This window comes from Nomascus leucogenys, chromosome 25 (assembly GCF_006542625.1).
Source record: "Nomascus leucogenys isolate Asia chromosome 25, Asia_NLE_v1, whole genome shotgun sequence".
NCBI classification, from domain to species: domain Eukaryota; kingdom Metazoa; phylum Chordata; class Mammalia; order Primates; family Hylobatidae; genus Nomascus; species Nomascus leucogenys.
Window position 1 is genome coordinate 23,435,620 of NC_044405.1, and position 144,179 is coordinate 23,579,798.

The window sequence follows — 144,179 nt, forward strand, 5'->3', positions numbered from 1 at the left end:
TCCTTTCCCTTTTCCTCTTGTCTTTTATCTGATCCCTGCCAATCGTGCTCTCCAAGATGAAGAACCTATGATCCCTCGATTGTTGACAACCTGAGAACATTTCTTGCCCTACCCAGGACAGAAGGAAATGACATAAAGAAAAACATTTTATTCATTGGGTGAAATGGGACTATTTTTGAGCTGCTCTGTTCAACATCAGTGAGGCTGCTCAATAAAGAGAAGAGGAAACCTGGCATAAAAGAATAAACTGGGCTTCAGCTTTGCGTGCATTTACATGTTTATTGCAGCACTATTCACAATAGCAAAGACATAGAATAAACCCAGATGCCCATCAATGGTGGATTGGATAAAGAAAATGTGGTACAATACACCATGGAATACTATGCATCCATAAAAAAACAAAATTATGTCCTTTGCACCAACATGGGTGCAGCTGGAGGCCATTCTCCTAAGTGAATTAGTGCAGAAACAGAAAACCAAATACCACATGTTCTTACTTATAAATGAGAGCTAAACATTGGGCACCCATTGATATGACAGGAAGAACAGACACTGGGGACTCCAAACACAGGGAGGGAGGGAGGAGAGTAAGGACTGATAAACTACCAATTGAGTACTATGTTTACTCCCTGGGTGACATGTTCAATTGAAGCCAAAACCTTAGCATCATATCTATATAACAAATCTGCACGTGTACCCCCAGAACTAATATTTAAAAAAAAATAAGAACTATTTCCTCCCAGAGACAGTGTCCTAACTTGGTTTTATCAGAGTCAGTTCTTCCTGATGAGAGATAATAAATAATGGCATCTTATCCAGAAGACTTCATCAAGTACCCGAAGTTTACTGTGGGAACATCTGGGCTGTAGCCCCTCCTTCCAAGGAGCTCTGGGATCAACTTCTGATACTGAGAAGCGTGAAGTTCGAATTCAGCTTTAGCCTTGTTATGCTTGTGTGTGCACTTTCACACTTATTGTTAAGGGATTCGTGAGTGGCTGAGGAGACACAGAAGACTCCCTTTCTTTGTAATGTACAAAAAACCATAGAGAATCAGTAAATGTAGATGAACAGGAATATAAAGCACTTACTGTTCTTATGGTTCAGAGGTTTTAGAACAGGCACATCCACCTTTACTCAGCCACAACCAAGAAGATAGAATGAATACAGAAGCACACTTGACCTCTAAGCCTGCCTTTCTCATCATGCTGTCTCACACTTCTCCCTGGATAAATAAAGGCGACCTGTGCCCTAGCATTGATAGTGATGCTGGGGACAAAGTCAAGCTCTGACAGTGTTGGGACAGTCTCTGGAGCCCACCTGGGCCCGGGCACCTGAAATGGCCTGGCTGGTCCTTAGGCCGGGCCACCTTGCCTGCCTGCTTTCTGGTTTCTTTCCCTCCTGGGCCATCTGTTTTTCACCTGCCTGATGGCTGCAGTCTGCTTTCCATCTGGTCATCGTTCCAAAAACATGGGAAGCAGAATATGACAAATGGTGATAAATGGAAAGAAAGGAGTCACAAAGGTTTCAGCGTTGATCATCCACAGATTTACCAGCAATTATAAAATTTGGCGCCTTCTTATTCATTTTCATCTGCATGCCAAAAGCAATCGATTGTAGTAAAGACCCGCATTCTTTGTATATTTTACTTGCCAAGTCAGTTGGAGTCCAGATGGTGACACTGACCTTTGCAGAGTTCCTCATTCTTCCCAGGAAATGTATATTCGAGGAAAAATCAAGCCTCTTACCACTTTAGTGGTACCATTAAGAGGGTGGTTGGGGAACTTGGATTATTTTAAATGCATACACACACACACACACACACACACAACACACACACACACACAAGCCTGGAACATGCTGCTTGCTCTTATCATCAGAGTGTTATAATTTTGGGCTGGCTGGAAAGCAAAAGCTCCAAGTTAGAAAGCAATCTGTTCCACCCCTGCCCCCTCACCCTCCCTGAAGCCAGACGGCTGTAGTGCCGCTCTCTCCTCCTCAGACACACACTGGGTTGGAGCCCGTTAAATTGCATCGGCACTGACTGGACCTCACAGAGGCCCGTGTTCTGTGCCCCTCCGGGCACCCTCATTGGCTTTTGGATACTTTCCTTGCTACTGCGAGTTCACCAAATGCTGTGATAGACCCTTGTAAGGTCACAAGAGTGCAACAATGAGAGAAAAAAAAAGAAGCCGTGATTCTAAAACTGAACCACACTCCTATGTTATCAGGATTTTTCCGTTTTCCAGTGAGAGTGGAATAGTGAAGACTTTCTGCCCCGGAGCCTGGTTCCTTTCCATGGATCTTAACAACAGGGGGAATTAGCAGACCTTGTACCTGCAGGAGGAAGAGGGTCTGGGGAAAACAAAGCTGGGATTAACCTCATGCTACTAATTATAAAGAACAATTGGAAGGATCAATATCACCCAAATTAGCTATTTGCCAAACACTGCATATCTATCAACTGATAACCACCCTCTTATTATTGAAATAATTTTGTTTTCATAAATCCAGTTCTAATTCAAGAAGATGCCATTTCATGTGAACTCCATCAGATTACAGCTCTCCAGGCACAAGGAGTCGCTGGCTAAGAATCAAAGCACATGTCCAGATTTCCTCCTTCTCACTTTTCTTCTTGGTTGCTTATAGATGTGAAATTCTCTTTCCTTCCTTCTCCATTCTGTGGCTTTAGGGATTTAGAAGAACAAGAGCTAAATCCTTACTTTGTGTCAGGGTCCGTAACAAAGGCTTCACACATCTTAACACGTTGAGTCCTCAGAGCAAAGGCATAGAGATGGATATACTATTACCATCCCCATTTTACATATGAGGACATCAAGGCACAGATAGGTTAACTTGCCCAAGGTCACAGGCTAGTATGTGTGGGTTTGAACCAAGGCCATGGAGCTCCAGGATTTGTGCTCCTAAACATGTTGCTGTGGCCCCCTTAGAATGTAGAGCAAGAGTTCTCAGCTGGGGGTGATTTTGCATTTGGCAGGGGCCCTCTACTTTAGCACTGTCTGGAGACATTGTTGGTTGTCACAGGTGGAGAAGCACTCCTGGAATCTCTTGAGTGGAGGCCAGGCTGGAGGTGTTGCTAAACATCCTCTAATGTACAGGGCAGCTCCCCTCAGCATGGAATTCTCCTCCCTCAAATATCAATAATGCTGACATTGAAGAAAACCCTGATGAAAAGAAAACACCGGACACATACACAGAAATGTACACAGATGTATAAATAGTAAATCAATCAATCTATCTCTATTGATCCACCTATCTAGTTAGCTACCTATGTCTTCCTCCTGCTCCCAGAAGACAGCTAAAAGGTTTACTCTTTTGAAAGGGCCTTTAAAGTATTCACTATTTTGAAAGCGTTTAGTAGTAATTTTCATATATGAGTTATAGAGCAAAGTGATTTACAAGTTATTGTTCCTTGAAAATATAGTGGTGTGTGTGTGTGTGTGTGTGTGTAGTGGCGGTGGTTCCCACTTTAGTTCCTGTGGACTTTCCCTTTGGCTGTGGAAAGTCCAGGTCATTCACTAAGACCTTGTACCTGTGATTTTGTCTCCACTTGGCCTTTGAGAAAAAAGCTGGGCCAGGACAGGTCATCTGGCCAAGGCCAAGTTCTCATAGTCATTCTAATTCTAATTACATCTAATTAACACATTATGTTAATATCACACTCCATCATGTTACAGCAATATACATTTTGTAATATATTAATAGACATTACCTATTCTGTTATTAGCACATGACATTAATACACCTTATATTAACACACATTAAATATTACATCAATACACATTACATGCTACATTGACAGCACATTACAAATTACATTAATAACACATTGTAAATTACACTAATACATACTACATATCACAATGATGTGCACTACCTGTCACATTAGTAACACCTTCCATATTACATGATTAACATATTACGTCTTATATTTATACACATTGTATATTACATTCATAATGCATTCGATATTACATAACACATGACATCCATAACATATTACGTATTATATGTGCATAATACATATTTCATACATATTAAATACTACACATTATGTGTTACATGTTGCATTGATAACACATTCCATATAATGTAATTATATGGAATGTATGATTAACACATTACACATTGCATTAATGCACATTACACATTATACTAATATGTACATCCTGATGCCTGGTTGAAGGAAGCTCATTCTTTCTGGAGTCCCCAACTCTAATATTCCTGGTCACCTCCAGTCCTAGTTGTCACCTGCAGCTGATCTAGACAACGCTGGTTTCTCAAAGAGCTGACAGTTCCCCCAAGGGCAGCTCCCTCCCAGGGCAGCACAGGCCCCTTGGCTGCCTGGGAAGTTCTCCATGTTCTTCACCCCAGCTTGCTTCATGGCCCACAGACATCCCCTTTGTGCTGTGCTTACCCAGTGGGGTCCTGGTCCTTTGGGGTCACCCCCACAGCTGCTCTACTACAGCCCACATGGCTGACCAGGGAGACAGGTGAAGCGATGTCAGTGCTTGACAACTCACACGGCCCAGCGAGCCATTCCTCAATGCTTATCAGCACCCACAAGTAACAGGCTCTGGCTGGGTGAAGGAGATGGTGCAGGTGCAGGTCAAGACAGGGTCACTGCCCTCCTGGAGCTTGGGTCTAGCAGGAGAGCGGAGTAGAGGTAAGACTTTAATTAAAAGACCCATTGATAACTTGGAATTACGGGTGATGTGCTATTATATCTAGCTGTGAGGAAAAAGATCATTTGGTTTCAGTTCTTAGACCTGGGTGCTGGGCTTGGGGAAGCTTGTCCAACTCCTCTTTTCCTCCAGGTGAGTTCTGTATTGAGGCCTCTCTTTCATTTGTTCTCCCTGCTGTGTGGTTTCTAGGCGCATTGCCCATCCTTCAGAGAGCTCTGTGTGAATCCATAAAAGGTGCTTAAAGCTTTTCACTCCATGAAGCCTCATCTGTCTCATGAAAGCAATAAATATAAGTGGACATTTGGGAGGAAATGTTTGCTTTGCGTGATCATACCTGGATGGCTCATTTGGATGGAGATGGCCCCAGACATCCATGTAAGTCCTCCATCTTAGTAGACAGCAAACTATTGCAGCATGAACCATATTACATTACTAACACACTACAAATTATACTGATACACACTACATGTCACAATAATTCACATTATATATTACATTAGTAACATCCTCCATATTACATGATTAACTCATTACACCTTATATGAGCTGGTTTGTGCTGCTCCCTATGTAAGCACCCTCTGTAATTCCATCAGGGTCTGAAAGGTCTGGAGCTCAGGTTCAGCCACAGTACCTGCAATGCAATGAAATTAATGGTATTATGATAGTAATGATATGATAATATTAATGCAGGCTGTTGTGCAGTACACCTACTAAGATTCCGGGAAATAGAATCCACAAGACATGATATACACCTTATCCTTCCTTTTCCTCCAAAACACTGCCACGATCTATCAACACCATCATTTAACAGATGATGAAAGAAAGACTCTAAAAAATAACTTGCCCAAGGCCAGTCAGTGAGTTGGCTGCAAACTCTTGGTCTTTCTCCATGTCTTCCTTTTCTCTATTCCACATAGTATTTAAGTCATCACCTCCTGTTCACCCCACAATGCCCAGCTCTGCCACCCCTCACTCACTGGAGCACCAGTGCTCACGTCACCCACTATGCTTACCTTGCACATCCCACCTCTGGCTGCACCCACAGGCTCGTGCTAGGCAGGGAAGGGCAGGTAAGGGCATCAGGCATTGTGCCCTTCCACAGCCAGGCTCATGGAGGGCTTTCTGAGCAGAGATTCTAATTCTGCCAACTGACCTGGTAGAAGCCCCCAGGCTGCAGCCCCGCTCTGCCCATTTCCACTCCCATGCATAGGGACATCCACAACATCCACACTCCAGGTAACTGAATCCACCTCCCAACTGCAGCATTTCAGAAGATGCTAAGTGCAGGATGAACCACACACTTCCTTCTCCAAACTGGGCCACTTTGGAGAGTAAAAGAGATATTATTAATAACTGAGACAACAGGTGGATGCTGGACATATGTCATTCACCCTGTTTGACAAACTCCTGTCACCTCTCACCAGCAGAGGAGGCTGTGAGACCAGAAGACTTGGAAAGAAGTGGCAGGCACTGATTGTGTCTGAGGGAGCTGGGTTGGATCCTGGTTTTGTGTGGTTGGGAGGCTGGCACCTGGCAGTCCCCTCAGGCCAAGCATGATGTAGTGGGGGCAGGTTATCTTTCTTCCCACTGCCTTAGTGTCCTCAGGATTGCCTTGGGACCACTTTTCTTTTCATCAGGAAGGGAGCAGGATCACAGCTGATGACCCTCAGCCTGTCATTTTGGTGCGATCCAGGGTTTAACTGGCCGGGGAGTAAAGGGGACCGTTGCACCATTCCAGGCTGGCTGAGCCTTGTGTCTCACCTCCCCACATCTCTGTATCCCTGGGGCTAAATGGGGCTGTTTCCATGCTTCTTCTAGAAGCTTCTCCAGCACCAGCCTTCCCCCAAACCAGAACAAGAGCATTGATCTATACCCAAGAGGAGCAGGAATCAGCAGAAACACAATGGAAGAAACTGATATGCCATCTAGTGGACACAGAGAAAGCCTCAAATGAAAACCTCAGCCAAAATGAGGCCACTCAACCAGCGTCCAGTGAATAGTTTCTGACAAAAATCAGCTAAATCAAACACCTCTGTGTTTCACCCTTATTGATGGCAACGCCTTAAATGTGACTGCTGCTCAGAAAGCCAAGTAAAGAAAATATAATGGGGCTGCTATTGGCTCATTCCGAATCAGGCATTTTCTCCCAGGTCAGAATTTGGGGTCAGAATTTTGATTATATAATATTGTCGAAGGCAAGAGAAAAGGACCATTGACTCACAGGGTGTTACAGCTGATAAAGGACTTCAGAATTAATCAACAAACATTGAGGCAACGTTAACTAAAGGTCAAGAACTATTCTAACCACCTTATAAATATTTATTCACTTAATTCTCACAGCAGCCCTATATATAAGCACTAGCATTATCTCCACTTGACAGATAAGGAAACTGAGGCATGAAAAAGTTAAGAAACATGCTCAAGGACACACAGCTGATAAGGCTTCACACCTGTTTTGTCAGGCTTAGAAGCCACTGCACCATGCCCAAGGTCACAGAGCAAGGAGTCCAAGCAGTATTTCCCTTACTCAGAGATGTGAATAACCAGAAACACTTAGGATGTTTACTTTTACAACCCACAACCTCCTCCCCCACCTTCCCCAAAAGATAAACTATTTTCTTCTTTTCTGGAACTTACCTAACATAACATAATCTACATAAATCTACAAAATAATGTTGTTCATGAGAAAGGCATATTCGATTCAAGCTTATCCACCTTAAATTGCTTCTGCATAACCAACCTAGAAGTATACAGAGTCCCTTCTATTAGTTCTTTTGATGGATTTTTGCTTTTTTTCTCCTGAAAGTAAAAAGCAGGAACATATACTGTGATTTATTAGGTTTTGCGTCTGTGACAAGGAATGCAGTCCTGGAGAGGGCGGTAATTAGCTAATGCTCCTGGAATGCTGCTTCCTTCCCACCAGCCCCTGGAGGTCAGCAAGCCAGGGGCGAAGGCAGCTTTGTCCTGCTCCTATGGGAGGTTGTGTTTCTAGACCCAGTGTCTTGAGTTTGCTTCGGGGCTGGCATCTATGGAGAGCAGGGAGCATTTGCACTCCTTGGGTAAGAGGCATGAGGAGGGGCAGCGGTGTCCTAAGCTCCTAGGGACTCAGTCTATTCTTGACCTGCCATCACAGGGATGAGTTTGGCCTGAATGAAAGTCACACACCCTGCGCAGGCTCTGAGGTTTGGTTTAGTCCACAGTGTTTCAACCTCAGGACTATTGATGTTTTGTCGTGGGGGCTACTGGATGCACTGTGAAATGTTAGCAGCATCCCTGACCCTCCACCACTAGATGCCAGTAATGGCTGTAACCGTAATAAGTTCGCTGCCTGATGGGCAGCCAGCAAGTCAGTACACCGAGACAGCCAGTTGCAGCAGAGAAAGAGGGTTCATTGCAGGGCCGCCGAATAAGATGGGAGGAAACCTCAAATTTGTCTCCCCGAGGAGTTTTAGGGTTAGGGTTTTTAAGGGTTTTAGAGTGGACCAAAGTGTGGAGATAAGTGGTTGATCAAAAAGTGCAGGGTGAAGGCATTGGACAAGAAGATGAAGACGCTGTATTCTCATACTGATTCGGTTCCTCTGTGAGGATCTTGTAACTGGTTGGTGTCAGCTGTTCCACTGAAATTCAGGATCTGAAAAGCATCTTAAGCAATTTTTTTTTTTTTTTTTTTGAGACGGAGTCTCGCTCTGTCATCCAGGCTGGAGTGCAGTGGTGCGATCTCGGCTCACTGCAAGCTCCACTTCCCCGGTTGACGCCATTCTCCTGCCTCAGCCTCCCGAGTAGCTGGGACTACAGGTGCCCGCCACCACACCTGGCTAATTTTTTGTATTTTTAGTAGAGACGGGGTTTCACTGTGTTAGCCAGGATGGTCTCAATCTCCTGACCTCGTGATCAGCCCTCCTCGGCCTCCCAAAGTGCTGGGATTACAGGCGTGAGCCACTGCACCTGGCCGCATCTTAAGCAATTTTTAAGCAAAAACCTTGTGATTCTAACCTCAGAGATGCTATCTATAAGAACAACAGGGATACAGATGGTCAGTGTCTAGGCCTACCTGACTTTCTGTTACAAGGAAGTGGGCCAAAGTGCAGCCTGATTAATGCTTAATTATAACTATATTTCTGTACAGAGTTCTTGTTAAGAATTATTGGGCCCAAGATTGACCTAATTTTCCCAAATTATTTAAGATTAATTATAACATGGACTCTCAGATTGGCTCAAGGGTGGAGTGAGGGGAACCATGCCATTTGGGAAGAGCCATTCTGACATGTCTAATAAGTAAACATTGCTTTTCTCTACCTTACTCAATATTCTTTACAGATTTCAGCAACAGCCTAAAATAACATTCCACACATTGAATGCATATACTAGTTCACAGTGAGGCCCTAGAGTACTGGAAGCAAAGCTGGGAAAAATTAAAATTCTAAATCTTCTACACAGTAAATGCAAACATGAACTGGACACTCTTCATTTCCTCCATATTTCCTTTTCTACCATCTTTAAACTATTCTCAGCCTCAGATGGACTGACGCATTAAAGCCCTAGAGTGTGGATAATTTATGGAACTTGAAAAATGCATGTCTGGGAGCCATGGAGAGAGGGGAAAAGGGCAGTCCCAATCAGACCCTCAGTCTCCTCTTTGTCTTTCATGTACTCCCTAATGTCTACTCCATTGAGTGTACTCTTGGTACCCAACTCCTTTAATGGGAGAAGCTTTCAGCTGTTGCTCAGGGTATTGCTGCTCATATGCACTAAAGCCATTGAGCACACTATCCAGGGGACCCTTACCAGCCCTATTGGATATTTGCACTATTGGTTGTCCTGAGGTGACCTCAAGGATGAGTCACAGGAGTTAGTCAATCTTTCAAAGGGAGTGTCTATTCCCTCTGCTGGGAGATCGTGTGTTATTTGATGCAAATTTTCAATACAAACCCACTTTAAATACAGAAGACATCCCAGATGGAAAGGAATAACCTTTTCAGACAGCTATTCTTCAATTTTGTTTCTGGAGACATAATTTTCTTCGATGGTAGGCAGGATTCTAAGATGACTTGCGCCTTGAATAATCCTTTCCTCTTGAGTAGGGGCAAGAGCTGTGGATATGATGGGATCTCACTTTGTGTTATAATGTATGGCAAAAGGGACTTCTACAGATGCAATTAAGGTCTCTTAACAGATGAGTTAAGGTAAAGGGAGACTGCCCTGGTTGGGCCTTATCTAATCAGGTGAATTCTTATGGTCTTAAAGTCTGAGACAGACGTCAGAGAGAGGCATGTTCTTGCTGGCCTGGAAGAGGAAAGCAGCGACAGTAGCTAGAACCAAAGAGTGGTCTGAGAGCTGAAAGCAGCCTCAGCCCAGGAGCCAGCAAGAAAATGGGGACCTCAGTGCTACAATCACAAGGAACTGAATTCTGCCAGCAACCAGAGAGCTGGAAGAGGACCCTAAGCCTCAGATGACCTTCCAGCCCTGGCTCAATAACTTATGTTGTTTTAAGTCACTAGGTCCATATGTAAGTTGTTATCTGGCAATGGAAAATCAATACACCTTCATTTTTGTCAGGCCTCTGAGCCCAAGCCAAGCCATCGCATCCCGTGACTTGCACGTATACGCCCAGATGGCCTGAAGTAACTGAAGAATCACAAAAGAAGTGAATATGCCCTGCCCCACCTTAACTGATGACATTCCACCACAAAAGAAGTGTAAATGGCCAGTCCTTGCCTTAAGTAATGACATTACCTTGTGAAAGTCCTTTTCCTGGCTCATCCTGGCACAAAAAGCGCCCCCACTGAGCACCTTGCGACCCCCACTCCTGCCCGCCAGAGAACAAACCCCTTTTGACTGTAATTTTCCTTTACCTACCCAAATCCTATAAAATGGCCCCACCCTTATCTCCCTTCGCTGACTCTCTTTTCAGACTCAGCCCACCTGCACCCAGGTAAAATAAACAGCTTTATTGCTCACCCAAAGCCTGTTTGGTGGTCTCTTCACACGGATGCGCATGAAAATTTTATTTTGTTGCTAAATTGGATATTCACTGTGTTTTCTCATTTGCTTTGTTCTTGATGCTCTGGCATCTAGGGCCTTGTTGACGGGAGGAAACAGCCCTTCCCAAGGCTTTACTATCCCAAAGATTGTAAAGGACTTGCCCTGGAGCATGCTTTTCATATGAAAACTAACCAATCCAGAGGCCTTACTTTGAACCACCTTCTCTCTCTGGCTCTTACACTCCAGGAGGCAATGTTCCTCTGCTCTGATCATCTCAGGACCAGGTACCAGACAGCTAGAGACAGCCCCTATACCCTGGAGCCTACCGACATTACTTAATCTAGCAGATTGTACACCTACCTAGTCTGTTTACCCTGCCTCACCTGTTCCTTCCCATGAAAACCACAATAAAGATGTCTGCCTCTGCTTTCCCCATTTCCCCACTCTGCTTCCTTGTAAACTCTGGTCCTTCCTTTTGTAGCCCCTCCTCTTGGGACCTGTGATTAACAAACTATCTTGTCAATGACAGTCATCTTCTGATTTGTTGGCCTCACCATACTGGAATAATAATAAAACCTATTTAAAACAAACTGTTAGGGTCGTTTTGCTTATACATTTCTTCTCTATGTGTTCTAGTCAGATCCTCCCAAACTTCAGAAGTGTGAAAAAATACTAAATGCAGATTATTAAATCTTGACCTTAATTAGGTTCCATTGCGAATTTTTTAAACAAAGATTGTTTTAGTATTAAAAAAATTCTTCACAAGGGATAATAAGCACATTTTGGCTTTTGGCCCTCCTTACAGATTTTTAGCGTAAGCTGAAAGGAAAATAAAAGTATGGGAAAGATTTTGCCAGACGAAACAGAACAATAGGCAGAGTTCCATGTAAAATGCCTGATTGGTGCAGGCAGCCAGTATCCTCTAATGGAAAAATTCACAAATGTAACAAAAATAAATGGTGCATCATACATTATGTTTGTCAATACTTTTGTGATGATTTATGCTAGAATGGCGAGCCAGAGATTGCCTAATTTTATGTCCTATGCTTTAAGACCAGCCTCCCATACTTTCCTGAACGTCTGAAGAGCTTACAAAAGGGCTTTTGCTTTGTTTTACTCAAAGAAAAGTGAACTCCTTCTCTTACTAATGATTTGAGCATTTTCCTCTCAGGAAACAAATAATATTTAAGCAAGTGATTTAGCATGACACTATTGTTTGCTTCTAATGTAAAAGGCCTATTACAAAGAAAAACTAGATATTTATAAACAAATTATTTTGTTAACAATGTGCTGTTCCTTTACACTCTTATTATCTTGTATTAATAGCTCTAGCCATATTGACATTTTTAGTTTTATCTATACATGATATTTTCTCTAAGAGGCAGATTTTAGAGGCCAGTCAAGCATTTGGATATAATTTTCTGCAAGGAGTTTTTTTTTAAATTTACAAATAATGGTATCACATACCTGAGCATCTGCAAATAAATTGGTAACTGCTATAGTTACAAATAAACACACACTCATGTATGCACACACAACCACGATCATACATGCCTCATACATGCCTCATCCCTATGCCTCTCCCTTTTCTATGCACACCTCATACATATAGGGGGTATGTATGTGTATACCTGTGTGTGTGTGCATGCATGTTTTTAATACTAAATCTTTTCATTTTAAAAATTTGCAATGGAACCTAATTAAGGTCAAGATTTAATAATCTGCATTTAGTATTTTTTGACACTTCCGAAGTTTGGGAGGATCTGAGTAGAACACATAGAGAACAAATGTATAAGCAAAATGACCCTAACAGTTTGTTTTAAATAGGTTTTATTATATTTGTGTGTGATACTCTTATCAACTAAATGGGCAGTAGATTTGTATTATGGCAAATATACCACTTTAGAATTTGACATACCTGTGACTGACACCCACACTACAAGCATACTTACTTTATCATTGTAACTTTGGATATTTTAACATATTTGGACATTCATTTATTTTTACAACAGGAAGAATAATTCCTATCTCACCAAGTTACTAAGATGGTTAAATATGGCTCCACCTGCCTGAAATCCTTTTTCTCCCGACCATCCACACTGATGTCTTCTTGTCCTTCGAATGTCGCTCACTGTTTTAGAAAGGATAACCCTGACTAATTAGCTAACGTAGCCATCTAATGACTGTTATATCCCTTGATTCATAGCACTTGTTTATGTTTGCTTTGATCATATTCACTTAATTAAATATGCATCTTACTCCCTCTGTAAGAGAACAAATGCTATGAGAACAGGACCTTGTTTGTCTTGTTCATTATTCTAGCATCCAGTGCCTGAAAACATGCCTGACACACAGTAGTCACTTGATCAATATTTGTATGAAGGAAAGAAGGAAGGAAGGAAGGAATAAAAGGAAGAAGAGAGGTTTGGTGGGAGGGAGAAAGGGAGGGAAGGACAAGGGAGTGTGAAAGAGAGGGATGAAGGAAGGCAGGAAGAAGTTTAAATGTCCAACACGATGACTAACACATTACATAGGCACTCAATATACTTCAATTTTGTATTTTATAACCTGTGAATTTTGGTAAGTTTCTTAAACTCTTTAGGCCTCGCTTATCTTATCTGTAATAATGGTACATGCAGTACCATCCATTAGGATTGTTATAAGGAATAAATGGAAAACAAAGAAATAAATGCAGAGTATATTGCACTGTGCAGAACTATATACTCATTAAATATTACATGTTAATATTTTTGTTACTTTCCCCAAATGATATCATCGGACACAAACTTCTGAGCTCAATTAGAATTTATAACTTATGGATATGAATTTGCTCAAATAGTGTTACATTTCCTTTTATAAAAATAACTATTTGAGGTATCTGAAACTTGAACTCTTGGCCTCAAGTTGTTCTTCTGCCTCAGCCTCCCAAAATGCTGAAATTACAGGCATGAGCCACTATGCCTGGCCATTTGTGATGTAACTAATAAGCAATCAAGGAAATACTTAACTGTACTTATAATTATTAAGTTAATGTGACCAAAGTTAAACTTTAATACAAGGAATGTATGAGCCCTTAACTAAAAATTATAATCCCTTTGCTTGTTTGATGGCTGAATCAAATAAACCATAAGAAAACCACTAGAAAATTATACTCGTTTTCAATACGTCCTTATACTTCTGAACAGATACAGAAGCCACCTTAAATTTTAATTAAGAACAGTTTTTCTGACCCCAAACAAAAATAAAACAATAAAGTAAAGTGCCACCAGAAAATGAAAACGTGAGTAATGACTTTCTTTTCATTGCCTGATGGGTATAGAGGGTTATTTTTTCCCATACAGCATAGTTTAATTTTTTTTAAATTTCTTATAATGAAATTACTGAGGTACTTTTTTTTTTTTTTTTTTTTTTTTTTATTTATTTATTTTTTTGAGATGGAGTCTTGCTCTGTTGCCCAGGCTGGAGTGCAGTGGCGCGATCTCGGCTCACTGCAAGCTCCGCCTCCCGGGTTCACGCCATTCTCCTGCCTCAGCCTCTCCGAGTAGCTGGGACTACAGGCGCCTGCCACCACGCCTGGCTAGTTTTTTTTTTTTTTGTATTGTTAGTAGAGACGGGGTTTCACCGTGGTCTCGATCTCCTGACCTCGTGATCCGCCCGCCTCGGCCTCCCAAAGTGCTGGGATTACAAGCGTGAGCCACCGCGCCCGGCCTACTGAGGTACTTTAATGAAGATTTCCTGCAAAATAGATTAAAACTTACAACGTGATACAAGATTTGTGCTTTCAGCCAGAAATTGTCTTTTAATTGGCCAATACAAAGACAAGAGAAGCTAAGGGAAATGGAATAGCATTTGTGTCATTTCCATCACACCATTTCTTATCTCAGCACTTACTGAGTGTGTAACTGCTGAGAGATTTGCCAGGTGTTCACTCACAGATTGATAGCTCCATGTATAATTCCAAATGATAGAGATGGAGTGTTGTGTCCTCTGATAGCAGAAGCAGCAGCCACTGCCTTCCCCACAAACCTGTCACGAAGAAATCAGTGGGGATTGGATTTTGCACTGACCTGGATAAAAGGACACTTCATCATAGCAACAGCCTGCTGGGAGAGGAGGGAATAGACCCTGCTCTTGCTGCTGCAGATGCCTGCAAAGGATCTTTACTTGGAGGGGTCTTGGAGCTCCTTTCTCCGCAGCTATACCAAGTGGCCAGGTATGTCTGCACATATACAGTAGCCACCTGCTTTCACTGTTGCATGTTACACAATGAATCTCACCATGGGAGTGAAGATGCTTCTGGTTCTTCAAAGTGAGAGAGGAAGAGGAAGAAGAAGAAGAAGAGGAGGAATAAGAGGAAGAAGAAGGATGAGGAGGAGGGAAGAGAAGAAGAAGGATGAGGAGGAGGGAAGAGAAGAAGAAGGAGGAGGAGGATGAGGAGGGGGAGGAGGCAGCAGCAGCAGTGGAGGAGGAGGGAGAGGAGGAGGGGGGAGGAGGAGGAGGGGAAGGAGGAGGAGGAGGATGAAGAAGGAAGAAGAAGAAGGAAGAAGAAAGAAGAAGGAAGAAGAAGAAGGAAGAAGAAAGAAGAAGAAAAGAAGGAAGAAGAAGAAGAAAGAAGAAGGAAGAAGAAGAAAGAAGAAGAAGAACACTGTTTGGTGGGAGCTATATTCCAGGCTCCATAGCTTGTTACTCCAAGTGAAGAAAATGGGGCTTCAAGAGGTTATGAGGCTTAACTGGCAGGATGAGGGCAGTGAGGGTATGGGCGTGTGTGTGATGTAGCAGCAGCAGCTTGTCCCAGTGGGAAAACCTCACCCTGAGAGGTAATGGGAGATCCCGAGAACCACATAGCACTTCCCATCCTCCATCTTTCCTTTCAGTACAGTTCCCCACAACCTCTACTACCACCCCCACCCTCTGCACCAGGCTCTTATCTAAGATTTTTGGAAAGAAGACCATCAGTTCAACAAATAAGCATAAAACAAGACTCTTACAGCTGGACCCTCTCCCACAGTTTGCGCTTTCTCCTGAGAGACTCTTTGATCTCTCTTGCCATTGTCTTGGGGCCATCCCAGTGGTTCTTCAGACGTGCCTGAATATGTCTACATTCCACCAGCAAATGCCCAGACTGAGGGTCACACACCTACCCACACAGACACAAAAATAATCTCACTCATCAACAGTGGTGCACTAAGTCTAAGGTTACAAGGAACAGTGACACACAGGAAGTGTGTTGTCAGATAAGAGAGTTATACACTTCAAGGGACAACCAAAATGGACTCCAGTGAGGACCTGCATGGAAGGGTCCTGGTGTCTGTGCGTGAACATGGGAGGGACACTTAGGTCTGTGAGACCTCAGGAAAGGCTTCTGAAAGCAAGAGGCCCTGAACTGAAACAGCTAGTTGTCTAAGTGTTCTGTGGCTGCAGGCAAGAAGCAAGGACAATCTAGGTACAGGGAAGTTGATAAGGGAAGGCTCAGAGGCAGAAAATACCTGGATGAATCCAGAGCCCCCATCTCGCTTAATATGAGAAAAACCTAGAATCCCATGCAGGGAGTGGCAAGAGACCAAGCTGCAGTCAACAGTCATACTGCTTTTGTTCTTCGACTGGCTCATAGTTTGGACACAGGCGTGATCAATTTGTTCATACCATTGTAAGACTCTTATCTCTAAAAGCACAAAGAGAACACGTCAGAAGTATATCTTTACATGAAACAAAACCAACTAACCATTTTGCCCAATGAGCTACTTTCTCGTCTGTTTATTTTTTTCTGTTTCCTTCTATTTCTATTTAAAAGGCAAGTTAAAAAAAAACCCAGTAAGATAGCATAGTATATGGAAAATAGCTCAGGCCTTACAGCAAGACATCCTAGGTTGAATTCCATTTCTGCCACCTACTAACCTGATAAACTTGGATAATTTCCTTAACCTCTCTGAGCCTTGGTTTATTCACCTGTGATATTGTTTGGCTCTGTGTCCCCACCCAAATCTCATCTCAAATTATAATCCCCACATGTTCAGGGAGGGACCTGGTAGGACATGATTTGATCATGGAGGCAGATTTCCCCTTTGCTGTTCTCATGATAGTGAGTGTGTTCTCATGAGATCTGATCGTTTTAAAAGTGCGGCACTTCCTTGCTCTCTCATTCTCTCTCTCTCCTGCTGCCTTGTGAGATGTGCCTTGCTTCCCCTTTGCTTTCTGCCATGATTGCAAGTTTCCTGAGGTCTCCCCAGCCATGTGGAACTGTGAGTCAATTAAACTTCTTTTCTTTATAAATTACCCAGTCTCAGGTAGTATTTTTATATCAGCATAAGAATGTACTAATACAACCTGTAGTGTGAACCTCAAAGTCAAGTTGAGAGGATTGAAGAAATGACGTAGATTATGTACCCTGCATGAAGCCTCTCATGTTATTCAGTGGTAGTTGGCTCCCTCTCTTCACCTTCTTGGGAGATTCTAATTTTGTCAAAGGATCAGTCCTAGATCACAGTGGCAGTGCTGACATTGCTGTAAACTTCAGGCCAATGTGCCAGCATACCATCTAGCCACATTGCAATGGAGAGGTCATGCAGGGGTACTGTAGGAATCAGTGCCCAGAGATAAAGTCACCCCTGCTTTGTGCTTGAATTCATGCTCTCTGAACAAGAGAAACTCATGTCATCTGTCTCATCCTATAAAGCACTGCTGAGAACAATCATGCTAAAATAATTTAGAGAGAGAAAATGTTAAGCAAAGACTGTCAAAACAATACTCAAGAATACCAATAAGGAAGCCTGTTTTTAGTTAGCAAAATCTCTAACTAGGGGAGATTAAACAGCTCTTACAAAAGTGCACATTATACAACTATTTCATCACACGTTGAGAGCAGACATCTCAGGATCCAGTCATGAACCAACATCTGAAATACCTTTTCCTGTAATCCCCTTCATCTAAGAATAAACACTTTTAATGAAAGTCCCAAGAGGAAGTAAAAAAGAATTTGTTTTTCCAGTTTCTTTTAACAATCTTTCCTAAAATAGGGGGCTATTCTTGTTTGCACTTTCCTTATAACAGTTCAGTCAAATGTGGCCACTGCTACAGCTTCTAGCAAGTTCCCTGGGTGCAGAGAATTGGGACCTGGCACCTGCAAGACAAGCAGGCACCAGGATTTGGGGGGATTTTAATTTACTAACTACTCTTTATCCTTTTGGTGAGCTCGCATTTCAAACCTTGCCAAGAGACACATCTCCTTGAACTCTGCTGTCCTGTCTCAATGCAAAAGGCTTAAGAAGGATCATTTTGTTATTTCAAAACACTAGAGCAAATACTTCCAAGACTGTCTTGAAAAATTCTTTGGAATTAACCTCAAGCACTTACTATATAATGAAAGAGTCATGCATATATGATTGTTCTTTTAGCTAGAGGAGTGGTTGGTGGTAATAATGGGAACAGAATTTGAGAGCCAGATTTTAAGTAGGAATGTAATAACAGACTTGGAGATAAAAAAATATGGCTTTCCCTTAGCAGGAGGAGTTGTTGAAACCTGAAAAGCTCTGTTTATGGTTTTACCAGGAGCTTCTAACATCATGTAGAAAATGGATGTACGAATGTAATTAAACACAGTAATATGAAACTGCATGGAAAATTTGGCGGGGAATCATATTTTTTTCCTGATTATATAAGTAATACACATGTTCTTTGTGGAAAATATGGACATAAAAATATGGCATATAGAAGAAAATTAAAATCATACAATTATACCACAAAACAATCATTTTCTGATGTATATATATTATTTTTCTAAAAAATTGTATTTATGCCTTATTCATATTTGTCCTGTTGCTTTTTGCTTTATGCTTAATTTAATCATATCTTTATATTGTAGTATGTGAACGGCTATCTCCCTAGGACACGTACTGCAAACGTTATATTTCTTTAAGATCTAGAGTTTTATCTGAAACATTTATTTGAATCTTGCAATCCACTCCAAAACATACCCACATTTGTTTTACTATCAAATATGTAGCATATAAATATAAAATGTAAACTGCTTTGTAGGTAAGTAAATATTATATACATATAGACATAAAATATAAACTACAAAATTATATAAGGCATATGAAAATAATATTAATGAAATGTATAAAGCTGTACATAAATGAAAGATGCTATGTCCTCTTTAAAATTTTAATTTCATACCATTTAAACATGTCTGCTTACCACATGCCTAAGAATTTCTTTGCCCAACTTGAAATAGCAACCTTAAAATACTCTATGTCACTGGAAAAAACTTGATGGCAATTTTTTATATACAACCCCACATGCACACACACCCACACGCAGAAGAACAACATCCATTTAGGGACTCCTTGGACAAAATTTCAAGTTTTGAAGAAGTAGGTTTACTCAAGCAAAACTAACCTCCTTTCCAAGTCTGGAATAGGTATGAGATGTCCTTTCACTAGATATAAATTTATCAATGTACAGAAAAATAAAATCAATGGGTCTCAATTTTTCACTTCAAAATTTCCTTCCTTAAATTTCATACAGTTTGGGCACCTGTTGTTCCTTGCTGGCCTGTAAGAAAATGAGTCACCATGTGCAAAAGATGAGCCATAGATCTGTTCAGAAATAGTCACTCATGTTTGACATGACAGCTTGTTTTCCATATATTCTCTTGGTTGTTATTTTACATTGCATACATATAATAATAAAGTCATATTTTCTCCCAGCATGGCTTTCTAAATGGAGTTAAATATATCAATATTTTATATCATACTTCACAGAGTGTCATGGCTCCCCATTTTGCCACCTGATCCAGACTGACAGTCACCGCTGTAGGGGACCATACCATATACTTAGGCATGAGAAAGGCCCATGGGTTGAAAGACAGAGAAGCATCCCTGACCCAGTAACTTACCATTTGCTGGAGGAATGAGCCCAGCCTCGGCTGAAGAGCTAGTTGAGGAGGTGTCTCCACCACCCAACGCAACGAAGTCTAACATTTCACAGCTAGATCATCATTCCTTTGGCTTTAACCTGCAGAAATTGTATTGCTTCCCAAAATGCATATATAAGTGAGGCAAAGCCATACACTTTAATCAGTCATCTGCAATAGTGTTTCTCCAAAAGGGGCGGCCAGGCTGTCTGCATCAGTATCCTGGGGTAGGAAGGGGGAGGGTGGATGATTGATTGGAGATTTCTGAGTCCCATCATGAAAGATTCTGATTCTGTAAATCTGTGGGGGAGTCTTCATTTTAGCAAACATTCCAGGAAATTCCTGTGGACATTAGAATTTGAGAACCAATCATTTATACTCCAAAGGGAATGTACTTATGAATCCTTCCTTGAGAGCAGAGGAGTTGCTTACTAATCTCTGGGGTGAATTCAGTGACCATCACTAACAGACAGAAAGAGGAGTCTGGATAAAGCACAGGACAAACCTCGCTTTTTCTGGAGTTGTCATCTATTAAGTGCTTTCTCGGAGAGGGTATAGTAATTGTATATTTCATATAAATACACTGTAGAAAGAGGAAAACAAATATTTAGATATTTGTGTCCCCTTCTGGTCACCTACAAAGGGATTTACATGGCACAAATTAAATCTATCCACTCACCCTGGAGTTCTGTCCTTCCTTCAGGCAGGAACCCCAGCAGAGTAGCCCAGGGACAGCTGTTTTTAAGCAGCCTCTGAGAGCAACACAGCAGGTCCCACCCAGGAGACCACAGAGCTACCGTGGGGGAAGCCACCTGCCTCCTGTATGAGTTCCCTGGGGTTGCTGTGACAAAGGACACTGACTGAGTGTCTCAGATAATGGGCATTCATTGTCACACAGTTCTGAGGCTGGAAGTCCGAGATCAAGGTGCTAGCAGGGTTGGTTCCTTCTGACAGCGATGAAGAAGAATCTGTTCCTGGCCTCTTTTCTGGCTTCTGGTAGCCTTGGGCATTCCTTGGCTTGAAGGTGGTCATCTTCTTCCTATGTCTTGAAATCATCTTCCCTCCATGTGTCTGGCTCTGTGTCCAAATTTCCTCTTTTTGTAAGGATAGTGGTAATATTGGATTAGATCCCACCCTAATGGTCTTATCTTAAATTGATCATTTGCAAAGACTATTTCCAAACAAGATCTTATTCCACAGGTACTGCTGGAGATTAGGGCTTCAACATCTTTTGGGGGTCACAGTTCAGCCCATCATGTCCCCTCTTCTCCTCAGGTCTGTCTGAGGCTTGCTGCTCTGTCCCCTAGTGGCTGAGGACAGCATGCTTGCTTATGGCCATGCCTGTAGCTCCACTTTGCTCTGAGAGGCTGAGCAATGCCTCTCATCAGTCTTCCCACAGCCCCTCGAGGGGCCCGGCACCTACTCAGTGACCCATAGGGATCCGGTAGAAGGAGCAAATCACAGCAAGGCCATAAAGAATTTAAAGCTTAACCCAGATGCTGAGCTGGGATGCAAAGCAACAAGCTAGAAAATTAACAGGCAGGCCCCAAATGGTCTTGCAGAGTCTAATGTCACCAGGTTTCTCTGTGATGTGGCTTTTATTAAACACTTCTTAATAATTTGTGTTATTATGTCTGAGCTTAGAAATAAATTATACTCATTCTCTGGAAATATTTTTAGACTTTGCCTCTAGGTCATGACCAATAAAAGGCTTAAATTCAAATACTGAATGATCCAAGGGCTCGCTTCCTATAGAAATATCTTCATCTATGAGAATGATAATAGTGATAACAGCAAATATCCTTGGGGTGCCATAATTTATAAAAATTATTTGTTTTTGGCCGGGCGCGGTGGCTCACGCTTGTAATCCCAGCACTTTGGGAGGCCGAGGTGGGCGGATCACGAGATCAGGAGATCAAGACCACGGTGAAACCCCGTCTCTACTAAAAATACAAAAAAATTAGCCGGGTGTGGTGGCGGGTGCCTGTAGTCCCAGCTACTCGGAGAGGCTGAGGCAGGAGAATGGCGTGAACCCAGGAGGCGGAGCTTGCAGTGAGCCGAGATTGCGCCACTGCACTCCAGCCTGGGCGACAGAGCGAGACTCCGTCTCAAAAAAAAAAAAAAAAAAAATTATTTGTTTTTACAAGTAAAGAATTATTTACTTGTCACCTCAGAGGAGACTCAAAAGGAATATGACTATTAGCCCTCAGTGGAAGCTGAAATGTATCACCTATCATAAGGTATCTAATCTATTTCCCATGATGTTTACTTTTTGTGTCTGAGAATGTTGCATACTCTCATTCAAAGTCTTTCCCAGAAGGAACCAGTTGATAAAGCCACTGGCTCTTTCCAGCATCACACCTGTACTGATGCCACAGTGGACAGCCTTTGATGCCACAAGACCACAGCTCAATCTCCTGATTGTGAGGAGAACAGTGGGGGTGTTCTCACTGCCCCAGGGCATTACTAAAACAGGTTTGATCAGCAAGACATTAAACAACAGAGATTATGCTTAGGAATCTAATATGCCACTGTGTGCTTACTGTTGTCCAAATATTAGGAAACACAATCCCAGATTAGTGGGTTAGATTTGTGTTCAAGGGGATAAGTTGGAATGTGATGCCCTCACTTCAGGTGAACTCTCTTTACTTGAAACACTTTTAGGTTTACTGGAAGGACTCATTCTCAGGAAGTCATGCTCTTTTTTACTTACGTCTTTCATCATGTTAAACATTTATTTTATATTCTCTTTCAGATTGGCTTCTTATTAACCCAGGTTACTGAGGTTCTAATTATATTTATTTTGTTCCCGCTGACCCTTAAGTGGAGTATATTGTGTCCTGGTATATTTTTATATACCAGGTTTTATATTTGCTTCTGCTAAGATTCCAAAGAGGCATATTTGTTTGGGAAAATTTGCAAGCTAATTTCTTAGCTAGGGAATTCCTGAACAAAGAAGGAAGTGAAAATCTGAGCCCCAACTTTGTGTTTGGAAAAGGGCTGCACTAATGAATTAGGAGATTCCTGCCTTCACACCTAAACCAGGCAGAAAGGGATAGACTTCCCTATTGCAATCCTGTGCTAATATGCAGGTAATTTTCTGGTCTTACCTTCAGAGTTCTGTCCTAATGGAGGAAATCTCACCTCCCACTCTTGCTTTGTATGGTTCTGAGACCTCAACTTCTGTCCATGTATGGACATTGAAAATTTAGGTTTCTGGCTGGCATGTTGGCTCCATGCTTTGGGAGGTAATCCCACAACTTTGAGAGGATAAGGAAGGAGGATTGCTTGAGGCCAGGAGTTTGAGATCAGCTGGGCAACAAAGCAAGACCCCATTGCTACAAAAAATTTAAAGAAATTAGCTGAGCACAGTGGCATATGCCTGTAGTCTCAGCTACTCTGGAGGCCGAGGCAGGAGTATTTATTGAGCTCAGGAGTTTGAGGCTGCAATGAGCTATGAGTCAGCCTGGGAAACAGGGTGAGACCCTGTCTCTATAAAAAAAGAAAGAAAAATTAGTCTTATATGTTTCTAAAACCAAAATCCACTCCATTCCCACCTGCAAGCATTAGGTCACATGTTTCTGGCACCTCAATTGAAAGCATTTTTTTTTTTTTAATGCTATACAGACTTTCTAAACATTTGCAGCATGAACATTTTCAGGTTATCCAGATTGTTGTCACACTGAGCACATACTCTGACATTTCCACATCAGCATTTATAACCTCACCTGGGCTGTTTTTGAAGCTGAACTCAAGAATTTTTCCTTAGATTCAGCATAAAGTAGAATTGCAGAGTCAAAATATGAAACATATCCTCTTCTAAAAAATACCCCTAAAAGTAAAGCTAACACCTCAGGTGGCCCTCTTGGTGTTCTAAATGATGAATGGCATATCTGTATTTCTTCCATTAGTCCACCAATACCAAGGCCTCCATTTTCTAGGAGGACTTGGGCACAGAACCATGGTACTGCGGCTTACAGCAGCAAGTGCAGTCCCACTAACAACCAGCAGATGGCGTAAGTATAACCAGCCCCGAGGGAAGGGCCCAGCGCTCCTGAGATCAGGAATAAGAAAGGAGGGAGTCGTTTGTTATTTAAAGGAGAGTTTGAGGACGGGCTTGAGCTGTGTGAAGTTTGAGATATTCAGGGAAGCTGATATGTGTTAATTTGTTCCAAGTAACACATGAAAATATCTTCTGCCAACCCAACTCTGTTTACTTTTTTAATTTCCTCAAAAGAAAAAAAGAAGTGATTGTATCAACAGTGGGACAGGAGGAAAAACAAGGAAAATATCCAAAGGCAGGGACAGAAGACTGCAGGTTATATTAATAAAACATTTTAAGCAGGTGGGTCTTTCTTTGAAGGTGAAGCACCTTTCATTGGCTTGCCACTCTGAATAAAAATTACCCCCCAAACACAAAATAAACACAACATTTACCATGCCCTGCCAACTTTGCCTTTGCATGGAGTTACCATGGACTTTCCTCGTTGTGACAGGAACTCCAGCCCCTTCTGAACCTTCAACTGCAACTCTGAGTGGGTGAGAGTGCATCCCTACTTTCCCCACTGTTCTAGGGTATGGTAAGACAGGCTTGTCTAAATCCTGCCAACTCCAAGGACTTGTAGAAATTCCTTGTGAGACAAGAATGTCTGTGGAGAAGAGTGGTTTGGTAAATAATTCTACCACAAAGACACGTGCAAACAAATGTTCATTGTGGCCTTATTCACAATAGCAAAGACATGGAATCAACCTAAATGCCCATCAACGACAGATCAGATAAAATGTGGTCCATATATACCATGAATACTGTGCAGCCATAACGAATGAGATCATATCCTTTGCATGAACATGGATGAAGCTGGAGACCACGTTTTCAGTTATAAGTGTGAGCTAAATGATGAGAACTCATTAACACAAAGAAGGGAACAACAGACACTGGGGTCTACTTGAGGGCACAGGGAGGGAGGAGGGAAAGGAGCAGAAAAGATAACAATTGAGTATTGGGCTTTTAATACCTTGAAGCAGAAGTTAAAAAGAGAAAAACAAGTTTTCCTATACTTGGCTGACTCACTCCAAGGCTAGCAATAGGCAGGGCCCTAGTGGGGCCTTGATAACACTATCTGAAAAGCCAGAGCCCAAAGGAATGAGCTCCAGAGACTCTCCCAACACCTCCTCCCCCAAGCAAGTATAAGAAAAACAGTTTCTTCTTATCAGTTTCCTCCTTTGAAATTCTTTCCCTATACCATTATCCTTTGATCTGCTCTCACAACTACTTTTGTAACTATTTCTGCAAGTTTGCAAGGATTTTGTAAGTTCTTGTTTTCCAGCTGTGCCATATGGTGAAGGTCACAAGACAAGCCTGAGTTGTAAAACATGTCGCTGTTTGGTAAACTGCCTTTGTTCTGCTTCTGTGAAGCTTGCTTGCCCGCCCTGCAGGTTTCACGCCACTAGCTGGCCAGCTCCCTTCAGTTGCATGTATAAAAGTCAAGCCCTGTCTTTGTTCAGGGCTCAGCCTTTGGATGTTAATCTGCTGGGCCAGTGGCCACCTAAATAAAATCCTCCTGTTCCACCCATTGGTCTCTCCTGTCCCTTAATTCCCACAACAACCTGAGTGATGAAATAATTTGTGCAAGAAATCACCGTGACATGAGTTCACCTAAGTAACAAACCTTCACATGTACCTTAAACCTAAAATAAAAGTTTAAAAAACTTTATGGTTTGGCAACCTCAGTTATCAAGGGTCTCATCCTACCTCACATGCTCCACATAGCAACAGAGAGGCACCCAGGCACAGGAGCACACATGCACTCAGGCGCCCACACACACTACATGGAGGGCTGCTTCAGCCTCTCCTTCCCTCAGCACCAGCATCCTGGGATTTCCCAGAGGAAAAAACCAGGAGCCAGTCTGAGTGGTCAATGTTGAAGCACAGAGGGTTCAGAATGGATTTGCACAACAGATAGCTCTGTGTCTAGGAACATCCTGGTCTCCTTCACTCATGGCCCAGGTCATCTGGCTTTTGGGATGAGGGGTGCTACATGACACACAGGGCAGGATGTCAAGATGAAAAAGTCCAGTGTAGAATTTAGTACCAGAGGAGAGAAAAAAAAGAAAAAAGTGCACAGATCAGGGTGTGATGACTTTGATGATGACCATTTCTTTGAATTGGGCAGGTTGGAAAAGAAAAATAAGCATTGAGTGGGGCAAGTGCAGGTTAATCTGGGAGAATGTGGAAAGGCACAATACAAAGTAAGAGACTGTATATTGATCCCTGGAGATGTTCCTGAGGACACAGGGGATACTTCATTAGCATGTAGGCTCAGTGATAGAAAGGATTCATCATTTTGTTGCAGAGGAAAAGTTCACTGCTGTGAGATGTCCAGTTTTCATAATATGAAAAGAGCATATCACAATGAGTATTACTACTCAATGATGAGTAATATGTGTTTATGAATATGCATGTGTAAAACTGAGTTTTTTTAATCATTATATTGAATGTGGTTTTCCTTACTCCCTCTTATTGCTGCAACTCTTTGTGAAAGTGATGCAATTCCCTTTATGAGTTACTGATTCAACACCCTCTTATCCAATTTGTCACATTTTTCTCATTTCTGGACTCACAGTTCTAATTCAGTTTTCTCCTGGGGTTTCAACATGGTTAATTTTTTTCATTTGTTCCTTTGTAACCTTTGTTTTAAATAGTGGTAGAATAAATCACACACCTTCTTGCTTTGCTTGAAAATTAACTTTTGCATCTTCCAATCAATAGAATTTTTGTTTAGGTCCTTGAATACAGATTGAGAAATGTAATGGCTACGTTACCAAAATCAACTAAATTCAGGTAAAACATTTTTGTTTTAATTCCATTAAATCTTGTTTGGGTTTCTTTTTCTTTGCATAGGTATTAATAATACTTATTCTATTTCCAATCTAACATTGATAAAAGATAAATGCACTTTCATTTCTCTGAATACTTCTGTTTAGGAAAACCTTCTACTAAATGTGCAGTGAGTAATTTTAATATTCTATTGAACACTCACTAATGTTACAGTGCTGAGTATGATAGTTAAATGGAGACCCAGAGGAGGCCCCATCTGTGGACAGTTATAATTGTACTTAGACCATTTTCCTAACTGGGCTGTCCTTTAGTTCCAGGATACAAGCTGAAAGTAACAGTAATAATCTACTCTTTAGATTTAATGTGAAAAATAAGGGCAAATGTTTAAGCTCCTAGAAATATAAAATTGTCAAAGTTGTTAATGCTAACTTTGGTCATTTAAAAATAATTTGCAAGACAGAATCCCAAACCAGCTTTCTTACCTAGTGATAGGGCCCGAACTGAAAAACCACTCTCTGCTGATGCAGAAGCAGACAGGCTCACAATTTTTTATTGAAGCGAGTGGAAACTCCCCTGAAAAAGGAGTTTTTTAAACAGCAACTAAACCTCAGCCCCCAACTGAAAAACACTGGAAGATCAGGGATTCCTGGAGGAAAGAGGTCCTGGACTTCAGCAATCGTCCTGTTGGTTTAGGCTACAAGCCAGCACCAGGCACCAATAGGCAAGCTGCTACAGGCCAGGTCACCTTCACTCAGGATCCCTTTGTGGTTACCAGATGTCAATTGAGGAACATGATGAGACAAGTCTCAATCATTTTAGGAGGTTTATTCACCAAAGTTAAGGGCGTGCATCCACAACACAGCCTCAGGAAGTCCTGATGACATGTGCCCAAGGTGGTTGGGGCACAGCTTGGTTTAATACATTTTAGGGAGACAAGAGACATTAATCAATAAATGTAAGAAGTACACTGGTTCCGTCCAGAAAGGTGGGGACAACTCAAAGCAGGGAGGGTCTTACAAGTCACAGGTAGGTGAGAAGCGAAAGGTTGCATTCTTCTGAGTTTCTGATAAGCCTTTCCAAAAGGAGACAATCAGAATATGCATCTATCTCAGTGAGCAGAAGGATGACTTTGAAATAGAATGAGAAGCAGATTTTTTTTTTTTTTTTTTTTTTTTTTTTTTTTTTGAAGGAGCTCTTGCAGCTAGTGCAGGGCAGTTCGCCACTGCACTCCGCCCCGGTCACGCCATTCCTGCCTCAGCCTCTCGAGTAGGGACGGCCCCACCACCCCGCTAATTTTGTATTTTAGTAGAACGTTCCCTCCCCCCCCCCCCCCCCCCCCCCCCCCCCCCCCGATTCCCTGAGCAGTTCCCAGCTTGAAGGGGCCCAAGATATCTTCCTTTCACAAAGTCTTAATAGAAGCTGAAGGCTTCAGATTTAACCCGATTACTGCTGTTAAACATTGCATACAATGGTTCTCAACTAGGAGTGATTTTGACCCCCAAGGGACATTTGTCAAAGTCTAGAAACAGTTTGGTGATAACAGCTGAGGGAAGGGATGCTGTGAAATCTAGTTGGTAAAGGCCAAGCGTGTAGCATTCTGAAATACACAAAACAGCCTCTTGCCCCACCCAACAAATAATGATTTGACCCAAAATATCAACAGCAGCAACATTGATAAATGCTGCTACATTCAACCATTTTTCTAAAAGTACTAAGAGATTAAAATTTATATCACATGACTAATTTATGGGATTAGAAGTTTTTAAGAGCTTTGTCAAGATATGATTCACATACCAAACAATTCAACAATTGAAGTATGTAATACAATGGTTTAAGTTTGTTTACAGAATTGTGCAATTGCCACATTACATTCTATATTTTAATTACCCCAAAAAGACAACCAGTACATTTTAGTCATCATCTCTCCATCCTCCCTCTGCTCCCTACCGTAAGCCTTAGCAGCCATTCATCTACTTTCTATCTCTGTAGTTCTGCCTATTCTGTACATTTCACATTGATGAAATTATACAGTATGTGGCCTTTTGCATCTCATTTCTTTCACCTAGCATAATGTTTTCAAAGTTCATCCATGTTGTTGTCTGTATCGGTATTTCATTCCATTTTATTGCTGAATAATGAGATTTATAACTATACTGCTGTGGAAATCAGGAAAATGGAGAGACCACTGGATGGAAAAGGAGGATTTTATTGAGTTCACTCAGACACGGCGGATTAATATCCAAAGGCTGAGCCCTTAGCAAAGGCAGGGCTTGACTTTTATACACACTTTGGAAAGGGGGCTGGATAGTTTGAAACAAGCTTATAGTGGCACAAAACGCAGAGGCACGAAAGCAGGTAACAAAGGCAGTTTATCAAACAGTGACAGGCCTGTAACTCAGGCTTGTTTAAACACATAATGTGACTCCTGCTATGTGGCCTAGGTGGCTGTTATCTAGGCTTGCCCAAGCTTATCTTGTGTCCTTTGCTGTGCTGCCTGGATGGAAAGCAGGAACTTACAGAAACCAGCCACAGAAAACAGGAATTTGCAAACTTACAAAACTTGCCAGGGTACAGTAGCACATGGGGCTGGGGTGGGCCGGGGGCTGGTGGGGGGCAGGGCTTGAGCTGCCTAAAAGAAAAAAAATTTGTTTTTCTTCTTTTTAACTTCTGCTTCATTCCCCCCTTTGATGCTTTTTATAAATGAGGTTTAATGGAAAGCATCATTATTATTTAATTCTTCATGTGAAGGTAGTTAGCTCTTTATTTGGCAAGGGTTGATATTTAGTTAGAGCCATTAGTTGAGTGGCAGTTTGTTTCTCTACAAGAGCCTCTGTAGCTGTTTGGATGTTCTTAACAAGGAGAGGTAGGAGACAAGGGAGTATGAGGCAGAGTCCTAGTATGGCTAAAACTATTCCTACTAAGGTTTTAAATCCTCCGAGGGATAAAAACCAGCCCCCAAAGAGGAAATCTGAAGACCATCTTTTCCAAGCCTAGACTGGAACATGGGCTAATTTTTGGATTTTTGCAGTTATATTCTTGATGACCTTTCCATTGTCATCATTCTCTAGGCAGCAGTTAGTTAAACTGAACTTTCCACATACCCCTCCTTCCTCAGCTAGGAGGTAGTTTAGGGCTAATCTATTATAATAAATAGCATTCGTTATTTTTGTGGCTTGCTGGGCTAGCAGATTTAAGGCCTTTGCTCTATCATTTGTAATAATTTTAAGTACTGCTTGTAACCTTATGATGTGGTTGAGCATGTAAATAGCGGTGTGGTATTCCCTACATTCCACCTTCTGCCTAGGTGGCTGGGTCATAATATTGGATTATTCTTTCAGGGGGCCATTCATCATCCTTGCATTTCCCTATGGTTATGCCCCTTTTATTTCTCCTTTTAGTTTCATCATAGACAGTGTACCCTAAGGCTTCTCCTTGTTTTAAAGGGATTAGAAAGAAAGATGTTCTAATTGTGCCCAGTACGCAGGCCCTTGGCCATTTAGTTGGCAGTTGCCAATATGCCCACAGTCCACAGATTCAGTAGAGGCCGGAGGGTGCCTGCCAGGCATTTGGAGCTTCAAATTGGTACCAAGAGTAGCATATTTATACCCAGCAAGGACAAAGGACGTCTTTACCCTGGGGAGGGGGCTGAGCAAAGTGGCAAAACAGCAGTAAAACACTAATATTATAAGGAAAGCTACTGGACTTAAGATTTCTAACCATATTGACTTCCCTGATGATGACTCAAGCTTCGGCCATGTGTAAAATAGTCAGCTTCCAGGGTGACTAGAGCAGGGCTGTTGCCTCCTCAAGCTTCAGCCGTGCATCGACTGGTCAGCTTCTGGAGTGACCAGAGCAGGGCTGTCATTGTCTTCAATGGCAATTTGGTCCCGTCATAGGATTGGCCAGCACAGATGGTCTGGATCCTGTTGGCTGGTCCATTCATCTCAGGCCACTGGCTTTAGCCAACTGTGGTGGATCCATGGTACAACTACTGCAACTTTAACGGCAGAGTGAGTGGGCAAGATTACAGTATGGGGCCCATCCCATATGGGTCTCAAAGTGGTTGGATTCCATTTTTTGACCCAAATAGCATCCCTGGGTTTGAAGGGGTGTGCCAGGTCTGTCAGGCTTATGGGCATTCTTTCCCGTACCCAGCCATGGATACCCTGCATGGCTATCCCTAAAGCCTGCATTTGCCTTCTTAAAGTTAGTTCCCCTAGTTCATGGAGATCACCCTTAACTTGACCTATGATTGGGGTTGCCGGCCAAACAAGATTTCATAAGGTGAATACCTGGTTTGTTTGGTGGGGGTGCACCTTACTCAGAGGAGGACCATGGGCAGGACCTGATCCCATCTTAGATGGGTCTCTTGGCAATATTTTTTTTAGTAGCTGTTTGAGTGTCCAGTTCATGCACTCTATGTTTTTTGAGCTCTGCAGCTGGTAGGCTGTGTGTAATTTCCATTTTATTTTTAATAGCCATACCAGTTCTTGAACTATTTCAGCTACAAATGCTGGTCTATTGTCTGACCCAAGAGTCAGGGGCAGTCCAAATCTTGGGATAATGTTTCTTAACATTACTTTAGTTACCTCCCGTGCTTTTTCTGTTTGGGTGGGGAAAGCTTTGACTCATCCTGACAAGGTGCAGATGGATACTAGCCTGTACTAATAGCCCCCTGCTCAGGGCAGCTTTGTGAAGTCCATAAGCAGGTTTTCACAGGGTGTGGCTCCCATTTCCTGAATTCCCAGGGGCCAAGTAGGTTATTATGGGTTATTCTGGGCACATGTTAGACATTGTTTGCAAACAGCTTGGGTGAGGGCAGTGAGCCATGGCACATAGAAGTGGCATCCCAGTAGCGATTGTAGTGCCATTTTCCCCATGTGAGTCTCTTGGTGGAATTGTCTTACAAACTTAGGGGCCACCATTTCAGGGATGGCCAGTCTCCCATCAGAGAATTTCCACCATCCTTCTTTAGTGCATTTTCCAGTTTTTCGGGCAAACCAGGCCTTCTCATTCGGAGAGTAACTTGGGATCTCAGGGAGGGGAGGTTCTGGGAGGAGAAGCATAGCTAGGGATTCCTTTTCAAAGTGTGGAGTAGTCATTGCTGCCCGTTTTGCCTCTCTGTCTGCCTTTCTGTTTCCTTTGGTCTCTAGTGTTCTTGCTTTTTGGTACCCTCTGCAGTGCATAACAGCTACCTTCTTTGGGGCCTATACAGTGTCTAAGAGTTGTAAAATCTCCTCTTTGTATTTTATTTCTTTTTTTCCCAGCCGTTAAGGGTCCTCTCTCCTTGTATATAGCTCCATGAACATGCAATGTGGCAAAGACACGTTTGTGTCTTTGTGATTTGGAATCAGTGTAAATATTGACCTTTTGGTCTTTCATCAGCAAAAGAGCCCTCGTTAGGGCTATTAGCTCTGCCTTCTGGGCTGATGTTCCGGTGGGCAGAGGCTGAGCCTCTATCACTGAGTCCAATGTTACCACCACATAACCTGCCCGACGGACCCCTTCCAGTATGAAACTGCTCCCATCTGTGAACTACTTAAAAACTGGGTCCCTGAGGGGTTGGTCTGTAAGGTCTCTCCTGCTCAAGAATATTTCATCTAACATTTTCACACAGTCATGGAGTGGGGTTCCCAGTTCAATCAGGAGCAAGGTGGCTGGGTTAAGGGTGTTTACTGTTTCTAAAGCTATGCGGGGATTTTTGCATAGGAGTCACAGGTACTGAGTCATTCCCAGATTTGATAACCAGTGATGCCCGCTCTGGTTCATTAGAATTATAACTGAATGCAGTAACTGGATGGTCAGCTGCTGCCCTAGAGTCAGCTTGTTAGCTTCTTGTGCCAGTAGGGCAGTGGCAGATAGTGCCTTAAAGCAAGGAGGCTATCTTAGTGCCACTGAGTCTAGTTGCTTGGATAAGTATGCCACCAGGCGATGCCACAATCCTATGAATTGAGTCAGGACTCCTACAGCCATTCCCTTTTGTTCATGGACATATAGAAAGAAAGGCTCAGTTATGTCAGGCAGTCCTAAGACTGGGGCCTGTGTTAAGGCTTCTTTGATTTTTTTAAATGCTTTCTCCTGGTCAGCCTCCCAGAGGAGGTGTTCCTTTTCTCTCCCTTTGAATCTGGCCATGTTCATTATAATAGAGGGGTCCCTGAGTTTCCTGGGGAGGCATCTGCAAAGCCTGGGCATGGCCAGACCGGAGGCAGCTGACTTGATATCCTGACTTTCCTCCTTGACCTGGGGCGGTGGTTTTGATTTTTCTTTTTGAGGCAAGGCCTGGGGTTCGTTACCATTTGAATTGGACTCCTTGGGGGCTGGCCTCAGTAAAGGGGGGTAGATTGGACTGTAGGGAGGAGGGATTCCTATCTCCTCTGGTGATTCTTGCAGAACTGGTTTTTTCCTGTGGCTTTCCCTTTGTTTCTGTAGCTGACAGCGAAGCTGATTTTTCTTTCACTTTAAGCTCGGCTTGAGCCACAGGTGTTTTGCAATAAGCTGTCAGGCAGGGCTGCAACCACGCAGGTCAGTTTTGGACTATATGTAGCCATGAGTCAATATAAGGAAATTGGTCTGGATGCCCTGGCTGTCCTCCCACCCCAATCACCACCTTAAATACATGGCCAATTTTTTCCCTATCTATAGTTCCTTCAACCAGCCATCTGACACCAAAAGAGGGCCATTCTATTTTACAGAGAGTTCTCAACCTCTGGGGGGTCAACTTGATCCCATAACACTCTGCATAACTTTTCTTGAAGTTCTTTAACATACATTGTAATGGGGTGGGTTTCGACTGCTTCCCTCCCATTTCCTCCCAGTTACGACACAACTTATTCACTCTTTTACTTTCTCTTCAGACCGATTAGACTGTCTCCCTCATGGGAACTTTCAGATGCTGCTTAGCTTTAATGAAGGGTTCATATGAGTCCCAAACCTGGACCACCACAACTGCTAAATTGTAGGGTGCCTCCCTAAGCCATATGTGGTAGCCCCGGAGGACGTTCGCCACTAGTCCTGGTTGGTCCCACACTTCACTAGGGGCGTATGGTCTATGCTAAGAGACCTGTGGCCCCACACACTTCACTCCCCGCGTTGACTCCTTTTAGAACTGCCTCTTTCACGTGCATTCACACACTTCCCTGCTCCCGGTTCCTTTTCTCTGGGTGGGGTGTAGTTTTCATCCGACTTTGTGAGCCACTCTCATGTCCTGGGTCAGACTACTCAGTGCACCCCGGGAGTTGATCAGGCTCCCTTTCTGTCCTTATGGGATGGACGGGTCCTGCCTTGGGACCCAAACCTTACCATGGTCCTGTGGCAAACTATCCCTGGAATCATCCTGTAATCCCTTAGGTTCTGTTGCGCTGTTGGGGAGGGGTACTAGATCATGGGAGAACTGATCCCTTCTCTGGGTTTAAGTTCCCCGATGGCGTGCCTGAGGTCATGGGTCTCCGCCAGCTCGGGGCCCCAGACCCACAGGCAAAGGGGACAGCAAACCTGTAATCTACACTCCTGGCTGGCTCACCAAAATATTGCAGGAATCAGGAAACTGGAGAGACTACTGGGAGGAACAGGAGGATTTTACTGAGTGCACGCAGGCCCAGTGGATTAACAACCAAAGGCTGAGCCCTGAACAAAGGCAGGGCTTGATTTTTATACACACTTCTGAAAGAGGGTTGGCTAGTTTGAAACAAGCTTACAGTGGTGCAAAATGCAGTGGCGTGAAAGCAGGTAACAAAGGCAGTTTATCAAACAGTGGCAGGCCTGTAACTCAGGCTTGTTTAAGCATGTCATGTGACTCTTGCTATGCGGCCCAGGTGGCTGTAATCTAGCCTTGCTCAAGCTTATCTTGTGTCCTTCACTGTGTCACCCGGATGGAAAGCAGAAACTTACAGAAACCAGCCACAGAAAATAGGAATTTGCAAACTTACAAAACTTCCCAGGGTACAATAGCACACGGGGTTGGGTGGAGGGTGGGGGTCTCGAGCTGCCTAAAGGAGAAAAATTTGTCTTTCCTCTTTTTAACTTCTGCTTCAATACCACATTTTGTTTATACATTCAGCAGCTGATGGGCATTTGGGTTGCATCCACTTTTTGGCTATTCTGAAGAATGTTACTATGAACATTCATGCACAAATTTTTATGTGGAGGTATGTTTTTATCTCTCTTGGGTATATAACTAAGAATAGAATGATTGGATCAGATAATAACTCTGTATTTAATATTTTGAGAAATTGCCAAAATTTTTCTTTTTTTTTATGTTACCACCCATAACGGTTGAACATTCCAATTTCTTTGCATCCTTGCCAACACATGTTATTATCTGTCTTTTTCATTATAACTATCCTTGTGGTTTTGAAGTGGTATCTCATTGTGGTTTTGATTTGCATTTCCCTAGTGGCTAAAGATGTTGTACATCTTTTCATGTTTTTATCGACAAGTTGTTTCTCTTCTTTGGGTAAATGTCTATTTAGATCCATTATCCTTTTTTAAACTCAGCTATTTATATTTTTATTGTTGAGTTGTTAAAAATTCTTCATGCAGTCTGGATATAAGCCCATTATCAGATATGTGATTTGCAAATATTTTCTCCCATTCTGTAGATTGTCTTCTTTTCACTTTCCTGATGGTATTATTTGCAGCACAAAAATGTTTAATTATACTAATGTCTAAATTATCTATTTTTCTCTCTTGTCAGTTTTTTTGTTTGTTTTTATTGTCATCTCTAACAGCAGTTCACAAAGTTTGCTTTCATGTTTCCTCTCCTCTCAAGAATTTAATAGACTTAGCTCTTCTATTTAGGTTTATGACCTAGCTCAAGTTAATACAATGTCCTTAGTGAGTTATCTTGGCACTACTTATTGAAATTAAGTAGTTTACTTTTGGACTTTCAATTTTATTCTATTGATCTATATGTTTATCCTTATGTCAATACCATACTGTCTTGTTTATTGTAGCTTTGAAATAAGTTTTGAAATCAGTGTGAGATCTTCAATTTACTTCTTTTTCAAGATTCTTTTGGCTACTCTGGTTCCTTTGAATTCCCATATAAATTCTAGAATCACCATGTCAGTTTCTACAAAATAGCCATTTGGAATTTTGATAGGTATTGCATTGAATGTATACATCAATTTGATGAGTGTTGCCATTTTAACAATATCAATTCTTCCAAACCATGAACATGGGATGTCTTTCCCTTTATTTTGGTCTTTTAAAATTTCTTTCAACGATGTTTTGTAGTGTGCAAAGTGTTACATTACAGCATCATAGTATTCACTGTACAAGTCTTATAATTTTTCATTAAATTTATTCCCAAGTATCTTATTCTTTTTGGGTTATAAATAAAATTGCTTTCTTAATTTCTGTTCAGATTCTTCATTGCTAGCATATAACATTGCAATTAATTTGTGTATATGGATCTTGTATAATGCAACCTTTCTAAATTAATTTATTCTAATTATTAGTAGTAGATTACTTAAATTTTCTACATACCAAATCATGTCATATATAAGAACTTTTCCTTTTGTTTTTACAATCTTAATTTTAAAGATTTATCTTGTTTACCCAATTTCCCAGGCTAGAACCTGCAGTATATTGTTTAATAGGAGTAGTGAGAGTGGACACATTTATGCTGTACTTGATCTTTGGGGAAAAGCATTCAGTCTTTCACCATTAAGTATGATATGAGCTGAGATTTTGTATTGTTTGTTTTGTTTTTGTAGATACCCTTCATCAAGCTGAAGAAGCTTTCCTCTATTCCTAGTTCATTGAATAGCTTTTTTTTAAATCATAAATGGATTTTGGATTTTGATACATGCTTCTTCTCTCTATTGAAATGACCACGTGTTTTTTTGTTCTTCTTTCTATTGATATGGGGCATTACCTCGATTGATTTTTTAGATGTTAAATCAGCATTGTATTTCTGAGATATATCCCACTTTGTCATAGTGAGTGTGTAATCCTTTTTGTATGTATCCATATTTAATTTGCTTGTATTTTGTTGAGGACTTTTGTGTTTATATTCATAATAGATGTAGGTCTGGTTTTTTTGTGATATCTTTTGTTTTTGTGTCTATATAACTGACTTCATAAAATGAACTAGGAATTGTTTTCTATTTTTTCAAAGAATTTTTGAATAATTATAATAATCATTTGAATAAATAATGATTCTTTAAATAATTGGTAGAATGCACTAGTGAAGTTATCTGGGTCTGGGCTTTTCTTCTGGGAAGTTTTAAAATTACTCATTCATTAGAGTTTTTTTTTTTTAAGATTTTCTATTTCCTCTTGAGTCAGTTGCAGTAGTTTATGTATTTTTAGAAATTTGTCCATTTCATTTATGTCCATGGCATACAATCTTTCATACTATTCCCTTATGTTTTATTTCTGTAAGGTTAGTAATAATATTCCCTCTTTAATTCTTGATTTTAATAATTTGAGTCTTCTCTCTTTTTTTCTTAGTCAATCTAGCTGAAATTTGGTCAACTGTGTTGGTTTGACCAAGGAATCATCTTTTGGTTATTAAGTTTTGATATAACTTTTCTAATTTTTATTGCATTAATTAGTGCTCTATTTTTTATGTATTACTTTCTTATGCTTACTTTAGGTTTCATTTTCTCTCATTTTTGCAGTGTCTTAAGGTGGAAGTTTGGGTAATTGATTTGAGATCTTTCTTCTTTTATAATGTAGATATTTATGGCTATACATTTTCTTCTAAACATTGCTTTAACTGCATCCAATTCATTTTAGTTTGGTGTGTTTTTGTTTTAATTTATCTCAAGGATTTCTGAATTTCCCATATGACTTCTTCTTTGAATCACTGGTTATTTATGGTTATTTATGAATGTGTTATTTAATTTCCAAAATTTATACATTTTTAAAATTTTATTCCACTATTAATTTCTGATTTGATTCCAATGTCACTGGAGAATATACTTTGCATTATTCAAACCTTTTAAATTTACTGAGTCTTGTTTTATGGCCTAGCATATGGACCGTCCTGAAGAAAGCTCCATGTGCACTTGAAAAGAGGATGTATATTCTACTGTTTGTGGGTGGATGGTCTATATATGTTTGTTAGTTCTAGTTTGTTATAGTGTTGTTTGTTTATAATTATATATCCTTTGTGATCTTCCCATTCTATGCTTTCTTGAAAGTGAGGTTTTGAAGTCCCTGACTATTATTGTTGAATTGTCTGTTTCTTCCTTCAATTCCATAAGTTTTTGCTTTATGTATTTTGGGACACTGTTGTTAGGTATTTATATGATTATAATTTTTACAATTTTCTCATAGATTTGCCCTTTTATCATTATTATGTGTCTTCCTTATCTCCACTAACATTTTCTGGTCTTAAAGTTGATTTTGTCTGACATTAGCATAACCACTCTGGCTCTCTAAAGTTGCTAGTGGCATGACATATTGTTTTTCATTCTTTTACTTTCAATCTATCATCTGTGGACAATATATAGCTGAATCTTGTTTTTTTATCCAATTCAACAACTTATGCCTTTTGATTTGACTGTTTAATCCATTCACTTTGCATAATTATTACTATGATTGGATATATGTCTGCCATTTTACTCTTTGCTTTCTATATGTCTCATATCACATTTTGTTCCTCTGTTCCACCTTTATTATTTTCTTTCATATTAATGTTTGAAGTATATTATTTTAATTTTTAGTGATTTTTTACTGTATTTTTGGCTGTTTTCTTAGGGGTTGCCCTAGGGCTGTGTAGACTGACTAAGAAAAAAGAGAGAAGACTCAAATTATTAAAATCAAGAATTAAAGAGGGAATATTATTACTAATTTTACAGAAATAAAAATTATTATAAGGGAATAGTATGAACAGTGTATACATTGACTTATCAGAATGATGTGTACCATCTTAATGTGAGTAAAATATAGACACTTTACTCTTACATAGCTCTATTCTCTCTTCCTCTTTTTAAATATTGTTATTATACATATTACCTACATATGTAATGAACCTAACAATATATTGCTATAATTATTACTTTATATAGTTATTCTTTATGTCTTTTAAAGAAGCTGAGAGAAGAAAGGAGAGAAATATGTATTTATAGAATTTCTTTCATTAATCTTCTTATTTATTCTTTCTGAGTCTCTTCATTTTTTTCCTGTGCATTCAGATTACCAACAGGTGTCAACTTCCTCCAACACAGCTCCACTCCCTTTCACCTCCTTTGGGCTATTTTTGATAAATATGTTAGATTTATATTTGTTATAAGCCCTAGATTATATTTTGAATGAAAGGTCTGTACCAAGCTTGTCCCACCTGTGGCCCAGGGACCACATGCAGCTCAGGATGGCTTTGAATGTGGCCCAGCACGAATTCATAAACTTTCTTAAGACATTGAGGCTTTTTTTTTTCTCATGAGCTATTTTTAGTGTTAGTGTATTTTATGTGGCCCAAGACAATTCTTCTTCTTCCATTGTGGCCTAGGGAAGCCAAAAGATTGGACACCCTTGTGTCCAATTATTCTACACAGTATAGAAAAATGATTAGTTACTGCCGCCCTGGGTTCCTGGCAGACTAAAGAGAAACATCCAATAGAAACAACTTCCTTCTAGCAAGATTTAACAATGGTAATTAAGAGACTTTGTAACCTTGTGATCTGTTCAAAAGACTGCCCAAGGCTAAGCCTAAAGGAACTTTCCAAGTTATTAAAGAGAGTTGCACAACTCTGGAGCCTTTAATGAACAGGACAGCAACACACTGCAACTATCAGAACCACTTCAATGTCTGATATTCCTAGGGTTATAGAGAACCAACATGAATATTGCAGTTAGAATTACTAGAGAGCTCCTTTTTCTTATAGAAACACTTCAACAAATATGAGTTTATGCATAAAGACATCTTTTTTCAGAAGCTGAATAATGAGCAAATGCTTTTTTACAATGTTTTATATTTTTGAATTTTAAAATTTGTTCAGCATCCTGAGTCAGACAAGTAAGAATGAAATCAAACGCAAATCTGACAACAGAGATGTTTTGTGACTCATGAGTAAGCCATTCAGGTACAGACGATACCTGTCAGGCAGGTTGGGTGTGTTGCTAGATCACTTTCTCCATGCTCAAACACAGATGTGATGTCTAGACACCCACATAAGGTATTTCATGCTAAAATCAAGAAATACTGGGAGTTCCACTGAGACCTTAACTTTCAAGAAAAATGAAAACAATGTACTCAATTGAAGAGTAGCTATAATCACTCTTTGGACACAGAAACGTTGCACTCTTTTTTGAAGGTTCTTTCTTGAAGCAGACGTTTCTTTCCATTTCTTTTTTTCTTTGTCAGAAAATCATTTCACAAACTGCTTTGAGATTTAACTAAATTTTCTTATGTTTTTAAAAAAAGTTGAGCTGGGACGGGGCATGGTGGCTCACTCTGATCCCAGCACTTTGGGAGGCCAAGGTGGGTGGATCAAATGAGGTCAGGAGTTTCAGACCAGCCTGGACAACATGGTGAATCCTCGTCTCTACTAAAAATACAAAAATTAGCCAGGTGTCGTGGCATGCACCTGTAATCCCAGCTACTCAGGAGGCTGAGTCAGGAGAATGGCTTGAACCCGGGAGGTAGAGGTTGCAGTGAGACAAGGTCGTGCCACTGCACTCCAGCGCAGGCAACAGAGCAAGACTTCATCTCAAACAAACAAACGAACAATGTTGAGCTGGAATTTGAGCTTATTTATTATTCCTTGAAAATAAAGTGTAGATACCCTCAATGGCTACCGTAGGGAGTGCCACAGCAAAAGCTGAGTGAGTATAATTTGTCCTCCTGTTTTTTTTTTGTTTTGATTGCACATTTATTCTATCAATAATATGAATGTATCAAATTTTGTCTTTGAAATGTGGACTGGCAAAATTACTAAGATACTGAGTACTTAAATTTACCATAAAATACTGCTTAAAGATATCAACATCTGTTCATCTGTAAAGCACTCTAGAAGTTGTTTGCAATTTTTACTGACAACTACGTGAAATATAAAACATTTGGATCTCTGATGAGCTTCAATTAGAGATTATTCTTTCCAGAATATATCATTTTTCTAATGATAAATGGTTTAGATTGTGTTAATATTTCTGTTCCACAATTGTATTATTTCCTTTTGCCCATAGACTTTTTATTCATGCATTTCTTCAAAAAATAAATATTATATTGTTTCATCCCAATGCTTATATGGAGGCTCAGGAGGCTCTGCATCCCGACCCCTCCACTTTCTGTCTTACCTGCCAGGTCAGGATGGGAAATGCCATTGGGTTTATTGAGGCAGGGATGGTGAGTCTAGCTTTCAGTTTCCTGTACCTGGCTGACATGATTTTCTTCACTGTCACTTGCTCTGACTGGTACTTGTATCCATATAGAAAAATATAGACATAACAAAAGCTTTGAACAAATGAAATCAAATTCTAATTCTATTAGAAGCCACCTGATACCATTCTCTTAATGCCTTTTTAGAGTATTATTGCACTAATACCCTCCACCAGGGGGTAGGGGAGGAAGCCTGTATTCTCCTCTCTCTGCATATCTAGTACTTTGCTAGTGGCTGACTTGGTGCTCCATAAACAGGCCCTTTCTTCCTGACACTTTCATTTTCTTAGGCCCATTAACAGCATGAGATAGACACATATGGGTGGATTCCCAAGTCAGATGCTTGGTTCTGAAGCTATCTTTAAAATCGACTGTAGACTGATTTTCAGACCATTTTCCAGCGATGTAAACAGGCTCTCCCTGTGAGTTTATGCAGCCTTGTTTCCCCTACTCTTTCACCCAAAATGAGGTTAGCCCTGGAAATTCCAGTGTCCCTTAGCTACAGGGGCCCTGGCCCTCCACTGAGAATGGCTTACTCCTAGGTATGGTACAAGTATTATGTTTGTTGCCTGTTCACATCCCAGGAAAAATACTGATTTCTGCTCCTGAAGTCATAAAAGATTATTCAATCGTGAGCCCTATGTTTGGGACTATCTTCAACTATAAGCGGCTGCACACATTCAGCTTGTTCTCCTGACTGAAGGGTCCAGAAGCAGACAGTCTATGGGTGGGAGGGTAACTCACAATGTCGTCAGGGACCCAGTTCCTTTTCATTTCTACTCAGTCATCCTTGGCACAGGCGTGTTGCTCTGTGTTACAAGAGGGCTGTTTGGTCCACCAGCAGCAGGAGGAAGGGAAAGGGGCAATGGGCAGAGATGACATGTCCATTGGCAAACTCTTATAAAGAGATTTCCCAAAGGCAGGACCAACTTCTCACCCAAAATTTGGTTCAGATGTTGAGACTGATGATACCATATATGCATCCACTAAGAAAGTATGGAAAGGTTTATTACTCACATAATGATCCAGAAATAGCTTTAGAGACCGGAGAAGAGAGACTGGCTTGGCATTTATTGTGGGTAGAGATGAGGCTGGGGTGAAGGCTTTTGCACATGGGTAGAGGCTTGTGGGGTTTAAATTTCCCACCAATTCCAAAGGAGGGAGCACCTGGGCCTTCTTATCACCTTCCTGGATATGGAACAAAAGGAGAAGAGGGAGTAATGGGATTTGAGTGCAGCCAGACATCAGAAATGTAGTCAGACTCTTTATTGCACTGTCTCAATACCCTTTTCCTGGCATCTTACAGCAGGCTGAGACATGTGGTGTTTTAGTGGCCACAATGGAGGACTGTTAGCACAGAAGGAGTGCAGGATGGAGGTGAGCGGGGGGCAGGCAGCAGGCTCTGCCAGCCCAGCCATCTCATCTTTCCTGCTGACCTCCATTCAGAGATGAAAAGTGACCTTGGCTGTCCACCAGGATCAATGGTGTTGAGGCACCTGGCTCACTTTTGTTACATAATCAAGTCCAGTGAACTACAGTAATGTGGCCTTTTCCAAAGCTTGAAGGAGTAGGAGGAAAACCATGAGAAGGAAGAAGAGAGCTACCCTTTGGGACAGAGCAGGGCCCAGTGAGTGTGTTCAGCTATAAATACGGGCATCCTAAAGATCCATCGCAATGGTATGTCCTTCTGTTAATTGCAAAGACAAAGGGAACACACAAGTTAAAAACAAGAACAACAACAATAATAACAATAGAAAGCAAAACAGCCTAATTCTGTCCTCTAGGCTGGAGACTGTAATTTTTTCCCCACCATGGCACACTGTTAAGTTTATTCTAGGGTGAGTGGGTGCCCAAGGGAGGCAGTGAGTATGGCTGAGGTCACCTGGTGGCAGGGTGCTCAGGGACGGCCACAGGTTCTACAGGGCCCTACAGGGCCTGAGTCTTTAGTCAGTTGGGAAGCTCCACTTTCTGCCCCAGCCCAAGGGGGTTGGGGCAGTCACGGATGTAGCAGTTTTCGTAATTCGCAGGGATCAGTGATGAGCATTGAGCAGGCTTGATTCTCATACACATATGCAGTGGCCTGGTCTTCCTGCCTTCGGAGGGTACTCAGGAAAGGCGGCCAGTGGGACAGGAAACGCGAGGGGTCCCCATCAGCCAGAATCAGCACCATGTTAGGAATGTAGACAGGGTGGACGCACCTCACCAGAACTTTGGTGTCCTTGGCCTGGCAGTCTCCACAGATCGCGATCTGCCTGAGGGTCTGCTGCTGGGCTGAGAGGGCACGGACCATCTCCGGCAATGCCACCGGGACACGGTGCATGTGCTGGGAGAAGGCAGTCAATAGGCACACACACTTGTCCATCCAGTCCTTGTGACTAGTGAAGCTGCGCATCCAGAGCAGGTTGTGGCCTGACACGGAATTGGCGCTGGGCTCTGGAGACTGTAATGTTTTAAACTCTAGGAGGAATGTCCTCTGAAAGATTGTTCAGAAGAGGAAGTCTTTTTCTCCACTGGAAGGAAAAGAGGGGAGAAGAGTCAGAATGATTAGATAAAAGTGATTTCCAATATGTTATTGTCCAGAGCGTGGTGTAGAAAAACAAAAGTATAGTAAAAAATGGTTCTCCCTTTCAGTTCTCTCTTTTACCTTTCTCTCTCTCACATTTTTGTACTCAGATGTTGCTCCCTGGATAAAAATAATTCTGCAGTTGAAAAGCAAGTCACTTGGGAAGATCTGGAAGTTAAAGCCCTACCAATAGTTTTCAAATATGACAATAAATGTCTGGGCAGTGATGAAGGGCAACTTGCGGAAATACCGTTTTCCATTAAGAAGGTGGTTATTGGTTTGCTATTAGAGGAGGAAGAAAAGATCTATGTTTATGGTAATGATGGAGAAGCATTCAGAACTAGCTGTTTTTTGTGTTTGATATTTCAGTGAGGCAGGTGTCCCTGAAGGCATATTGACACTTACCTCTAAGTATTCAACCAGAAATCTCTTTGATTTGACATTTATTTTACAATTTTGATGTTTGTGACCACTGCTCAGTTCCCACAGGTTGCTGTTTGACCACCCCAAGGTCACAAAGCCATGAAGCCAGAAAATGTGTTCAATTCAATAGCTAGTTATGGCTCTCAGCTCAGGGACCCCACCTCCCCAAAAACTAGCAGTCTAGAGGACTCCCTTGGCAGAGAATCTGAGCACATGCGTTCTGAGAAGCCTCTTCGGGGGTCCTGATTTATTTTTATTTTTTCCCTTTTTCCCCTTTATTCTCTTGATGAGCAAAAAAAAAAAAAAAAAAAAAAAAAAATTCCATTGTAGCTGGAAAGGCCAAAAAGGTACTTAACTTCAACCACATTTTTGGTACCCTAGGAAAACTAATTAGAAATAATACACAGAGAACAAGGTATGGCATAGATGCACAAGATCTTTGCAGGCCAGTGAGCGAACCAAAGATACAAGAAATTATGGGTCTGCCAACCTTAAAGTAAAAAATTGAGTTACAAACAAAATACAAGTGCCACCACTCCTAGTGTGGAGAAGTCAGCTTGGGCCCATATCCCAACTTTAAGTAAAGTAGAAAACATTTCTTTTATGCTTGCTTTGCCGTGACTCCCCTACAGTGGAAACAGGACATTTTTGCCATGAATTTATCATTTGATGCAGACGTTTGGCTCAAGTTTCCTGATCTTGTCAGCAAAGTTGACGTTAAAACATTAGAACAAGAATTGTGGTTTATTTACATTTTCTTACAAGGTGTAAATTTGCATATATGAGCATTGTTTTTATTGCAGCCTCTTTGAGAGCCTCTAGTTTTGGAGTGTATGCCCTATTTTTTCTCCATGAATAGTTTGATAGTTGTACTTAAATTTATGGGTTCTTTCTACCTCTTTCTACCTTTATTTCTCCAAGTACCAGCACATTTTATTACAGTGATTGCTGCTTTCCTGTTTTTTGTTTTTTTTTAATGGCCATCAAGAAATATAGACTCCCACCATAGCATTGCAGGTGGCTAACCCCGTCTTGACCTCTAGACTTTTCTAAGTCTGCAAAGAATGAAAACAAGGAGGAATTTGCAAAGTTCATCAAGTCTAGACCTTCCTCAGAGGCCTAATGACTATATTTGAAGCCACTCTGGCCAGTTTTCCTGATTGGAAATGGTTAAAAAGTAGCTAGGAAGTTCTGAAAAAGAAAAAGTGGTTAAGATAACAAGTTAAGCATTAGCAAGGAAGTTTTTCTTGAGCTCAAGTATTAATACGTGGTCCGGGCTTTAGGAGTAATTTTACACCAGTTGTCTGTTTTCCTTTTAGAGGTGGATGGAAAGTTGTTCTCGAAATGCATCTGAGTTGTTGAATATCCATTATGTTACAGGGAAGCCATTCCTTCTTCCAAAACAGTTTTAATTTTTATGGAGTCTAAGTTAAAACAGGAACATTTATTTTCTTATGGGTAAAGTTCCTGGAATGCTCTATTACGTGGATTTAGTACATTTTTTGACCAAATAACAGTTGACCAAACATTATTTTCAAAATTGACCTCTTTTTAAAAAACAAAAAGATTTAAAAATATGGTTCCTTTTGCTGATGAGCATCATACTTTGGCATTTAGTCTGTAAAGCCCTGGCATTTAGTCTGTCTTCCTGGAGCTCAGTTTCTTGAAATGCACGTCTTGCATTCAGGGCTTTCATACTCAACAGGTGGTTCCAGCCACTGGTGTTCTGCTTATAATAAAAATTATACATGTGTATTAGTATTGCTCTTGAAGTTAATAAACACACCCAAATCTGGTTAATTTGTTCAAATTATTGACAGATTCTCTGTGATTTACTGGGATTAATGAGTATGCAAATACAAGGAAGAATGCCCAGGATAGAGAACATCATGGAACATATTGTACCTTATTGTAAAATAAAAATAGCCCTGGACAGCCCATGGAATGCGTTCTAACAGCATAATCAGTTCTTTACTGTGGTTTTCCTGCCAGCTGGGGAGCCCTGCGTCACACAGGGTGGGTGCCAAGTGTCTGGTTTGCGCTTTGGTAAGATTTTTCTTTTTCTTCCTGATAATTTTCAGGTTTGCAGTTTATCCAAGTGCAAAACATCCAAGCTACCTCCCTCTGCAGTGGAGTATTGATTTTGTTCTAGATTTCTTAGCAAAGGTTGGGGTATTAGAGTTCAAAACACAAGTGGGAAGGGTGAGCCCACAGTCTCTGTGATGGGGCCTGCTGGACACTCCCAGTTTGCTGGCAAATGGCAGAGGCCTGGGACAGCACGGTGGAATTTTCATCTTGTTCAAATGAGCTTGGCCTCTTAGATCCAGGTCCTCTGCTACCAACAGCGAATTTGTTACAATGTGAAGTGTTGAGGCAACTGCCTAAATAAGTCTGGGCAAAATATACTATCGAAGCAATCTGGAATTTCCACCCTTCATGAATTATCTCACATTTTAGTCTAAATTGTTTAAGAATGACTTGCTCACGGCTGAGCGTGGAGGCTCATGCCTGTAATCCTAGCACTTTGGGAGGCTGAGGCAGGAGGATTGCTTGAGCTCAGGAGTTCGAGACCAGCCTGGGCAACATGGTGAAACCCCGTCTCTACTAAAATACAAAAAAATTAGCTGGCCGTTGTGGCGGGCACCTGTAATCCCAGCTACTCGGGAGACTGAGGCAGGAGAATCGCTTGAACCAGGGAGGTGGAAATTGCAGTGAGCCGAGATTGTACCATTGCCCTTCAGCCTGGGTGACAGAACGAGACTCCATCTAAAAAAAAAAAAAAAAAAAAAAAAAATGACTTGCTCCCTTGCTCCCTTTTTGCCCTCTGTCCGCATGGTTCCAGAGTCGGTGTTTGAAAAGCTGCTTTCCACTGTCCAGAGAGGATTACTCTTAACAGGCTGATGATCCTGGAGCCCACGGCCACCCTTCTGGGCTCTAGTCACCTCTAATCCACGTCGTGTTAATTGGTCATTTTGTTTTGTGCAGGCAAGGCTTGGAAGTGCAGTTTTCATACCATCTCTTGATTGTTTACCCAAACAGAAAATGTAACCAGGGAACCAGCAATATGGTAGTTACGTGCTTCCCAAATCAACTTGAAGTTGATCCTAAATGCATGCTGTTTCCACTGGTGCTTCTCTGATGCAGTTTCTGCCCCAATGATAGTGAGCTGGGGTTACTGTGAACCAGGATTGCACACGGGGCTATATGTGGAAACTTCGACCCCATGGTGCCTGCCACACACTCACACACATACTCTTTGAGACCCAACCAAACCAGCACTTAGGGGCAAAGAGTTTAAAGAAATGGGGCTTTATCCAACATTGGAACCATTTTAAATTCCCCAAGTAGCTCCATTTCAAGTTCTTCAGATGGCCTATGAAAATCGATAGGGCGTCTTTCCCTAAGCCCTTGCCCTCCTGCCTCCCCTGACACACGCCCAGCATCTCTCTTCTGGAGGCCTTCCCTGCTAAAGCTCTTTCTGTGCAACTTCTTGGCTGACTCCTCCATCCCCACTAGGCTCTATCTAACAGCAGCCTCATCAGGGCCACCTTCCCCTCCTGCCACCTGCTCTGTGTTCCCCCAGCCCACATCTTCATTACACAAACTATTTATTTGTATGCTCACTTATAAGCTTAAGGGAAAGAGACAGTAAGCTCATCTGGGTAGGAAGTCTGTTTTGTTTACTGCAGTATCCATATCCTATGGAAGGGTGCTGGGCCCACTGTAGATGCTAAATTAAAACCTGGTAAATGCAGAACAAATTAAATGATTAAATCAAATGGTGTAGTATGTAAGGAAGAAACAAAGATACGGATTCAAGCCCTGCCTTTCTACCTGGCTGTGTGCCTTCAGCTCAGTTATTGAACTTCTCTTGCTTTTAATCTTCTTATCATTATAATTATTGAGATTTGGGCCACATTTTTAGAAAGTAAAGATTTTGGGTGGCTTTTCGAGCTTTAACACTTTAAAATTGTTTATCTTCTTTTCTGATTTTTTTTTCCTGCTGGGCTGTAATTTTCTTAAGGGCAGGATTGTAAGAGATGCATCTGTTTATTTCCTGAAATTTACAGGACAACACTTACACTCAGGTGCTCAATAATCACTTGTTGGAAATAACCTCTTTTGTTTTTTCCCCAGAAAGCCTGTTTCAAAAGCTGTATTTTACAGTATTTGATCTGCTAGATTGAGGGTTGGGAAACTTTTTCTGAAAGAAGTCCAGGCAGTAAATATTTTGAGTTTTGCGGCCATACTACTTTTTTTTTTTTTTTTTTGAGATGCAGTCTCACTCTGTCACCCAGGCTGGAGTGCAGTGGCGTGATCTCGGCTCACTGCAACCCCCACCTCCCAGGTTCAAGCTATTCTCCTGCCTCAGCCTCCCAAGTAGCTGGTATTACAGGAGGCTGCCACCATGCCCTGCTAATTTTTGTATTTTTATTAAAGGCGGGGTTTTGTCATGTTGGCCAGGCTGGTCTCGAGCTCCTGACCTCAGGTGATCTGTCCACCTCGGCCTTCCAAAGTGCTGTGATTATAGGTGTGAGCCACCATGCCCGGCCTGTATTTCTTTACCACAACTCTGCAACTGTGCCATTTTAGCCTGAAAACAGCCGTAAACAATTTGTGAACAAATGGGCATGGCTGTCTTGAAATGAAACTTTATTTGCAAAAAACAAATGGCAGGCTGCATTTGACCTGGCAGCTATAGTTTGCTGGCCCGGGACTAGACAGTTATTGTCATAAAGTAACCATTTTCTAAAAATGAACTCTTTGGGTCCACTGTGTTTCTGAGTAAGTTACATGAGATCATTTAAGTTTCATTTTTATTGTTGGCCATTTGTTATATGAATAAAGATTTGCTAAGTGACCCTTAAGCTTGGGTCTTTATTTCATTTTTAGATTATATAAGGCTTGACCCACTTAAGAAATGTAACCGTCTTTTTTTTTCTCCTATTAAATTTTTTTTGTCTTTGTGACTACCTTGTTTACACAAACTGAACCTGAGACAAAGCCTCTAGTGACTGCTTTTTGTGGTTAAACTGGTTTCTTACCCACCAAAGTCTAGAGGAGGGAAAGAAAGAATTGTACCAGGTTTGATGTGTTTTGTGTAACATAAGCCAGAATGTACCTCCTTCTCTCTCCCCAGGTCTGTATACAACTTAGGACCAAGAGGTGGACTTTGGTGTCTTAGTTCAAGCTCAAAAAATACCAGGGAAGCAGGGACGAGGGCACATCCCAGGCTTGGTGCAGAAACCTGACCTGAATTGGACCTTAAGATCAGAATACAGACCTATTGTCTTTCCTCACCTGGCTGTTACCAAACTAACTTCCGCATCTCCTGGGAGTGCTTTCTATTTCGTCCAGGCAGTGCCCTTATCTGATCTGGAGTGGGTTTATCTCTGGGAGAGCTATTGACGTGCCTGACAGGAGAGGACACTGAGAGTACCTCCAGTCTCCAACTGCCTCTTCCAGCAGAACTGAGCAAGTCCTAACCGTGCCAAAAACAGCATTATCTCTGGTTCCATCTTAGTCCCTGCACACCCTAGGATTCAAGGACTCAAGTAAGTTGGGGAGGGGAACATCTTTTCACCCCTAGAAAACCTTGTCTCCTCCCAAGCCCTGAGAGGAGAGGACTGCTGCTAATGAGACGCTGGTGGTTAGTCTTGTAATTTTTATGGTATTATCTGCAGAACGAATGACTACCAGCAGGTAATCTGAATGTCTTTTCTTTCTAATAAGACGTAATGAACGAACCAGATTGTGGCCTTGGAGCTGACCAAAGGATCAGCTAAAGGAATTGGACACATCCTGAGTTAGTTAACACATGGGTATTGTCGGTCTAAGATGCTCTTTAGGGGCTAGTGACTCATTCATGATGTACAGGAAATGGCACAGACACCCCCATGACCACAGAAGGTTTCTACAGGCGCCGTCGTCACAGGGTCTACAAACAGAAGGAAGTCAGAGAGAGAAGCTCAGGGGAAGGCAAGGCGGGGCTGGAGACCTGGATTCTACATCGGAGTTTACTGCATCCTGGTTCTATTCCCAAAGTCCTCTCTGTGTGGCCATATCCCTGTTTCTCAACCTGGCTTCATTCCAGTCATCTCAGGACCTTACAAACAACATTGATGTCCAGGCCCCACCCCAGACCAATGAAATCAGAATCTCTTGGACATGTAAAAAAATGAGTGATTCTTTCTGGGTGATTCTAATATGTGGTCAGGGTTGGGGCCACTGCTTTACTTCATTACATCATGACACTAAAAATACTACTGGAAAGAAAAAAGGAAGGCTACCATCTGCCTTCCAATCTCTTCAGCTGAGAACCTCTTCATAAACTGTATCTGAAACCAGGATATGAGATCCTTATAAGTAATTCCATTTATAATAACAAAGAAGGAAAAGAAAGAAAGAAAGAGAGAGAAAGAAAGAGAAAGAAAGGAGGGAAGGAAGGAGAGAGGAAGGAAGGGAAGGAAAAGAGAGAGAAAGGAAAGAAGAAAGAAAGAAGGAAAGGAAAGAAAGAAAAAGAGAAGAAAGAAAGAGAAAGAGAGAGAAAGAAAGAAAGAGAAAGAAAAAAGAAAGAGAGAGGGAGGGAGGGAGGAAGGAAGGAAGGAGAAAGAAAGAGAATGAAAGGTGTTTACAGCTGGAACTCAAACAGAACTTTGCCTGACACATGTTCATTTTTGGCCATTTTTGCCTTTTTTTGTGGTGTGAACCATTACTTCAGCCCAGTTAACCCTGAGACCACCCACAAAGACTGAATTCACAGGTGACTGTCCAGTACAGTGATTCAAGGTGAGGACTGTGAAGTGAGATCGAGATTTGAATTTCTGCTTCTCAGTTCACCAACTATTCAATTTCGGGCAAGTGACTTACTTTAAGACTTAGTTTTATCATTTATAAAGTAAGAAGAATAATACCTATCTCACATACTCTGATTTGTTGATATGATAGTCAATATGCTATAAGAATAAATTAATAGTTAAATGACACAGTAGACATAAGGCATTTAAATCTAATTCCTGATCCATAGCAAACCTTCAACAAATAGCAGCTGTTATCACTACAGCTAAAAGGAATCATGTATCTAAGCTAGGGTCTGGTTTCTTTGCTGTTTTGGATAATGGCTCAAGAATAAGAATAAAGCCCACTGAAGAAGTCTTGATTTTTCTTAAAGCTGTAAACTCACTAGAGTTTTTTGCATGTTGCCAATTTCAATCAGTTCCAGGAGTATTGGTTACTGTTGGCATATATGATGAGATTAACTTTTGGAAGAATCTGTGGCATGCAGGCCAAAACAATTCTGAGGCTGCTTTTGATTTCCTTTGAGTTTGTTGCAGCTAATGTGAAGGATGCAAATATTTCCATATTCCCTACTATCTGCTAGGGGTCTTCAAGAGATGAGTTGCAGTGACCTGGAGGTAACATTTTAAAAATGCTAGTTAAGATTAGTGTTAAAAACATAGACAAAGCTTGAATCTCTCCAATGCTTGATTTTAATTTTTAAAACAGAGGAACATATTACAAAGCAAGCAGAATTTCAACATAATCTTTAGATGGTAAATTATGTTTTACATTAGTCTGCATTATTATTGCGCCTGGCTGGTATGAGGAGTGTGTGTGTGTGGGTTAAAGGGAGCTGTTATTTACCTGCTTATCTATCAGACTGGCAATACCAATCTCACTCTGAAAATTTAACATCAGGGATTTACTGTTCATAATAGAATAAATGCATATTGAGAACCTCACTTGAACTTAGCCCTTCTGACAGGAAACTTTCAAAGTTAGAAGTTACACTGAGCTTGAATTTTAAGAGAGAGGAAAAGTCATTTAATAAAACTAAAAAATGAAGGATGGGTGGATGGATGGATGCATAGGTAGATGGATGGATGGATGGATGGATGCATGCATGGATGTATAGGTATATGGATGGATGGACGGACGGATGGATGGATGCATAGGTAGATGGATGGATGGATAAACGGATGGATGGATGGATGGATGGATGGATGGATGGATGGATAAATGGATGGGTGGATAGATGCATAGGTGGATGGATGGATGGATGAATGGATGTATGGATAAACGGATGGATGGATGGATAAATGGATGGTTGGATAGATGCATAGATGGATGGATGGATGGATGGATGGATGGATGGATGGATGGATGGATAGATGCATGCATGCATAGGTAGATAAATGGATGAATGGATATGTAGGTAGGTGGATGGATTGATTGAATAAAATGCTGAAGTTAATAGAATTCTCTGTTACTCTGTATGCCCATATGTTCTTCATGGCCACATGTAAGGTTAGCCTTATGATGGAAGATTGGCATTAGTATTGTCATTTTTATTTCAGCTTGTGCCTAGGTTACATGTTCTCCTATGTTCCTCATAAACATTCACATGGTCCAGTGTGCAACTACGAAAGAAGCTTCCCATGACCTGTGCCTCCCAACCTCACCCCACTCACTGCAATCTGAGGAAGAAATCCAACACCAAACACTAGAAAGCACCTTGCTGGTGTGGGCTTCCCTGTTAACTAAACTAAAATTCCATCTCTAGGACTCAGTGAACTGACAAGTGTTATTGCTTCCAAACTTGGGCTATGTTCACTCCATCCAGGTGCATTTCTACAATTCAAGTAAGCATTTTCACTATAAACTTATTGCTAGTAAGAGCACACCACATCACAAGGAACAGCAAATAGCAGACATATCTTTGCGCCTTCACACAGCAGCACAGAAATTATATCTGGTACTTGATTCAGTGTCAGGTGGTTTAAGCACTTCATCAACAAATGAAGAACAGAAAGGGTAACTGAGCAGCAACAAATATTTCATTAAGTTCTGTAACCAAGATAGGAGATAGATTCTCACACTTGATTGCTGGGAATACACACATCCTATAAAAGCCAGGAAAGTTAACTAAGTGGCACAAACCTTATAGCTTATCAGTACAATGCAAGGCACTTCAGGAAAACTGGCATGATAAAGCTTGGTTTCCTAGGAACAAGCTAATTAAATTATATTTATTCAGGTAATCTAAACTATTTGACTATTGAAGTGGTTCGACAATAAAAGAACTAGAATAAGACTCAGAAAAGTCTAGTACCTACATTGCTCTCCCTGGGAGGTGCAGCAGCACTTTGAGGGCATGCAAATTGTTTAAGATATTTTAAGGCAGCTCAGGATCTCTGCATACGTTCTAGTGAAAACAGCAGATCTTGAAGTAACTGAAGTACATGGCTCCTGTGTCCCACAATTCAAACACGAGAGGAGATGAGAACTCCCGTATTATAAGATGGCTTTGCACATTATTGTTCTTAGAGGTGAGTTTTCAGGCAAAACAGAGGGAGCTTCCTGTCTGAGTGCAACCAGCAGGAAGAGGACCTTGATGCTGGCCACCTTTGCCCCTCACCATGGAGCTTCGTTCCCTGATATCTTCTGACAGAACACACGTGGTGCAGGACAATTCCCATGCCCTCCCTTCTCCAAACTACATAGGGATCCTGGGAGGTAAACTGTTTTTCTCAGTTCACTAGTGCAAAACCATCTCAGATAAGTCAATCTGCTTGCCTCAGGTCATTGAGTTAGTAAGTAGCAGCTCTAGAATTTGAATCTACAGCTAAGACCAAACCTACATTTCTCCCTTGCACCCTCAATGGACTTTACTCCTTGCCAGAAAGAAAGAATATAACCATTTAATGTCCCAAGGCAAGAATTACAACTTTGGTTCAATTTTGCTGTTGGTGTCCACACTGTAAAATGAGATTTGACTGGTAAGATAAGACATACCACTGAGCAATTTGAAAAACAAAACATAATGACGTTTGCCCAAGAGATTGCAATGATTGTTTAAATTGATAACCCAAATACTCTTTCTGATGTGCGTACTAGGTGATATATGTTATTTACTGATTGATAAATGGTAAGGCTGCACCTTTAGAATTACTGCTGCCTACTAAGTACACACAGATTTCAGAAGGGAAGTGAGCAGAGGTGAGTTTTCAGTCATAACTCAACTATCACTCTGAGTTAGAGTGACCACAATGGCAAACCAAAGCCAGTGGAACAGAATGGATGACAGATAGGAAATATTCTCCAGCATGTGATCAGGAATAAATGCATGGAGGTGAAACAACTCCAGGAATTTTTCTTAATGAAGAAGGAAAGAAAATACAGTCACTGCATGTCTAGTCTGTATAGGTGTGGTCAAATACCAAGGAAACTAAAGGCTGTATGTTTGACTTTAATTTCAGAAGCCTGACTTTGGCTCAGTCATAATTCTCTAGCTTTTATTCTTCAGGTCAGACAGTCAAGGAGAAGAAAAATAAGAAAAATCACTACGCTATTATTAGGCATTCTTTATCATCTCTTTTTCGGCTGGAGTCTCCATCATCTCTACGTGCACATTTGATAAGCTGAAGAGCAATGATAGAATAAGATGATCTTGGACAGCTTTCTCTTTGAATTCATTTTTAGCTTAATGTATTTGTTGTGGCTTCTCTAGGAAATGTTTGCTGGATTAGCCCCTGTGCCTTGCTAGGGCTGATAAGGAATAGGCGGGATTTAATAGTCAAGAGTTTGAGTTCACAACACCCTCTTTCTATACTCCTGCTAGTCCTTCAGTGTGAAGTCCCTTAGATTTTTATGACAACTGGGCTGAGATCTTCCACTTTGCATAACTTAGCCAATTCACATTGCTCAGTTTTTCCACAATAACTAGAATATTTGGCAAAAGGGTACAATTTTGCAATGGGAAAGCTCCCAAAGTGAAAAACCTAGTTGTTTACCCAGCTCTCCTGCTAATAATAAATACCCAAGATGAGATCTGGGACTTCTCCTAGGCCCTCTTGCATTGATGCCAGGTAGAAGGAGGGGTATTGGTGCAGAATCAGGGTTTGAATGACATTCTTCTATGTGGATATTAGAGGGATAAACTGTATGGATTGATAGGGAAGTGGTTCAGGATGTTAAAAATGAGGACGTTATAGCCTAATAATATCACTACATGCTGGAGCAAATAAAGGGCCATAAAACATGCAGTGTATACCCAGCTAGCTCTTCCAGAGGCCAAGAACTAAACTTGGAAAAGGGTGAAAGAGGACTGATCTATGCTTAGGAATTGAAATGTCATAGCAAGAAATATCAGTACAGGAGAGATCTGGAGGTTCACATGCTTCAGACAGTTTGATGGAACTTGGTGATGAAGGATGTGCCGGAATACAGCAGGTAGAATCAAACACCTGGCCTGTCCATTGATATTGCCAACTTGAAAGACAGATCTCCCATTGGCTTGGTGATTTGTTTTTAAAGCTGAAATGTGTGATTGATCATCAGTCAAGCACCAATTGACCAATTGCTAAAATATGAAAATGGAAGGAAATGTAGAATGAATCACTACTTTTGTCTTCCCTAATTGATCTTTGAAATTATTCAAGTGATAATCGCATTTTCTGTAATATTCTATTTCAAATATTGTAAAGTGGGTCTTGGAGTGTTGGGTTCAAAGTCAATCTGTTGTGTGTAAGACAATGTGTCTGGCCATCTGGTAGAGATAGGGTCCACGGCACACATACCTCACCGTCTGGTCTAGGAGGCTCCCTGTACAGTTGATTCAGAGTTAAACCACAATAAGACAACAATAGAAGAGGTGGGGGTAATACAAGCCAGCATGCCACACATTGACGAATGATCCGGTGAGGCTTTCAAAGCAAGGCAGGATTACTCTGGTTGCAGTGGGCTGGAGAAGGTAACTATACTTAGCAGATATTGCTTTTCTATTTGCCAGCCCACACTGTCAACAGTGGAAAACAGTCATTATCCTATCCCTTCTTTGATGGGAATTGCCACAAAATAGTTCACTTGGTAAAAGCCTGTCTGAGGTGAACCAGGAACAAACGGTGTGTATTTAACATGTGGTGTAAGGTTGCACCAACAATAAAGGAATAAAGTTCAATTTGAATAAAGCAAGAGGAAACCGGATCACCCTTGGGTTCATGTCAGCGGTTGCTTCACAGTTTCTCAATTCTGAAGCCATGCCGCTGATAGGGACCTAGAATCACCAACTAACTCCAGTAGAAGTTTAAAGGACACTTCCATACGGAGCCCCTATAGAGAGAGGCGGGCACTTCATGCACCCAACTTTTAAGTATGTACATTCCCACCTGACAAAGTTAGATTTTACAGACGCCATGGCAAATGTGCACTCAGTGCTAACAAATTAGGATATCAGGCATGTATTAATGCTTTCATTTTCCAAATATTTTGTATTGCATTTAACAGCTGACTTCAAAAGAGCTGAGGACACACAGAGGAATAGGGTGACCCGTCGTCGCAATTTGCCAGTGAGTAGGGGATTTCTTAGGATGTGGGACTTTAAGTGTTAAAACCAGGGCAGTCAGTGGAAAGCCAGGATTGTTGGTCACCTGACAAAGGAATGACTTGGAGGTAACATTTTTATTAAGTAAGTTTTGCATTTTTGGATGATTTTTGCACCATCTCATTTAAGGAGAATGTGAATAAAATAGCTTCCATGTCTTCCTGAGGAGGAATGCTTTGTGTTGAGGATGGTGGGTGGTGGGAAGATGGGGAAGCCTCCAGTGGGAGGCTAGAGGTTGCTTTCAGCCCCATTTACTTCTCCCAAGGGAAAGGTAAAAGACAAGGGGAGACAGGCGATTCTATAACCAAAGCCATTTTTCTTGTGATTTCTTGCTGTCTAAACTCCATGAGGCTAAGGCTAGAGTTACATTGCTAAGCTGTCCCAGAGGTCAGATCACTTGGCTCTTTTAATCTTTACTTAAATAATCTTTAATTATTTGCTCTTCATTTTTCCTGGAATGTCAACAACCCTACTTTGTCTCTACCTATGGAAATCTTGTGGGCTGCACTCAATTGTTCCCACCTCTGGAAGGCTACCTTCAAACTCCCAGATAGAGTAAATTCCCCTTTCTGTGGGCTTCTAGAATATTATGGTCCTATAACACTTATCACAATGTATCATGGTTAGCTATTTGTCCATCTTTCTGCTGAACGATAATTTACTCCAGTTTAGGAACTGGAGGGTCTTTAGAACTCAGCAAAAAGAAGGCATCTGATTTAGTTACTAATCAAACTAAATTGACATGATACCAGTAACAAAGGTTTCTGTTAGTAACAAGAAAGCCCTGCTAGGATTCTCCTGGCATTTTGAGGAAAAGACCATATGCATAATAAAATCTCGTGCATCTTAAATGGAATTCCACATTTTAATGCTGAAATTCACGACTTTATTTTAATTGGGAAACTGACAAATTGGAGGAGGATGGAAACATTGAGGGATTGAGGAGTGATGATTAGGGGTAGTAATAGCACCTGCGCCATGGATTGGAAAGCATTCCAGCACTCACAGGATTAGCCATCACAACCAGTGCTGCTGGGAGTCTGCCCCAAGCCCTGTGAATGTTCTGCACTGCTTCTGAGAGCCCATTCCTGTGCTTCTGTGTGTATATTAATTTTAACAGCCTGCTGCCCCTACCACCATCTTCATAAGATTGCCCTTGGGCTATGGGAGCCACTTCCATTTCCGTTGCAGATGCAGGAAGCCAGAGCCCTTGGGAAATTGCATGCTCCCATCACCCTTTCTACTCTCAGTCAAAGACTGATAGGCAGCATCATGAAAGCCCAGCTCTCTTACCTAGGATGCTATTTTCACTCCAGAACTCCCTCCCCAGGGTTAGGCAGGGACTGGGTCTTGTCCTTGTCCTAAAATTGTACCCTGGCTTCTTCCTTTCCTGCCTTGCTTTCCCCACACCACTTTGGGTTCCTCCTGGGAGTACTACTTTAATAAATTGCCTGCGCATTTTTGTCTCAACGTCTATTTCCATATAATCTACCTCCAGACAAGATTTTAATTTTGTGGCTTCCCAGGGCAAGCTTCTTGCTAGAAAGACCCAAAGGCAAGTAGGTCCTCACCTCTGGCCTGTGAGGTCTGGAAATGGGTACACTTTATGCTTCAAGACTCACCTATATTCCAAGGAATCATTTTCAATGCCTCTAGGATAAGGATGGTGAGAACAAACTGGAGACAGCTGGCCATATCATGATGTACCTGTGGAGGGCTCTTCAAGCTGCTAGATTCATGGGAGATTCTGAGGAAGTTTTAAGAACTGTTGTAAGCTTCCATAAATAGCTCCATATCTAACCCAACTTAAATAGAATTTATTCCAAGGTAAAAATATTTTTTCCCTCTCATCACACTTTAAGGTTTTTTATGTCTTGATTCAAGCCAAGATGAAGATTGGAAACATTATAGCATTTTTTTTTCTTTTTTGGAAATTATTCTTGTGGAACAGTTCTCTTGAAAAATTTGGTTCTTGTGAACTCTTCTGCCCAGTATTCAGATGTCATTTCAGATCTTCATAGAAAAAGCCAGACTTCTATGTATTTTCTATGCAAATTTGACACACCTAAGAATCTCTCTTTCAGTTAACTGTGGAGGTGGGGGTTGGGGAGCAGAAAGAAGTAAACACAACTACTGAATAGTCATTTATATTTGTTTTTGTCTTCAGCTAAAAGGTCAGTAAAATTAACCATGTTCAATTATGAAATGATTAGCTATGTTATTTCATGTAATCTTATACACTAGATTTCCCGCTGTACTCCTTAGAACCAGATTGTGAAACAAATTTTACTCATTGGATGAGAGAGAGATTGGATGGCAGAAAATATTGTTTTGTCAGGATTAATAGTTTGTCCTATTTTCCTTAGTCAGCTTCAGAAATTTCCAGAAATACTTAGATCATTCAGTTGTTAAAGCACGCTAAACAAAGCCTGGCCTCTATGACAGAAGTCACATAGATGCGCATTTTAGAATTTCCCCACTCACCTTTCAACCCTGCAGTCATACATTTATAATGTCTCATCTTCTTTGGTAAACTGTCAGATCTGCAGCCTCAAAATCTAATTGTTAACATATCAACAAATGAAAAGTAACAAAAACAGGTAAACATCACCAAAATGAAGGACATTGTCTTAGCATTTAAACTTTAAAATTTATTTCTGCTACTCTGGACTCATTTTTTCCTTCCATTATCTTTAAGATTGTTATAAATGAGTATCCACTCTACTGCATATGGTCCTACAAGAACTAAAACTTCCCAGAGTACTAAACTATGGTTATAATTCATGCAGTGTATAACTCAATGCTGAGAAGAAGCTACACATGCATATGTAGGCTCAAAATATAAGAATTTAAGAAAAATGTACAATAATGAAAAATGCATGGACTGAAAGTGAAAAGAGCTGTTTTGAGCTTCAATTCATCGCTCTGTAGCTGTGTGACTTTGCACAAATCACTTATCTTCTTTGGCTTCCATCTCTTGCCCTTAAAATACAACTAATCATGCCTACATTTTGGTCTGAGCATGGAATTAACAACATTTCTGGCAGTGTTTTACAAATTGAAAAAAGGTGTTCCAATGTTAGTTTATTAAGTAAAGCTGAGGCTGGAAATACAGATTAAAATATAAGGAGATGATTAAAGTTCCATGGTAATAAATCATATCTTCCATATGTAATCTTTTATCAACCCACTTGACAAATATGCATATTTTTTGAGGGACTATGATGTGCCAGATATTGCTGGAAAGATGTTTGGTGAACGAGACAGGTACCATTGAGCTCTAGACTGGAACACAGATGGTAAACGGAAAAGCTTTAGGGCAACTTGAGGCAGTGGTAAGTGAGATACACAACAAAAGGGAGTCTTGGGGAACAGAGTTGGATCCAGACCAGATCAGGTAAGCATGTCCCAGAGGAGGTGCCATTGGGGCTAGGACCTGAACAATGAGTCAGCTTGGTGAATGAAGGCCAGAGGGGACCAGTCCAGGCCGAGGAAACAGCCCCTGCAAGTCATCCCACCTGAGCAGCTGGTGTATACTCAGATCCTTTAATTCTCAGTTTTCCCTCTTTCATCGTTCTTCACCTCTGTGCTTACCTGTTTTCTATGGGACTTTTAGCATATCCTCGCAGGAGGTCTATCTGATTCTAGACGGCTAGAGTAAGGCTGTACCAGCTTTAAGAAGTCCAAATCTTGTGGACTTCTTAATCCTCCTGCCCTAAACCCCTGGGAGCCCAGTGTCTTCTTTCCAGGGCCACCATTTTTACTCCCAGGCTGAAAAGGAGTCCCTTGCTTCCAGGGAAAGAAAGAGCAAAACAGAAGGAGACTGAGGCATACCATCTCCACTGGGAAAACAGAAATGGAATGATTTATGCACTGAGCTTTGAGTCAGGAGGGAGAGGGGGGAGAAAATAAGGAGGTCTCAGCCCTTCCTTCCTAAAGACAGAATGACACCCCATCCCTTCCAGCTCCCATTTAGTTCAAGCACCCAGAACAGCAGCAGCTGCACTTGGGGTGAATTGCGGAGCCCAGTACTCTGGGGAGAGGAAGTATCATTCATTTCCAACAGAAGCAAAGTGTTCCTCACTCTGTCTGCTCTATGTCAAACCAGATGCCGTGGTCTGGCCCCACTGACGTGCCTGGGCAGGGGACGTGTGGGTATATCATCGTCTCCCATGGGAAAGAGACCCTTTGTGTCTCTTGGCATTGCCTTTGGACCAGTGTAGAGGGCTCTCTCTAGGGGAAGTGCTTGTGAAAAACCCATTCCATCTCTTAGGATTGACCACGGTCCCCATGCAGTCTGGCCATGAGAAGGCCAGGAGAGCACATGAGCCTTGGACTGGCCTCCCTTGATGTGGTGGCTGCAAGAGTCACTTTGCATAGGATGGACATATAACCCCATTCCCGAAAGAAGCTTCCTGTCTCTGCTTCCAGAGATCTTCCATTAGAAGACTTCTTCAAGGATGGAATTCTGAACATTTCTCATAAAGATGCCAGACTATGCAAGAATGCTGGAACCTAGATTCCAACACATATCCCGAAGCTTAGTTTCCATGATCCAGAAGAACCAAATTTTGCCCATGTCTATTCAACTTCTTTATATATATATAATATTTATCAGGGAAAGCAGGGCAATAGAAAAAAAATCAGCTCATTAAGGGGGTTGAGCTAAAAACATGAGTTTTCCTCTGTGGCATTTTGCTTAGCTATGTTTGATATAGGTATAGTCTGTATGGGTTCGTTCTGATTCCCCCAGGAGGCAAGAGATTTTGTTAATATTCATTTGGGGAGGAGAGAGGAAAGAGAAAAAGAAAACATGGGATAAAGGAGAGATTGTTAGAAAAGGTTATCTGGTTATTTATTTATAGTTTACTTAGTCAAAGGGACCTTACAAAAGCTTTGATAAGAATGGCCAAAGTTTCTTCAAAGATTAACTGGCATTCTTTAAAAAGGCATCAGTTTTCTTTTGCACAGGTGTTTGGAGAGCCCGGACTGGATGCCCACTAGAATCCTGTGCTCGTCTGTAGATTTCCTTAAGATCTTAAGACATGCTGACATCATGGTCTCCTTTCTCAGATTCCTTCTCTCTTTTTCTCTTTCTCCCCCACTCTCTCTCTCTCTGTCTCTCACTTTCTCTCCTTTCCTCCCTCCCTCCCTCCTTCCCTGTCCCTCCCTCCTCTGCCCAATGTCTCCCAATCTCTTTCCTTTCTCTCTTCAGTTCCTCCAGGTTATTCTTACTCAAACTTGTACCAACTTGTTTTTGACTGACAGTGAACAGTGAGAGAGTTTTCTTCATTTTGAGGAACCCTAAACACCTATGTTTCCCAAGGCAACCTTTGTGGACTGAGCATTTCTCTGACCTGACATAACTTCCCATCCAGCCAGGAGTCTGTACTCTTCAGTCTTTGCAGGTAAGAGGTACACGGCGCTTATGTCAACTCTGGGGCATGTGGCATGCTGGAGGTATTTTGGAAAAACTTTACTTCTAAAGGTATGAAAACGTTGTGATTCTTTTAAAGCTTATTTAAATCATTCAAGACGCCCGTGCTTATCTGGGGGAATTTACAAGTGCTGTTTGCATGTGGAAAACGGAATTTTACTTAATGATGAGACAAAAAAAGTGTTTTATTCTTGCTCGTGAAACAATATCCAGATGTTGTCTTGTTTGCGGTGGGTGTACAGGGGTCTAGCTTGCGGGAGAAGAATTACTCCGACTTCTCTTTGCAAGGGTCTGTCAGAGCAAGTTTGTTATTGATTTTCAGCGATTACATAGTTCTTTGGCTAATTCTGAAGCAGTTACTTTCCTTTGTCAGTGGGGAAATCAGCTTAGATTGCCGTAAGGCGAAACCTCGCCGGAATATTTTAAAATCTGTTACCTATCCTTATGAGAAAAGTTATGTAAGTTTTCTGTGGTAGGTGTAAGGAATGTAAACAATCCTGAGTTTGGAAACATTATGAACTTTGTTCATGACCCATGATTAATATGTTTTTTAATCTGTGTATAATTTCATGAGAGTTTAGACTATCCTCAGCTAATAAATGTTATACTGGGTGAAATTTCCACATTGCTCCTGTAACGCCAACGTTTGTCTCCTCTGTACTTCCGCATTTAGTCGCTTGAAGGAAATAAGAATTTATTGTTCAATAGATGTTTCTTGACCTCATAATTTCTTTAACCCACAGGTTAGAAAACTTACAACGAATGTAGTATTTAACTGTGGAAAACCAAAGACCAAAAATGTGTACCATTAATTCAAATGTTTAGATTTATCTTTTTCCCCTTAACCTGTAAGAGGGATTTTGAAAAAAAAAAATCCAAGTGATTCTTAAAATTCATTTTTTGCAACCTCAAGATCACATGCACACACTCACACTCATGCACAATCAACTGTTATCCCCAATCCTATCTTATTTTGTCCTCTCGTGAATGTTTAAACAAATATGAAACAATCAGTAGTAATAGCCTTAGGTGACAAATTCTCTCCTATTTAAAATTGTCCTAAAAATCAAAAGAAAAGTGTCCCATAAAGCTATAATACATTTTTAAATATCATCATTTTGTGAAAACTAAATACAGTATCAGAGACACTTCCAGCCAATTAATTAAGTAAGTAAGCACTTACCTCACACACAGCTTCCCCGGGCGCTGTTCTTTCTTTCCATACCTTCTAGGGTTTAACTTTTTAGCAGTTTCTCTCTTTCTCTGTTAATATAATAAGTGACCATCCAGGGAATGACCCAGAGGTCACAAGGCAAGTCTTCCCAAAATACTGAAGATTAGAAGAGTTTAACCAAATTGCTGGTAGCAGCATGTCAGAAACCCTCATCAAATAACGGAACAGACCTTTCTTCACTGAATTAAATAAACGTATAAATAGTCTGGGGGTTTGAGAGAAATTGCCTTAGTTGAACTTTGTGATTCTGGTTGCTTAAGGAAAACACATTTTTCTAAAACGTCCTCTCTCCATCTTTCCACTCCTTCCTCCCACCAACAGTTGTGGTCATTTTACAGAAAGTCTTATTTCCCCAATTTCCTCTCCTCACACTTCTCACCAGTGCAGACAGCCAGTGTTTCGGGGGGAAAGAGAGCGAGACCCCAGGCTGCACATGCCAGCAAACCTGAGAAGCCAACAAAAGCAGGTCTCTGGGCTCTTTCCCATAAAGCTCGGCACAACCTCACTCTGCTTCTGCATCGAGGAAATCTCGAAAGGGCTGTGCTTTCTTGGGGCGTGTGTGTGTGTGTGTGTGTGTGTGTGTGTGTGGTGTGTGCAATTATATACCTGAATAACAATGACATACTCATTACAAGAAAACCCACCAATATGTGGCTTTAGGCATGGAATAGAGAGGCAAAGTTATTCGGATTTAATCAGTACATGTCAAATCCTTGAAATATCCTTTCCCGTCCAATCCCCTCTCATCTGTTTGGAGACTCGAAGCAGCCCACGAACTTTTTTGCATACTTTGCCTCAGAGTCCAGGGTTGCTTATGAAATGTATTTGTGTGGTGGATGCGTCAGAGTCTTAGAGCCAACATAACAGTCCAGAGACTGAGCTGTAAGCATGATAAAGCTGTAAATGACTGGCCCGTGGGAATGCGTGTTGAAGACATATACACCTCCCGAATCATTTTCTTCAGTCTTTAATATGTAAGTCATACAGCTACCGTTATTTTTTTCCCCTGCAACAATTCAAGCATTGCACCCCAGATTAAATCGTGTATCTCTAAATATGTTGTTTTAATTCTTTCAAGTAAAAATAATTCCACACTGAAAATTGTCAGAAAGCCACTACATGAGTTAATATTAACTTTTGTGTCTGCAAAGATGAGTTTGTTGCTTATTCATGGGCAAATACAAGAGGCAAGTCAGACAGAGGTTATTGTCTACCTTCTCTCTCTTCTGTCCTTTACCTTTATCTCATAAAAGCCACCTCAGGAGTGGGGCTTTTGGTGCAGTCGATGGTGGGATAAGGCTGGGCAGGTCTGGATCTAGAACAAAGTGAACCAAGGGTGGGCCTTACTCTATGGCCTTCAAGGATGCAGTGCCCTGGAAGGAGACAGGTCTGACCGAACACACCTGGCTCAAGTAACTTCCTGGTGCCAGTTTTGCAGACAGGTGAAGGAGCAGTGTGACCCGGTAGTAGCTCCAGAGACAAGCAATCTAAGAAGTGCTAATCTTCCCTAAAGGAACACAGGGAGCCTGCTCCCACCTTTAAAAAGAGAACTAAGGGCAGAGAGGGAGAGAAACTAAGTTATAATTTATAAATAAAGGTTTATAAACATTTAGGAAATGCAACTGCTTTCTTGGATCCTTTATTTATAAGTTCTAACTTAGTTTCTCTCCCTGTATGCCCTCGATTCTCCATTTAAGAAGTTTTATTTGCTAAATATTACTCTGTTGAAATGAAAGAAAAAAAATGAGGGAGTAGATATTTCTGATAAAAAGGCCAGGCGAGAAAGTTGAACTTGACAAGTGTAGCCTCTGGAACACGTCTCTGGATGAATTCAGATGATAGTAGGGGGATCTCCGCTCATCGTAATGCAGCTGGAATACACATAGTGAAATCTGTCACATGCCCGGGCAGAATTTCAGTCAGAAATATCTGTGCTGTTTTCACAAGGGAAAGGTCAGAGCTCCATGAGGAGTTCGTGTATCTGCACTTCTTTTGATGGGCATTGTGCCTTAACTAGAGAAGAGATCAATAAGCCAATAGTCGCCACTATCCAATTTGAATCCAGAAGTTCACACATGACCTAATTCCAGAATACAGTTCGTGCTTCTAGATGAAAAATTCTAAAGCACACAATTCCAGATATTTTAGCCACTATACAAAGATGAATCAGGGTCACGTGATCATGCTAACGTCAGAAGATGCAGGAGAAGGACAAAGTTTTGCGTTTTGGTACAAAACACACATGTGCCAGCCACCTGATTCTTTTCCAGTAGGGAGCAGTTGAGTGGAGGGGCATGTCTGCACTACCTTAGGACTGAGGATCTACAGAGGGAACACTGGAAAGAATTAGCAACAGAATAAGCCAGGTTTTGTTTGATTCTGTCTCTCCCACCCTGCAGCTCCAATTCAGAGCAGTCTTAATGTGCAGGGATCCACATAGGACCAGCCAAGCAGGCCCTCTCGTAGTAGCCTGGCCAGAAGTTACAGCGGCTCTGTAGGCCACTCATTCCCTCATTCAGAGTTCCGACATCCTGAGCCTGCCCATGTCCCTGGGATTACAGATAACACGAATCCTCAGAGTCACCGCTGGGCCATCAAAGAAAAAAGAGGGTGACACAGAGAAGGAACACCACAGCGGGGAATGCAATTCTTAGGGTGCTCTGAGGACCCAGGTGCCTGGGTTTGGGTTTCATTCACATCTTGCTTCAGTCAGAGCTGCCCTGGTGTCAGGCGGATGGCTCTGGAACTCATGTGCATTTTGTCTAGTGTCTATACTGGAGGCTGATGAAGATTTTATGGACCTTTAAGATTGCACAATTTGGGAGCTTTCTTTAGAGGAAACAAATGCAAAATTAGGACTGTACTATGAAGTACAAGGATTTGGATAGGACCTGGGCAAGTGAGGAACCCTAAAGCTGAAGTTTCATTAACTTCTTGATAAATCCACTCTGTGTCATATATAGTAAAGCCCTGATACTTGTCTCTTGAATGAATGGTTGAATTAACTTATGTAAATTTTAGCTGCTGGCTGCCCTCTCAATAACTCTGAAAAATGATAAGCAAAAAATACCAATCATGTTTATCCATATCTAGTGATCAGTGATATATGGAAAACTGATCTCAATGCTATCTAGAATGTTTCTCGTTTCATTGGCACCTTGCCATGAAAGGTAGGTCCTTGTACTGTGGTTGAACCTTTAGGTCATATCTCAGCCCAAGGGTAAGATGCTATCAAAGCTGCTTTTCCTATGGTAGAGTATGCGAGTACTGAAATTAACTGTGTACTTTTTCCACTTGAAAAGCCCCCAACTTAAAACCTAAAGAACATTATGCCAGTTGTGCCACTAGACCCTAGAATGGTATTGAATGCATGAATAATAAGCATCTTCTTGAGCAGACTTGAGGGCTTGCCCCAGTGGAATATCTGTGTCTCTGGTGAGAAGGCTTCCTCTTTTTTCCTTAGTTTCTATTAATGCTGTTTCCAATTTTCGATAGCAGTTAATTGTGTAATTTCTTGGTAGAAATGCTGGCTAAACCCATGCCTACCAGGCCAGATAATGTTCTCACTCAATGATGTTTACATTTTCAAATATTTGCAGATTGATATCTTGCTTCATCTTAGACCTCTTTGCCAAAAAATACAAGGTCAGCTCCCTGAATCTTGCTTTCTTATTTCCTGAGTTATCCTTCATGTCTATTCCAACCTTTAAAGGACAAATTTGAAAAGTTTATCCTTTGCTTTGAAAGTTCATGAAATTTAGCATCTTTGTACTCTTCCTACCAATGCCATTCCCTCATATCTGCTAGGAGGTAAAGAAAATATAATGAACCCTGGAGCACCTGGCTGCTGTGACTAGGATGCTCTAAATACTAAGAAATAAGAAACCTGCCCTGTCTTTTTTATATTGTCAGAAGTTTATGGAAATAATTTATATATGGACAGTGAGCTGTATTACATACACACACATGCAAGTGACAAAGGCAGTGTGGGTATGTATTTAGCTAGGACATTAATAACAAAACTGACTGTGTAGGTATAGAGAGGCTATCCCAATGTCAACAACATCAGAATACAGTAGTACTGTATTTTGAATGTCTTGTTTAATATATTTCAAATCTATAATTTTGACTTACAGTCAAAATTAAATATTAAGTGCACACAAAACAATTGCCCTCTAAACAGTATTTTTAGAAAGTGACGTCATAGTGACATTGACATCTGACATCTTTTTTTTTTTGAGATGGAGTCTTGGTCTGTCACCTCGGCTGGAGTGCAGTGACATGATCTTGGTTCACTGCAACCTCCACCTCCCGGGTTCAAGAGATTCTCCTGCCTTAGTCTCCCAAATAGCTGGAATTACAGGCACCTGCCACCACACCTGCCTAATTTTTGTATCTTCAGTAGAGACGGGGGTTTCACCATGTTGGCCGGGCTGGTCTTGAACTCGTGACCTCAGGTGATCCGCCCACCACAACCTCCCAAAGTGCTGGGATTACAGGCCTGAGCTACCGTGCCTGGCCGACATTGACATCTTAACGTCACTCCTTAAAACGAGTTGGATATAATGTCAAACGACTTGATTCTTGTCAACAGGAATGCTGTGATAATCTGATTAAGAAAGACTCAGGGTCTTGGTTCCTAGGCCCTATGGACAGAAGAAGACTAGCTTCTCCCAGGCAGGCCAAAGCTGCTTTGAGGAGGGAAGGGGAGGTGAAGTCTCCACTCCATTGCTAGCAGGACACAGCTGCCTGGGAACTGGGGGAGAACTCTCAAAGGCTGACCCTATACTTCCTGTCTCAGGAGTCAGGGGACAGGGGTGATTCTGCTGGTCAGAAGGCAGGAGGGAGTGTCCTGAAACACAATTGAATTTGACAGCAAAGCACTGTCTATCCTGGGAAGTTCTGCTGGTGAGCGGAGTCCTGTGAGGGTCGTGGTAACCCTATCCCTGCAAGAAATAAGAAGGTCTGCACTCAAATAGGTTCAGAAAACCTTTCCTAGTTTAGGTCCCTCTTGAAGCTTCACAGCAATCACTAACATTTAAAAAACCCCAAGAAGTTCTGCAGCAAAGACATTCTTTAACTTTGAATCCAAGTTGTACATCCATTTTGGACTGCAGAACTGTCCACCACCTCCTCCCCGACCACAGCTATGATTCCCTCCTCTGACTAATGTTTCACACAACCCCACTGGGGATGCTTTGGCCAACTGTGATGGGTGTGGAGTGGCAAGGCATCATGCGATCCAAGAAAGAACATGTGTGATGTCCAGGCTCCATTTAGGTGTAAGTTGTACTACTGGGGCCTGACTACCTCTGCATGTGACTGGCCAGCCTTCGGGATTGCAAAGTGGCTGCTTACAGTCAGCCCCAAAGAATTTTTTTTACTTTCTTTCTCTTTTTTTTTTTTCTTATATCCACCTTATTCCTAAAAGAATTTAAGTGAATTTACAAAGATACACACACACACACACCATGAAATAAAAGAAAAGAAAAATAAGAATAAATGTCAAAAAGGCCATTTGATTAAATCATTTGCTTACATAAATTTGATCTATTTTTAAAAATCACAGTTAAATGCACACAGATCCACAGTGCCAGAATCTTACTTTTGAGCTCAACATTAAATATAGATCTTAACTACATCTGAACTTAACTTAGCTTCCTATTTGAACCTGGGAATCAACTGGGCACTCACTGAATGTAGCTTTACATGCACTGTATTTTACAATTCTTTTGAAAGACAATGTCCATTTTCCTCCGTGGATCTTTTAAATTTTATTTCACCTTTTACACCCCTTTATGTATAATTTGTTTAAACTTTCTTCATTGGCTTAAACTCAGGTCTGGCACTAGCTTAAAGGAATAATCTCTGGTCCATCAGGCCTGGGCTGGGAACCCTCTGTGGGATTCCCTCCCTGTTCCTGGAGATAGCTGGTTCGCCCTGCTTGGCCCCACTTTACAACGGCCTGCCTACTTGTCCCTTTTCCCTACAGGGCCGCAAACTCTTTGACAATGGAGATTTTATGTAATTATTTCTTTGTGCTTTCAGGGCATGGCCCAAGGTATTCCTTAAGCAATATGTATTGAATCCACAGGCACTGACATGAAAGGCATAATTTTTGCTATAATTACATCTTCACTTTCACCATGAACTTACATCTACCTCATCCTGCAAATGCACAGCAGAGACCTTTTTATCTGAAGTCTTTTGAAAATATGTGTATGTGAAAATGGCTAACTGGTGTGTTCTCTCCCTTGGTGAATATTACAAAGTGATAGATTGGCTGCTAGAATTGGGTAAGTGGGGTTATTAAGGAGGCAGACATCTTACTAAGGAGTGAGAAGAAACAGGGAACCATGTGCTTAAGATATAGTAGTTGTGTAAACCCAGCAGAGAAGAAATAGAAAACATGCAGATTATTTTAGAAAGAAGAAAATGAAGAAACTTGAAATAAAACAGAAAAGTAAATACGGAGCCAGCAGGGTTCAGCTTGGGAGTGTGGGCTGGAATTTTGATTCTGAGGAAGAAAACAAGGGGAAAAAAATAAAAGGAAGAATATACTGCAATCCCAGGCTAGAAAGGGGTGATTTGATCCATGGGGCAGCAAATGCAGAAAACAACAAAATTAGCATCATTTCAGTCTCCTTCAAACGCTATGTCTAGATCTGGCTTGTGTTAGCATACCTGTGGCAATAAAGGTATTTGGCTCTGAATGTGTTTTAAATTTTAAATTGAAGAGAATTTTCTAACATTTCCCCATTTTAAAGATGAAATATTATAGGACTAAAACTTGTAAGGGCCACTTTTCTGTGATTACAATCAAGTGAATTTCATTGCAGCTGGGAGCAGCCTATGCCAGTATATGGCATTTCAGAGTCTAGGGCTGCATGAGGATATGTACATTTAAACATGAATTGTATAATTATAGATATTAACATGTCTAGTCCAATATCCTGGGAATGTTCCCTAAATGATACTTTCTGCACAGTGCTTTGCTTAGTTTTCAGTATCTGAAGAAATGGTCTGACTTGCTAGAAATGTATATTTGATGGGTTTTTAAATCAACTCTCACTCAGATTTTGGATAGTCAGGCTTTAACCCTCAGTGATCTTCACCAAGTATATTCTTGCCAAGGGCTTACTCTGCAGGAGGCTGGGTGGTCAGTCTTATGTCGATTTAGAAGATATAAGTGAGATCAAGGACTCAAGGAGATCAAGGAGCCTCCAGGCTGCTGCCGGACAGAGGTGTGGATAGGAAGACATGGAAGTAGAGAAACAGTAAAGAAAAACACCCGGCCGGGCGCGGTGGCTCACGCTTGTAATCCCAGCACTTTGGGAGGCCGAGGCGGGCGGATCACGAGGTCAGGAGATCGAGACCATGGTGAAACCCCGTCTCTACTAAAAATACAAAAAATTAGCCGGGCGCGGTGGCGGGCGCCTGTAGTCCCAGCTACTCGGAGAGGCTGAGGCGGGAGAATGGCGTGAACCCGGGAGGTGGAGCTTGCAGTGAGCCGAGATTGCGCCACTGCACTCCAGCCTGGGTGACAGAGCGAGACTCCGTCTCAAAAAAAAAAAAAAAAAAAAAAAAAAGAAAAACACCCAAAGCACAAGAAAGGCTGCAGTGCCCAGCAGAATGTGATGACATTGACATAAGAGGCCCTGACAAAGTTCCAGGAAAGTCAGAGAGGGGAAAGACCAGATCCCTTTGGGATGACTGTAAGAGGCACTGGGAAATTTGAGACGTGCCTTGCAGAACAAGAGGACTTCCAGCGTCAGGACGGGTAGAAGCCTTCAGAGCAGGAGGGTGACAGGAGTTACTGTGCACCAGCAGGAGGGTGCGGGAGGCCGACAGTGTGCATAGGGGCTGAGCTTACTGCAGGGAAGGAATGGGAGAGTGAGGGCCACAGTCAGGATAAAGCTGGCAGCCAACAGCCAACAGTGCTGAGCACTCCTGAAAGGCCAGGCAGGGCTCTAAGTATTTCTTTTTGTTTATTTGTTTGTTTATTATACTTTAAGTTCTGGGATACACGTGCAGAATGTGCAGGTTTGTTACATAGGTATACACGTGCCATGGTGGTTTGCTGCAGCCATCAACCTGTCATCTACATTAGGTATTTCTCCTAATGCTCTCCCTCCGCAGCTTCCCACCCCACTGACAGTACCCAGTGTGTGATGTTCCCCTCCCTGTGCCCATGTATTCTCATTGTTCAACTCCCACTTATGAATGAGAATATGTGGTGTTTGGTTTTCTGTTCTTATGTTAGTTTGCTAAGAATGATGGTTTCCAGCTTCACCCATGTCCCTGCAAAGGACACGAACTTATTTTTTTATGGCTGCATAGTATTCCATGGTGTATATGTGCCACATTTTCTTTATCTAGTCTATCATTGATGGGCATTACGGTTGATTCCAGGGCATTAGGGTTGGTTCCAAGTCATTGCTATTGTGAACAGTGCTGCAATAAACATACGTGTGCATGTGTCTTTATAGTAGAGTGATTTATAATCCTTTGGGTATATACCCAGTAATGGGATTGCTGGGTCAAGTGGTATTTCTGGTTCTAGATCCTTGAGGAATTGCCATACTGTCTTCCATGGCTCTAAGTATTTCTTAATCCTCACACAGGCAGCCTTTCTTACTAACCTCTTTAGACATGAGGAAAGCAGGGTGCAGAGGTTAAGTAACACGCTGAGGACACAGGCTTCAGAGAGGAGTGAAGCTGGCCTTTGAAGCTAGGTTGTCCATCTCTAGAAGCCACACCCTTAAGCCTCTGCTGCAGGAGGTGGGGGTTAAACATAGGCAATGAGGAGTCATTGAAGATTTTGGTTTTCTGGGTCCTGAGCTGCACTTTAGAAATACCAGTCTGGCAGTGATGATTAAGTGACTAATTGAAAGGGTATTTTGAGAGACTGAGTGAAAGGAATGAAGACCTGGACCAGCATGGTGGCTGTGGGAAGGGGCAGGAGAGACACCCATGCAAGGGGGATTCAGCAGGTGGAATCCGGGGCTTGCACTGATTGGATACAGGAGTAAAGTTGCTTAAAGAGGGAGAGGTGAGAGAATGAGGATGCCATTGTTAGGAAACAAAAATCCGGAGATGTAGCTGGATTTAGGGAGAATAATATGCCTTCAGTTTTGGATGAGTCAGTTCTGGACTGCTCTCATTCCAGGGGATGTTGGAAACAGAGACTGGATCCCTGAGGAGATGCTGTTGGTGAGCATTGATTAGCACCATGGGACTCTGAATGGGCACTAGGGTAACTCAGAGGATGCCAAAAGAAAACAGAAAGATATAATAAAGGAGGATGAGCACAAGACCTTAGGGAAATAATTACAAAGGATGGGGAAGAAGAAAAACCCACCATGCTGCAGGAGAATGAACTCTCAGAGAGGCAGACAGATGACAAATGAGTCTGCTGGCCCACAAGTAACCAACAGTAGGAACTTTCTGAGGAAGACACAGTTAATGGCACCACCCTTGACTCATATATCAGAGAAGGGGAGATGGAGGGAGTTGAAGGGAAGAAACAGTGGAAGAGGAAGCCTTGATAGCACCTTGCCAACTCAGTTCAGATGAAAAGCCTGAGAGGAACTGAGAGATTATCATTTGGCTGGCAGAGCAGAGTTCTCAGGGTCCTGGAAGCTGGCTGCCTTCAAGCCTATTAATGGTGAATGTTTCTCATGCTCTTTTTTGCTAAATTTGACAAACCTATTCCCCTTCCTCCTCAAAGTCAACTGAGTTATTCACTCAGTTAAATCTATCATGACTTAAGAAGTATATGCTTAGCTTGGAGAGGGGGTTACATCTGTTCTTGTAGTCATATAATTACTGGAGACATGAAGGAAGATTCCAGCAACTCAGGCCCCTTCTGAACAGGTTGAATACCTGGTTTTTATGAGCAACCCGCTTCAGTTTTCTGAGAAGCTCTGAGTAACTACAACTAAACTACAAGTCTATTCTTGAATATGTTTATAATAAAAAAGAAAGATAATGCAGTTATTTGCTAATTGCTGCAATGATTAAAGCAAGATTTTTCAAGTTTATCCTTTCATAAGACCGGCAACCTTTTGAACACAAACAGGATCTGACAAAGATAGTAATAATGAAAGCAGGAGAACAAGGAAACAACGCCAATTTTCTTCAGAACAATCGGTCGCCACTGACTTCTAACCTACCTACAGTTTCAAGTTTCTTTGGCTGGGACTATATTCTGATTTTTCAGTGCTGTACTGTGATTAAGCCAAACTTCAGCAAAAAAGGAAGTGCTGCATTGTAGTAGTATTGAAAGTTATGTAGGTGGATTTTTAAAAAAATTACAGCCTAAGTTTTCTTAGCAAAAGTCAAATGAATAACAACACACAGTTTGGAAACATTTGGAGAGGAGAAAACAAATATCTGATAAGAGTACTTAAAATTTGAAAAAAAAAAAAAAAAAGGTGGGAGGAGAGTGAGAAAAAGTCCCTGACAGGTAATGGTGGAAAATTGACAAATGGAAGGTCATTCTAATGAGAGAGGCGGCCTGGTCTCATGGAAAGAGACCGGCCTTTGGAATCTGACCTTCCTGGATGTGAATTCCAGGTGTGCAGACTCCTGGCCGCAATACTCTTGGGAAAGGTGCACTAATGTTCTGAGCTTCAGTTTCTTAGCACATTATGGGATATATGGGAAATAGACAGAGGTGGGCTACTTCTCTCTCCACTCCAGGATGCCACCCTCCCACTGTTCCCCACCTTCCTTCTTCCCCAGGACCAGGCTTATCCCTAAGGCAGCTGGTAAAGGAAAGGTTTGACTTGGAGGTAGAAGCCCTGGATTGGAGTCCCCACCTATGAGCTGAGGGATCCTCCACAAGTGATTCAACTTCTTAGTTTCTCACCTGCAAAAGGCAGGGAAATTCCTGCCACAGGACAACAAGGAAGTTAAATGACATGATTTTTTGTGAAAGTGTGGTGGAAAGCACTTCTGTCTTCTACCTTATGAATCAGTAGGGAATGAGCATTCTCAAAATGACCAAAATGATTCCTAATTTCCTTTCTAAGGACCTGATTCCTTTTTCATACTTTCTTTTTGTTCTAAAAACAAAACAAAACAAAACAAAACTTACTTTATAAAGAAAGCCTGAATTCCAGAGCCAGAGTCTATCCATTAAAAACTTTCAAGCTTTGTTTTTTTAAACTTATAAAAGGCATTATACCCTATGGCCACTCAAACTTTCATAAACAAGAGTTGCAATGTGAAAAAACTCACTTGCTGGGTTTGCCTCTATGAACAACTATTGTTGTCAATGCAAATTGAATCAGAAATTACCCTTGTTATTGTTTTTTTCTGGGGTTGCTTCTTTCATTTCTGTTAAAAATACACAGAAACATTAAAAAAGTAAGGAGAAGAAGGTGATAAAGAAAAAGAAAATCAACTTGGCATGCAAGTGAGCCTTGCTCTGGAATTTGGGTGGGTCTAGGAAAAAGCACCGACCTCAGTGGAAAACATATATGGGTGTGTGGGAAATCCCTGTAAACTATAAATTGACTACACAGTGCTTAAGCTGGTGTGGAGAGAAACCACAATGCTCTCTGAAACCAGAGAGGAGGGGACAGAGAGTAAGTTTTGCACGAAGAGAGCACAAAGTGTCCCTGGGAGACAGAGCTGCTGGTAATTCTTAGCAGGCTTAACTGGATCTATTGAAAGTGACCACTGTAAAACACCACTGTTGCACCCTGGGGTTCTCTGTGGGATGCCCCTACTTGTATCATCCAGGAACCCTATGGCCTGACTCTGCTTCACCCACACTTCTTCCCACCGCTCCCCAACAAGGCCCCCCACCCTGTTCAATTGCTCCTCTATGCTTCCCTACTTCACTGCCATTGCCTGTGCAGTTCCATTTCCTGGAAAGCATTCTTTCCCTTTTCTATTAGAATCTCATTATGTAGCTTTGAAGCCCTTCAAGGCCTGTCAAGACTCAGCTTTCCCTTCCCCATGGGGCCTTACCTCTTCTACACTTTCTAAATGTTATCTTCTCCAGGCTGAACAAAACCTAGTGTGTCTCTGTGCTACTAAGGACTAATCAGATGCTGTGTCCTGATTCATTCGGTGTTGGTGCATCCCATAGCTCCAATCAGATCACCAGCCCCTGGAGGGCTGACAGCATGTTGGACTTGGCTGAGCTAGAATCAGCTCCCTTTTGCACCCTGAGCTGAGTGCATGCAGCTCTGCATTTGTAATCCTAGCCTAATGCAATGTGAAATTTATTATCTCTCTTTTGACAAATGAGGAAACTGAAAATCAGGGAGACAGTGTCGCTTGTCCAAAGTCACCAGCCCAGTTGCCTTTCAAAAGGCATCTCACTCCATCTTCAAGATGACCGCAGGGCCTGAGCTTTCAGACTTTAACTCCTCCTAGAAGCTCATAACCTGAAGATCTGAGATTTGAACCCAAGCCTGTCTGGCTCCTACCCTGTACCTTTCCCACTGTAGCATATTGCCTCCCTATCACCAAAATGCCCAACACGAAGTTGAACATGGCATAATATCAAATGAACTTGCGATCATCACGTTTTGTCAAAACTAAGAGAACATAAAAAAAAAATCAGCAAATTTGACCAGAGCAGTGTATTTATGGCAAGACCAAGGCAAAACTTGATTCCACGTTCTTTGCTTTATAGTAACAGACTGAAAAGGTTCATAAGTATATTCATATTTAAGAGAGTGTGTAACTGTTCTGCCTGGGTCAACGTAGAATTCCCTATACGTTGCATGCATCATCAGGAATTTCATATGCAGCAGAAAGGCATACAGCCTGGTTTCTCCAACAGCCAAAGGCATTTCTGAGTGACAACACCACTCTGATCTGGTGAAGCCGAGTCCATCCGGACATTGGGGAGCCCCAGGCCAGCAGGTTTTCTGCTAAGTGGACCTTTCCAAATCCTCTCTGGGACAAAACCTGGTTGGGCATCTTCAAGAAAAGATGCTCTTGTAAAGCTGGTGTAGCTGCTTAAATAAGCCCCAAATAGAGTCTAGTCAGTCTCTCTGTGCTTTTCTTTAAAATTCCCTTCATAGAAAGCTAAAACTTAAAGAGCTTTCAGAGAAGCTAGTCTGACCCCATCTCCCAGTATCATTGAGAAAACTGAAGCTCGGAGGGGCTGGGTCACTTGCCTGAGGTTTTGCAGCACACAGAAGAGCTCGTTCTCCTAATGTGGCCGGAACTCCTCACCAGGCCTCCTCCTATCCCTGGAAACTGAAGAGGAAAAGATGAAGCTGAACTCAGGCAGAAGCAACATATTTAAACTGGTTTATCGTTTGGCAACAGAGATCAGAGGAGTGAGTGGAAAGAAACTGAAAATCAGTGAAACACTTGCAGTTTAAAAGAGGCATGCAATTCCTGCTTTTCCTAAGCAGTGGAAATGTGTTTATATGTCCTTCCTAGAGCTCTCTCATTGCTCATGTGGTCCTATAAGGGGAATTCCTGGAGACTGAGCTGGGTGTATTTGAGTATTCTTCTCAATGGAAAGCAATGAGCTTGTGTGCTACACTGCTTAGGCCACACGATCCCCCAGGCCTGGGCTGCCAGACATGGCCGTCATTGCTCCATGCAGATCATGCCCATCCTGTGCAGAAGGTCACTATAGGAACACATGGCACAGGGAAGAAAACGCCCATAGAAATTCACATGGCGCTTGTCTAAACCGAAGGCAGGTGAGATCCACCCACTGTCATGGGAAGCTGCTAGCATGCTCCCATTTGTTTATAATAATTTCTCCACCATAAGAGGCTGCTTTAAAAACAAATGGCCAAAACCTGCGACCCAGTGCCACAATTGAGACAGAAAGCATGGGACTGTGACAGTTTTAAGAATTACTAAAGTATGAGGCTTGACGAGATCATTTTTCCAAGGATCCAGAGCCCTTTAGAGAGAATTCAAGAGGGAGAATTTCTGGTGACTTCTACCATCTCTGAAGAATTAAAAAACTCACTTGTGCTGCTTTCCAGGCCTCTGTGGTAGTTAATTCTGCTTGGCAGTTTTTGTTATCAAATAGCTTTTAAAAAATCTGGAGCTATCTCAGATATAAATACCTTATGATGCCAGAGGACTATCTTTCACCCATAAAAATTGAAGCCATGTGCCAGAAGCCCTCGTGGCTCAAGGGCTGTGTCCTTGGACACGGATGAGGGCAGCTGGGCGGTGGGACCCAGGCTCTGCCTGAATGCTCAGCTTCTGCAGGCTGGGGTGGAGAGTGTGCTCCCGCCTACCGGCTCGGCCAGCACAGGAGCACGTAGCCTGCAGGTGTGGGTTGCACACAGGCTTCCCCTTGCAGAGTCAGTTCCCCAGATCTCTTCATCACTTCCCCAGATCTCTGGGATCTTCAGCTGAGATTGGGCCCCAGCACCTGGACTCAAGGTAAGACCCCTTAGGATGCTTGTAGCTGATCAATCAGGGTAGTGCAAAGGAAGAGGGGAAAAAGCCACCGAGACCTCAAAGGAGATTTCTGGAAGATCCAATCAAAGTGATTCACCTTAACCTCAGGCATGACTTTTCCCCATTATCCGCTGTTTTTAATTTCAAGTAGTGTAAATCTTACTGATCTGAAGAAGACTTCTGCTTCTGAAACTACCAGCGCTTAACAATGATTGAGCCCTACTCTATGAGATTGCAAATAAAAATATATTAACCTTGGCAGGATATCAACTGATTGATACGTATACCCTACACTGAAAGACTGGAACCTCAATTTATCTGCATAAACAGAGGCTTTGGGTATAAAATTAAATGTAGTCGGTTATGCCGAAGACTGCTTTCAATAGTAATGCACCAAACATGCTTTTGAAAATAGCAATAAACTATTCATTTAGATTAGATATACAATAAGTAACTTTCAGAGTTAGTAGTAAGTTTTAAGCCTCAAAGACTTTGATTTCAGTGACAAGATGTGTAAATGCAGCTGTTAGAAAAAGCACACATACTGAGGTTTCTTTCAAGATTATATATAGTATTATTCAAAAGTCTTATTGTATATGAAAAGTGACAAGATTTTTGCAATATGAAACAACAGTAGCTAGCTAATACTCTAGTAACCTTTACAGATTGTCTTGTTGGTCACATTATACCTTAATTTTTCAGGATCTAACCAAGGCTTGGTTAACTCTTACTGGCAATGTTTGAAAGGGATGAAAGAGGTCCTATGTATATTACTCTAAGTTAATCTTAGTGCAGGAAGACAAGTCATATTTGAATAACTTTATTTTGTATCCCTAGCTACTATCGTCCTAGTATTTGAAAAGCTCCTTTTCTCCCAATGTTCACAAAGTCATTTTCCAAACTTGCAAATATTAAAACCTATTCATGTCTAATACCTTTCTACTTGGTCTATTTCCATGTCCTGTCAATGACATATCAATTACCCTATTCAATTACCCATGTCACTTGAGATTTCTCCCACCAGAATTTAGGTTGCATATTTTCACAGGGCAATTTATTTTAAAATCAGAATGGTCCATAAAACTAATAGCTTTGTGTGCACAGACCTAAAAGATTTGTAGTAGCTCTGCAGCTGCATTTTTGAACATCAATAGTTAAACAATCAATGTAAATGTTAAAGAAGTAAATTAACTTTCAGAATTTCACGTGCGCTCTATCATTCACCATTGACCATGCTGGAAGAAGACTTTGAGGTCATTTCATCCAACCCTCTCATTTTACAGATGAGGAAAACAGGACTAATTGATAGCTAGCAATACTAAATTATAGCTCTTCTAAAACTAGACAGCAGAGTCAGTAGGCTTCTTAATGTGCTCAATTACTGTATGGATTCCACGAGTTGATGAGCGTGCTGTGACCTTGAACATTTACATTCTGTGGTTTTCAAATGTTTATGTTTCTAATGTGGTATTTGTAAACCTGGGCCCCAGTAACCTTTGGCACTGAGGCTTTGCCAGTCCCAACACTGGGCAGCCCACCTCTTCCATATGCAGCAGTGCTTCCAGGCTGTTCCACCTGGGCAAAGTCGTGTTAGGTGTAAGCAAAGATGTGAACTAGTGTTCATGCTTGAAAACCTCACAGAGACCTGCCTGCTGGCTGAATCCTTTCTTCATCTCTTGTTGCCTCTCCTACATGTGACTCAAAAGCTAGCCAAGTTTGTTCCACATCCTTCGGCTTGTTCCTCTTACACCAAAGTGCCATACCATTATCCCCTTTAGCAAGATCACACTTCTCCAATTTCTGTCCTCTACTCCTCAATAAACAGGAAGATGCTGTCTGTGGAAATGCATGTGGAACTCTTGCACACGTTTTCTATAACTTGTCTTCCTTCCACTTCCCCCCAACTAGAATATAAGCCTCATGAGAGCAAACGCCTCATCTGGACTGTTATCTCCCCTGGGTCTAGTATAGTCAAAAATAGTAGGTGATGGGTAAATACATGTGCAATAAATATATCCTTTCATCTTTCCTTCCTATCTTAGGGAAACAAATGTCCCTTTCTTTTCTGTCTTACCTCCCTAATAACATCAGTGCTTCTTTGTCCCTCCTCCAATATTGACCTCTGAATCATGTCCTCTTTCTTGAAATCTTGCCTTCTTAATTGTCTGCTTTTATGAATTTACACAGGTGTCCAGCCATCTGGCTGGCCTTTCTCCAGTTCTTTTGCTGGAAAATCCTCTCCTCTTCTCTTCAATACAGGCACTCTCTAAGATTGCCCCCTTCAGTTACTTTCTTCCCTTGGTATTTTTCTTTTTTTGCAGTTCTCATTGACTCATATCTGGTCAACTTTTACTTCTAGATACAATGATTCTTCAATTTCTACCTCCAGCCCCAAATTTAATTCCTAGATATGGACATGCTTGGAGCCAGCCCTACCATGTCACCTCAATACCCTCTGCTTTTCATACAAATCTTCCTTTCCATCCAGGCAGCAAACTCCAGAATCCTTTCCACTCCTGTTCAACCCTTTCTACTTCACATCTGATAGGTGTGTGAATTTTACCTGGTGGCAAACCAACGTGGTGATTCTCTTGAATTAATGTATTACTTAGACAAATTCAACAGCCTCCTAAATGATCTCCTTCTAGCTCCTCTCCTCCCTCTCCAGCTGTCTTGCTAGATGAGTCTGGCTTCTTTTTTCCTGCGGAAAGATCAAACTTTTCAGTTTAACCCGTGTCACCTTTTAAAATTAATTGCCAGTGTAGTTCCCAATATGGCCTCATACTAACTTCAGGTACCCCAGTGTATCTGAAGAAAGTAATCCCAGCTACTTGGGAGGCTGAGGCATGAGAATTGCTTGAACCCGGGAGGCAGAGGTTGCAGTGAGCCAAGATCATGCCACTGAACTCTAGCCTGAGTGACAGACCGAAACTCCGTCAAAAAACAAAAAAACAAAAAACAAAAAAAAAAACAACAAATGGGAAACTTTTTTTTTGAAAAGAGCAGAGGCTCCTTTTTTAAAAGAGCAGAGCTCAGACTCTTACTCACATCCCTGTGCCCCACCAAAATATTCTGATTTTATTGTCCTGCATCAGAGCCAAGGCATTAGTTCATTTTAAAATCCCCCTAGGTGAATCTCATAGGCAGCCATGGTTGAAAATCGCTGATAATTGATAAATCCTATAGCCCAATCAATTGGAAGTACTTGAAACATACTTTGCCACCCCATAGTTTTGCCTGGGCAATTCCCCTTGTCTGCAATCTTCTTTCTTCTATTTTTTTTCCTACAGAAAACACGTGATAACTTCTTTGATTTTTCCAGTTAGAAGGAATCAGTCCTCCTCCTGGAAATCCTTAATACTTTTTAATATATCATATTCATTCATGTGATCTAGGCAGACCTTGTGTTAGATATGGACAAAATGGAGAGAAAAAAGACAAGGTCCTTGTCTTTAAGCAGCTTATAGTCTTGCCAGCTCACTGGTTACACATGAACTAGTGAGTATCAACTTTTATGATAGAAGTGTCCATGGAATACTGTTTAGGCGTGAAGGAGTCTATTCTGCTTGGCATGATAACAATTTATGTATATGTCATCTCTTGTATCAAATGGTATACTTTTGAGGGCTAAGATCATGCATGTCTCACCTTTACGTATTTCAAAGACCACAGTAGTGTAAAATGTTTGCTGAATAAATGAGCGAATGAATGATGTTTTGGTAATTAGGAGTCACTGGGGAATAATGGCAGCTCTTAGGAAATGGTACCATAGTTCCATTCTTGGGGTAGGGCTGGGTGTGTCCCCATGGAGTTCACAGAACCATGTCATAATTTCAGTACTAAATTATGTGTGTTTTGCAGTTTCTCTCAATCACCCGTTGTATGGTTTATTTAAAATGGTAATAGGAATAGCATATTAGAAACTAGGTCCTGTAGTCATTAACAAAAAGAAGGGAAAAACAGACATTGGGGTCTACTTGAGGGTGGAGGGTGAGAGGAAGGAGAAGCAGAAAAGAGAACTATTGCGCGCTGGGCTTAATACCCGGGTGATGAAATAACCTGTACAACTAACTCCCATGACACAAGTTTATCAATGTAACAAACCTTCATACCCTGTTTTCAGTACCCCTGAACCTAAAATAAAAATTTAAAAAATTAGATTTTAGAATATATTTAAAAAGTAAGATATTATTTCTCAGTTAAAGAAAACATCTGAATTCATATTTTAAAAATATTTTTTAAAACTTTAAGTTTGATCAAGGCATTTACATCCTAGAAAACAAAAGCAATTATTTCAATATGCATTCTAGATTTATCAACTTTGCATACATATTTTAGGAAGATTTTGAGAGATTTCAATATAATATCTAAAAATGACCACTTAATTTTAGTAAAAAGAGACTCCCATCTTCTGGTAACTGACAATTACTATGGTCTAAGAGTGTTTAGATTAAAAAATATGTGTGTGTGTGTGTCTGTGTGTGTGTGTAAAATTATCACAGGAAAATCAATATATCAATAGTAGCACCAAAAAAGAAAAAAAAGAAACTGGGTCCTATTTCTTATGACTAAGAAGTTGACAATGGTCTTTCCAAATTAAGACTTGTCATCTTTGATTTTTGCAAGCATGTCCTAGAGATCCAATGTGAGCATTTGATGGCTGACGGGAAGAATTGAGGAGGATTAGGGAAGACGCTTGACTTTGCCATGATTCTCAAGTTAAATCCTTGGGCCTCTTAAAGATGTTGTTGATGAAGCTGCTAAAATGGTCACCAGATGAATATAAACAAATAGGACCCGCAGTAATTTCCAGGCTAATTTTGTGCACGTGCATTTAGGGGCGAGGCAAATTAAATAAATGAGGAGCTGATGTTCATGTGAAAGTAATTACTCTCCTCCAGTAGAAATCCTAATCCTACAAGTAACTGCAGAAATAATTAATCATAACTAAGAAGCAAACCACTCTCAGGGAGAAAAGCTGTATCTGAACTTCCACGTGCTCTTGGAGGATATGGGTGATTCATGGCATAAGAGTCATCTACCAAGGGATCTGCAAGAGCGAGTGCAGCTTCCAAGAGGGTCTGAGTCAGAACAGATAAAAGGAAGTGCTTCTTAACTCAGAGGATTTCAACACTGGGAAAACTCATTTCCCACAGAGATAGAATAATGTGTACTATAAATCACTCCCCAAAAGCAACTTAGACAACTACACAGGTAATGATAAATGCATGGAGAGCACCCACATGTTTTGGGTTGTGTTTTTGACATTCATTCGTTCTTTATAGATTATTAATCCACAGATTAAGTCATTGACTCATTTATAGTCATGAGTCACTAAAACTTTTCTGGAGCATCTACCACATGCCAGCAACTGTGCTACTGAGGGTACAAAGGTGGACATGGCCCAACCCCTGCCCTCAAAGAACTTCTAGGGAGCACTGACTTTGCAGGCATGATTCCGTCTGCATCATGCATCAGTAAACAGCTATGTGTGCTGTAGGGTATTGAGACACAATGACGTTCCCTCTGCTCAGCTCATCACCACAGCCAATGTGTAGGAGCTTGCTTTTTGAGACCCAGCGATGCTTTTCTATAACTGGAAGATTCCAAGTTTCCTTTGCTTCCATTTATGCATTCAGCAGACATTAAGGCCCTGCTAGAACCTAGGCATTGGCATGTACAAGATGAGATATGGCAGCTTGCATTCCAGTGGGAGGTGGCGGGGTGTGATGGATGAAGAGCTGGCTTTTGAGTCAGACTACAATCTTAAACACTGTCACCACTACTTACTAGTTTTGTGACCCTAGGCAAATGCTTTAACTTATCTAGCCTCCATTTACTTATTTTTACCAGCATTACTCTAAAGTGTGGAGTTATACATGCATGAGCTGCCGACACAGCACTTGTTACATATTCATTCTCAACTAGTGGCAGTTGTTGGTTGGATGATTATTATGATTAAATATACACAAGCAAAACAGATATCTCCAGTACACTGAGATAAATATTCTGGGAGACAGAAGCACAGGTGATCATGTAGAGAAAGCTCCAAACCCATGGGAACAGGTGGAGAAAGCACCTACCTAGAAAGGGTAACATCCCAAAGGATAGAAATGAGAACGCTGGCCAAGACAGGAGGTGGGCTTTCGGGCAGATGGCATGGCTTCAAATCAATCAATAGAGGACTAATCCATCTGGTGCAACTGCAAGTCATTCTGCATGACCTGACCAGGTACCAACCTGAGGAGTGGCTGGCACCAAGGCAGGTGGGGCCAGTTTCTGAAGAGTCAGTTTCAGGAGCTGAGGCTTTGGTTTGTAGACAATGGGGCCACTAAGCTGGGCGGCAGAGTGCTTTAGGGACACCACTGAGGAGGGACTATGAAGGATGCTATAGAGAGAGGACAACTTGAGATGGGGACCTCAATTATGAGCCTGTGCTGTCATGCAAGAAATAAAGTATGTGGATCTAAACCAAGGCAGTGTCACCCAAGAAAGAAAGTGTGTGGATCTAAACCAACGCAGTGACAGTGGGAAGGCAGAAAATGGACAGCTTCAAGGGATGTTGGGGTAGACTCAGGGTGCTGAGTATTTTTCAGTGCCTGAGGGTCTACGGGAGGAAGGGAGTTGCCCTGGGTAATGGATAATTAAGCTAGGCTGGGTTTAATTTGGGGTGTTTGTGGGCAATCAAAGGGAGGAACCACACACAGTTGACTGTTGTTCTGGCAGTCTTGCAAGAGCAATCTGGAACACACAAAGTCTAGGCTTCATGAACTGCAAAGGTAACATCTGAAATCATGGGAGTGGATGCAGGAGTGTGTCTTTAGTGAAAATAAAATAGTTCGAGCATGGAGCCTTGGAGAAAATGCCACTTCAAAGATTGGCGGAAGAAGAAGAACCTACAGATGGAACTGAGAAGGCATCAGAAAAGTAGAGGGCAAGTTGAGAGAAGACAGTAGCAGCAGACTGAAATGCTATGGAAATGTCAAGGAAGATGAGGAATGAAATGTATTTGCCTGCTGAGTTGTAAGTAACTCTGACCAAGTGGAGTGGTGAGCTGAGAGGTTACTCCCTTGGTTGAAGAGTAATCACCCAGCCCTCAAGGAAGTGGAAGCAAAGTATCGCTTCTGTCCTTTTTAAAGCTCTTCTCGATATCCATTGACTCTGCTCCCCAAAGCTTGGCTTTTAGTGAAAGCCATTCTCTTTAGACAAACTCATTGTCTCTCCTCTCAACTCCAAGACAAGCATTTTGACCTTTTTAACTCCATGGGTTTTATTACCAATGAATGAAATAGGACGTGGCACACAGAGCAGACAGAAGGGCATTGCCAAGGTCTTTCAACCGGGGTCGTACTCTCAATTTTACTTCCTGAAAGTTCAATGTCTTGGCTGAAAATAGGGCTGAAAATAGATCCAAGGAAGACCACTGGGAATTGGCCAACTAGGTTTAAACTGGGGAACAACTCCCCTCAAGTGGCAAATTTAAGGGTCTTCATCCTGCCTCATTGGCTTTAATCCCTCTTGAACATGTCAAAGTGGTTGAAAGACTGAGTCCTGGTGGGCCACATTGTGTTTCTGTGGACTGTGGACTAGTTTCAGAGGAAGCACCTGTCTGACTTAACCAGGGATCACTTAGGATGAACACCAGTTACACAGTATAGAAGACATAAATATTTGGCTGGGCGCCGTGGCTCAGGCTTGTAATCCCAGCACTTTGGGAGGCCGAGGCGGGCGGATCACGAGGTCAGGAGTTCGAGACCATGGTGAAACCCCGTCTCTACTAAAAATACAAAAAATTAGCCGGGCGTGGTGGCGGGCGCCTGTAGTCCCAGCTACTCGGAGAGGCTGAGGCAGGAGAATGGCGTGAACCCGGGAGGCGGAGCTTGCAGTGAGCCGAGATTGCGCCACTGCACTCCAGCCTGGGTGACAGAGCGAGACTCCATCTCAAAAAAAAAAAAAAAGAAGACATAAATATTTGAAAATTTATTTGCAGGCACTGTTGCACAGTGCAAGCTGGCTCAGAAATTAAGGCATATATATAGTTCAAATGGGACCAAAGTAGTCTTTTGGAAGTCATAATAGGGAACACATACATGAATTGTTGAGCAGATCTTGTAAATTAAGAGATTCATTGTATTCAGTCAATTGTGTGTGTGTGTGTGTGTGTGTGTGTTCCCTTTCTTTGGGAAAACAGCATTTGTAAGCCACTCACTCCCAACGTCAGGGGCACATCAGGGTGAGGGTATATAGAGGTAGCTGTTATTAGTCAGAATATAAGCGACGCCTGACTTAGCACTCTGTTACTGTTAGCACTACCGAATCTTTGATGACTAGGTGTGGTCAAAATCTTGGTTTCCAGCTATGTTTCCCATAAATGAAGTTTCCAGATATAAGCCAAATGCTAAAACAAAATTGCTGACTACAGGATCATTTTGTAATACTGTATGGGTGATTTATAAGCTGCATTTTTTTAAAGAATGAAGTCATCTAGTGGCTTTGAACTTTCTCCCCATAGGTGAAGTTATAAGTCCAGCAAGCTCCTCAGAGTCTCCTTTCTCAATAGTCATGTGAGAGAAGCCAGCCTCAATTAAGCCCCATGGCATTCACTGATGGAATAAATTACCTTCTATTGTATGTGTCTAGAGTGATGCTTGCTCTAACCATCCATGGGAGAAATGAGAAAACAGTCACTCAAACCATTTTCTGGGTTCAGTACCGTGTTGTCTAGATGAGGAACAGTGGCTGCAAAAGGCCGTTTGCTATGCAGAGTGTGAGCTTTCACCTCCAGCCTCAGCCTTGCCTGGGAGCTGGTTAGAAATGCAAATTCTCAGACCTACCGCAGACCTTTTGAATAATAATTTGCATTTAAATGAGCCCTCAGGGAATTCGTATGCAAGTTTAATCAGTATTGGTGTAAAGCAATGGATTCAAAAATTATAGCCTCTCACAGCACACACAAGGATACTTAGGGACATACATGCACAATATATATATTTTTCATCTTGTTCTAACATATTACATATATTTTATTTATTTTTTTCAACTTTTATTATAGGTACGGTGTACATGTGCAGGTTTATTAAATGAGAATATTGCATGATGCTGAGGTTTGATGTATAAATCCTGTCATGCAGGTAATGAGCACAGTACCTGACAGGTAGTTTTTAAAACCACCCCACAGCCCTCTAGTAGTCTGCAGTGCCTATTGTTCCCACATTTATCTCCATGTGTGCTCAGTGTTTAGCTCCTTCTATTATAAGTGAGAACATGTGGTATTTGGTTTTCTGTTCCTGCATTAATTTGCTTAGGATAATGGTCTCCAGCTCCATCCATGTTGCTGCAAAGAACATGATTTAATTCTTTTTTATGGCTGCATAGTATTCTGTGGTATATTTGTACAAAATTTTCTTTATCCATTCTACATTTATGGGCACCTGGCTTGATGCCATGTCTTTGCTCTGGTGAATAGTGCAGAGGTGAACATACAAATGCATGTGTCTTTTGGTAGAATGATGTAGTTTCCTTTGGGAAAACACCCAGTAATGGGATTGCTGGGTCAAATGACAGCTCTGTTTTAAGTTCTTTTAGAAATCTCCAGACCTGCTTTCCACAGTGGCTGGACTAATTCACATTTCCATCAATAGTGTAGAAACTTTCCCTTTCTTTGCAGCCTTGGCCAGCATCTATTTTTTGACTCTTTTTTTTTTTTTTTTTTTTTTGAGACGGAGTCTTGCCCTGTCACCCAGGCTGGAGTGCAGTGGCCCGATCTCGGCTCACTGCAAGCTCCACCACCCGGGTTCACACCATTCTCCTGCCTCAGCCTCTCTGAGTAGCTGGGTATACAGGCGCCTGCCACCACGCCCGGCTAATTTTTTGTATTTTTAGTAGAGACGGGGTTTCACTATGGTCTCGATCTCCTGACCTCATGATCCGCCCACCTCGGCCTCCCAAAGTGCTGGGATTACAAGCGTGAGCCACCGCGCCCGGCCCTATTTTTTGACTCGTTAGTAATAGCCATTCTGACTGGTGTGAGATGATATCTCTTTGTGGTTTTGATATGCATTTCTCTAGTGATTAGTGATGCTGAGCATTTTTTCAAGTTTGTTGACCGTTTGTATATCTTCTTTTGAGAAGTGTCTGTTCATGTCCTTTGCCCATTTTTTTTTAAATGGAGCAATGTGTTTTTTGCTTGTTGATTTATTCAAGTTCACCATGGATTCATTTTAAAATATGTGTAAGATATAAACACTTAAAAGGATAAAGTGGAAGCTACGATTGAATACTTCTATCATTTTGTCACTGTCCCTGCTTGGGTTACTGGTGTACCCCACGTTGGAGACATCTGGTGTAAAGAAGCAAACAGAGCCGAAAGGAATCTTGGAACTCTTTGTCTATGATGGTCAGTGTACTGGGGAACATGAAATACACAGAGGAAGTAATTTGTTGGATGAAATTGAATATATACTTATGTTTGCCCATAGTTTTTATCGGTTTTGTCATTTTGAGAGATGTACAACTAATTTTCTCTTCAAGATAGAACATTGTGGCATATTCTTTGTGCAACAAATCAGAATAGGAAGACAAAATCTTTATTTCTAATTGAATTGTTCAAATCAGTGAAGTATTCTCCACCCCAACAATGTGCCTAGCTGTGGACTGGATTCTTCTCTGGGATTCCTCTCTGACCTAGAATGTTGGGCATCATAACCTTAGGCACTTAAGCAAGTGACGTTCTTACTAAATCGGATGCTGAGTCCCCTTGAATAGCATCTCTGCCCACCCTGTGCCTCCCTTAAACATTAAGTTCCTACCACATGCCAGGCCTTGTGTTTGCTACTCAGGATGAACTACTGAGCCCAGTCTATGGGGAAAGGTAAGCTCCAAGACTGATCATTACAGCAGCACGTAAGTATTATCATGAGGTGTGGACAATGAGAAGGCAGAAGAGAGGAACAAGATGAAATCTACCTGCATGCTAGAGGAGATGACATTTGAGCGGGGCCTCCAGGGATGTGTAGGAGTTTACCAGGCATACAGCAAACAAGAAATATGGAATAAAGGGGTCAGCCTGAGCAAAGGTATAGGGCCGGAAATCTGCTTTATCAGCAGTATCTCTGGGTGAAGTGCAAACTCTTCTAATTCAGTCAATGAAATGAAACCTTAAGATGACTGAAAACTAGGTTCTTGGATTTGTGCAATAGATATTTGGAAATATCTCTGAGAGTAAATGATTTCATAATGTTTGGCCACAACACTGTGTGGAAAGTTTCTTTGTGTAATATAACACAGTAAGTACTTCTCATTTACAGTAAAATCTGGAATACTTGGAAATGGTCTGTGCTAGGGAAATTGAATTTTCAGATTAACTGCAAAAAAATGGAAAATCTGGTTGGAAAACTTTCTGATTTTGTTTTCCTTTAGAGAGATAACTGCTGTTAATATTTTAGAGGTGTTTTATTTTGATCTTACCTAGAGAGAGAAACAGAGAGATTACCCTGCATATTTAGCTGTATCACTTGCCTTTTAAAAAACATTTAGCATTTTGTCATGATTTTTAAACACTGCATAATATTTCAGCCTATACATGTTTTATAAATATAAAACCATTTCTATATTGTTGGTGACTCAGATTGCTTCTAATGTTTTAATATCATAACAAATATAGAGAACATTCTTGTACATTGTCCTATCATACAGTTCCTATTAAGTCTTATAAGTAGACTTACTGACTCAAGCAGTCTAACACAAATAGTTTAAAACTTTGAGTATACATTGTCAAATTACTGCCTCCCTCAAAAAAGTTATGCTAGATTACTCTATCAGACACCATGCAGGAAGCTCTTCATTTCTTCAAACTTGTCAATGTAAAATGTTGACATGTCTTTTAAAATTTTCGGTAATTTGGGAAGTGAAAAGTGATTCCCTGGTGCCTTTGTGTTTCTTGGACTGATGGTCCCTCCTCAGTCTCCTTTGCCTGTATCTCTGACTCTGCCTGATCTTAAGGCTCTTCAGGCTCAGTCTGGGTTGCTGCTTCCACACTACTGTCTAAGGGCGAAGCTCCTGCACTTTCATGGTTCAAATCCCACTTGTCAGCTTATGTGCTAAAGGCATCCCTCCTGTCCAGGTCTCTCTGTTGAAGGCCAGGCCCATCTGCACAGACCCTAGTGCTTACTTCTCTTTGGGTGTCTCCAGGCAGCCTCCAGTGCACACCTTCAAACCTGCACCCCAGAGGTGAGATCCTCCTTCTGCATCAGGATTCTGCACAAGCTTGAGCTCCATGCTGGTATAACACCAAAACATTCAATCTGGGTGTCCCATAACATGTCCATAATGTTAAAATCACAGAGGAAGATCCAGTGTCCTCTGAATCAGTAAGATAGCCTCCGCCCACCCCAACACACCTCATTTCCATGCCAGGAAGCCTGGAGTCATTGGTGAGACCTTGTCTTCTCCCTGCCTTGTCTTCTTAACATCCACCTGTTGGAGACGCCTGTCTGGGATCTGTCACCCAGAGCTCCTGGCTAGTAGCTCTCAAGCTACTACACTGCCCTTGTCCATGCATCAGTAATTTCAACTCCGATTACTGAAAGTGCCAACTAAATAGACTCTCAGCATCTATGTTTGACTCTTTCCAATCCATTCCCTATGCTGCGTTTAACATGATCACTTCCAAAAGCAAGTTTGATCCTTTCTCTTCCTTGAATAAAACCCCAAGATACTCCTTGTGTTCCAAGGGTGGGGGTGATGGTCCTCAAGGAGCCCACAAAGCCACATGCAGGGGCTTGGCGTGGCTCTGCCCTCAGTCCTACCCGACCTTGCTCCCCTCTCCCCTACTCGATATCCTCCTTGTTTCCTGGAAGGTGCCAAGCTCCAGGCTCCAACTCCAGACTAGGACATGTTATATACCCCATGTGCTAGTCTCTCATCCGTCCTTGACTTTCTCCCCAGTTCTTCCCACAAATTTCTTTAAATCACTCGTCTAATGATGTATTTAATGCCTCTCTTCCTCGTTTTCTTGCAAACTACCCAAGAGCAAGAACCAAGTCACTCTTACTGCTTCATCAGCAGCATGTGTCATGCTTAGCACATAATTGGTGCTCAATTATTGAGCAATTATGTGTTCAATTATTGAGCACATAGTTGGTGCTCAATAAATTCTTGCCACACAAACCAATAAATAAATGTTAAAGTGTTGAAATGTCTTTTCGCCTTTTCAACATTTTTTGAATTGTGTTTCTACACACATTGCCCACTTAGGACGATGAAGGCTCTTGTTGATTTGTGAAAACTTTATATGAACCCTCTGCTGTTCATCTGTGGTAAATGTGATTTCTTTTGATAAGTCGTATTTTATGTTTTATTCGTGGTGTGCATATGATGATAACAGTTAACACTTGTATAATGATTAATACTAATCATTATACTAATCATAGGAGCAGGCAGTTTTATGGTACTTTATATGTTTTTACTTCACACGACCCTATGAGGCATAGAAATGATCATCATCGCCATTCTGCATATGAGGAAACCGAGTCTCAAAGGGGTTAAGAAAGTTGTCCAAAGTCACCCAGCTGGTGTTAACAGAAGCAGGGTCCCGTGCTCTTAATCTTTACACTATATTGCCTTTGAAGAATTGTTTATTTTTTTTTTAAGTACAGAAGAGATAATGTTCAACCTGACTTTTGAAGAACAGGTGGGAGTTAACCAAGAAAGGGAGAAAATGAAGAACCTTCAGGAAGGAATTCATGTGCCAGATGTGGGCTGAGAGGGCACCCAGCTGCTCAGGAAGGGGCAAGTATATACCCAGGCTCTGGTCTGAGGTGAATAAAGCCGGAGAGGGAGCGAGAGCCAAGGCTTAAGGGTCTTTTTGGTTTCCCAAGGTGTTCAGTATTTGTCTTGTCAGCAGTGGGAGATACTGGAGGATTTATGAAAGGGAGTATTGTCTCAATTAGCACTCTAGATGAGTAAGCTTTCTCTTTCCTGGTAAGAGTTTTCATGAAACCATGGCAATATAAAGTTGCATGTGACTGAGTGGTATATTAACTGTAAAAATCCACCTTCCTGGCTGGGCGCGGTGGCTCACGCCTGTAATCCCAGCACTTTGGGAGGCTGAGGCGGGCGGATCACAAGGTAAGGAGATCAAGACCATCCTGGCTAACACGGTGAAACCTTGTCTCTACTAAAAATGCAAAATATCAGCTGGACATGGTGGCGGGAGCCTGTAGTCCCAGCTACTCGGGAGGCTGAGGCAGGAGAATGGAGTGAACCTGGGAGGCGGAACGTGCAGTGAGCCGAGATCGTGCCACTGCACTCCAGCCCAGGCGACAGAGCGATACTCCATCTCAAACAAAAAAACAAAACAACAACAACAGCAACAACAACAAAAATCCACCTTCCTACTTCCGAGAAGTGCTACAGTAAGGCTATGAAGACCAAGCATTATGTATGTATCTGAGCTGTTTTCTGTTATTTCCCCCTCTGTTTTTATGTCAGAAGAAACTGTACCATTACTTCTAGAGTAGAAGATGTTGGAATGTCTACTCATTAGTCTTACTGTTCCAATCACGTGAGCACCAATGTAATGTTCATTACTAACATTAGTGCCTGCAAGAATATCCTACTGGAAAGATGATGAGCTGTGATTTCGTTAAGTGTCCAACCAATTTTTATAAAAGACACAGCATCTGAGATGGCTGTTAAACATGTCAAGAGATTGTGTATGAGGGGAATAAATCAAGGAATATTCTATAGGTTGGTCTGATTCTGTGATATTACCAGAATTACTGGTAATATCTACAGCATTTAAAAACGTCATCCACAGTCAAATTTAATCCCAGAGCTATGAAGCCTGGAGAATATATGGGTAGAACTCAGGAGAATCCATGATCTCACATGAGGAGAAAAGAACAGCAGTTTATTTTAAATGGCCTCTAACTAAAATTTGTACTGAGTGTGTGCAACAAACCACAGATATACTAGTTGCAACTGTGACTTGGTCATAGTGGAAATCACAGACATTTCAATATCACATTCCAGTCATTTCAGAGACCTTGAAATAACATTGCTGCTCACCACACCTTCAAAACGTTAGCTCTGATTTAATGCTTGGAAAAGTATAATTTTGTTTTTTCAGTACTGTAATAGGTGCATTTTAATACCATTGGTGTCTTCTGTAATCTTTGTGACTTTGCTTTTATCTGTTTGAACACTTTATTCTGAGAAGGCAGGCATGTGTCTCACTAGTCCACCAAAAAAAGACCATAACATAAAACGTTAAGAGCCTCTGAGCTAATATCTTAAAAATGAGACAAACTTCTTAGCTTTTCTGACACCTCTGCTAAGCCATGCATGAAAAGGCTGCACCCCCATCCTGCAATGGTTAGATTTGTTTTCAGAGTTTTTAGTACTGGGAAAATCTGAGTTGCTTTTTTTCTTCTAAGAAGGATGGCTTTACGTTAAACCCTGTCTTTAAGTTTCTTGGCCTTAGGACTGACACTTGAGCGTAAGTTTGCTTTTCCCTAGGGATGCCAGATTTAGCAGATTTAGCAAATACAAATGTAAGGCCACTCTGTACTATGTGTATCTATAGATACATATATATAAATAGTACATATATATCTCTGAATTTCAAATAAACAATGAATAATTTTAGTATAAGCATATAACAAATATAACATATGACAGGCTTATACTAAATTATTTGCTGTCCATCTGAAATTCAAATTTAACTGGGCATCTTGTATTTTATCTGGCAACTGTAAAAACACCAAATTTGGGCCAATAGTCCTCCGGCTAATTAACTACAGATGGTTAGAATGTGTTTTCTTATACAGTACAGTGATGGAAATTAGTTAACTGCCAAATGTCTTAATTTTTGATTGAATGTGAAGATATTTTTAAGTTTGAAATTTTGTATTATCAATCAGTGATCACAGAGTCTGTTTTCAACTTTGGGACAAGCAAACAACTGAGAAATACTACCAGTCTTTAAAGCAAATTTTGGTATAAACTGTGTTCCACTGAGATAGTTTCTATATCAGAGAAATGTGGTCAAAATGTAAACAGATAGTGAGACAGAATTTCAAAACTTTTTGACATTCATTCCATTGTTAAATAACTTGGTTTGTTTTGTTTTGTTTTGTTTTGTTTTGTTTTGTTTTGTTTTTTTGAGATGGAGTCTCCCTCTGTTGCCCAGGCTGGAGTGCAGTGGCGCGATCTCCGCTCACTGCAAGCTCCGCCTCCCAGGTTCACACCATTCTCCTGCCTCAGCCTCCCGAGTAGCTGGGACTACAGGCACCCGCCACCACACCTGGCTAATTTTTTGTATTTTTTAGTAGAGATGGGATTTCACCATGTTAGACAGGATGGTCTCGATCTCCTGACTTTGTGATCCGCCTGCCTCAGCCTCCCAAAGTGCTGGGATTACAGGCATGAGCCACTGCGCCCAGCCATAATTTGGTTTTAAATCAAGCACAAGTCGTAATTTCCATTGCCTGGGATGAGATTCATGCTAATAACTAATATGAATGCCAATGAAGATAAGAATTTTACCTTTGCATGCAGGTGAATTACATCAGAGCCCATTAGTCATCAATTTATAGAGACTGACAACTCCACATTTATTTCAAATAAAAGAAAATGTAGTAGTCAGCATGAGGCCAGAAAACAAGCTAGCCTGAAATTGTTACCCATATTTATAACGTGCTTTCTATGTTTCCATGCCTTCATCATAGTGCAAAATATGATAAATGTGAGGCAAAGAAAGATAAATGTGAGTGGTAAAAATTGGCAGACTCAACATCTTAGTGAGAGAGAGAGATTTACTTAAGGGAAAATCAGTTTGGAAGTATTGCAAATTATATAATGATGCGGCGTAAAAAGGCCTGATCCAGTCTCAAGCATCTTCTCATGTCTCACAGAAACAGGAGTTAAGAAAACCAGCATCACTCCTTACTTCCCACGTGTCATCTCCTGTGAATGCTCCAACCATGTCCACTTTGAAGTTTCATTAAATAAAACACACTAAGCCGGGCACGGTGGCTCATGCCTGTAATCTCATCACTTTGGGAGGCCGAGGCAGGCAGATCACTTGAGGTCAGGAGTTCGAGACCAGCCTGGCCAACATGGTTAAACCCCATCGCTATTAAAAATACATAAATTAGCCGGGTATGGTGGTGCATACCTGTAATCCCAGCTCCTTGGGAGGTTGAGGCACGAGAATCATTTGAACCCAGGAGGTGGAGGTTGCAGTAAGCTGAGATCACACCATTGCACTCTCCAGCCTGGGCAACAGAGCAAGAGTGTCTCAAAAAAAAAAAAAAAAAAAAAGAGTCAAATACTTGCTTCTCTACCAGTATTATCTGCAAAAAGAGAAGCCTTCCACTCTGACTTATACCACAGTCAGACAAACCCAAACGCTGTGGATTTCCTTCTCCTTAACCAAATGGTACTGTTTTGAGCCATCTTCTCCTCTGCTTTAGGTTTGGACTAATCCAGACAAAAATAGTGAGTGAGATTCCATGAGCCTGTTGAAGAAATCTCTTTCCTAAAGAGAAAATTGGGTCCAGGAGCAGTGGCTCACACCTGTAATCCCAGCACTTTGGGAGTTCGAGGCAGGTGGATCACTTGAGGTCAGGAGTCCAAGACCAGCCTGGCCAACATGGTGAAACCCCATCTCTACTAAAAATACAAAAATTAGCTGGCTGTGGTGGTGCACACCTGTAATCCCAGCTACTTGGGAGGCTAAGGAAGGAGAATCGCTTGAATCTGGGAGGTGGAGGTTGCAGGGAGCCGAGATCGTGCCACTCCACTCCAGCCTGGGCGACAAGACAGACTCCATCTCAAAAAAGAAAAAAAGAAAATTGAGCAGTGCATTACGGAGGCTGACACAGTACAATTTGCCTCCTCATGCCCTCCACACTTACTTCCAGACATCAGTGTTCCTGTTTTGCCAGTCATCTCACAACAATGCATGTCCAAGCCACGCTGTGATTAGAGGGAGAATATGCTTATTACCCGAGTTCTTCGCATGTTGGAGCAGGGAGAGGCCAAGGGTGGTAAACCACAGGAAATTTCCATTTGCCCTCCGCTGCGGCACTCTCACTCTGTAGGGAAGCTAGTTGTTATTAAGTAATAATGTTCAGTGGAGGTTGGTCACTCGTAACAACAGACAGATGTGTAATGTTTTATTTGGGTTAGCCAGCTCTCTCACAAATAAAGGGCCTGAAATTAAACTGTCTTTATGAAAATATTCAGTAAATGATACCTCTGGCTTATTCCAGCGCTCAGATTCTTTGCCATGGAAAATGGCAAATGAGTCCCCTGTTGGGCCCGGAATCTGTTTAAACTTGTCTTTGTCGAGTACAGAAGTGTTGATGTTCTATGAGATTAAAAAAAAGTTTTTAAAGAATTCGCATCAAGGAGTAAAGGGAACAACGATGCAAACCACATTTAGAGATGGAAAAGAATTTTTTTTTAGTACTTATGGAATTTCAAACAATAATAATGGGACAGAAACATAGGAAAAAAGCTACATATCTGACCGCAGAGGCAAATTGCATTATTACATGCTCACATGCAATGCAAATGTGGATTGGTCTGTAAAGGAACACTTTTTGCTTTTCTAATGCATAGTAGGGTGAGAGGGGCACCTCTACAATTTACCAAGGCATCACTAGCAAACTCCAGCTACCGAATTGCTTGGGGAAATTGAGTTCTTTTGAAGACAGATTCTTGGGAACTGTACCCCCAGAAATTCTGGTTCAGTAGCTCAGATGTGGAGCCTGAGAGGCTGCATTTCTGATGATGGGGATGCTGCGGTTGGATGAGGGGAGAGGGGTCACACTATTCTATACCACCCTGTTTCCAGTAGCCAGTGAGATGGATAACTCATCTCAACATATAGTGTGACCACGAAGAGAGAAACCTACCCATAAAATGTACTAAGATTCACAAAAGCTTGTTTCCAGCTCTAACCTTGTTACTGGCTCGGTAACCTTGAACAAGTTACTCAAACTTTTTGATCCTTTTATCTCCCCAGATATAAAGTGTAGAGTTTAGACCAGATCAGCACTCCTCAAAGTGTTCTCAAATGTCATAAAAAGGCTAAACACACACACACACACACACACACACACACACACACACACACACAGCTACAGTTAAGCAGGTTTTATAACTGTAGGACGTCTCAGAAACTGTAATAAACAAATGTGCAATGTGACTTTCCAAAGAGTGAAGACAATGGGGTGTTTGGGGGCCCAGCTTCAGCTCCAGTAGGCAAATCCTTCCAAAAGTATTTAACCACAAATCCCTTTATGTGTGTGGAACACCTGAATCACACACTTCAGCAAGAGAACCCCTAATGTCCTCCAGACTTAACTTTCCCAGCCTAGAATCTAGGTTCTCTCCACAGTCCTCCAATGTTCCCAGCTAGGCCAATGCTAAAAGCCTCCCTTAATGATACCCATTATCCAAGGAAGAAACCTGAGAGCAATTTTCTACTGACTGTTTGCTTTTTTCCAGCAATTCTCAACTTTTTGCCAAGACATTACACCCAAACTTCTAACCCCAAGGAAACATTTTCTAACTAAAAACTCCATCTGGCCACTGCAGTACTTATATTTTAACCCCAGTGACTTTCTCCATTCCTTTGTTTGAAAGTAATGAGACTAAATTTTAGACAATCTAATTTCTTGGCTTATTCATTTTCTCCATATTCCAGATAACTTTTAAGTAGTGAAGAGTATAGATCGTGGTTTTCCAAGTGTAGTCTAAGGTCTAACAGCATCAGGGATATCTGGGAAATTATCAGAACTACAGACCCTCTGGCTGCACCCCAAACCTGCTGAATTGGAAATTCTGAGGTGGGGCCCAGTCATTTCCATTTTTATCAACCCCTTCAGGTGATTCTAAAGCGCACTGAAGTTAGAGACCCAGCACTGAGATCAGAAACATGGACTATGGATCCCAACATACCTTGTGCTATATCACATTTCCTTTGTCTGGAATATGGGAATAATAGTAGTACCTAACTCAGAGTCTATGTGAGAATTAAATTAATATATAATGCTTAATATCAGGCCTGGCACAGCGTGAGCAATGAGTCAATTAATTATAGCTGCTTAATCTGTAATGGATGCTGACGCGTAGTGAGCAGGAAGTTAGCTTTGTCACACTGCACCACGAGACTCCTTTGCAAGCTAATGCCGACGATGGTGGTTAGATAGGAGTGCAGCTGTGGGAGCAGACAGAGCTGGTTTGCTCACCAGGTGCTCCATTTATTAACTTTGTGAATGTGTGTAAATTATTTAATTTCTCTAAGCTTAGTTTCCTCACCTAGAAAATAGAGAAAATAATTTCTTCCCAAGGTAAAGAGAGGGATTCAATAAGATAATATCTATAACTGCTTTGAAAAGTGCCTGGACCCTTTTAAGTTGTCCCTTCCCAAATGAAAGCTATCAATGACCTAATGACAGTGGTACCTGGGCGGCCCAGTGTGTCTATGTGATTACAGATCCTGAGGCTACTAGGTCCTTAAACTGGGGCTTCTTGCTCCACAAAATATTAGAATGATAGGATATGATACCCTTACAACTTTCCCTAAAAAGTTATCTTGTCATGATAAATGTAAATATTGACTCAGAAGTAATCAAAAGAGAATTAGTCACCTTTTCTATGTTGTTCTTAGGGATAAGGCAAGCCATTCTTTCCATTACAATCTTGTTGAATTTGGGTTCTTTTTGTATTCAGTGTTTAGTCATAGAACAACATTCAGAGTTTACATTAAGACTGTTGCAGAACTCAGTTGGGTGTAGTGGCTCTCAACTGTAATCCCAGCACTTTGGGAGGCTGAGATGAGCGGATCACCTGAGGTCAGGAGTTCCAGACCAAGCTGGCCGACATGGTGAAACCCCATCTCTACTAAAAATACAAAAATTAGCCAGGCGTAATGGCGGGTGCCTCAAATCCCAGCTACTTGGAAGGCTGAGGCAGGAGAGTCGCTTGAACCCAGGAGGCAGAGATTGCAGTGAGCCAAGATTGTGTCACTGCACTCCAGTCTGGGTGACAGAGTGAGATGCTGTCTCAAAAAAAAAAAAAAAAAAGAATATTTCCGAACTTTACATCTTTCCTTTAAATGCAGTACCTTTTAGGTCAGGCATATAATCCTAAGATAAAAAAATATGTATTAATCGTGACAGTGTCTCTGTGGTCAGGTTTCACTAGGTTTTGCCTTGTTAACAACTCTAAGAACTGTGTGGCTTACAGCGACAAGAATTTTTTCTCACCTGTGTTTCAAGTCAGCTGTAGTTGAATTATGGCTCAGTTCCAAGTTTCCTTCTTCCCACTTACCAGAAGGAAGGAACAGCCCAATCCATGACCCACCCACATGCAAGGCAAGCCGTGTGATGAGCCCGACACCTCTCTTCAGGCATGGTGTGGGTCACTGCTGTTCACACTCCATTGGCCAAAGCAGGTGGCAGGGCCACACCTGACACAAGGGAGTAGGAAACACACACCCCACCCCAGGTACGCCCTGGCAAGGAAAGTCCCAGGGAAGGATCCTTTGTGGATGGACCCAGCCGAGAGGCACAGCGAATAGTTGGGAGCAACGTACATCAACCACAACCTCCCAAACTGTCACGGCTCTACCAATAGTTTCCAAGTTCAAACACATCTTCCAAACACAGGTCACTGAGAGGAAACTAGCTTCCAAGTGTGCTGTAATCTCAACTGGTTCTTCGCCTGAAATCCTGATAATTCCCCTGGAGGAGAATGAGTGATTCTGCAGCCTCCAAGGAGCTGTCATTCTTTCTGGGCCATCCTTCAGTCCTCAGTAGTCTAAGGAAAAAGTGCTTTTGCAGAAGGAAAGTAGAATTTCCCCAGGAGATACAAACCAAAGGATTGCCCTCTGGAATCTGCTGAGAATCCACTTTGTCCACCTTGCTTGTTTTCAATGAACACGTCTGTTTCTGAGGCCACTTGGCAAAGCTATCTGTGCCCTTGGCTGGTATGGATGAGTTAAAAGCTGAACTTTGAACAGTCAGACCAGCCTTTAAAGCGGATCCTTCACTGCTCTGTAGGGTAAGGAGGAAAACGGCCCAAGGCCAAGGCCAAAGGTCGTGGTGCATGTCCTCCTGTGACCACAGTCTAGGGAGCCCAAGGAGGAGAGCTAAGCCTTTATTCTCAATTGTTTTAAGCCTCCTGAGCTCAGTGAACCCCAAGTAGATTCTTGTCAAGCATTTTTTTTCTACTTAATATTTAAAACTGTGATACTTAAAGTCAAATTTAATCCAGGCATTTTTGATTTCTGAACAAAGAGATCATTGAAAAATTAATTTGTCAGAAATATTCGACATGTAAAAAAGCAAAAAAGCTTTTAAAGCAACTTTTCTTACAAACAGGAAGCTATGTTTTTTCAGAGCTTAAAAGTGAGATCCACCACATGTTAATTTTAGTCTGGAAATTCAAAGTTACGATTTGATTTAGATTTCACTCTTTATGCCTCATCACCCTGGTTAAAAGACGTGGAATGAGGTCGCTGAAGGCCTAGTTGAGGAACCCCGGTTTTGGGGAGCCACTGTCTCCCCATTTTTCTGTAAGTGAGAAATGTTTTTTCTATGGGGCCTTTGCTTTGTTAGTTCACTGTGAAACGCAGAATGAAGTTTTCTCGAGATGAGCAAATTGAAAACCTTCAAAATCTGGCCTAACAGAGTTCTAAGTTTTAAAGACATCAATGTTGTACTTACTTGGAATAAAAAAAACCATCATTCTTAAACTGAATTTATTTTCCCTATCAAAGCATCCATGTGACAGCGGGACCATCTCCCTTTTATGCATACTTTTGAAAAAAATCCTTTTATTGAGGTACAATATACATATATAATTTACCATCTTTAGCATTTCAAGTGTACAGTTCAGTGATAATAAACACATTTCAATTCTTTTTTTCCCTTTTATCCCCCTTCAAAGTCTCTGGTAACTATTAAACTCTCTATTTTCATGAGATCCACCTTTTTTTTTTTTTTTCCCCGAGACGGAGTCTGGGAGTCTCACTCTGTCGCCCAGGCTGGAGTGCAGTGGCGCGATCTCGGCTCACTGCAACCTCTGCCTCCTGGATTCAAGTGATTCTCCTGCCTCAGCCTCCTGAATAGCTGGGATTACAGGCGCCCGCCACTACGCCCGGCTAATTTTTGTATTTTTAGTAGAGACCATGTTGGTCGAACTGGTCTCGAACTCCTGACCTCGTGATCTGCCCACCTCGGCCTCCCAAAGTGCTGGGATTACAGGCGTGAGCTACCATGCTCAGCCGAGATCTACTTTGTAGCTCCCACATATGCGTGAGAACATGCGATATGAGTCTTTCTGTGCCTGACTTATTTCACTTAACATAATGGCCTGCTATTCCATCCACGTGGCAGCATTTCATTCTTTCTTATGGCTAAATAATATTCCATTGTGTATATACCATATATTCTTTATCCATTCATCCATTGTTAGACACTGGGTGGATTCCACATCTTGGCTGTTGTGAATAGTGCTACAATGAACATGGGAGGGCAGGTGTGTCTTCAAGATACTGATTTCATTGCCTCTGGATCTAAACCTAGTAGTGGAATTGCTGGAGCTTATGGAAATTCTCACTTTAGTTTGTTGAGGAGCCTCCGTAGTATTCTCCATAGTGACTGCACTAATTTCCCACCAGCAGCATAGAAGGGTTCCCCTTTCTCCAATCTGGAGGAGCTCAGTTTTGAGACTTAGAGAAAAGTGATAGCATGTACAGACGGACTGACTAGCAAAAATGAGAGCTGAAAATCTATTGTGGGAGTTAAAGATTTATCTGAACTTAATTTTAGCTAATGTTTTTACTAGAATTATTTATATTATATATATTTCCTATAGCTATAAATATTATAATACATGCTTATATATTCTACAACATATACTATTTATATTAACATTTATAATAATACATGTTAGTAATATGTTACAGTTTTGATCAGATTCTCCATATATTCCTACTTTAAAACATTCATGACCTTGAGTCCCTGGGTAATTGGCATTGAACTATGGGAGGATGGCAGAGGTTGTACATTCCTGGAGTGGATACACAGCTGTTCTCAGTGCCTCTGTGAAATGATGTTATTTTAGGATGCTAAGGGAAAGTTGAGCCATAAGGCTCTTTGTCAAGGGGAAACCGTATATCACGTGTGGTTCCCAGTGTGTGTTCCTGGAGCACCAGAGACAGCATCACCCAAGGACTTGTTAGATGTGCAGATTCTCAGGCTTCACCCCAAACCCACTGAATCAGCAACTCCGAGCCTTTCAGGTGATTCTGATGCGGCTAAGCTTGAGCCCCTCTGTCAGGGTGGTTGCAGGCATGGGCACAAGAGCCTTGCTGTGGAATGTACCACTGCCCTGTGTCTGCTGTTGGGAACTTGGGTGAGTCACTTACCCTCTCTGTGCCTCAGTTTCCTCATCATGGGGATAATGATGGTGCCTACCTCTCAGGGTTGGTGTGAGAGTTAAATAAGTTTCCATGTGGAAAGCACTTAGAATGCTGGCAGGCATGTGGTGGTTTACGTGTTATCTATTTATGATGATGATGATTGTCATTATTGATTTGAACCTTTATTGCTATCATTACTTCTCTGAATATTTATCACATTATCTTATTATTGCTATAGTTACTATTTATCTGCATCTTTCCCACCGTGGGCCACTCTAGCTCCATTCTTGCCTATTATTTGCTTATATATTTCTTCCAACTGGTCAGGTAGCTTTCTGGTCATTTCCAGGTTGATTTCTCTGACGAAACAGTGTGTTCCCGCTTGCTGTGGTGGGTTTTTGGATTGTTTATCTTTATAAGAGCCTCTGTCTTTGATGGAATATTTTTCCTCCCTCAAGATGGCAATGGGTACCACCCTTCCATTTCCCATTATCCTTGCTGTGTCCCCAACACTGGAAGTGTAGTTTTCCATATAGCTAAGTACCTTTTTCAATGTGCCTTCTGTTTCATTCTGTTTCGGAGTGTGTTTATTTTCTTTCCTTTAACTTCAGAAAACAAACGCTCACAGCATAAGCACTCAGTGACCTCAGACCGTGAGTCTTTTACTGGTTTGAAGTAGGAGAAAGTAATACCGACCTATCCATTCAATAGTTGTAAGAACTTCACTTAGGTAGATATCGCCATTCTAAGAATTGCAACCCCAACCCACAAACTGAAATGATATAACAAAAACTGCAGAAATAAACATTATTTTCAGAAATTAAAGAAAACTGCTAATGGTTTATATGAAATATTGCTTAGCTGGGAGGATTAACCCTTTTCTCATTTGCCCTGAGAATACTTACTGGCAGCACTTGAGGCTGCAACGTTTACCTGGAGATGATCTTGCCACACAGTGTATCACTTTTATTATTATTTTCATGTCACTCTAGTATATCAACTTTGTAAACAAAAGACAACATTCTATTTATAGCATTCTGCTTTTAGTAGTGGTATTTTTATTTACAAAATATAGTAATTCTTGATCGCTGAAAATGTCAAATCCTGGAAAACACAGCATTCCTACACATGATGTTAATGTCGGTCTCCAACAGTTGCTGGCCAAAGATTCATTTGATGAATCCAATTTTTCCGAAATAGACAATTCTGATGATTCAGATAATTCTGATGTTAGTTCTGTTTAGAAATAACTCCAAGAACGATTTTTATGTTTTATTTTCAAATTGAAAATCAATCAGATTTGCTTCAGCCTCGAAAAGCATGTTTATGTAAAATTAAATGAGCGCTGGTGGCAAGCTGCACTTTTTTTTTTAATGGGAAAAAGGTTAAGATAGGGGAAATTAGAAGAAAATATTCTTCTCTCATTCTTTGTGTTTTTATCTTTTGGGAAACTGTTATTGTTGCTTACCATATTAGACGTTAAGCCAGGTCTATTGAACAATCACTAAGGGAATATAACCTAAAGCAGTAACATAAAATTATATGAAATAAGAGTATGTATCAACAATGATTTAAACTTCATGAAAGAAGTCTGCTGAGGAATAAAATTCTATAAATTAAGAGCCTATGATGAAGTGCAATTCATAAAGCCTATGGTAAGATTGATGGGCACAAAGAAGATTCTGGGTCTTAATAGAGCAATGACAAAGAGGTCATTTGCCAAACATGCTGTGGCCACACTGGCAGGATCCAGCCTGTACGACAATGTGTAGGTTAATTGGGAATACTTTAAGTATAAGAGAATAATAACTGTAAATAATTGGCAGATCAGAAGAAACGTAGGAAGTGTGCCTATGTGTGTGTGACAGACATAAAAATATATGGGTGTAGACAGATGGATGATTGATAGATACAGATGATAGCTAATTGATAGGTAATAGATCAATAATTGATAGATGATAGGTAATATGTAGGTAGATATTTAGACCGGTAATAAATAGATAGATAATTGACAGGTAATAGATTGATAGGTGATAGATAATAGATGATAGATTAGATAGAGAGATAATTGATAGATAATAGATTGATAGAAGATAGATTAATAGATAGGCAGATAGCTTAGGAAGAATTATTTTCAAAAAGTAGATGCAAAAGAACCTCTTGAATTTAAAGGAGATTACATGAAACTGTGGATGTTTCAGGGGATTTTGTGGTGGACTGACAGGAACCCTGGGCTAGCTTCCAAAGACTTTGGACCTCGTTCTTTCTGCCAGGACCCAGCTGTGTCAAGTGGGATGGTTCTGACAATCTTTTCCACTCTAATGTCCTATGACTCAACAGTAGCAATGCATTTCCACAGGCGGTAAAAATATTCTAGACTCTTCCCTTCCAGTGCTCACTGTTTACTTCCCCTGCACTTCCCCTTCCTGCCTCCCCGTGTGCTGGTCAGTTCATAGCGGGCTTCAATGAGGGTGGGTTAACCCTCTCTTTCCAGGGTGTTTTGCTACGGAGCTCCTTCCAGGGGCTGGGAACTGTGTGGTGAGGGCTGTGGTTGGGGCTCAGCTTCCTTCTTAAATCGTTCCTTGAACCTTTACCCTATTCTGTGCACTGTGCCAGATTTCCAGGGATTGGAAGGTAAATGCCATGGCGTAACTCTTAGAAAATCATCGGGGGTCAGTTTTACTGGGGTGCACTTGGTAACCATCTGTGAATCCATGTGTCCCTCTTTCTTTCAGGCAGTAGCAGAATCCCATGGTAGCCAGGTGGGTGAAGGGGAGCGAGGACGTTCTACCTGCCTTGAAGAAGACACCTGACCTGCGGAGTGAGTGACCAGGTAGTAGACGGTTCTAAGGGCCTCACACACTTGAGGGAGGGAGGAGGACAGAGAGGGCCATGGCACCCTTTGACTGCTGACTGCCAGCTGCTCTCTTTCCCACTGAGAAATGCTGCCCCCAACACACCCAGATGCTCTAGGTCTTGTCCTGTGATTTCTGTCCATCAAGCCTTGATAGGAGGTATGATAGATGCCATTAACTCCAGCACTAGATACACAGGACTGCAGCAAAAGCGCTCTCAGCAGAAAGAAGAAACAGATCCAGTTCATCCCAAGCCTGGCTTGCTGCCCCTTTGAAAGAGAGTTTAAAACAGAAGCTTCATGGTGCTGCCTTCATAAAAACAGGGCCAAGCTTTTCAGAATCTGGCAGAGGGCTGAGTGCCCGCAGGACACTTGTGTATCACTCACACTGGAAAACTTAAGCTTCTGTTTTTATTTCAGTGGATTGAATGGCATGCAGTTTCCTCAGCAGCTTAAAAAAAATGCATGCAGTCACTTGCAGACAGGCTGCATTTGTCTCTGCTGGTGCTCATGTTACAAGTTTGTCTGTGCATTTGGGCATGCCAGCATGGCGTTTCATTTCCAGACCTTTATTGGGGTCACTTTCCTCTTCGTTACACTGAGAAGTGTTACTGAGGGTATAGTAAGGCCCTAGTTCATCAATTATGTCCTGTACTTTTCTTCTAACTTGATCCCAAGAACAGCGGAATTTGCTTCAAGGTAAACAAATTTTGAATAATTTGTGGCCCTTCTTTGCAACAAAAATGAAAACACGACTTTCTAAAGAAAAATCAATTTCAAGGGGGCATTTAGTAAATAACACACTCTTAATAATGTAACAGGAAAATTAAAATGCCCAGCGGACCCATTGCATCCTGAACAGGTGTTTGCTGCTAATGGATACAGTTTCCATTTCCTTGAAGGGATTTGCCCAGAGGATTACTTTCAAAACTTCTATTGAGATAATACTGCTCTAACAGAAAGAGCAATGCATGAATCTGTCTATCAGTTCCTTAATAAAAGGGAAGTTTTTTTAATTCTTAAAATACCAACGATGTGAAGAAAAACATGCCACTCAGGTAAAGTTACTCTGTAATCACCCACATTATTTTTTTCAAGGAATGTGGGGGAAATTTATGTCAGTCACCAGGCAGGTACTAGAAGATGCTAGGGGCCTCACAGACAGCTTGTTCCCGGCTGTTAACATGGAGCAGAGCATTCCCTGGGGCTGAGCATGGAAGCCCAGCACTTCTTATAGGTAGGTCTTTCCTACTATAATATTAGATGTCTACACTTATTGACTTTTTCATTTGCTCTTTAAAATAGATTTCTCCTGCTGGTTCTGCTTAATTCTAAGGAGTAAGGTAGAATTTTGGTGCCATACCTAAATATCATGTCTAAAATGACATTGGTAGCACTTTTCCAAGAATAACCAGCATATTGATCAAGCCATTAATAAAGCCTAATTATTTGCTATAAGAATGTTTTGAGTTGTTTCAAACTGAGTTTTCTCCAAAGTCATAACAAAACTAGGAGAGGTTGTAGATTCTTAATTATTCATTAGATTAGGGGGAAAACGAATTGCTATTACAAAGAATATCATGCAAAAAATAGGTTTTAAAAAATGCATTACTACTGAGTTTTAAAAATGTATACTAACATTCTCCATATCAAGAACTGTTTCATGGATGGTAGATTTTAGTTATAGCAGTACTGGACTTACACTCAGTCAAGTAATTTTACATTTTCTATAATTGGGAATACATGGTAGCTGAATATAAGTAAACATATTACTCTATGAGATATATGCATAAGAGTTTGTTATCATCAAAAATAGCATAACATTATTTTTTTGAAATACGAGGCTCTGTTTTAACACTTTACCTTATTTAATAGTAACAAAACCCCTGAGGAATAGGTTGTATTGCCGTTTTAAACATTGGAGAGCAGAGGTCCAGAGAGGTTAAGTAGCTTTCTCCAGGTCACACAGCTGATGAATTACAGAGTCAGCATTTAATCCCGGTCTGCTTTTCTGCAAAGCCTCTGCTCCTCACTCTGCCCTACCGACCACCTGAGTATAGATCAGTTAATCTTGCCTTCAGAATTCTCCTTTCTTTTGTACTTCCATGTACATTCACATGATGATTCTATTCTCTGGAAGTTCCACCACATATGGCGATAATGAAACATCTTTGTCATTTCTCTAAGTGTTTCCAGAGCCTGGCAATGGATGCCATTCACATCGGCATGTCCAGCACCCCCCTGGTGAAGCACACTGCTGGGACTGGGCTCAAGGCCAACAGACCCCGCGTCATGTCCAAGAGTGGGCACAGCAATGTGAGAATTGACAAAGTAGATGGTATATACCTACTGTACCTGCAAGACCTGTGGACCACAGTGATAGACATGAAGTGGAGATACAAACTCACCCTGTTCGCCGCCACTTTTGTGATGACCTGGTTCCTTTTTGGAGTCATCTACTACGCCATCGCGTTTATTCACGGGGACTTAGAACCCGGTGAGCCCATTTCAAATCATACCCCCTGCATCATGAAAGTGGACTCTCTCACTGGGGCGTTTCTCTTTTCCCTGGAATCCCAGACAACCATTGGCTACGGAGTCCGTTCCATCACAGAGGAATGTCCTCATGCCATCTTCCTGTTGGTTGCTCAGTTGGTCATCACGACCTTGATTGAGATCTTCATCACCGGAACCTTCCTGGCCAAAATCGCGAGACCCAAAAAGCGGGCTGAGACCATCAAGTTCAGCCACTGTGCAGTCATCACCAAGCAGAATGGGAAGCTGTGCTTGGTGATTCAGGTAGCCAATATGAGGAAGAGCCTCTTGATTCAGTGCCAGCTCTCTGGCAAGCTCCTGCAGACCCACGTCACCAAGGAGGGGGAGCGGATTCTCCTCAACCAAGCCACTGTCAAATTCCATGTGGACTCCTCCTCTGAGAGCCCCTTCCTCATTCTGCCCATGACATTCTACCACGTGCTGGATGAGACAAGCCCCCTGAGAGACCTCACACCCCAAAACCTAAAGGAGAAGGAGTTTGAGCTTGTGGTCCTCCTCAATGCCACTGTGGAATCCACCAGCGCTGTCTGCCAGAGCCGAACATCTTATATCCCAGAGGAAATCTACTGGGGTTTTGAGTTTGTGCCTGTGGTATCTCTCTCCAAAAATGGAAAATATGTGGCTGATTTCAGTCAGTTTGAACAGATTCGGAAGAGCCCAGATTGCACATTTTACTGTGCAGATTCTGAGAAACAGCAACTTGAGGAGAAGTACAGGCAGGAGGATCAGAGGGAAAGAGAACTGAGGACACTTTTATTACAACAGAGCAATGTCTGATCACAGGGGTGCCATCCAGGTTTAACTCTGCAAGCTGTTTCCACATCAGAACTCCCTTCAAACACAAAGATTGCTGTGAAAATGCAAATGGGTAGACGCACTCTCAAAAACTGCACGGACATACAAAATCAATCTTTTCCTTTGATCTTGTGGCTAAACCAGCATTTCTGTGTTTGAGAGATTTCCTGTTAAGTGCTTCGTCTGAAAGTGAACTCTCATAATTCAAACTGTATAAAATAAAGCTACATTTCTAAGAGCTTGGTGTAGGGCAATTGGAATAATGTCCTGTTAGATAAACAGACATTTAGCAATGCTGACATTAAAAGGAAATGTATTTCTATACAAAATTATTAGCTGTAATACAAGATATTTATTTAACCAATGGCCTTATGGCTGAGAGTTGAGTTGTGGTTCAGTATTCATTGATCTCACTGCTTTAAAACATGCTGTTTTTGTTCAAGCAGGAAAAATATTATATCTAATTATGTCTATGTGGTAATACCTAAAAGGAGGTAGAGAGACTCTATGTTCACAAAATATAGCAATTTCATTTTTACCTTTCTTCAGTGGACTGAATTGTATGGAAGGATACTGATCAGATCTGTAATTCACAACTGTGGAAACCTACACAAATGGGGCTGATGCCATTGTTTCCTCTATTTTTTTTTTTTTTGAATCTACTATCCTCTTTCCATTCAAAATGTTTCCATTCAAAATGTGGTTCACAGACCTGCCACATCAGCACCATCTGAGAGCTTATTAGTAATGTGTAGATTCTCAGGTCCCAGCCAGACTTACAGAATTGGGGTCTGTATCTTAACAAGAACCCCAGATGATTTGTGTACAAATGAAAGTTCAAAAGCTCTGCTCTGGACATCGTTTTCAAAGCAACTTTCTGAAGCCATGTGGAAAACTGACTCTGCGGGTCCCGTATCCCTGTGGCGTCCAGACCTGGCCTCTCTTCATTTCATTATTATTGGCCAATATTTCTTTCAGCCATTTCATTTCTTATCTATTAAAATGCCTTGCCCATAAAGGAACTGCATAGGATTATCCCCTGACATTCCAAGAGCAAAATAAAGCTCTTGAGAGTAATTGTTGTCTCAGTCATGCTTGCTGATTACAGTTAGCACAAAAGAAAAATTCAGCTGCCTGACAATACAGGAAATGTTCTCAGATGCTGAAGTTTGTAAGGTCCGGTGGGGCCATGAGGAAGAAGAGGAGCTGAAGGTAAGAAGCTCATAAACAAGATGACTCTTTGATGCATGAACAAGATTTGAAAATCTCAAGCCTGTAAAGAATACCCCTGCTATTTAAATAAAGCTCATACCAAGAGGTAACATTTTGCTCCGGGCCAGATTCAGGGGTCTAGTGCCCTGCATTCCTTTGAGGCAAAAAATAAATGGGCTATGACTGGTTAAATGTCCAAAAGGTGAATTCTCATTTCATTCAAACAAAGACAGGTTTGTGCATTCACTCAAGCAGAATGTGGCCATGAATATTCAGCCCCTGCATACATACAAAGATGTACGCATGATTCCCCCACCAAACACACACACAGTCACACACGCACGCACACGCACACATGTACACACACATGCACACGTGCACACGCACACACATGCACACACTTGCACAGGCCCTGGCTCTTCAAGTGTAATCATGGTAGTCATCAGTGAAAGACATTTGTGATTAAGACAGCAAGTCCTTGACAAATATGTTCATGTCTATTTGGTTCTAGTTCTATAAAAATATGAACACTGGGACTCAGAGAAAATGGGGAAAATAAAGTGGATTCAGGTTATCAGTGAAATGATGGTATAGATTACAGCAAATCTGGATATATATTGATGTTACTGCATTTGCAAATGTCCTCCCATTAAACAGAAAATGTGGCTAAAACCCCTGGCTTGGAACTGAAGTAGTTTAAGGCAGGTGTAAGGATAGTGGGAGTAAAGTTTGTGAAAGTTTAAAGAATGCCCTTAATCCATGAATGAGAGGGAGGATGTTGTCTTTAATTATTTAGATGGTTTTTTTTCCTTGTCTGTTGATAATTTTATGGAAGGTTGCTTTAGATCTCCATTCCTTAAAAAATATTACATGTCAGTGTAGTTAGATATTATCTCTTTTAGTTATTATACTTGCTATTTTTACTGTATAGTGTGGTATAATAAAACAAAATAATGCCATGGGCATGTTTACACCTTTTCTGTTGCACTATTAAATTCTTTTCACAGTATTTATATCAATGCTAATTTGAATGTGATGCCGATTAAAAATCTTGTTCATTTATATTGTATATGGTACAAGGACGTAGCATAAGATCCAAAAAAAATTTTGTATTGTCATTTAGCATATCAATTTCAGCCAAATTTGGAAGACTTGATCATCTTATCTTTTGCTCTACACACTCAAAACAAATAGTGCAGCAGAAATATCACCTTAAAAATACATCTTAATTTATATTTAGATAACATTGAAATCACAGTCTATTAAAATTGGAAATTTAATTCAAATAAAAATCAAACAAAATAGTTGTTTCAATTTATCTAAATATCTGGTCTTAAGAGTGCCTTAAGAGTGTCTGGTTTTTAAGAGTGTCTTAAAAACCAATATATGTGTAAGTCAACAAATCATATAATATTCAATAAATAGCTCTGAAGTTGTATCTGATTTGAAACTTACCATTTTCCTGGAACCTTAACTATTATTACTTTGTACGTAATACTTTCGTGTTACTCTGCTAACAAAGGATTTAGATAGCAAACTTAATTTATTATATCTGGTCAGTCTTCTGCTTGAAACAGATTCGCGCTCAACACCCAACTAAGGAGGAGCCAAAGTAGTGGAGTATTCCTGACCCAAAAAGCCTTTTGAATTTTGAAACATTTCTAATGTGTTAGGTTTTCTCAATGAGACCATTAAAAAACGTTGTGTTCCATTTGAGAAACCACAGAGTCAACAGCAGTAAATCAGTGTGCCCCACAAGCCACGTCTTATTCAGCAATAAAATAGACGGCGCTCACATGGTGCCTGGCAGACGGTGGCTCTGCACAGCAAAGCACTGAGTCACCCAACCCCACTCCTTTGGGATGGGGTTGGGAGTCATGCATTGGCTCCCTTTTTTATCCTGGGGAAATTACAACACAACGCAGAGTGTCCAGAAATCTAAAGAGCTGGTTTAAGGTGAAAAAAAAATGCCATGAATGAATGAATCAGATATTTAATAAATCAAAACAGCTATTTTGTTGGATTTTTATTTGTATTAAATTTCCCAATTTTTAATAGACCGTCATTTCAATATTATCGAAATGTAAACGAAGATATATTTTTAAGGTGGCATTTCTACTGCGTCATTTCAATATTATCGAAATGTAAATGAAGATATATTTTTAAGGTGGCATTTCTACTCCAGCATGAAAAAATAGTGGCACTTGCACTCTAGTATTATTCTGTCTCTCTTATTTGAGTCTTTAATATATATGCCCAGCTGGAGGGAGAAGAAGAGAAAAGAAGAGAAAAATGAAAGCACTAGACCTTTGACTAGGTTTGGTTCTATATGCTGTCATGATGTTCAAAAGGTCAGACATTTGACCACATGGCACAGTGAAGACTCTCAGGCTCTCAATTTTGGCTTTCATTCTTGCTAGACTTTTCTTCTATTAAATTTCTGAAATAACTAGTTTTATCATAGCTTTCCATGATGCATTTTTTTTTTTAAGTGAAAGGTACTAGCATTTCCAGTCTTGATTTCCAAGTTCTGTGGTGTGCACTCGAAATCTAGTCTCGGATTGTTAAACTCTGGGTAGGTACAAGAGTCTCTTAATTTTCTTCCCCCGGGGAAGATTGACTTACACTTGAAAGTCAAAAGCTTAACATTCAATTCTAAATGATTAACTGCATACACTTTACCCTTTGTAAACTTCAATTTATCTTTTTTTTTTTTTTTTTTTTTTGGATACTGGGTCTTGCTCTGTCGCCCAGGCTGCTGGAGTGCAGTGGCGTGATCTCGGCTCACTGCAAGCTCCGCCTTCCGGGTTCACGCCATTCTCCTGCCTCAGCCTCTCTGGTAGCTGGGACTACAGGCGCCCACCCCCCCGCCCCCGCCACGCCCAGCTAATTTTGTTTTTGTATTTTCAGTAGAGACAGGGTTTCACCATGTTAACCAGGATGGTCTCGATCTCCTGACCTCGTGATCTGCCCGCCTACAAGCCAGGTGTGGTGGCACGTGCCTGTAATCCCAGCTACTCAAGAGACTGAGGCAGGAGAATCGCTTGAACCCGGGAGGTGGACGTTGCGGTGAGCCGAGATCGCGCCACTGCACTCCAGCCTGGGCAACAAAAGTGAAACTCCGTCTCAAAAAAAAAAAAAAAAAGAAAAGAAAAAAGAAAAGAAAAGAAAGAAACATGAGGCAAAACTAGACCTTCAGCCACCTCACTTCACTTAACCCTATGGCCCTCCTCATCTTGCACCCAATTTCTTTTCAACATCATATGTGCTTGGTTGACTGTTTCTTCATATTTGCTGTTCATTCTATAAAGTCAAATAGATTGGTGGGTTAAAAAATAATCAATTCAAATTCAAATTAGGAATTTATGGACATTCAGATATCCACATACTGAGGGCAGGAATTTTTACTTTTCAGTCGGTATGTTGGCAGTGTGTAAAAATAGAAGACCAAGAGAAGGCAGTTGATTGGAGTTGATAGTTAATAGCTAATAAAAATTATAAGAATGGATGGTGGAAGTCAAAGGACAGAACTGATACACGAGTATAAAAGCCAACAATGTCATATATGTATGTAAAGTCTTTGTAATCTGAATATAATGCCAGAGAGCTAGGGCTGCCAGGCAATCTGTATGTGCAGAATATGTCCTATATTGAGTAATTGTTGATTTGTGTAGACTTTTTAAGGATGCCTTAAATGTCTTACATGCAACCTTTTTTTCCCCATATATTACAAAATTGCCTTGGAAATTAGACAAATCTTCAAACTTAACTGAAACTCCTGTCCTGAATAGTTATTTGCCAAATCTGACAAACTTACAAAGAGTGTTCACGTAATCCCAAACTATGCCCATTTCTACAAGAGAAATACATGCTTCTTTATTTGGAGTTTATGATATTCATACAACTAGTAGTAGAGGCAGGGAGTATTCCAGAAACATATTTCCCTGGCTTGCCCAATTATCAAGGGAAAATTTCAGCTGAACACAGGGAACCCGGTCTTTGACACTCCTGTGTGCAGTGTGGAGCAGCGTACACTGTCTGAGCCTCCATAGTGAGGAATGGTCTTCCCTGGGGCATCACCCTAGAAGGATGGGCTCAAAGTCGCCCTCCATGTGGGTGCACAGTAGCCCAGATTCTCAAGCCCCAGTTGCAGAATTAGGCTGATGGTTTTACAAAAGAATCCTCCTAAAAGTCCATCACTAAGTTTTGTTTGGTTAGCAACCCTTGCCACATGATGTAGTACTTAGCTATAATTTTATCTTTATTCAAGGCCAAATCTTATCTAATGTCCATGCCTTCCCACCTACTTAAAATTTCTAGTTTCACCCTCAAAAATATTTAAGTAAATAAAAGTTAGATCTACTCAAAATTCGACTCCAAGGGAATTACTATAGTTGATTATAGTGTGTCTATTTCCTTAAAAAAAAAATCAGAAGTTGTTGACTGAGCTAGGAAATGCATGATCTCTCAGCTGACTGTTACTTTATGCAAATTTACTTAATATTATAGAAAAGTAAAGAGCTTCCAAGAGGGTGATTGGAGGGAAGTTCAAAGGGAAGATTTTTTTTTTCATTCACTGTAGTTTTAGCTGTATTCTTTCATCTGCAATCAAATCTCAGGATTAAGGATGTCATATTAAATCAAATCATTACAGGAAGTATGACTGTATCAGCGGCTTTTTACAAAAACAAACCTCCAGATCACAAAAGGAAGCTGTGTTTGTGTGCTGACACAAAGTGTTACATAGCAGCCAGGAGAGGAAGGATAGCAGCCGACTTGGATCCATTTTTGAGGAATTATTTCTGTAAGGTGTCATGGAATTGTAAGTTACAAAAATAAGGCTTTCGTAAACAGAATCTCCATTCCAGAAGGATGGACTCCAAAATGCTACTTAATGAAATCCATGGGAATGTTATGGTGATGGAAATCCCAAATGACATGCAGATTTTATATGCAAACAATCCCACTACTTGTAACTCCTGGCAGTGTGTACTTACCAAAATCTTGATCACACTTCGGTCTCTTGCTATATATAGAACCACATCTGATCCTTATACAGTGTTGCAAGATATATGTCCTTGCTTTCCCATGGTTCTTAAGCAAGTCTTAAGCTTGGATTTGCTCCAGCGGAATGGTGGTTCATGTTTCTCAAGGCTGAGCTACTATTTGGTGTATGTTGGAAATCTCACACTAACTGTGGATACTCTGTCATCACTGAACCCAATCATACAATGACCAGACAGCTTTAAATATCTACTTTTGTATGTTATGAATTCATCCCTTTATTTGTCAAATCCTTTATTTCCATATGTGTCTCCATCACCTTTTTTTTCTCTTCCGATAAATGGAATTACTGTAACTTGTGAAACAATGGCAAACACTATAAAGCTAATTTTACAGTCTTGAGTTTCTTTTTGTTTCACTGGAATGGTAATGGTGTTATAGTGGTGCTCTGACAGACAAAAATCTAATACGTCCTTAGAAAGTTCAGAGGTGAACTTATTTGAAATAACCTTTTCCAGTGATGACAATCACAATAATGTGGGGATGACTAGGTCCTAAAAACTTATGGTGTTACTGTATATCAGTACCTAAAGAAATGTATTTTGCTTCTTTCCAATCACTGAATAGAAAATGAAATCCCTGCCTCATCGCTCCTTTTTTTTTTTTTTTTTTTTTGAGACAGAGTCTCACTCCATCACTCAGGCTGGAGAGCAGTGGATCACTGCAATCTCCGCCTCCAGGATTCAAGTGATTCTCCTGCCTCAGCCTCCCAAGTAGCTGGGATTACAGGTGTGTGCCACCACACCTGGCTAATTTTTTTATTTTCAGTAGAGATAGGGTTTCACCATGTTGGCCAAGTGGGTCTCAAACTCCTGACCTCAAGTGATCTGTCCACCTTAGCCTCCTGAGTAGCTGTGATTACAGGTGTGAGCCACTGTGTCCAGCCTCATCTCTCTTTTTCTGCCTGATGCTCTCCTGCTCCAGAATGATTATTTCATTTTAGTCAATGATTAAAAATCAAGCAACCATTTAATAACAAACATCCTTTCAGCACTGCAACCCTTACCAAAGTGCGTTTTGTGCTATTGCTCCTTTACTTGGATGGATTAAAAGAAAGAAAACACTTAACTACATAAGTCCTACAGGCATTAGTATGGGTGTGACTCTAAAGCGGCACACCTAATTAAAACCCACATAGCCAAGGTATGCATCCAAATAGCAGTAGTTATCCTCCAAGCAGTTTCCTGGGAAAACTACACACACATGCAACAAGATAGTTGCCACAGCTCTGAACATTCCAGAATGTCTCTCTTAGAGCCCTCTCCTTTGGAGTCTTGGCTCATTCTTTGTAACATTCTCAGGGGTGGCCAAGCTTTGTTCTTGGAGGGAGCATGTGACAGCTGGAAATAAACAAGGCTGATGCAGATAGTAGGAAGTCATCTTTGAGGATACTGTTTGAACAAAAAGGCAAAATGTTTTCTAGAAAGTGCACAGTCATCTGAAACACAGTCATGAAGCTAGCCGGTGAGATACATTTTATTGATTTTAATTTGCATGGAAGTCTTCAGACACATGTTATTTTCTACCCCATTATCTCAAGCGTCAATTGTCCTTCCAGGGTGACCTTGGCTGAGAACTGAGCTAACCATATCCAAGCCATAAGGCAGCATTGCTTTCACCACACCGTGTCCTTGGGGCAGAGAATAAGGGAATTTGTCATAGCAACATGGGAAGCTTTGATTCTGGGCTGGATACGCAACATCCCGGCAGGCATAATTTCCCTTCTGAGAAATCCTGTCTTCATAAATGTTAGACAAACAACTTTCATGGTTTAATTTTTCATGCAAAAGTCCATATTCTTCCCAGAAACTCTTACATTGTTCAAGTGATTATTTTCTAAATTAGTCTATTCCTTTACTGGAATTTAACGCTTGCATGATAATCTTAGCTGATAAGGTATTTGAGTGATCTAAATGTGTTTTCACCCGTCCTAAGGGCTGCTTTCTGCATCTTTCTTAGTTTGCCTCTATTGAGTCTGCCAGAAACTCTTACTCTTTTTAAGATTTTGTTCACATTTTTATTTTTATTTTTTATTTTTTGAGACGAAGTTTCCCTCTTGTTGCCTAGGCTGGAGTGCAGTGGTGCGATCTCAGCTCACGGCAACCTCCGCCTCTTGGGTTCAAGCAATTCTCCAGCCACAGCCTCCTAAGTAGCTGGTATCAGAGGCTCCCACCACCACACCCAGCTAATTTTTGTATTTTTAGTAGAGACAGGGTTTCGCCATGTTGGCCAGGCTGGTCTCGAACACCTGACCTCAGGTAATACGCCCACCTCAGCCTCCCAAAGTGCTGGGATTACAGGTGTGAGCCACCACGCCCAGCCCACATATATTTTTAATTAACAAATAATAGCTATATATAGTTAGGGATTACAATGTGATATTTTAATATACATTTTAGAATAATTATATCAAGTTAATGATATATCCATCACCCCACATATTTTCTTTTTTGTAGTGAGAGCATTTAAAACGTACTCTATTAGCAGTTGTACTTGCTCTGACAGTGTACCTCTCTGTAAACTCTGTTTAATGTGCCCACTCAGCATGTGATTTAAAGATCTGCAATAAAGAAGTCCACTACGACCAACAGACTCACAGCCTCACAGCAGCCCAGAACAGCGTGCTTCTCCTTACCCCTGCCCCCACAGTAAGTCTGGCTGACCTGCTACATGTTCAAATATGTTGTGGCATGTTCTATTGCCAGCGTGCCTCTTCTGCTCATACAAGCCCCACACCCCCCAAAACACACAAGTCTCATGACATCTGGTCACATCTTAGATATCCAGAGAGCAAGCAATATTCATATTTGTAGGGCTCTGAATGCTAAAAACAACTTCAAATATTCAATAGTCCATGTTATACCCAATGAAAGGGTAGAGGAAGGACGTATGCAGTTATCTATACTTTGCAGAAGACCCTGTAGCCCACTGACCTCACTTCCAGAGTGACCCAGCGAGCCGTTGGTGGCAATCTGGGTCTTTTCCTTCTTTTCTTTTCTTTCTTTTTTTTTTTTTTTGAGACAGGATCTCACTCTGTCACCGGGGCTGGAGTGCAGTGGCGCAATCACGGGTCACTGTAACAACTTCCCAGGCTCAAGCAATGCTCCGACTTCATCCTCCTGAGTAGCTGGGACTGCAGGTGTGTGCCACCATACCCGGATAATTTTTTAATTTTTTTGTAGAGATGTGGTCTCAGCTTATTGCTCAGGCTGGTGTCGAACTCCTGAGCTCAAGTGATCTTCACACTTTGGCCTCCCAAAGTGTTGGGATTACAGGTGTGAGCCACTATGCTCAGTCTGGATTTTTTCCTTCTGGCCTAGTGTGTTATCTCCAAGATTTACAACACGTGAATCTCATGGTGGAGCAGATTTCCACGTGAGATGGATCAAAACTAGGGCAAAAGTGATAGCAGAAGAGATAACCCAGGTGAAAGCATGAGACTGGGAGTCTGGATAAATTGCCTAAAGGCCTAACGTGCTTCAAAGGGTCTGTTATTTAGAGGCTGGCAACATGAGTTAAATATCTCGAAGGTAGAGAAGATATGAAGGGATCAATTGAAAAGGAAAAGGCAGAGGAGTAAGAATGCCATTCATCAAGACAAAAACAGAATCCACATCCCTGTTGTTCATCTAAGCAGAGACAAACGGTTGACCAAAGACTAGACATGGGGTGACTAAGATTAAGAAATCCTACAGAAAAGTCAAGATGAACAAGCATTCAGTTCTAAAGTCCTCACATTCATTATGATTTCATCATATGAGGCTCAGAAAAGTTAAGTAATTTGTCCAGTTACCCATCTACCAAGGCGTAAAGCCAGGAGTGGCCAACGTAAAAGCCTGGCTTCCTCTCCGTGTTTTGTCCTGCCTCCCAGGTGGGCCATTACAGGGTGCACCCAGAAAAGCATAGGTGATTTGGTGGTTGATGCTCTTGGAGCCAAAGCAGCATTTGCTTGGTGCTCAAGTGTTTCCATCAAGTGAAAACAAAGCCATGGTTGAATTGCGGCGTCACCACAGACGACTTGCGGGCGTTGAATTCGTGCTGAAGAGCAGCAATGCAAATAATAAGGGATTTTGTCAGTGTGCCTCCCATTGTGAATAGAGCAGTGAGCTTTCAACTGAATGTTTTGCTGAGTTCTAAAAACCTGATTTGTAAGGATTTATACTGGGCTTCTCAGAGAAGCTTTAAGGTAGGTAATCATTTTAAGGTCTTGGCTGATTGAGTCAAGCGACAAAGAGAGCTTTGTAGAGACAAGCAAACACTGCAGAATCAGTGGAGCTGGCTGGAATCCAATACTGAGCTTACAGGGCTGGCTGGAATCCAATACTGAGCTTACAGGGCCTAAAGGGAGCAGGTGAGTGGCCCCAGCACGAGCAGTCACTGCGATTACAATGACCAGGCCCGGGGCAGGAAGGCTCAAGACCCAGACACCAAGCAAAGCTAGAAACGCAGGGCGAGAGAACAAGGGGGTCCTTAGAAGCTGACTCTAGAAAGATGTTCTGACAGATTGCTCTTGGCACTAGGGAAGACCTGCCTATAAATCTCTCCATTTGACAAGCAGATAAATAAAGAGGGGCAAATAGGAGAGAAGGGGAGTATGAACCCATAACACATGATGGAGATCAAGGAAGTAGAGCTGCAGGAGCAGAGACCCAGACCCAGGGCCTTCAAATCAAGGGCAGCACTCTGTCCTTAATAGGAGTCAGGAAGAAGGGAAGCAAGACAAAAATCCTACTGCAGGGACAGAAAAATGAAGGCTGGAACTCAAGTGCAAAGAGGCTGGCCAACACAGGAAAGGAACTGGATAAAATACTGGGGCTTCCTCATCGGAAAGAAGGATTTGTAGCGAGCTGGACCTGGACAAGGTACACTGGTTAAGGAGTCAATGGCTTGTAACATCTTCATCTCTCCTCAGTAGGAATCAGAGCCGGAAACCACAATTTCTATTTCAGTGCTTCCCAAGGCAAGAATTGGCAGCCAGGAGGCAAGCACATCATCACAGCCTTAAGTGCATATTTCATCATCAGTTGAAGCGGTTTCTCGCATCATTTATTATTTACGCAGTCACTTTAACAATCACCTGATCTCCAAGACAGGTCCGTGGAGTGTTGTGGTCTCCACATTAATATTTATTTGGCAATGGACATTGTACTAGGAAATAAAAGCAGATTCCTAAAAGAGCTAAGTTATTTGTACTTTTCTAGGGCTGCCATAATAACTGCAAACTGGGTGGTTTAGAACAATTCATTGTATCACATTTCTGGAGGTGAAAAGTCTGAAGGAGGACCATGCTCCCTCTGACGCCTATAAGGGAGGTATTTTCGCTGGTCTCTCCCAGCTTCTAGTAGGCTCAGGAGCTCCTTGGTGTGTAGGAGCATAATTCTATAATTCTAATCTCTGTCTTCATGTGCACATGGTGTTCTCACATCAGCTTCCCTTTGTGCCTGTCTCTGTGTCCAAATTGTCCCCTTTTTATAAGGACTCCAGTCATGTTGGATTAGGGACCACCCTAATGACCTCATTTTAATTTGACTACCTTTCTAAAGATCCTATTTCCAAATAAGGTCACATTCTGAGGTACTGGGGGGTTAGGGTTTCAACATATCTTTTTGGGAGGATACAATTCAACCCATAACACTGTTCTTTCCCATCCATTTCATCACCGATTGATCTACCTTTAACCTTCCTTCTAATCAGAATCATACTCATATAAATAAACCAGAATAGAATTCTTTGCTTTCGAAGAGACAGAAGCTTTCTCCGAGTTACTGTAACTGTCCTGAATTTCCCATTTCTGCAGAATGGACAGAAAAAGCTGACTTCTAGCAGACATTCCATTATAGTTTGACCATAGCTACATGGGAAGTTATGCTAGTGGACATTCCTTTGGAGACAGTTTCTGGTTCTCGGTGCAGACAGCAAAGAACATTCTTCCTTGGAAATTGCCTCCACTATTTTGTAAACAGGAGAGGACTTTTCAAACCTGGTTTTCAAATAGCCAGAAGCGAATTGTGCCCTCTCCAAGTTAATCATATACTGGGCTTCCCCTCTCAACTGCTCTCACAAAGCTTGCTGATTTCTCAATAGCACTGAGATACTTGAAAATAATTGATTTCTAGATGACTTTCATAATTCTGGCTCTGCCATTGTCATCATTTTGTGTCTCCTACTATAAAGGTTAGGGAAAACCCTTGCTTGGCAAGCCAGCAACTCAGGTATGTTGCCTCAAGGTGATTCTGCATCCATCACTGGACCACCAGCTGAGGTCCCCACACTTGCTTTGCTTTGCTGAGTCAACAGTCGCACCCCATTGTTTTGAGAATAATGCTCTTAATTGTTGCATTTCTCCCCAAACCTCTCCTCATCCAGTGCCAGAAACGGAAACGTGAGAGCTGCCCTTGCTTTCTCCCACTCCCTCATCACCTGTATCTAATTCATCACAAATCCCTGTCCACGCTAACCCCGGCATTGCTCTCAAGTCAGTTTCTTCTCTTCCATTCTAATCTCCCGGTGCTTAGTTCTGGCCACCATCATCATCATCACAATATATGTTTTTAAAAAGGCACATTTCACACTGGCTACCCTGTTTCTAGTCTTTATCCTTCCCAATCTATTCTCCACACTGTACCCAGTGTGGTCATTCTAAAATAGAAGTCCGATCATATTACTCTTTCACTCAAAACCCAACCTCCAGATAAAGGGCAAGTGTCCAGACATGGGACTCATGCCTCTCCTTGATCTGACTCCTGGTAGCCTCCTCCCTTGTCTTCTCTTTCCCTTGCCCTCTACCTTCGAACATCCTGAACTCTTTGCAATCCCCCAGTGCTGAAGGTTTTTCCTCCGCTTGCAGCCTCTGGGATATTGATTATGCTTCTCCTGTCTGGGATGCTACCACCCAACCCTGGCCAACTCCTGCTTGGTCTGCTGGCTGCCTGCCTGAACGGCTTTCTTGACAGTGCCTATGTGATTCTAGAGGAAGGGATCCTGCCACTCTGTTGACATCCCCATGGTGCACAGGACCTGATATGGGATGGGGGGCAGAGAAGTGCTGGGCAGAGAAGAGCAGAGTCCCTGGTGAGGGCTTTACCCTCGGGCCTGTGCCCACGGACCTAAATGAGAATAGGCATTTCTGGTTTTGAGTTCAAAAAGTTGCTTTTTGGCCTGCCACACCCCTCCCGCCATCCTATGCCTATAAAAATCTAGGACCATAGCGGGCACAGACACGAGTGGCTAGACGTTGAGAGGAGCGGAAGAACACACTGGCAAACACCAGCAGACACCGCAGGCCAGTGACAGTGACATAGACACTGAAGAGAATTCAGTCAGGGGTGGTCACAGGAGAGTCCAGCCGCTGGATGTCCTGACTCCAGGGGAAGATTGCTTTCCCACTCCATCCCCCTTCTGACTCCCCATCCATCTCACTGAGCGCTACCTCCACCACTCAATAAAACCTTGCACTCATCCTCTAAGCCCACGTGTGATCTGATTCTTCCAATACAGTAAGAACCCGGGATACAGAAAGCCCTCTGTCCTTGTAATGGGGAGTTGTAAACACTCACCCCTAGATACTGCCATGGGGTTGGAACCCAAACGTGCTCCCCGCAACCTCTGCACCTGCTCATCTGCATGCTCCCCCTATGGGGCTGAACAGTGGGGTTCCAAAGAAGTGAGCCACACCCCTGTCACATGCCCTGCAAGGGGGTAAGGGAACTTCTCCAGTTTCACATCCACCTCTCAGAAGGCTGTCCTGACATCATGCCTCTGGGTAGCATTCCATCTCTGGAGCCAGGCCTTCCAACTGGGCTGCTCCCGGGCCCTTGCCCACTCTGGTAAGTGGCTCCCCACTGGTTCTTCTGATAAGACTGGGGGCCGGGCGCGGTGGCTCATGCTTGTAATCCCAGCACTTTGGGAGGCCGAGGCGGGCGGATCACGAGGTCAGGAGATCGAGACCACGGTGAAACCCCGTCTCTACTAAAAAAATACAAAAAATTAGCCGGGCGTGGTGGCGGGCGCCTGTAGTCCCAGCTACTCGGAGAGGCTGAGGCAGGAGAATGGCGTGAACCCGGGAGGCGGAGCTTGCAGTGAGCCGAGATTGCGCCACTGCACACTCCAGCCTGGGCGACAGAGCGAGACTCCGTCTCGAAAAAAAAAAAAAAAAGACTGGGGTGTGGTGAGTGAGATAGGGAGACACTTGCCTCAGGGACAATATTTGTGGGTTGCTGAAAAAGTAATCAAGATTCTATTTTAATGGATCAGTAAGAGTGCTTAAAGGAATATTTATAGTTTCGGGTGTTTGAGAAGGAAAAAAAAAGGTTTCTTCTCCAGCCTTAAAGAGTCAGAAAAAGAAGAATAAATTGAACCCAAAATAGAAGGAAAAAATCAAGGAAATAGGAAATACACCAACAAGAGTTCTGTTTCTAGCAAAAAAATTATCCTCCCACAGATAACAACTATAAGTGCTGGAAAAATACATAAAACCAACTAACCAAGGACCCTAGAGAGTGAACCAAAGCAAGCACACTTCACAGGAGAGTTGAAGTTCACAGGAAGCAGCCAGCATGGGGGAAATTCTCATTTTTTTCAGCTTTACCCTAAGGATAGCTGCAGCTGGCTTGTGTCATAGGTCAACTAAAGCTCCTGTAAATAGCTCACCATTTTTCTGGCTCATGAAGAAAAGAGAAGGTCCCAAGGGCAACCAGGGCTACTGGAGGGTGGAAGAAATCCAAGAAAGAAGAGCACATGAAGTGGGAATCCCTAACTTTGTGCATAAACTCTGGACAAGTCGGTGGGTGACCACTGAACCATGCATAGAGAGGGCAGACTGCACCAGTCCAAACTAACATCATAACTACTGTGTAACCACTGGCAAGACCAAGTTTGAAGTTTAACTCTAACGAGCCCGCTAAATGAACATCCACATACTTTGTAAAAAGAGAATTCAGAATCTCTACAACATATCTTTGACAATGTTCAGGATACAATTCAAAATTAAAAGACATATGAAGAACCAGCAAAATGTGGCTTACTCTCAAGAGAAAAGGTAATCAAGAGAGCCTAACCCTGGGATGATCCTGATGTTGGAATTATTACATAAAGGTTGTAAAATAGCTGTTAAAGCTATGCTCAGTGATTTAAAGAAAATAGGCAATAAATGAAAACTTAAGAAATCTCACTAAATACATAGAATACATGAAAAGAACCAAATTAAAATTTTAGAACTGGAAAATAAAACACTTGAAATAAAACTTTTACTGGATGAATTGAACAGCATAATGGAGGTGAAAGAGGAAAAAATAGGTAAGTTTTAATATAAATCAATAGAATTATCCAAAGTAAAGACAGGAAAGAAAAAAAGACTAAAAAAGTTTATCAAACACCAGGAACCCGTGGTATAATGTTAAATGTACTGGCAAAAAAATCCCCGAAAGAGAATGGGGCAGAAAAAATATTTGCAAAATAATGACAGAAAATGACCCTCATTTGGTGAAAGAGAAAGATGTACAGATTCCAGAAACTCAGAGGACCCCAAACAGAAGATGTTGTATTATATCAATATATATAGATTATATATGCAGAAAACCATTTTTAAAATATTCGAATCGAACTGCTATAAACCAACAATAAAGAGAAATCTTTGAAGAGAGCAAGAAAAAAGTTCTACCTTACATACAGGAGAACAGTGATTCTAATGATCACAGAATCTGATCAGAGACCATAGGGTGCAGAAGATAGTAGAACAATATTTTAAAATGCTAAGAGGAAAACAAAACTTGTCAATTTTGATTCTATTTCCAGATATATATGTTTGTTTCCAGATATATATATATGAAATATATATATATTTCTCTTTATATATATTTCATATGTATATTTCTATATATATATTTCATATATATTTCTCTCTATATATATTTCATATATTTTTTCTGAAATATATATATATTTCAAGAATGAAGACAAAATAAAGACATTTTCCAAATAACAGAAAACTAAGAAAAATGGCCTCTACAGACCCACAGCACAAAAAATATTAAACGAAGATTTTCAGGCTAAAGGGAAATAAAATGTCAGATGGTAACTTTCATCTTTAAGCAGGAAGAAAGAGCATCAGAAATGGTAAATATCTAGGGAAAAAACCTGTTTTAATTTATTTAAAACACATATGGATATATTTATAATTCTAAAAGTATCTTGTGGATTATACATCTATATGTATGTGGATTATACATATATATGTATGTATACACACATAAATAATAGCATAAAGATGGTGGGGTAGTGAATGGATATACACACTTGTAAGATTCTTACATTCATATAAAATGATACAGTTTAACTCAAACTAGACTGAAAAGTTAAGAATGAGCATGCGATCTTCAGAGAAAACCACTAGAACTGATAAATTAGTTTAATAAAGTCACGTGGTAAAAGGTTATTGTAATCAATTGTATTTTTAAATACCAGCAGCACAAATTTGGAAAATAAAAGCTAAAAATTTATTTACAATAGCTTCAAAAATACAATATTTAGGAATATATTTGACAAGATACATGTACAACTTACAACTGAAAAGTACACAACATTACAGAGAGAAACTGAGGAGCACCTAAATACATGGAGAGATAAACCATGCTCATAGGTTGGAAGACTCAGTGTGGTTAAAATGTCAATTTCCCCAAATTGATTAATAGATTTATTACAATCCCAACCAAAATTTCAACCAGCTGTTTTGAAGAAATTATCAAACAGATTCTAAAATGGACGTCACAATACAAAAGACGCAGAATAGCCTAAGATTTTTTTTAAAAGAATCAATTTAGAGGATTTGTACTAATTATGTCAACACTTATTGTGAAGGTGTAGTAATCAAGATGGTATGTAATTCCAAAAGGGTAGCCATTTATAAATGGATCAGAATAGAGTCCAGAAGTAGATCTACACATATAATGCCCATTGAATTTTGGTGAACATGCCAGAAAAAAATTCAATGGGGAAAGGAGATCCTTTCCAACAATGGTGCTAGAATAACCAAATCTTTACAGGGAAGAAAAAAATACTACAGAGAACCCCACACCACACACAAATTTTAAAAGGGATTGTAGGCCTAAATGTATAAGCTAGAAATATAAAACTTCAATTATGTTTTGTTATTAGGTATAAGCTAGAAGTACAAAACTTCTTGGGAAAACATACAAACACATTTTCGTGATTCTGGGGTAGGCAAACATTTCTTAAACAGGAGGTAAGTAGTATAAAGAAGGAGAAAAATGATCATTGGATTTTATCAAAAATTTTTAAAATTTCCTAAGGGAAACAATTAAGATAATAAAGACAAACCACAACATTCGGCAAAACTATACATATATGACAAAGCACTTGTATGCAGAATATATAAAGAAGTCCTGCAACTCAATAAGAAGAAGACAAAAAAGTCAATTAAATTGTGGGCAGAAGATTTTTTTTTTTTTTTTCTGAGACGGAGTCTTGCTGTGTCGCCCAGGCTGGAGTGCAGTGGCGCGACCTCAGCTCACTGCAAGCACCGCCTCCCGGGTTCACGCCATTCTCCTGCCTCAGCCTTCCGAGTAGCTGGTACTACAGACGCCCGCCACCACACCTGGCTAATTTTTTGTATTTTTAGTAGAGACAGGGTTTCACCGTGTTAGCCAGGATGGCCTTGATCTCCGTGGGCAGAAGATTTGAACAGATTCTTCACAAAAAGAAGATATATGAATGGCCAATAAACATATGAATACATTATTCTACATGATTCATTGTAGAAATGCAAATTAAAACCACAATGAGATGTCAAGATACACCCATTAGAATGAATAGAAAATGAAAAGACTAGCCCAATTGTTAACGGGTACATGCAGCAAACGGAACTCTCATATACTGCTAAACAGAATACAAAATAGCACAACCACTATGGAAGACTGACAATTTCTTAAAAAGTTAAACATACATAAGACTCAGACATTCCATTCTTAAGCATTACCCAGGTGAAAAGAGAATATCTGTCCACTCAAGGACTTGGTTGGGCAGTCATCCCTTGGCATCTGAAGGGGATTGGTTCCAGGATCTCCCTCAGATACCAAAATCCAAGGATGCTCAAATTCCTTACATCAAATTGCATAACATTTGCATATAACCTACATCTATTCTCTTATATACATCTCTAGATTATTTATAATACATAATACAATGTAAATGCTATGTAAATAGTTGTTTACTATATTTGATTTTGAAACCTATTATTTTTATTGTTGCATTCTAGTGTTTATTGTTTTGCTATTTATATTTTTGATCCATGGTTGGTTGAACCCACAGACGCAGAGGGCCAACTGTACAATATTGTTCATGGAAGGCTTCTTCATAGTAGCCAAAATATCTGTAAGCCACCTAAATATTTATCAATTGGTGGCCGGGCACGGTGGCTCATGCCTGTAATCCCAGAACTTTGGGAGGCCAAGGCGGGCAGATCACGAGGTCAGGAGTTCAAGAACAGCCTGACCAACATGGTGAAACCCCATCTCTACTAAAAATACAAAAAAAAAAAAACAGCCGGGCGTAGTGGCGGGCATCTGTAATCCCAGCTCCTGGGGTGGCTGAGGCAGGAAAAATGCTTGAATCTGGGAAGCAGAGGTTGCAGTGAGCCGAGATTGCGCCACTGCACTCCAACCTGGGGGACACAGCAAGACTCCGTCTCAAAATATATATATATACATTTGTCAGTCAGTAAGTGGATAAAAAAATATGCTCTGCCCATACAATGGAATACAAGAAAAATCAATGATCTACTGATGAGAAAAACAATATGATGAACATCAAAGCCATTCTGCTGAGCAAAATGAGCCAGAAGTACATACTGTATGATTTCATGCACAGAAAGTTAATCAGAAGTTGCCTGGGGTCAGGAGTGGAGGGAGAAACAGACTGAGAGGACCTTGAGCAAACTCTGGGAGCAATGAAAATGTTCTGAATCTTGGTTGCAACGACGATTCACAGGTTTATACATCACTCAAAGCACATCAACCAGGACAGTTTAAATAGATCTTTATCTTACTTTTACCACAATAAATTGGATTTTAAAATTAATGTGCACGCTAATCACTAGGGAGCTAGTTGAAATGGAATTCTGATCCATTAGATTTGGGATGGTTCCTAAGATTCCACATTTATTACAAGCTGCCAAGTGATACGCATGCTGATGGTCTGAGTTCCACACTTAAGGGAAGCATGAGACTACGATAATTCATCCCCAAATGATGAAGCTGAGGAGCATTTTATGAATCCTCTTCTCAGGTGTGATTAACGTTACCTCTCTCATGCTTTTAGAGCTGTGTCATGTCCCGGAACTTCCCCTGATGCGACATTAATACTCTGTGAGGTTGCTAATAACAACCACGTCTGGCATTTACAATGCACACACTAAGTGTTGGGTACCGTTCTTACAGCTGTACATGAATTTACACATTTAATCCTTGATGCAAAAGCAGGTACTATTACTATCTCATATTGACAAACGTCAAAACAAAAGCCCAGAAAGTTTATGGGACTTGCCCAAGGTCACCCAGCTGATGAGCAGATAAGGTGGATTCAAACCTAAGCATCCCAAACTCTTAAGCACTGTGCTCTATGGCTTCTCCTTGGAAGAATTATAATCCTCTGAGTGAGGAAATCTTCCTGCTTTGCCACACTTTATGGAGGGCTTTACTGGTTCAACATCAAATATTGATTGAGCACTTGCTATGTGTCAGGGATTTACCCAGGAGTTGGTGGTCTGCTCTGTGCATACTTCCCTGAAAACACATATAATCCTTTGCCTACTAACCCAGCATTGGCGGTGCCCACTCTGTGCATTGTTTGCCGAGAATGCTGACTCTCATTACTTTGCCGCCTCCCTCCATTCTCCCACTGGGGGAGTCACAGGTGAGCAGAAGCAGCCTCATACGTTTCTCTAGTGTCAGAGCCAGAGCTATGAGAGAACCAGGCTATGAGCATCTAGGGATTTGTTCTGCTTTTTTGATCTCTGACTATCAGAAATATGGAGCGTTGTTCAGATATCCCTGCAACTCGAGGAAATTCATTTAAACTAAAGCATGATGGCTGTCAGTGGGATGTAAGGTAGAGCTGACTCTGGAGCTCCTTCCTGCAGGCCTGTCGTATTAGTCCATTCTCACGCTGCTATAAATAATTACCTGAGACTGGGTAATTTATAAAGAAAAGAAGTTTAATTGGCTCACAGTTCTGCAGGCTGGACAGGTAGCAAGGCTGGGAGGCCTCAGGAAAATTTCAATCATGGCAGAAGGTGAAGGGGAAGCAGGCACATCCTACATGGCTGGAGCAGGAGGAAGAGAGCGAAAAGGGAAGGGCTACACACTTTTAAACAACCAGGTCTAGTGAGAACTCACTTGCTATCATGAGAACAGCAAGGGGGAAACCTGCCCCTGTGATTCAGTCACTCACACCAGGCCTCTCCTCCAACACTGGGGATTACAATTCCACATGAGATTTGGGCAAGGACAGGAATCCAAACCATATCACCTGTCAGCATTTCCATCTCCTTGACCAAGTGGGAGTGAGAGACTCCTGACCCCTCTCCTGGAATAAGAATAATATAACCCAGGGCTTCAGAGTTGTGAGCTCCACGTGCTAGCTTGTTGCAGCAAGTCTTGCAGAAGTTGAGTGATGGGGACAGAGACCCAGTAAAGGCTCTCCTAGAAGAGCTGCATGATGCATGAGCAGTGTCCACTACAGTACAGGAGCCTTTCAGGAGAGATATAAGGAGGAGTTTCCTGAGCAGGAAAGTTGTTGATCACAAGAACAGGTGAGCAATGAAGACAAAACTAAACTGGAGTCACAACGACTCGGATATAAATCCACCCTGAGGCAGGAGACTGGACCCATTGACCTGCCAGAGCCCTTATATATCTATAAGTTGACCTCAGAGAGTTTCAAATCTGATAGGACTTTGTGAGTACCATATAGAAGATAAAGGAGCTGATCTAAGGGAACGTTGGCCAAGCCCACTTCCCAGTTGAGAACAACATGGCTTAAAAACAGCCTTCACAGCTTCCTGGACGTCCCATCACATTTGCCGAATAGCATTTTGGTGAGCTGAGAATCAATGAATGAGAAACAGATGGATTTAATTTCCCTTGAAATTAGGGATGGGTGAGCCCAGCCACACTGTGGAATTGCTGAAGGTCTCAAACTATTTTTTTCAAGTGCTTTGGTTCAGAAAAACCAAAACCATGGTTTTGCAAAGCATGTTTCCCCTCATTCGTATGAGGGTTCATGTATTTTAAGGGGAATTTGATCTGCATATTTCAACTTCTTTACACTTCACTTATCAAAATGCTAAATAAAATTTCCAGGAAGTCTGAGAAATATTTATAACTTGTTTTTCCAAACTATTTTATTTAGGAAAGGAAACAATGGGGAAGTTTGGAAAATCCTACAAAAGAGAAGGTGGGTTCAGGTGGAAGTTCACACTTCTAGGGAGTTCTATGTCCCAGAATTACGCGCATGTTAGGTGTGCAGTCACAATGTGCTCAACGAATATATTTGAAAATCTCTTGAAAAGTGAGGGGAAGGGTGGGAAAGTTCAATAAGGACAAGCTTGAGGAAAGGCTGAAAAATACAACGCAATTTAAAATAGCTTCTCATCTCTAATAGCCAGCCAGTGTATTCCTAGTAGCCATAAATCTAATGATGCAGAACTGTAGCATTCTTGTATCATCCACCAGCATGAACTCCACCATTCTTCAGATGTCTTTTCTCTTTATAAGACGTGTGATAAAGGTGCTTATAGGATGCTCATGAGTGGAGGGATGGCAAGAGGAGAGGGTGGAAGAAATGCACCACAGAGGGTGGGCGGGAGCAGGTGGTGGAGCAAATGCCCAGCGCCATCTTTGTTTTAGAGAATGACTCAGACCACAGACTTATGTGTGAGCTCTGAAGAGCTGTTTCTACTTAAAGCTTAGCTTTCGGTTCCAGGGGACCAAGTAAGACACAAGGGGGAGAGACGCAGTCATCCCATCTCTCAGGGAGCTCAGTCTGTTTGTATTGTGCTGGAAGCACAGTGCTTGCTCATCACTGACAGGCAGACTTCTGCTCATAGTGGCATTGGCAGAGAGTGCAGCAATGGACACTGCCCAAAAGGAGAGAAGAAGGAAAAGGCAACTCCTTGTGGTACCTGATTACGTTTGTCTCAAATGCCCAGGAGACATTCCCTGGGGATTCCCAGAAAAGCAATTTGAGATGGGGATTTGAGAGGGAGCAATAATAATTATTGATAAAATCTAAAGAATAATGTTTATTACGATGAATATGCTTCTCATTTTAATCCCCAGGCTGGTGCAGGAAGTGCAAACATGGATTACATATTTCTTTAAAGCCATGTATTTTCTGGCTTTTAAATTAGAAAACCCAAACAGGGTTGTGTGGCAGTGACAATAGGAGTTGTCAAATATTCCTGGGACTCCCCCACATTTCCCAGCAGCCTTCCAGCTAGTTAGGTTGGTGGCAGTAATTGATTTGGGCCAACAGGGTGTGAGCATGGATGATGTGTGGCATTTTCTGACCAAGATAGTCAATTCTTCCATTCCTCCCTCCCCTCCTCAGTGATCTTGGTCTACAATTTGCCCAGATGTTTTAGCTACACTGGACTTCTCACAGAGGAAAACTAAGCTTTTACTCTGTTAAACCACTGTGATTTGGCAGGGGCGAGGGTGGGGGGTCTTGTCTGTTACAGTGGCTAGTGTTAACTAGCCTGATTAACACAAGTGTTAACTAGACTAATAGAAGTTGTAAACTTACAACCTGTCATTATGATACCCTGATAGTAATAAAGCTGGTGGTTTGTGGTAAGATTCTCAGAAGTTTTTGAGAATATAGTAGTGCCTTATATTAGTAATCTACTGCTATATTAAAAACTACCTTAAGAGGTAGCAGTTTAAAACAACAAACATTTATTATCTCAAAGTTTTTGATGGTCAGGAATTTTGGAGTGGCTTAGGTAGGTGGCTCTGACTCAAAGTCTTCCATGAAGTGCAATCAAAATGCTGGCAGGAGCTGCAGTCATCCAAAGGCTTGATTGGGGCTGGAGAATGCATTGCTCATAGGAGCCCTCAATTTATTGCTGGTTTCTGGCTGGAGTTCTCATTTCCTCCTCAGATGCTCCTCTTTGTAGAGATTCTCAGGCAAAGGAAGCTAGCATCATTCAGAGAGAGTAATTCAAGAGAGAAAACAAACAGGAAACCACAGAATCTTTTATTGCCTAGTATCTCATGTTGCTTCCTCCCCACACCTATTCATTAACAGTAAGTCACTAAGTCCAGCCACTCTCAAGAGGAGGAGAATAGGTTACACCTTTTCAAGAGGGTTTCAAAGAATTTGTGAACAGATTTTAAACTATATACACCCCATTACCCCAGAGTGGGTTTGTAGGTAGCTAAGGGGGTAGAATGGTGGGTGGCACCTAAGGGGGGGGTTCAGTGATCCAACATAAATCAGGCTAATAGAGTGTAATGGTGTGACTGCTCCTCTCTTACATTATTCCTTAATCTCATCAGTGGACAAAGGGAGCCCAGCCAATTCTATTCAAGCAGCCTGGACTGGGCCCCTGACAAGCATCTGCATATGGAGATGCCAAGGTAATCTGAGATGGGGATTTTCTACAGGGAGCACAGAGAAATTCCTGGTTGCTTACCTCTGTGCATAGACCTGATGCAGAGGAAATGAACTCTCATGAAACGGGACAGTGTGCCGGAACCAGGCTGGCCCTGGCTGTATAGGGAGGTGGAGTTCCGGCACTGTCCTCTGACATAGCCCCCTCCTGCCAACCTCCCAGCTTGCCTGCTGCTACATAGTGTGCTAATTGCTGATAGAAGCCCTGGGAGTTTGCAGAGGAGGATAAGATAGATCCTACAGAAAGAGAAATTCTTCCCTTTGCATAAAACCTGTGCAAATGAAGCTGACCTTGATCTTAGCCAATGGCAGGGAATGGCAGTAACACTGGGAATACTGGCTCTGTGAAGGCTGGAATTCTCCATCTTTCCTTCTATATTCATAGTGCCCATGTAAGTGTGCACTAAATAAAAAGCACCTTGCTGGTATGTTTTAATTAATTGAATGAGCTAACATTTACCATGGAAGAAGGTGTGGTGGCATAAGAGGGTGACAGCAGTTCTAGGTCTCGTAGGTTCCTGATGCCAGAAAATTCAGCAGCCCAGCCATACTGATGGCAGCCTTGCACCCTGGAGAAATGGTTGTGTGAGTTCCTATAAAACAATAACATTGGGATCTAATCCAATTATGATATGACCCACTCTTGGCTGAGCCCAAAGTGGGATCTGCACCATGGAGCAGGGCAAGGACCAGAGATAAAGGCTCAGTTTATGCCACTCCTTCTCAGGCTGATGGTGTTTACTTGCATAGCCACAAAAAGCAGCCACTGGGGACAGTGGAAGAGTGTGGTAAAGCTGGACATGTTGCATTAGCCTGCCAATCACTATTAGCAGCAGTGAGAATGGGACATTTCCTTAGACTCCCTGGATTTGGACAGCAACAACAGGTTCTGGGGCCACAGTGGTGGTATAACAGAGCTCCCTTGAGCTGCCAGTGTCCAGAATGTGAAGTCCTCTAGCCTAAGGGGAACATAGCTTCTCCTAATAGGAACCGATAAGGAGGAGCCACAGCTCAGCCATGGGAAGGGCGGACTTCTTTCTCATCTTGGCATGGGCTTCCCTGGTTGAGACACCAGACTGGTGAAGTATGACATACTGGTTTGAGTTAGTTTTATTTTATCTTTAAGAGAACTTTTAACTGGACCATCACCCTCAGGAAATGTTTCATGTAAAGAATAGCCAAGAAGGCCATAGATTCCATCCCACCAATGACACACAGCAACTGACCATTCACCCCCATATCCTGCACTGGATTTTCCGTATGGCCAACTCAACTACACATATTGCTTTACCAAGTGATGCTCATCTTTGCTGCAATTACCACAGTGATTACATTTCTTCTCATTAGCCTAGATGAGAGGGTGCAGGGAAGGATGGTTGGATCAGGACATCTAGTTTCCATACTCCGATGCTGAATTTGCTGGGTGGCTCTGCTCAAGTCCATTGACCCATCTGTGCCTCCTCTTGTGGCCCTTGTTCAGATGTGCAGTGATTCCATGACTGATTTTCAGTGTTGGTCTCAAGCACGTAGCTGCCACTTGGTGCAAAGCATTGGCATATCTTTATAATTGCTAATGAGGGAAAGAAAATTCCAGAGAAGCTGTTTGGAGGAACCTAAGAATAACGCTATGAGCTAAGCATTCTGCCCAAACAAATTTCGTTAAAAGAAAGCCAAATTATTATCCTTTTGCAAAATAATAGCAATAATGTCCTTAACTAACATTTGCCAGGCTCTAAATGTGTATCTTGCAGTGTCTAAATATTTTACATGTTGTTTTCGTTCCCTCTTGTTCACCCCACTGTGAGGGAGACATTCCACACTAGAATTTAGGATGGCCAAACACATTACACTCGACGCTTAACAGATGCGATTGACGGCAGTTATTATTCACATACACTCGCAGCTTGGGAGAGGTGAACACAGCATGGGATGCTGGCCACACAGGGGTTGCCCTCAGGAGCAGGGTGAACAGGCAGGGGCTGTGGGTGGCAAGCTTTGTAGCAACAAGAGGGTGAGGTGCCCCCTGGTTCCTGCAGGAGAATGTGATGGGCTTTGAACAATTCCAAGGTTAGCAGGAAACTGATACCCACTACTCAGGGGTAAGTAGGAGCTGTGCCTGGTCCACTTGATAAGGTGGGTTGCTTGACTGGAGCCTTATCTGCAGGAGTGGAATGGAGAGAGGCTCTTGTGGGTAGGTCAGTAGAGGTATTGCTGATTTGACCAGATTTGAAGGCAGCACACTATACCACACCTCAGTTTCAGCCTTTACATGACACACACATCATATTATTTCATCATCGCAACACTCCTGTGAAATATCATTACACCTTTTTACAGATCATGAAATTGAGGCTTAAATGAGGCCGAGCAAATTGCCTAGTGTTTGCTAGCTGGCAAGTGGCTGAGCTGGTATTCAAAGCCAGGTTTGTTGCTCTCAGAGTCTGACCTCATAAGCAACTGTGGACAGGTAGATGTAACAACCCATCTTAGACATGAATCAAGAAAAAAGGACAAAGGGGGAACACCCTACCCCAAATAACCAGAAAGCTCAACTTAAACACACACAGTCTTTTGTTCTATCCACCATGTGACCTCCTGAGTCCCACGCTACCTCCCGCAAGGCAGCTGGGTTAATAAAGCCACCTCAGTGACCATTAACAGCAGCAGCTCTGCCTCACACTTTAATCAGTGGTCCCTGAAGTGCTTATAAGCCCAGCTGCTCGGGACACACTTTTGATTCTACAGCCTGGAGGAAGAGAAACCATCCAAGCAGATCAACCAGCTCCCAGGTGCTTCAAATTCCCAAGGTCAGGGACGGCACCAGTCAGTCATCCTTTTGCATGTGGATGTTGGGTATGTCAAAGGGACTTGATGTTCCAGAATAAATTCCTCTACACGGAAAAGAGGCTTTAGATCTCTTTCAGTCCAAGTCCCTCATTTTACGGTTAAAGAAAGTAAAGTGGCCTCCCCAAGGTCACAAAGTTGGTCAGGGCAGAACCTGCTTGGATCCCTTCCCTAAACCCTTTCCCAACTTCCTCCTCCCATGCACACCTCCCCTCTCAAGTGGAAGAATGGAGAAACTCTCTTCCTCAGCACCCTTTACAGTTAGGCTGACCGTGTGACGCGTTCCAGGCTTCGTGCCAAGAGGGAATATGCCAGGAGGAGTCTGGGAGTGGTGTTTCCTCCCTGATAGAAAGAAAGAATGGGCCGGGTGTGGTGGCTCACACCTGTAATCCTAGCACTTTGGGAGCCCTAGGCGGGTGGATCACGAGGTCAGGAGATCGAGACCATCCTGGCTAACACGGTGAAATCCTGTCTCTACTAAAAATATTAAAAAATTAGCCGGTCGTGGTGGTGGGCACCTGTAGTCCCAGCTACTCAGGAGGCTGAGGCAGGAGAATGGCGTGAACCCAGGAGGTGGAGCTTGCAGTGAACAGAGATCACGCCACTGCTTTCCAGCCTGGGCGACAGAGTGAGACTCCGTCTAAACAAAAAAAAGCAAGCAAGCAAGCAAGCAAGCAAGCATGGCGAAAGAGCTCTCTCACCATCCTCTCCAACCTCTACCTCCTATAAGAGCCAGTGGAGGACCTGAGGCTTGAAACCAGAGGTGTCTTTTAGCCATGAGGGAAAGTTCAGAGATGCTGACACAGCAACTCAGCCTCACGTGGCTGCTAAATCAACCCCCAAACTGCCCTTCCTGACTCCTCATTTCAGTAACAATTAATCCAAGTTTAAACCACTGTTAGTCATGTTTTCTCTTCTTTGCAGCCAAACACCCTCCTCTGAGCAGCAGTCACTAGAGTCAGGCAGTGGGTGAATACCCAGCAATGTCACTCACCAGCAACCAGACCCAGGGCAAGAAACTTTTCTCTGTCTCCGTGTCCTTTTTTGGAAAATGGGCATATATTTTTACAGAGGTGCTGTAAAGTAGTGCTCCCCAACCTTTTTGGAACCCGGGACTGGTTTCGTGGAAGACAATTTTCCCATGGACCAGGGGTGTGGCAGTGGGGAAGGTTTCAGGATGACTCAAGTGCATTACTTTTATTGTGCACTTTATTTCTATTATTACATTGTAATATATAATGAAATAATTATACAACTCACCAAAATGTAGAATCAGTGGGAGCCCTGAGCTTGTTTTCCTGCAACTAGTCAGTCACACCTGGGGGTGATGGGAGACAGTGACAGATCATAAGGCATAAGATTCTCATAAGCAGTATGCAACCTAGACCCCTTGCATGTGCAGTTCTAAATAGAGTTTGCTATGAGAATCTAATGCCGTCACTGATTTGACAGGAGGTGGAGCTCAGGCAGTAATGTGAGCAAGGGGGTGGGGGATGACTATAAACAGAGATAAAGCTTCCCTCGCTCACCCATCCCTCAACTCCTCCTGTGTGGCCCGGTTACTGAGAGTCCGGGACTGGTACCCATCTGTGGCCCGGCAGGGGGCAGTGGTTGGGGACCTTGCTGTAAAGCTTAAATATTTATAAAGATTGTATAACATTTTCTAGCTCACAATTGACTGTTAGCTAGTTTTATTTCATTATTCTCTCAGCCTACCTTCATAGAGGCCCTCCAACACAGAGCTCCTCAAAACTTTTGACAATACAGATGAATTACCTGGCAATCCTGTTTAAATTCAATTTTTGATTCAAAAAGTCTGCCGTGGGCCTAAGACTGCATTTATGAAATCTTTTAGGGTATGTCTGTGCTGCTGGTGCTCAGATCACACTTTCAGAAGCAAGACTGTGGGACCCTCTGGCTCTGTTTCCTGCTAGTTCAGCCTTCTAGCTGGTGGATTTGCACTAATAGTATGCCCCAACCTTCTCATTATACTCATGGAAGCTCATTCTTACAGTCAGACTGTCCTTACATCCAGCAGCATCTTCATCAAATTCTAATTCCTGGGCTGAGCCAGTAACTCAGACCCTGTTTCTCCAGGTCTAATGGATGTCACTGTCAATCACAATGTCACCCTCAAAGGCCCATGGTCTAGCCTAGTCAGAGGGAACTGGATGTACAGTAAGACAGGTATATGGAAGAAATCTGGGGCTTTTTGAGGATTTCATTCAAAGCAGGATGCGAAGGTTCATATACTTCAGAACTGGAGCCACTTGGGGACCTTGGTCTCAGGATGATGTATGTTATGATAACCCCCAGGACTAGAATCCATCAGTTCCCTTGATCCAGCACTGTGCTCCAGCCCTGGGACAGGCTTAAAGTTTGTCCTGACCCAGTTCATCTCATCTGCCTGCCTGTACTTCTGTCAGCTGCCTGTGCCAGGTGTTTTATTCCCCTCCTTCCACTTGTGAAGAAGCTCAAAACCTGTGATGAGCTCTACTTCCTTCCAAGGCCAGTCTTGCCTTCACATACCTCTTCCCTTTCTTCTCCCTGTACTCTCTCCACTGGGTCTCCCCACACTCCTGCCCCCTAGTCCTGTGCTTTGCTCTCCATGTTGCTGAAGTTCACCTTCTTTCCTTCCAGATTGTGCCCTCAATTCCTCTGTTAATCCATTTTGTGTTGCATGACTACCATACAGTAGGTAATTCATAAAGAAAAGATATTTATAAAATTTATTCTCACAGCTCTGAAGTCTGGGAAGTCCAATGTCAAGGTGCTGGCATCTGGTGAGTGCCTTCATGCTGTGTCATCCCCAGGCAGAGGACAAGAGAGCAAAAGAGAGTGGGAGATGGCCAAACTTGCTTTTATAACAAGCCCACTCTCATGATAACTAACCTACTCCTGCAATAATGACATTATTCTATTCATGATGGTGAAGGCTTCATGGCTTAATTACCTCTTAATGGTCCCACCTCTTAATACCATCACAATGGCCATTACATTTCAACACAAGTTTTGGAAGTGCTGTGTTTTGATTATTTGTCCCCTTCAAAAAGTATGTTGTAAAGTCTCAATGTAGCAGTATTAATAGATGGGGCCTTTAAGAGGTGAGTGAGTAATGAGGGTTCTGCCTTCATGAGAAGATCAATCCATACATGAATTAATGGATTAATGGGCTATCACAGGAATTAGTCTGTTTAAAAGCCGCATGGCTCTCATTTTCACACCCTTGCCATGTGATGTCTTGAGCCATACTGGGATTCTCCAGAGCGTCCCCACCAGCAAGAAGGCCCTCACCAGATGTGGCCACTCAACCTTGGATTTCCTCAGAACTGTAAGACATGAATTTATTTTCTTTATAAATTATCCAGTCTCAGTTATTCAATTTTAGCAACAGAAAACAGAGTAAGGCAGGAGGGGACATTCAAACCACAGCATTCCAACCATGGCCCCCCAAACTAATGTTTTTCTGACATACAAAATGCATTCATTCTATCTTGATGCCCCAGAAGTCTTAACTCATTTCAGCACCAACTCAAAAGTCCAAAGCCCAGAGTCCCATCTGAATTAGAAATCGGGGAGACTCAAGGCATGATTCATCCTGAGGCAAATTCCTCTCCAGCTATAACCTGTGAAATTAACAAGTTACATGCTTCCAAAATACAATGATGGGACAGACATAAGATAGATATTCCCATTCCAAAACGGAAGAATAGGCAAGAAGAAAGCGATAACTGGTCCCAGGTATTAATAAATCTAAAATCCAACAGAGAGAACAACATGAAGCTCCAGAATAATCTGCTTTGACTCTATGTCCTGGGCACTCTGGGGCAGGAGTTGGGCTCCCAGGAACTCAGGCATCCTTGCTCCTATGGCTTTGCTGAGTTCAGTCTACCTAGCAGGTCTCACGGGTTGGAGTGTGGCACCAGCAGCTCTTCCAGGTTAATAGTTCAAGCTGGTAGCTCTACAGTTCTGGGGTCTCAGAAGTGACCCTTGATTCACTAGGCACAGCACAGCCCCTGCAGCAGCTCCAACTCCACATTTCGACTCAGCATTGCCCTAATAGAGCTCCCTGTGATGGCTCTGTCTCCATGACAAGTCTTTGCCTGGGCCCCCAGGTTGACTGTGACAGCCTTTAAAATCTAGGTGGAGGTCACTGTGCCCCACAGCTCTTGCATTCTACATGCCTGCAGAATTAGCACCATGTAGATGCTGCCGATGTCTACAGCTTATACCTTTTGGAGCAGTTGATTGAGCCACAACTGGGGCCACTTGAACCACAGCTGGAGCAGCAGAGAATCACTGCACCGGGATGTAAAAACAGAGACCCAAGGTGGTCCTGGACAGTGAGCCTGTAGAGGGCATCCAGGCCCATCCCCAAAAACCATTCTGTCCTCTGAGAGCTCTGGACCTGTGATTGAGGGCAGCTTTGAAGATCTCCGAAATGCCTTTGGGGTCATTCTTCCACTGTCTTGATGACCCCTTCCATCTGTACGAGTCTCCTTACCCAACGGTTTGTTGGCCACACCCTTGGTTTCCTCATGTGAACACATTTTCATTCTTTAAATGGTCAGGCGGAAAATTTAAAAAATTTTTCTGTTCTGCTTTTGTTTTAAATTATAAATTCTATCTTTAAGTCATTTTTTCCTTCTTGGATCTTACTATATGCAGTTAAAAGTAGCTGCACAACTCCTCCAATATTTTGCTTAGAAATTTCTTCTACTAGATATTCTAGTCGGACACTCTTAAATTCCACCTTCTATAAATCCCTTGGGCATGGACACAATTTGACCAAGCTCTTTGCCAGTTCATAACAAGGATGCTCTTTACTCCAGTGTCCAAAAAGATACCCTCTTTTTCCACCTGAGACCTCATCAGAATGGCCTTTACTCTCAGCATTTCTATCAACATTCTGATCATGGCCACTCAAGTAATCTGTAAGAAGTTTCATACTCCCTTTACAGCTCTCCTCTTCTTCTGAGCCCTCTCCAAAATTGTCCTTACTACTCTGTTTATGGAAATCTAGGCTTTTTCTAGCCCTACTCTTCCAAGTTTTTTCAACCTCTATCGATTGCCCAGTTCCAAAGCTACTTTCACGTTTTCAGGTATTTGTTATAGTAACAGCCTCAATTCTCAGTACCAACTTTCTATCCATTTTGTGTTTCTATAAACACAGGTTGGGTAATTTATAAAGAAAAGAAATGTATGCTCACAGTTCTGAAGGCTGGGAAGTCCAATATCAAGATGCTGGCACCTGGTAAGGGCCTCTGTGGTGTGTCAACCCCATGGCGGAAGGTGGAAGGCAAGACAGCATGAGAGAGCAAGAGAGCAAGAAGGAGCCAAATTCACTAGTATAAGCAGCCTACTCTCATGATAACTGACCCACTCCTGCAGTAACAACATTATTCAATTCTTGAGGGTGGAGCCCTCGTGGCCTCATCACCTCTAAATACTGTCACACTGGCAATTAAATTTTAACATGAATTTTGGAGGGGACATTCAAACCACAGCACTCTCCAAACCTCTCTTAGCATCTTCTATAAGCCTCTAGTTTACAATATGACAAATGCCACTATGGCCCCTTGTTTGAAACATGTTTGTGTCCCCAGTCACTGAGCTTTCTGAAGGCAGCAACAGCCTTTCATCCCAGATCCTCTTTCTGGCTGGACCCCTCCCCTGGCTCCACCCCAACCTAACATGCCTTCCAGGCACCTGTGTCACTCTGGAGGCCGAAGAGCACAGGCGCTTACCTGTGTGATGTGTTTTTCCATCTTTGTTTCATTGCCTTCATCAACCTTCTGATCAAGGTAGCCAGAAGCTGCTGTATGATCAAGTGAAAAAATAAAATCTCAGAATTATTAATCACTTCTAATGTGCTGGGCACCCTGATAAGAAATTTATGTATGCCAGTTTAATTAATTCTTGCAGCTGTTATCACTATTGGATTTCTATCATCTCCACTTTACAGATGCGGAAATGGAAGCTGAGGGCAGGTAATAAGAATATTGCCTGAGGTTGCACAGCCAGGAAGAGAAGCAGTGGAGCCAGGAGCCCAGCCTCTGTTAACTTCTAGCAAAACGGCTCAAGGAAATATCAGCACAAACCTGGTTCTTGGCTGGCTTCTCCTTTTCACCGGTGGACAAACTGGTGGAAAAGTGGAGGGTCCTGTTTAAAAGAGAGTAGTTTAGTTAAATCACTGAGTTTTATTTCCTCCCACCAAACTATGAGCTGTTATTGCAAGATCCCTGAGTCAATGCCAATCTTCTACAGTCATGGGAGCTTAAATACACTTGGCAAGCAACACCAAGTTATACAGTTTCCAATACTTAGAGGTAGCTGTGAATGCAGATCTTAATGCAGTATATTCTTCTGGGGCTGCATTTTCTGTCTGAAACTGAGAATGTATTTTAGATGATGTGCTTAGCATAGAACATGCTTCATCTCAGGACTCAGTTAGGATAACAACAAGGCAGGCACATCGGCCAGTGTCAAGTGTGAAGGCCCAATTTAGGCCCTTACTGTGTTGAAGGCCGCTGGGCAGATGCCAGGACAGACACAGAAGCCAGGCTCCAGCACAGCCTCAGGGGAAGTCCATGCCAGGGTGTACTTGATCTGGTCTCCCACATAACATAAATGATCCTAGAGACGAAGGTCCTGTCCAATTGAGTTATCTTTTTTTTTTTTTTTTTTTTTTTTTTTTTTTTTTTTTTTTGAGACGAGTCTTGCTCTGCCCAGGCTGAGTGCAGTGGCGCATCTCGGCCATGAAGTTCGCTCCAGGTCACGCTCCCTGCTCAGCCTCCGAGAGCTGGGACTCAGGCAAGCCAGCTATTTTTGTATTTTTAGACGGGTTTCACCTCATCTACCTTGATCCGCCCCCTCCCAAAGTGCTTACAACTAGCCACCCCCATACTTTAAACTAAATTTCTACAGAGCCCCAAATACCTGTCGCCTCCTCAGCTCCTTTCATAAAGGAGCATGGGTAAACCATGGACCATTAAGAGTAGACAAAGTTTTGCCAAGTCCTTGGTGCTATGTAGGGAAGAGCTTCTCAGAATGTTCTACTGGGTCCCTCTAGCTGCAGAGGAGGGCAAATGAGCACCAGGGGTCTGGAGGGATAGCCCGAAGCAGCCCCATAACTTGCATGGAATGTTTTTGAAGTCTTGTATTTATCTTAATAATTCATTAGAATTTTACATTTCTGTCCATGCTATACCCATGTCTATTTTATATTAAATGTAGCATTAATAATTGCCCGAAACCTGAAAAAAATGGTGCCCCAGAAAGCTGTACTCACAGTTCTCCTGTAGCCGCCCTGGGGGGACATATGCCCCAGTTCAAAAGCACCAACGTATGGCGTTAATCTCACTGATTATTCTAGAACCTTCTCTGGCCCACATTTAGAAAAACCACAGGCAGCCAGGGGCTTGAACCTAAGCAACATGCACACAAGTTCAGACCCAACAAAGGGAAGAATTTCCAGGAGACATTTTTGCATAGGGTCAAGAAGCCTTTTAGAAAATGAACAAACAAAATACCTCATCATAAGGCAGGGACTCCCAATATTTTGGATTCTCTGAACACTGATGTAGTCTACAGAGACCCTCCCCAGAAAAAAAAACACACACACACACAAAACATTTCTTAGGTCTGTGTGTTCTTTAAGGATTTCTAGCGACCTGAGGCCATCTGTGGGTCCCTAAGAATATAAAGATTCCCACTGAGATCCTTTGAGCAAAGGTCCCTTGTAGAGGGCGTATGTTTTCTTTAAATGTTTTGAGCCAACGTCTAAACATTGAGAAAGTTCACACTGATGTCTGGATCCTGGAGACTTGACAGCTTTGGGCCTACATGATCTCATGGCTCCATGGAGGGGAGGAGCTGCCGCTGCCCCTGCAGCTGGGATTCCCTGTCCCCTCTGCCACACCACCCCCATTCCTCCTTCGCAGAACCTGCCGGCCCCTGTGGCAGCTGAACTGGTGACTTGTCATGCCATTAGGTCATCGTCGGGGACATCAGGCCCTGACGGTGGACAAGAGTCATCTGGAGTCCATGCTAGTCATCACCTGCTCCAGCTGACCTTCCACCCAGACCTGCTGCAGGGCTGTGGCTGGAGAGAAACTGGGTCAAAGAAGCGGAAGAATCTACAGATACATCCAGTACTAGGAGCATTGGTTGCAGTGGAGTTCAATTCCCCATACGGGGAGTATTCTCCCTACTCCACTTGTAATGGAGCCATGAGGGTGAGTGGAGAGTCAGTCTGCCGCAGCCATGGGGCAGAAACAGCTTCCCACACAACATCGGCACCTTCCCTTGGGACGGTGGTGGCTGCAGCAACAAATTAACACAAATAGGGTGACTTAAAACAACAGAAATGTATTCTCTCACAGTTCTGGAGGCCAGCAATCTGAAGTCAAAGGGTCCACAGGGCCATGGCACCCTCTGGAGACTCAAGAGGAGAATCTGCCATTTGCCTCCTCCAGCTTCTGGTCTCTCCAGGCATCCACTGGCTTGTGGCTGTTGTCACTCCAATCTCTTCTTTCTGTCTGTGTTTTCTCTTCTGTCTCTTCTGAAGACTCCCATCATTGGATTTGGGGCCCATCTAATCAATCCAGGATGATCTCATCTGGAGATCCTTTCCTTAATTATATCTGAAAAGATGTTTTTTTCCAAATGAAGTCACATTCACAGGTACTGGGGTTTAGGACTCGGATCTATCTTTTGGGGGTCACCATTCAACCCACTACCCAGCTTCTTCTCAGCCATTGGCATAAGTCATAGGCAACAGCAGCCCCTAATAACAAGGGTCAGTCATGGTGGTGGCTTTGACAGTGTTCATGGTAAAAAGTGCCCTCCATGAGCCAGACCTGACTGGGGAGGAGAATACAGAACCACATCGCAACTTGACTTGGATGCCCTTGGTAATGAGCACAAGAGCCCAGCCAGAGGACACCAAGAGATCTCTGGGAGGGATGGAGGCACATGAAAGAGGTCCTGGAAAAGTGAGTAGGAGATGAGCCTGATTTTTTTTTAACATGCTGTGACTTATTTGCACCCCAAGGCTGCTGAGGCCTGGGAAAGTGCTTAATTTGCACAGCTGCACCCTCATGAGAGCCCTGGTCTCATCTGAGTCCACCTGCCCATGCCCCAAATCCAAACCAATGTGTTCCCCTCTCATGCTCTGCCAACCATTATGGGGTGAGCCATCCAACACCCACTGAGCACTTCCCTTGTGAAGTTCCTATGCTGGGGTACCCCCTCCCTAGAGCTCTAGATGGAGAGACAGAGAGGCATTCTCCAACCACCTGGGAAAAGTCAATTAGGTGTGGATGCCAGAGGTTTTCATCGTCCTATTCCTGTCCCTTATTTAAAAAGTGAGTGGGCTCTGTGTTCACTGTCCCCTGCTGGGATGCAGTAGAAATAAAGGCAGAAATTGCCTAGCTTTGGTCTTCTGGAAGTCTAAGCCCCTGGGGGATTTCAGAGAATCTACTGAGCTGGCAAAATAAAAGGGCTTAGGGG

At 41.8% G+C, this 144,179-nt stretch overlaps 1 protein-coding gene across 6 annotated transcripts; it reads left to right on the forward strand.

Annotated features, from left to right (window-relative positions):
* The first annotated feature begins 61,057 nt into the window (after nucleotides 1-61,057).
* On the forward strand, nucleotides 61,058-109,271 carry KCNJ15 (potassium inwardly rectifying channel subfamily J member 15). Of its 6 annotated transcripts, none has more exons than XM_004092316.2 (5): nucleotides 61,058-61,147; nucleotides 61,400-61,539; nucleotides 96,929-97,070; nucleotides 104,389-104,486; nucleotides 106,695-109,271. In XM_004092316.2, the coding sequence occupies exon 5, from the start codon at nucleotides 106,713-106,715 to the stop codon at nucleotides 107,838-107,840; it is 1,128 nt and encodes a 375-aa protein (XP_004092364.1). In that variant the 5' UTR covers nucleotides 61,058-61,147; nucleotides 61,400-61,539; nucleotides 96,929-97,070; nucleotides 104,389-104,486; nucleotides 106,695-106,712; the 3' UTR covers nucleotides 107,841-109,271. The 6 variants fall into 6 exon arrangements, with proteins under 6 accessions (XP_004092364.1, XP_012357376.1, XP_003263971.1 ...); XM_012501922.1 differs by lacking the exon at nucleotides 96,929-97,070 and adding an exon at nucleotides 105,606-105,744; XM_003263923.3 differs by lacking the exon at nucleotides 96,929-97,070 and having other exon boundaries at nucleotides 61,102-61,147; nucleotides 106,695-108,932.
* The last annotated feature ends 34,908 nt before the right edge of the window (nucleotides 109,272-144,179 follow it).

What these genes read in the sequence shown, in the direction of transcription:
- KCNJ15 (XM_030806099.1), top strand. Translation starts at nt 104,405, where the DNA reads ATGGTAGCCAGGTGGGTGAAGGGGAGCGAGGACGTTCTACCTGCCTTG. An exon ending in ACACCTGACCTGCGGAGTGA is followed by an intron (nt 104,479 to 106,705) that starts GTGACCAGGTAG and finishes GTGTTTCCAGAG; the next exon opens with CCTGGCAATGGATGCCATTC.